Consider the following 144179-nt stretch of genomic DNA (forward strand, 5'->3'; position numbering starts at 1 on the left):
TAAAAAATGCGACTTTTCAGAATATTTGCTTTATACCACTCTCGTGTCACAAATTAATGGCTACCATAATATACTTCACAGAAATAGAGTACATTGTGCTGTCACTTGAACTGCTTATGTTTTCAAGCATTAATTCAGCTCTGCTCCTCTTGACTAGTGAAAGCCCTGATGTATGCTAAGTAATTGCATACATTATCTGAAGTATTTCATGTATTAGAAGTATTTGCATCCCAGAAAGACTCGATAAAATCTAGTGAACCAGCACCATCCTCTCACCTGATTACTGTGCTCAGGGAGTAAATAATTTCTCTCTCAAAAGATCCCAGTCTTATTTAAAGTCTTTCCAATGTCAGTATCTTCAGTTACATCCCCCAGTAAGCCTCCCCTGTGTTTACCCGTCCTCACTACACAAAGTACAAGAGTGGATTATCTGAAATCAATTTTCTTTAACTTTGGTTTGCAGCCCATGGTTACTGTTAAGCTCTTGTCCATAAGTTTGGAAACCTACTACTTCCACACATCTCTATAAATAGCTGTACATAGAGATTAATTCACCTCCTAACTTTTTTTTCTATAAAGTGAATTAGATGAGCTCCATGAATCTTATATTGTAAGGCTGATGTCCAAACCTTGGATCTTCCACTAAATTTTCTTTAGTATTATCTCCACATCTATCTTAATACAGGGACCCCATAACTAGAAACGGCTTGCAATAGTCTTATCAAATCCACAGGAAAGATCACTTTCTTATGCATGACGTCTTGCTTGCTGCAGTGAACTCAATGGACACCAAAATCTTCCTCGAGTCCTCACGATCTCAGCCAGCATCCACATGCCAAGACAAAGCCTGTCTTCGTCTTTCCCTGTTGCATTACTTTTGTTTATGTGCACTGAAATGTTAAATGTCAACGCTTCCACTGTAGACAATGGAGATCTAGTCAATACAGTCATTCAAGTCGAGAAAGTTACTCAGTTAATCAAATGTAGATTTGCTGTGGGGAAAGCTGAATTCTCCAGGCTTGAAACCAAGCCATTCAAATAGCTCAGTACAAATAACTTACTCTCAACATTTACTGTTCTGTCAGATTGCAGTAAGCCTTTTGGTAAGGATTCTGCCATATTTTCTAAATTATTAATAAAACTATTACTTACAGTTTAACAATTATCTAAGCTGTCATACAGATAATAGTTAATAAATAACATCAGTTTGAGATATATCATTGAGCCAGTTTTTAGTCTATTTAATACCTGAATAATTAACTAAAAGATTTTCTACCAAAACAGTAATAAATCTAGAGCTTCTCTAGTTGGAAGAAATTTATTTCCATCTTGTTTCTTTTATCAGTTATAGCTACAATCCCAGTAGAAAAAATACATTTTTTTTCACAGTATCACAGAATGGTCGAGGTTGGAAGGAACATCTGAAGACCACCTAGTCCAACCCCCCTGCCGAGCAGGATCACCTAGAGCACATTGCACAGGATGGCATCCACGCAGGTTTTGAATATCTCCAGAGAAGGAGACTCCACAACATCTCTGGGCAACCTGTTCCAGTGCTCTGCCATCCTCACAATAAAGTGCCCCCTCATATTTAGCCAGAGATCTTACAAGATATTCTTTGATATCATGTTGACAATCATCAATTTACTATTGTCAATTATATTTTTAATTTCTAAATTTTGTTTCTAGAATTTTAAGTGAACTATTAACTTTTTTTTTTTTTAGTTATATTAATCTCAGGGCTCAGAATTTCTTGTGAATATTCTAACTGATTTAAAATCTTTTAGCATTTAGAATCTCTTCAAATGTCTAAAACGTCTAAAAAGTTACACAGATGGTTTATTCAAATCTTTCCTCACTTACAAATGTAACTATGAGTAGTACAGACTAATAGATTTGGAAATGTTTTAATGTTAGAAGATAATATTCACTGAACAATACTAAACGATGGCAAAAAAAAAATATTCCAGAAGTATTGCAGTGGATGAAAACATGTCATTGCTCTCTTCCAAAGACAAATTAAGAATATTTTTATATACCAGCATAATACAGGGTTTGAGGTCTAACAGTTTTAAACATTTAGAGTTACAGATTGTTGCAGTAAACTTAAGGGATGGGAGTCACCCCAGGCAAACTCAGTGACCCTACTTATGCATTAAGGCATGTGGCAACCCATGAGAGGCCAGGGGGATTAAACCCTGGGTTCAGTTACCTGAACATGGACTCCTCCCTTTCTCTTTTTAGGCGTGTGCCTCTTCTTTTTGTAAGCACTTGGGAGAATAATATTGTTATAACTTTAAGTGCAGATTTTTCAAGTTTTTTTGTAATCCTAAATTACTGATGGTGCCTGGAGAGCTTTCCAAAGCATACTGGAAATGCCAGTCAATGACTATGTGTTTCTTTACACATCTAACTACCCAACAAATCTTGTCCTTGACTCTTCTTTGAACTACATTATCTAGGCATTTTTAACAAAGAAATGCACTAATTTTACAGCTGCTATCATAATTTCAAAGATATGTGCATGTATTAAAATTAAAATTGGAAATGTAAATGCATTATGGCAACATAAATCCATTATTCTGTTAATTATTCCAGTCAGATTGTGTGCACAGAATAATATTACTTACAACAGCTAATACTCGTTTGGCCTCTTGGGTCATTCAGCATATAAATTCTTCATGTTCAAAAATTGTGCTACATTATGCTGTGGTGTTCATACAATAACTCACAGCTTTAACCTTCAATTTCACATGATGCTTTCACTTTTCATTGATCCTCCAAGCTATGCTGCCTGTACCATTAAGTAAAATGATTAACGATATTTTTCTGAAGTCAAATGACAAGGTTTTACTGATGTTCACATATCTAAACTCTCTTTTTCCTGAAACAAAGTGTCTAAATTCAAATTATCAGCAGGAATAATTTCTGAGAAATGTGATCCCCAAACAATGCCAGGCTACTGTCCAGGGCTCAGCTAATTAGCACTCATGGAAAACATGCCAGGAACTGTGCTAATGATTAAACAATGTGGATATTTGGAGGTTTGTGCCTTAGACTGTACTCTGACATTGGTTCATTCCCTGGCTGATCTTAGCTGCAACACCACTGAGGTTGGATCTTTGGCAAAACAAAGTAATAAAGAAACTACCTGCAGGCAAAGAGCAATGTCTCAGAGATCCGCAAATTCCTAATTCCCATGGTTGCCTTATAGCAATCATCAATACCAAGATCAAGATGTTTTACTTCTCTGACAAGCAGGCTGACCAGCCTGAAGGATGCCAAGGTATGTGTTTTCCTCTTCAGAGCTCATAAGGATGGGGAAGCCCACACAGCTCCCACAGAATTACCAGGCAACAGCTGACAATGATTTTGTGGTGCTGATGTATTTGATGTTTTAATTGCCCTGAGGGCAGAAGTAGTTATGATTACAGTATTTTTATATATAAGTCAAGTACTCGACTTTATGTACAAGTTGAGAAGTTTTACATATAAGTTGAAAAGCCTTGGAGCATGCAGTTTAATTCTAATGTTGAATCCAATGGGACTGACACAACATAGGATGGGAGAGTGTGTAGGAAAGGCAAAAGAAAAAAAGAAAAGTCAGCTCAAGATAAAGACAGTTTGATAAATAAAGGGAAAATGAGAGGAAAGAATAAAATGCAGGTGATGCCAAGGTAATCAGTCGCCAGCTCCCACAAGCAGACTGATGCCCAGCCAGTCTCCACGCAATGGCCCCCCTGCAGAGATATAACACCTTCCACCACCAGTTTTTATTGCTGACCATGACGTACGTGGCATGGAATATCCATTTGGCCAGTTTCTTGTACACTCCGTGCCTATTCACTGAAGTGTGAGAAGAGAAAGCCTTGATGCTGTGCAAGCAGTGCTCAGCCATAGCTAAAACAATGTTGATGACACATCGAGCTTCTAGTCACAGATGCAAAACACAGCATCCTGTGGGCAGCTCTGAATAAAGTTGACTCCATCCCAACCAGGCTTGAACTTTGGTGTGCCTCAGACTTTTGTCTCTCTCGGGTCTCTTTGTGGATTTTGCTGTGACACATCACGTACAGACAGCAAAGTAATACCAAGTTATTACCCTTTATAATTTCATGGATTGATGGAATTTTTGCTAGTTAATTTTCGACGGCTGGCTCTAAGCCACTGAGGAATGGCAAGCACTCCATATAATGCCAAAGGTTCACATTTTAAATGAAGATTTTTTACCAAAAATAATAGAAAAGCTGTATTTGAAATGTCTCGGAATGGGTAACAACAAGGGCATGTAAAGTCAGTTATACTCTTTAAAGATCCTGGGATGCTTCAATCAGAAAGTTTAAAGTTTAACTAGATTCTTAATGTACTGTAGGTTCTGCTGAACTTGTACAACTTTCATTTTGAGGCAATTTATACAGATACAGATTTGGAGACGGGTTTTGCTGAGCTCTAGTTCCAAAGCAATTTATGCCGCTTTCACTCTAGAAACAGAGATGATAATGAAGTGAATTCAGTGTTCTCTATTCAAAGGCCATTTAGTTCCTTGATTAGATTGTTTTAGTAATATAAATTGCCTACTGCTGGAAAAAGAATAGCCTAAACTTTTCAATCAGTTTTAACATGAGAACCAAGCCTGGGAAAATGTTATTAAAAAAAAAAAAAAAAAGGAAAGAAAAATGAATGTGCCTTCACAGCTCAGTCCTGTAATAATCTCCTCTGTAAAATTACATGAACTCTGTGTTCTGGAACAATAGTATAAATGAGTTAATTGCAGATCTAAAAATTGTTTGCCAGCTGCTGCCTATTCTGTTACCAACACCTGTTTCGGCTCATGCCCTCATTAATTAAAATGTGATGAGAAAGCAGGCAGGTTCAAAACATAGTGCTGACAATGTCTGTACAGCTGACATGAAATCCATATCTGTAGTCTCCATCCAAAGCCAGGAAGTAAAATATCTGTAGTGCGATAGAGAGATTTTTTTTTTTCTCCAGAATTGCTACGGTTATGAAACTGTTGATTAAGGCTACATTTTAGTGGTAAATTGAGGGTAGAAATCATGGGCTTTCTAGAGCAGAAAAGTGTGTCAATTTAAAAATCATAACTATGAAATATTACTAGTTAACCATTTCAAACATTTTGGGGGCATTAAAAAAAACAGATTGGAAATGCTTATGCTGTTATCAATTTTCATCACTGACTATTCATTCACTTCTGTATTTTATTATAACTGGATAATATTCCTTTTTAGGATTTGTACTGTTCAGCAGCATTTTTGTTTTCTGCAGCAGAAGCCAGCAGACCTCCTATGACATACCTCATCTGTGTATTCACACACACATAGGTCTATGTCAGAAAAAATAGAAAGGAAGTCACCCTTCCTAAATCCCACATAAGCCAGGATGAAAATACCTCAGTCCCATCTGATTTGCAGAGTGGGATTCAATCCCACCTATTTTTCAAAGCTGATGAATCTAGTTGGAGACACCTGAAAATGGTGAGCATCCTCCTGCTCAGACTGAAACTTCCCAGGGCACATAACAGCTACATCTATAGGCCCTTGGGTATATTTGTCTTTATGATGGGTTCTGCTTTTTTCTTAGAGATCCAGAAACATCCAACCTAGACCACCAGGAAGCAGGACTTTGCCTGAATTCCCCAGAGAATCTCCAGGTGCTAAATATCAAAAGAAGCCTTAGTCTCACAACTTCTGCTAGCATCTTGTAATTCTTCTGCACAATCACCTACCTTTTTGTGCACTCAGCCATAACATGGAAGGCCTTGTCCTGATGGGGAATTGACTACTAAAGTCTGGAGGAGAGGATGAAGAAGTAGAATGTACTGTGATAAATATGAACATATTCTCCAATGCAATTTGGTGCTGAGACAAGAGCAGAAACATCATGGGATCAAAAAAAGACCAAGCTGGAAGTAGTCTGATCTTAACCTGTTTGTTAAGGAACTCCGCAGAGGGGACAGAATTTGAGCAGTCCAGTCTTGCTTGGTGACATGTATGTGTTAGACCACCACTGGGTAAAACCAGGAGCTGAGTACTCAACCCCAGATGTGTCCTCTCACCAGAAAGTGACCTACAAACCACAGAAGAGCTAGGCACCTCCTAGTTGCTGTTCTTCTGGCCCTACTCCTGGACATATAAGGGGTCTAATTTCAAGGGAACAAGGAAAGAGATATTTATGCAGGATATCCTTAGGTATCCTGGTAATTAAGTTGAATTTCTTAGATGTGAGTTTAATCCTTTCTAGATGAGTAGAACTTAAAATTCTTGCTTCCTTAGCGGTAGGAGCTATGTTTGCTTTGGCCAAGCAGGCAACTGCCTTTATAAATATGTGAAGCTCAACAGATTCAGGTACCTAACATGTACCATTGGGTCTCTGCATTACTAATGTAAGAGGCAGAGAAAAAATAAGTTACACTGCAGATCTTCCAGAGTACCTACCCCTCTCCACTGATAGCAGAGTGATTGCCTAATCTTCCAGGTGTCAAATATTCAAGGGGACTGTAAGTAAATTGGGCACCCAATTAAAGGGAAGGTATTATATATAGGGTTATTCTGAGGCCAAGTCTAAGCAGTCAGACCAACACAAACCCTCTGCAAAGTCAACGCTCAAATATTTCTGGCACACAGGCAGACCTTGAGACACCACTTCATTTTCCTATCAGAATACAGTACACCCACCCCAATCACCTCAAGAAGAATGTTACCTTTCACTGTAATGAAATGTATTATAAAACCAAAAGAATCACCCAAAAATCATGCAAGTGCTGGAGGATCTCACTGATGGTCATACCACCATGCCAAGGGCAGGAATCGCTATGTAAATATACCTTCAATGAATAAGATCCTGTCCTGAAGTAATATTTCTCAGAATTATCCCTCCAAGCTTTCAATCAGCTCTCTGGTAATAATAAACTAACCAACAGAAGCCAGCTACCTGTAGACCATCTATATTGAACAAACTGACACTATGTAGGTAAAAAATGTAAAACTGACCAGCTCATCTACAAAACTCATTCAGTAGAATACAGACCATCAGAGAACCAACAGGTCTTGCAATCATACCTCTGAGGTGCATCAAATGTTTCTATGGAAGACACATAGGTAAAGCAAAAAGACTACTTGCACCTGAATGAGCTCACTCTGAGAACTGATAAATAGTAGAAAGAGCTGGGAAAAGGAACATTTCTTGCAAGGCAGTCATGAAGTCTCTGACCTCTCAGTCCTCATCCTTCAGGGAGAGGTACAAAACCCTTTAAATTACAACCCTAAGACCAAAACCAGCAGCATTGCACATACTAATTAAAAATATTTGTTTTGATATAACATAATCATAATTCCCTGGTAGACTCTCTTTATTTTGCACTTGAAAAGTATTATTTCTCTTTCCTTTTAGAGCAATCACTCTACCACAAATATCTTTCTGCTTTCTGCATACCAGGTACTTTTGTTCTCAAATAATCTAAGTGATTAATTGATCTAATTACTCTCTGAGCAATTGTTCTCAGTTTGTATTTAGTTTTGAAGATTTTTGCTTCTAATTTAAAAAGCAAACACTATGCTTTTGTAAGTTCATATTCTAGGTTTTACTGAGCTATGAACATGAAGCAGTAAGTTGTAGTCTGAAATGTGGTTTTGAAGCAATCTGATTTGGGAAGATGTGATACTATGGGAGCATCTTAAATTTAAACTTCTAGAAAAAGATGCCAAATATATTAATACTTGTTTCTCCTTCTCATGATGTTGCAATAAAATGTTTGCTAATAAGCACATAAAATAATGACAATTGCTGAAGAAATCCCAGCAGAGACATTTTCTCCAGAATTGTTTTGCCTTGTTTTGTTTTCTAATGTAAACCTGAATATTAATTTGACTATCTATCATGAAGCAAAATAAAATTATTCTATACTATGCTCACTATTTATTTCTTGTTTGTATGTTTTGCTTTTTTTGTTTGTTTTGGATTTTTTTCTCATGGTTTATCATAAAATAATAGAATCAAAGAATATCCTGAGTTGGAAGGGACCGACAAGGATCATGGATTCCAGCTCCTGGCTCCACACAGGACCACCCAAAACCATACCCTATGTCTGGCAGCGTTGTCCCAGCGCTTCTTGAGCTCCGGCAGCTCAGTGCTGCACCCACAGCCCTGGGGAGCCTGTCCCAGTGCCCGACCACCATCTGGGTGCAGAACCTTTCCCTCACACCCAGCCTGACCCTCCCCTGTCCCAGCTCCATGCCGTCCCCTCGGGTCCTGTCGCTGTCCCCAGAGACCAGAGCTCAGCGCCTGCCCCTCCGCTCCCCTCGTGAGGGAGCTGCAGGCCGCCATGAGGCCTCCCCTCGGCCTGCTCTGCTCTGGGCTTAGCAAACCAAGGGGCCTCAGCTGCTCCTCACACGCCTTCCCCTCCAGACCCTTCACTATATTCATAACCCTCCTTTGGACACTCTCTAATAGTTTTATATCTTTTTAATACTGGGGTGCCCAAAACCACACACAACACTTGAGGTGAGGCTGCACCAGCGCAGAGCAGAGCAGGACAATCCCTTCGCTCGACCAGCCAGCAATGCTGTGCCTGATGCACCCCAGGATACAGTTGGCCCTTTTGGCTACAAGGGCATGCTGCTGGCTCAGCAGTATTTTATTTTATTTTATTTTATTTTTATTTTATTTTTAGTCCACAGACTTATTTAATCTACCTTCAAGTCCTGCCTCCAAGTCATTTATGAAAACATCAAAGTGAACTATCCCTAAACTCCCCCCAGGAGACCTGCAGAACCCCAGTAGCGTCTGGCCACCAGCCTGGTGTAACCCCATCATTACCATTATCATTAGGGCTGTGACTTTTTCCACACTGTTGGGAGAAAAAAGATACACAACTGTAGAAAAGAGTGAAAAGGAAAGAAACAGACCTATTCTAGCAGGCAACTTAGTCTTTTTTTATACTTTTTAATTTTTTTTGAATCATATAGCCTCAATGTGAATGTGAAGGAGAGGTGACCATATAGCTTTTATCTCACCTCATACCCTGGTGTGCCTTAAACCAAATGGTGCTGATGAAGAGGCAGACAGGAGTCACCTGGTAAGTGCACACTGTTCTGAGCCAACTTATGTTTTGCAGATATCCCCTCAAACTGTGTTTTACACTAATTTTCCACAGCCAACTGCATGTTGGCTGGCACCTAACCATTCACAACAGTAGGAGATATGCAAAGGAAAACAGCTCCTGGGGTGGATTCACTGCACGAAGAAAGAGTTTTTCTTTCATGTTGCTTCATAAAGGCTCTAGAGCTTCTTCCTCCTTTAAACTTGCACCTTTCAGATATTTATCGTTATTTTTCTCTCTTTTTACCCACCTGGCTTGTACACAAGTAAAAACAAATGAAATTCCCATTTCCCCAGAGGTCTTTAAACCCTTCAGTAGCCGGCAGTACCAAGACTATATAGTAATTTTCTTTTTTCTTTGAATTTCTTACAATTTACAAATCTTTCTACCAGTGTGCCCTTCAGAGTCATAGTAATTGTGCTGTATTTTCAGTCTTAATATTGCTCCAAAGAGGAGGCATGAAATTTCTTCAATGGCAGCTGAAAATACAACGATGTTATTAGTTTTCATATATACTTCTAAAATTGCATTCTAAGTCAATAATGCAGAAGAAAGTTCTATTACAGCAAATAGGTGAGTAAAGAAGCATGAGGAAAATTGAAATTGCCATCTGCATATATTCAGTGCTAAGAACTTTGCCAGCTTTTTTTTTTAAACAAATAGAATCCTCATGTAAAAAAAGACAGAAAAAAAAAAAGTATGAAATTAAGCATACACCTAAAGTTGTTCGATTCTATGACTGTAAAAACTCATTAGAAAATAATTACATTGCTATACTTACTGCTGTTGGTGTGTAACCATACTGGAACAGGCGACATTGGAACTGAAATGTTCTTTTAAAAGGTATTTTAATTCAAGAGCAATTATGACACAGCCCACCAATTAACTACAAGTTAGGAGGGTATGTAAGAGACTTGAGCCTCAAAGTATCTCACATTATTTCCAGAAGGTAAAAGGTAATCAGATGAGACCAGAGTTATTTGAGCAATTAAAACATCATTTCATATATCTAAGTTGGAGCACTCCATCTAATTTAAAGAGAAATTATTTTTCCAAAAGTGCTCTCATTGAGTTGTTATATGAGAAGGAGACCCAAGGCTACCTTGCATAAGGGATTCTACCCTTGCTAATCCAAAGGCATAAACAGCACTCCAAGGAGCTCTCAGTTCAGAGAACACAGAGATTAACCTGAAAATGAGGAAACATTCATATGCCACACAAGAGCCTGCAAGACTCCAGTTTAGGTACTGCTACTTTATGCAGTGCAGATTCAGTGGTTTCTAATCCATCTTCCTATACATGCTATGAACAGGTATTACCTTCCCTGGTCAGAACAGCTCAAGGGATTGCTGGGGACAACTTCTCAGGGTACCTGGCCTATGGGAAAGAACCTGGGATGGGACACAGCTTTGAATAAATAAAAATATAAGAAAAGAAAGATTTGTTTTTGTTGTCTGTAGATTTCAGAATTATGTATTCAATTTGACTTGCTGCATTTATGTGTGTGGGAGTATGTGCACATGCAAATGCAATGTATTAGGTGGAAGCAATCCCTAAAATTCAAACAGTTTATTTATATTGAGCTAGCAGGGATTTTCCCCAAGGAAAAAGTTCAGCTTTTGCTAACCAGTGCTTTTACTGTGCTAGACCTCAGCAGAAAATTGTGGAGTTTTGTTGTCCTTTTCAGCAAAGTTAGCAAATAAAGAGCATCTGAAAGTATGAACAGAACTTGATCTGGAGTATTCTACCACCTCTTTGCAATACTAAATTTCTACATGGTTTGGATCACCTCATTTTTAAAAAACATTTGCTAATATTGTCCTTCCTAATCCCAGGGTGGTAGCCATTTTGGTGCTCCTACTACTTCAGTTCCAATGCGTTTTCCTGTCCTGAGAGTTGAAGGTTGTTGCTGTAACAATCTGACATGAATTTTGTCAACCACACAATCTGTGATCTGGAGGTTTTAGAAGATAGTAAGAAAGATGTGGGGGGGGAGTAAGGGAAAGATATCTTGCAGGAGCACCAGTTTCTATGGCATGCGTGCTCAGTGAAGCATAATCATATACCTCATGTGATGACATACACTTTTTTACATGCAAGGTGTTTTTTTCATTTTTTTTTTTTTTTTTTGCAATATTGCAGCTTGGCTAGCCTGTACAACTCTGATAGTATCTCTGAAGGCTGTTGTGAGAGGAAGAGAAAGCACGTTTACTCTAGATATGAGTTTAGGAACTTAGGACTGAATCTGAGTCCCATTCTTCCTAACCAAAGGCATCCATGTCATATTGATATAACAGACAAATGCTGTCTTACAATTCTATTGTTTCTGCTCCACTATATCTTTGAAAATATCTTCCAGGACCTTATTCCTTTGATAACTCATTCATTTGCTATATTCCAGCCTCATCTCATTTAGTATTTATGTTCCATGTTGGTTTTTTGCTTAAATAAGTTTTTCTTCCTTCTTGGTACTCATCTTATTGTTACTGCACTTGGAATTTTCAGGGGGCTTTCCTATATTTTCCCCCTATTTTTTTCTGCTTTACATATTTGGATTGCAATCACTGCAAGGCAGGATGTGTTCTTATCTGAATATATTCATATGTTATTTTTAATGACAAAGTTCCCATTTTGAATAGGACCTCTGGGGGCTGAGCTGCAAGTTAATAAAGATGACAAGGAATATAGGCAATGAGGAATAGCCTTCCTCCTTGCTTGTTGCCCTAAAGGAAATGAGGTTGCATTTTTCAGAGTGCTTGCCAGCTATCAAAAGTGGTAGTTCTCCCTGATTAATTTATATTGTGTACAACAGAGAGGCAGTGCAATTCCCTTCATTACTGACCTATCTGATAACATATCTTGATAAGAGATGGAGATGAGGTCAGGATGACCCTGCCACATTGCTGCTTGTGGCTTCCTCTTGAAAATCCATTAACATTGCCAATCTTTTTGAACCATCACCATTTTCTCAGACTATGTATTTCTACGCTGAACAATTAAAATGAGTAACTTCCAAGGTCATGGTAAAGAAATCTATCCTACTTCCTTGGTGGAAATACTACAGCAAACAAAACATAGTTTAAAGACCTGAACATGAACAAAAGTAGATTAAAAACAAACATGTGCCCAATGGAGTTATGAAAAAAAAATTCATTTGATATTGTTGGTACAGATATGTAAAACAGAAGGATTGGTTGCCCTCCAGCCACCACTCTTAAAGAAAGCCATAAGGTAACCTTATCACAGAATCTATCACTTCTCACTGTTTCTGTCAAAAATTAAAAGTGACTCAGGCTCCTGTTTTGAAATCCCAACAATAAAAACAAAACAAATACTTTGGGTCTGTGGTGCTTCATGAATTTAGCTTTTGACAGATTATCTTCAAAACAGAATGAGTGAACATCCACTTCTTTTGTAGCTGATTCTGAAACTCTGCCTTCAGAAAATGATGGCAGATTCTCAAAGTTGGGATTCCTCTGTGTCTTCCAGCTGCAGTGCAAGGATGGTCTTCCACAACAGCATCTAATGATATTAATCATTGAGAAGTCCTGGACACAGCACTGAAACTGTTCGTGATCTAAATCCATTGCATGGTTGTGTAGATGTGCATAGATGCACGGCACACACCAGCAGTGCTGCATCGGGCAAATGACTTCCAGTGCTGTAAAATCCCGTGTACAAAGAGTTCCTTGTGTTATTTGCAATGAAGATTAAACTATCTCCAAACTGAGGAGAAAAAAAATGCCATATCTGAGGAATTGAGATATATTTTACTTAGCACAGGGAGTAATCCATTTCTACACAGATCACAATTTAACGGAGAGGTGATACAGCAGAAAAGAATTCTGGGTTACTTATGCACTACAAGGGAATAATAATCAGCAGTTTTAGAGTATCAGCAAGAGTATATGCTATCCATTACAGTTCACCAAAGAGTTTTGAGGTTCATTTTCTTTCTTAGGTCATAAATATTTTTTTAAGAACATTTGTATCATCATCTGAAACTCAGATCACAAGAACTTTTCAGAGACTCAAATCTCTGAAATTTTAACACATATATAATGGTGAATTTATTGCCTTGCCATACTCTGTAAATATCACAATAAAACTGATGTATCATTACATCAGGTTCTGTACCTAGTTGTGGCAACAGTTTCTGTTTAATAGGGGTTAGCAATAAACAGATTTAAAAATATATATATATTAAAAAATAGCAACTTCAGAATGATCTGCAAGAAAAATCTGAAGTTTTACAGATATAGATGATATCATACTTTTTTTTAAGTACCCTTTATGTATCTGAATTTTCTCAGGTAGTGAATAATTTGTTGAATGAATACATAAATAAATTGAATTTTGTCTTTAAATGAAAAGATAAATAAATAAAACTGTAGCTTAGCTGCCTGTGAATTGTACTTGCTTTCCGGCCAGGTCTTTACACACTGAATTCCTGGGAGCATGATAATAATGAAGGACACCATCAGAGTAGTTAAAAAAGAAGCTAGACACTTTCTGAAGTGTACACAGATTTGCTTTAGATCAGTTACGGTAGATACAGCAACAACGAGAAAAAGATGAAAAACTAGAGTAAAATGGAACAATTAACCTCTCTGTGGGAAAAGGGGCAGAAAAACTACCTAAAGCCAACTTCAGGTAACTGTAATTCACTGTATAACTGTCTTTGAACAGGCTAAGTAGAATGACAAAAGCAAAGACTAATTCATTTACTCTAGCAGCCTACCTCCCACTGGTCAAAAGTTAAAGTTTATGGCCTGTGATATTCAGGAGACTAAGCTAAGTGGCCATAATGAACTCTTCTCATTTTCAGATCTGCAGGTGCCACCAGGAAAGACACAGCTGAAACACACATTGAAGCTTGTAAGCCTCCACTGTTCAATTCACTCATGGCCATTACCATCTCTAAGCATAGGTGATGTGCCTGCTGTTGTTTGTGTGCTGGGAAACTGGGAAAGTGTTATTCTAAGGTGAGACACAAAGAGCTACTAATGTACAAACATCCTTTGTACTGAAAAGTAAAACCCACTCATTTCACTTAACCTGGATCTAGCCCTTACTACATCTGGGTTCAGCTCCAGCCTCAATCACTTAAATGTAGTTGTGTCTACAAAATAGGTCTCTAGTCAACTACCCAAACTTAGGTATCTACAGTGATTTGAGGTACCCAGGGGTTTTCCAGGCATCTACAGAAGAGGGGCAAATACAAGACCTCTCAGGGATGCATGCACTTCTGGAGTGGCAAGAGAAGATTTGGCACAGTTTCTCAAATGCTACTAGCAGTCTCCTTCAGCAAGTGAATCACATTCTTAATCAGTACAGTTAATTACATAGAAGATGTGATTTATCTGACCAAATGTAAATACCTGCTTCAAGAAGCACATAATCCATCTCTTGGATCATTTGGTTATAACAGTTACAATTGACTATAAAAGTTAGTTCTTCAGTGGCTTTAATGAGAGCTTAGACATGTAGACACCAACATTAAAACGTCTAATCTGGAGCTGAATCCTTCTTCCAGTTCTTGAGGAATCAGACAGCTCAAGCATAATTTGTGTTGTGTTGACAATTCTTTGTATCTTTAATAATTCAGCAACCTTTGATGGCTCCTGTAAAGAATCTCAGTAAAATGAATACTCAAGTTATTCTTAAATTAACTTCAAGCTTTTTCATGGAAAGTCATTCACTCAGTATCTGTTTTTCACATAGATGTAAAATAATAATAAATAATAAAAAATAAATGTGTTTGTGTTGGTTTCGAATTTTAATATTTTATTTACTTTTATTTTTTATATAACAACAAAATAAAGTTCCAAAATCAAACAATGCAAATATGCATACCACAGATTTCAACATTTATTCCAGTGTTTCAGCTGCAAAGGCTGTCATGTTAGGAAAAACTTCAGAGGCTCATAGGTCTGACCCATAGAAAAAAACTGTAGGTGATCCAATTTACCTTGCATGTATCACTGAAAACTTTTGATTGACTGCAGAGCACATTCTACAAAGTTGTTCACATTCAGTCAATGACTTTATGAAGAAACCTCTACTTGTTTTAGTAACCCATTCTAGTGGTCAATCAGTCTCACTTCATATACAGTGTTGATTTATAATTTGAATTTCTCTGACTTTAATTTCAAGAAGTTAATCCTCAGATGCAGTCTTCTATATGCTGTATGTAGCTTCATTGCGCTATCCTGAAGAAGTTTAATTTTGTCTCACCGTATTAAAACACATGCTGTCTGAATTGGCACAGTGTGAGAAGCTGGTCTAAGGTACCTTACGTCATTTTTCATCATAATAATTACAGCTGCCTGAGAGTGTGTAAGTCAGCTTCAGTTGTTATCTACCAGAATTTTACAGGTATATGGAGATCATTAGGAATAATGTTAGAGTGTTGCTCCCCATGAGAAACACTCCTATTTGACTATGACTCTCTGTTGATGAATACCTTGTACAATAGCTTGGTATTTTTAAAAATTCTATTTGACATGATTTATCCTGATATTACTGAGAGCTAGCAATTTATTTCAGAAAGTTGAGCAGCAGTCAATGAAACACCTAAATTCTAAGTCTAAAACATTGAAAAATAAACTAAAATTCTCAGAAAACAAAACCCAGGACTGATATAGTTTTGCCAGGCTATAAACTGCAGTGGTTCAGTGGTTCAAATAGTTGTTCATTTTATCCATGACACCTATTTTCTGTATAGCAAAGATGGCATAAACACCTCAATACTTCTCTACCCATCAATGAGAGGCCTGGGAAACTAAAGTTAGCACAGATATCTCCAGTTCATATCCCTTTCAGTAATAGCAAACATTTCACTTTCTGACGTAACAAGAAAGGGAAAAAAAAAGTGAACCTTATGCAGAGAAAAGTAAGATTGATTGTTTTTCCTTACAGTTTCTTGGATGACATGCAATGGAGTGGCATAGATTCTTTGTAATTACAGCATCTAGATTCATATTACCCTTAATCAGGATTTACAGTCACAGGCCAAAGGAGAACTATTCTGTGGCATAATAATTATAAGTCTCATCTTGGTTCTACATTTTGGGAAATTAAGACTGAAAACAAATGAACTTTGCTCTTGAAAATTTATGAGGTGGTTATCACAGGACTAAACTTGCCTTCCCAGGTAACAAAGCTGTGGGGAGAAAACATCTTTAAGAGCAAACTGTTACATGCCACTAGCCAAAAGCCAAAGTGGAATACAGTGACTGAAATGAATATCACAAAAGGAACAGGGGGAAAAAAATCACTTTTATGATCTGCACCTCCTGAATGAAGCCCTGAATTTGAAAATCACAGTACTGGTCTAATTAAAGGAGGCAGGGATAAAATTCGTATGCATATGTGAATGAAAGCAGATACAGATGCTACAATGCACAAACTGTGGTGGGCTGGAGATGATGGTCATAGTCACAAGTCTTTCTAAAAAAAATGGCCTGTGAGCTTCACCCGGTGCCAGAAGAACAGAATGAATGGAATCTCCTCCTGCCTTGAGGATCGCAGCTAGAGTTGGACCTCAGCCTCACCCAGCTTCATTTCCCCTTATTTACATCCATCCAGAGCCAAGGCTCTGTGTGTGCCCGTCTGCAAACACTCCATCAGCACAGTTATCAGTACAATTATTAACAGCATTGAAGAACAGTGTAGCTCTAAGTTTAGCCATTCTAAGAAAACCCTGAAAATGCACGTTATTTTTTGAGCCATACCAATATTTTTCAGCAGAGCATTTTTTCTTTCCAAATAAAGTATTTCATCATTAAAAAAAAAAAAGAGCCTTTTTGATTAAATGAAGTGAAGATATAGTACATTTTGAGAGTTTCTGAACTTCCATTTTCAAATAACTTATTTTTAAATTTTGGGGATGCCATGATCCATAATGGATGTTTGCGAAAGCCTAAAATCAGAATAAAACATTTCAGCATTATCAAAACAATACAATTGTAAATGTCTGAAATTTACCTTTTTCCCAAGTTTTAATTTTGATATGAAGAATCCAGAAGGTTTTGCTGTAGTGATATTTTACTCCCATTTCAGAATAGATGGTTTTTCCCATCTAACAAATTTCCTGGAAAGTAGATCATCCAATTCCCCCATGTCCCTTTTGGGTTTTGTTAATCACCCTTAAAAATAGATACGGGGAAACACACTTGGACCTAAAGGTCACTGCTTAACAACACCTAGGTGGAAAGTGAGATATTATTTCAGCATCTCAGTCTTGCTTTTGCTGCACTGGCTGTCCCAAAAGGAAACTACTTGAGCAGGGTCTTTCCATACACCATAAATTTATACATGCTGCCATTGTGAGCACTCCCAGAAGATCACAGCCCAGAAAATTTTATGTGCACTTGCAGGTTCATAAGAAACAAAAGAGAGGCACAATTCTCCCCTTTAGCATACCTGGGGCAGTCATTTCCAGAAATGACTCTTAAGCACTATGGTTTCAATATCTCTTGCATTCTGCACAAACATAAGTGGATAACCACGATAAAGGACTATGTATAAGCACAGATCAGATACAGCTAGCATGAGGCTGTGACACTGTTTGCATCTAGCTATAATGCTAATGAATCAAGAGCTTCCTTGATGTGTTTAGACTCAAAATGCACTAATGATGCATCCAGGAAGGCACAAAAATTGTGCATTAAAAGACCACTGTGGACACAATTTCAAGAATCATTTGCTGCCTGCCCATGGCCCATACGTGGCTAAAGTGGGAATTTCGAATTCTCCCACATGGACTTTCATAGGCACCCCTCTCCTGGTGGAGCCACTTCCTCCTAGAATAATGGTCCAATACCACTGAGAAGATTATCATCTGCATTCTGCAAGTGAGTGACTGCTCACAGCACACTCAGAAGCCCTTGTAACTCTTTGTTAAATGCAGGATTGTTTTCTGCAAATACAAAACTGGTTGCAAACATACTGTCTGGTGGCCACTTCACAACTGTCTGCTCACCAGACTGGTATTATGCCTCACTTACAAACAAATATAAGGGCTCTCCTTTTCATGGGCATTCTGTAAATAGTATATCATAAAAAGTCTGCTCTGAAAGACAAGACTTTTTTCTCAGATATGGCTTATCTGTCATTTAAGAATACCATGGTTTTCATCACATTTACAGCTGTGGTATTAAGTATACTTATGTATTTACAGAAATTTTGAACAAAAATCAACATTTTTAAAATTAAAAAAGATGTAAACTCAAGTTATGTCTTTTTTAAAAATCTTTATGAATGGGCATGACTCATTTCTAAGTAAAATGTGTAAGGGTCAGATCTGATCTCTAAAGCAGTTGATGCAAATGAGTAATTCAGTTGATTCGTGTCATCTGAACATCAGCCCCTCATTCATTAGAACTAGGAGATTAAATTTTCAATCTACTTTATAACCCTGATCTTGTCCTTTTCGTGGCTTACAGGATGTCTGAGATGAAAGCAATGAGAGTTGAATAGACTTTAGCACTTTCTGGAGTCAAAACTGAACTCAGAGTGTGCACCTGGCCCAGCCTCTGGCTCTCCCTCACTCACCCGAACAAGGAAACGTCCCTTTTGCTGCTCCAGTGACCTTCAGCATTGCCTCTCATGAAACTCTTTATTGTTTCCGCTCTCTTCCCACAGAGCGCTTTTCTCTAGCCTCCACTAGTCAAGATCTGCACATTCGATCCAATACCAAAGTTCAACTGCTGAAACCAGATCCCCAATAGTTCTCATCCCTCATTTTCACGATGAGCTAAGTTCAGACCAGCACAAGACCCCATTTTCCTAAACAGTGTACAAACATGTAGTTAGAAACAGTCCCTGCATCTACTAATTTTGTAGTCTAAACAACAAGAGGAAGGTGAAGGTGTCATCTCACTGATACATTTCTATCCCATACTCAGAACTCCAAATCCTCCTGTATCACATTGACTTTTCTCTTGCTTCCAGCATTTAGAAGAGAACAGATGTGGCTGGGCAGCAGGAGGCCAAGTCAGGAGCATTTTTCCTACTCAAGAACCATAATAGTCTTTGGCTCTTTCGGGCTGTTTTTAGCAGTTGGGACAGCAGGTGTCTCTGAATGGTTCAGCACACCTTCTGCCATTTTTATAGGCTGTGTTCAACCATAATGTCACAAACCTGCAAATGAATTGCTGAATTTGTTCCCATACTGTTCTTTATTCCTAGCTATGCAAGGAAATATAAAGGCAAAAATGCGTATATAAGGGAGGGAGAATGCAAATGAAGGGAATACCCATTTTTTGTTACTTGGGTGCTTTTTGGTATGGCAGAAGATGACAAAGAATTATCAGATATTTCAGTTTTCAACTTTCTGTAAAAAAGCAAAGCAGCGCTTGCTGTTGAAAATCATGCTGGGAAGGACAACTTCATAACTGCTGAGAGGGTTTTCTCAGAAATCCACAGCACAAAGGATATGTCCATGCCACCAAAAGCTGTGTGACCACATGATATGGAGGCACGTTAGTTTTGAAGCAGCCTTATCAAGAAAAGACAATGATATAGCTGCTGCTACATGTGCACATAAACATCAAGGACACTCTGCAAGCTGGATCAATACATGTCAAAGTTTGCACCACCACAGAAATACCTGAACTACCTAGCGTAAGGTTCTCTTGTGTATATGCCACACAAAGACAGAAAATCCCCTTAGTGACAGCTTTGAAAAATTGCTTCTCATCTACTTTAATTACTACAGACTTGTTGCCCTAGTCCATTGAGAAGGAGAGCACCCTAAAACAAGTGGGTTGCCAAAAAGAAATGGAATCTTTCTGTGGGGTGCCACTGGATACTGAGAGTGCCCAGGTGACTGCTTAGACCAGAGATGAATCCTACCCCACAGTGACTATGTTGTCATACAAACACATCTATAGAATCTGAATCACTCACCTTTCCTTATTCCTTCCAAATTGCCCATGTGTATTTTCATTAATGCAATATTCAGCCTTCTCTCTGTGAGAGGAGATCTTGTGAGAAGACAGATAAAAGGGTTTTGTTACACATATTTATGAGTAATCCTATGTATGTCTTTGTGATGAGAATTCGTTTAAAGGGTGAGCATTCAGAATATTGGTATGCATTTAGGGGGGAAAAAAAAAGAAGAATTTCCATTGAGAATAATTTCTTTTATTTAGCTGAAATACAAACCCTATTAAAAGCTTTTGATAAGAAAATCTGAAGGTTAATGTTGTAGTATATAACAGGTTTCCCTAATCACTTTTAAATAGGTGCTGCTATTCATTTCCAATTATTTCTTCACTTCATTTCCTATGAAGAAAAAGGTAAATCAGTGCACTCATTTTATCTTTCCTAAATATTATTTATTCAATTTTATTAATCATTATTATTCAGCAGAGATACCTTAAAGGAACTTAGATTAAGCTCCATTATGCAAAGCATTGTATATTCAAATAGCAAGAGACAATGTTCACCTCAAAGTAGTTACAATATGTGTAGATAACGGGCTTGTTAATGTTCTTATTTTACAGATGAGGAACTTATACAGAAGACTACACCAAATCCCCAAGGACACAGAGGATGGCCAGAGCCAAACTGATTTAGGATATCTCTACTGAGCTGAGGGACTGAGCTCTAGATCCCCACAGCTCCATGGCCTGTCTGCTAATGTGCTATGCCCACCAATATGGTTTTATTTCATCATTCATGATTTATTTTGTTTGGACAACTCCCACTTGAGAAAGGAGTAAATGCTTGAAGCATTTCAGATACATACAGCTGGTGGTGTGAAGGCTTCTCATCAATCACAGTGGAAATCAAACGAGTTCTTCTTCCAGCTGTAACCCACCCTTACCTGTCTGTCTTTACCCTGGAACCACCCAGGAACTCCCAGCCCATGGGTCACTGTACCCCAGGCAGGAGTGGTGATGGAAAGCTGAGAGGTGCCTGCCAGCTGCAGGGGATGACGTGAACAGTACAAGCTCCTCCTAGGGTAAAATCAAACAAGTGGGCACACCACCTTCAGTGGCTCATTAATGTCACCTGTTTGACTTTCCTGAATTGGTTGACAGAGATGTTGTTTGTGCTTTGTCTGTTTGTTTTTCTGTTTGTTTTTATTATTAAAAAAAAAAAAAACACCAATCTCCTAGCCTCTAAAGGTGGTGGATAATTAATTAATTAATGCCTAACCCTCTGAACTGAAGTTCAGGTGGTCTCCACTTCCATGTAGCACCAAGTTTCATGCTCTTTCATATAGCCCATGTCCTGTCTTTTGCCTCTGTCTTTATGATCAAAAGGCTCTCATATAGATACAAGGTATTGACAGTATCTGGAGATAGCACTAAGTAGCACTGACAGTAATACCCTTCAAGCCAGAAATGTAAACAGAGAAACTTTCTCTGTCAATATATCTGTCCTTTATGAGATTTCTATAAACTGCTTCACATGCTTCTGCACTAAACAGATTTTGGGGAAATGCTCATAAGAAGGCTGGGTCTCCTGTTTTTGTCTGTAGATGAGTTTGTGTTCTGTAGAAAATATGTCTGCTTTTTTATCTTCTGTAACACTGTGCCAGCTGAGAACTTGTCCCTTGGGCTTTTGACTAAACCTGTCAAAGAAACACAAACATTTATGTTATTTTTTTCTGCTGCAAAACACCAAAAAGAGAAAACTCATACATTTTTTCCCTTATTAAGTCTACCCAAGTTTGTGAGTTGTAGGTCATGAGAGCACGGTATTTTCCCCATAGGCTTACAGTACTGGAAGAACAATTGTATATTCCCTACTTTTACCTTATCCAAAGCATCTTATAGATTTAAAACCAGTTGCAAGAGAGTTTTTGTTAAAAATTGAGTCCCACAGATTGCTGAAGAATACATTTCTGCTCTTTCTCAACCCTGAAATGCTCTTCCCTGCCCTTGTGGGGAAATAGTCATTTTAAGAACAGAAAAACTTTCTTACTAATCTCAAAGATATAACATACAGTGCAACCCATCTCAATAGTGCCCAAGATCAGAAAATACCAAGAACCTTACAAAAAAGTGTATTTATCCAGTAAAATATATCACACTTCATAAGGTCCTGGGAAGCTGTTGCTTAAAACACCCACCCATCATTAACAAGAGAAGTTCCTTCAGCTCCGATCTACATAAGCTTGCCCCCGTTCTATACGACATGCTGTTTTAGTTATGACTGATACCTAAATACCATGGCAGTTTGACTTGTGATTGCCACACTGGCATCATTGATGGCATCATCACTGTCATTGCCACAGCTACCACACACACCAGGGTCCGCAGAAGAAAAAGCACAGTGACTGTGCTGTCCTGATGAAATGAATCTGGTGCAATGCAACAGCACAGGACTTTACTTTTCATGACTCTGACTGTACAAACCAGAGAAAGATTAATTTATTACCATGCAGCAAATAACCTCAATGCAAAAAAAATGCTAAAACAATAAGGAGCAGGGATACAACATAGATACAATGAGAATTGATGAAATTGTATCTCACACAACTCAGAATGTCACCTCAGAAGGATTTAATCAGTCTGCCTTTTTTTTTTTTTGGCTAAAACTATGATGGCTGCATGTAAAATAGGAAAAACATTCTTTCTTTTAATGCTAAGGAAAAAGACAAAGTGAGGGAAATGTGCAAAAGTTACAAGAGAAATGAAAATATCTGCTTGGCCAAACAAACCCTTCCTCATCAGTTTAGCACTCAGTTTCTCTTCACCTTCTGCAATGCTTTATTCAGTTCTCATCTACTGCCAATTTGACAGAACATCTACCATTTCTACACCTAATCTGCAGTCAAAACATTCTCCCCATGCAGGAATTATTCTCTGTATCTAAACAACATTCAGGAAAGATGTGAAAATGACCTTGGTTCCTGCATGACCTAAGAAAACAGAAACTGCTATTCTGCATCAAGATAAGGCACACCTTATCCCAAATGCCATCTCTGACAACAGTCAGAGCCAGGGACTGAAAAGGACATGAGTACAGAATCCCTCAGACTGAGATGAGCCACTTTCCCCTTCAAATAAGGCTTCTGAGCTACTGATTGCTAGATGTTAATAATCCTGCAGCATGATGTTTGACATCATTTTCTAGATCTTTAATGCAATTTGAGAAGTATTGAAGTATTGAGAATATATTCTTGTTATCCACATAACAACAGTTCATTTTTTAATGTGTTGCATTTTTGGTCTTAGTTGCACGCTATATGGAAACACTATATTTTCTTGATTACGAATTCCCTCCCTACTGCCTTTCAATTGTAATTAAATCTAGTCTAGCTGAACCTTTTCCGTGAACGATTTTATACCACCTTCCAACTCAGAATATGAAGCAGTTCTCAGTGTGCAAAGTAGTCCATGTCTTCAACTCTCTTTCTGTAACCAGATGGTTCTGGGTGATGATTTTTATATTGTGGGGGTTTTTTTGTTATACACCAGGAAAAAGAGCAGCTTCCAAGGAAAGTACTTGATGTCCACTTTGCATCCTTGTGAATGCATTTGTACAGCTCTTCTGGATGACCTGGGTACCCATAATACCCAGCCTGCTAACATATGGGAAGGATCTGCTCATTACAAACGATAGATATCTGAGCTCCCTCCTCAAATCCAGTTGTTCAACTAGGACATCAAGCAGCCCTTGGACAGTACCTTTTCAAATTAAACTTAGATTCTGATGGTTTCACAGGTCATTAATATCTCCCTAATCCACCTGTAGCTGAAAGCAATTTGACACTGTGGGAGGTGTAAAAACAGATTTATCTCCTCAGGCATCTCATTTCTACTGACTGTTATGGGAGATTAGACACCTAACACACATGTACATACTTACTTTAAAGAGACCTAAATGTAAGCATGCAAATCCGGATGCTTGTCTTTAGAAGGCCACCTTCAGGGTTCAAGCTATAGGTGATCTTGACTTGAAACGGTTAACATCACGCTTGGATTCTGCAAAACATCCAGGATGTCACCAGTTACTTTCATTTCATCACAAAACAAAACCAAAATGAAACCAACCACCACCACCAACAACAACAACAAAAACACTTAAAAATGCTGTGAGGAAAGGTGGAAAGAGACGGAAAGATGATGATTACCTATGAAGATAGTGAACTAATGTTTCTGATAACTTGAAGAAAACATGAAAGTGATGAGGCATTAAAAGGAAGCATTTCATCCCAGAGATTTGAGATCAAGCAGCCTACTTCCACTATCCTATTGAAGAACAGAAGTTATTAGATCTAAATCATCTCATCCAATGATAATTTATTTCAGATACCTACCTGGGATATATGGAGTAATTTGCAGACGTCATGATATCTGATGTCAATGATATCTGTTCATCTCCAAAGACTGTAATGAGAACTGGGGGTTTAGTTCACATTTTGGTGACCAAATTCAGATGTCCCACATTAAGAGGAATCCCAGCTAAATTAGGCTTGTAAAAACTTTTTTTTTTTTTTTTTTTAATTTTTATTTTTGAATTTAAGTGTAAAACCCTTAAATTAAGGTAAATTACTAACTTCTAAGCAACTAAGCAACTAACTTCTAAACTAACTTCTAAGTTTAACAAAAGCAAGTGCTGGGTCCTGCACCTGGGACGGGGCAACCCTGACTATACATACAGACTGGGCGACGAGACGCTGGAGAGCAGCCCCGCAGAGAGGGATCTGGGGGTTGTGGTTGACAGCAAGTTGAATATGAGCCAGCAGTGTGCCCTGGCAGCCAGGAGGGCCAACCGTATCCTGGGATGCATCAAGCACGGCATTGCTAGTCGGTTGAGGGAAGTGATTGTCCCGCTCTACTCTGCGCTGGTGCGGCCTCACCTCGAGTACTGTGTGCAGTTCTGGGCACCACAGTACAAAAAGGACATTAAACTGTTGGAGAGTGTCCAGAGGAGGGCGACGAAGATGGTGAAGGGCCTAGAGGGGAAGACGTATGAGGAGCGGCTGAGGTCACCTGGCCTGTTCAGCCTGGAGAAGAGGAGGCTGAGAGGGGACCTCATCACGGTCTACAGCTTCCTCGCGAGGGGGAGTGGAGAGGCAGGTGACCTATTCTCCATTATCTCCAGTGACAGGACCCATGGGAACAGTGTCAAGCTGAGGCAGGGGAAGTTTAGGCTGGACATCAGGAAGAGGTTCTTCACCGAGAGGGTGGTTGCACACTGGAACAGGCTCCCCAGTGAAGTAGTCACTGCACCAAGCCTGTCTGAATTTAAGAAGCAATTGGACTGTGCACTTAGTAACATGGTCTAAACATTTGGGCCGACCTGTGTGGTGCCAGGAGTTGGACTTGATGATCCTTATGGGTCCCTTCCAATGTGGGATATTCTATGATTCTAACTCATTTTTTAACTTTTTTCACGTTGATTTTTTCCCCAAGTGTACTTGCAAACTAAAGAGCTCTGAAAACAGCCTCAGAGATACAAGAACATTAAATGTTGCAGCATGAACATTATTTAATGTTGAAATATTAATCAGCTGAAGGATCTCTGACTTTCAGAAACAAAACTATAACTAGGTCACTTTCTGCTCTGCAGCAATCTTCTTGCAATTGCAGAGTACTTGATTTTCTTAACAGAACACTATTTCAAATAATTTCTGTAATTCAGTATTTTCTAAAGATTTTTAGAAAAAAAACCTTAGTTGTCATCTTTCTAGAGCATTTATGTATATCACATTCCTTGTTTCTATTTTAAAATTTCCTGTCACTTAGGAGTTCCTCCTTTCTGCTCTCACTTTGGCTATTTAGTAGCTATTTTGATCTTCTTTCTGGCTGCCATTTGTAACACTTCCCACCATGGTACAATTTGCAATGTTAATCAGAGTTGAATTCTGAGAAGAAATAACCTGAAAAAATCTTGATCTCATATATATTCTTGAGACTGTGTCTGAGATCACTTCTGATTGTGATCCAGATACTGCTACCTCTTGTAATTTTCCTGAATGGTATTGTCAAATATCCAGCACCTCCACCCTTAGTTCCATTATCTGTTTGCTCTGATGGCCATTGTGACCTGTTTGCTAATGTTAATCACACCATCATCTTTCCATAGCATCCTGAGTTTTAGATTGCAATGTATGGAACACTTTACGCAAAAAAAAGATGGATAATATCCACCACATGCATTTCACCCACCCACCCTGTAATATAAAAAGAGGCCACTGTTTTTGTCAGACATGATTAATGTCTCAAACTCATGGTGCTTATTGCTCAGCAAGTTCATTTCCCCAAAAATACTTATTCTTACAATTCCCCGTTACTCATTCTAGCCTACTGGAGTCAAGTTAAGTGGTCACTGATTTCCCAGGTGGTCTTAAACATCCACTGTGCTATTTCCACTCAAATACTTTCTCACTTATTTTCCAAGAGTATTTTTCTCCAACTTGTTCATTTCACTACATATGGCGCTTTCCAGAACTAGGGCACAAAATCATTCCCTTTGCCTCAAAGAGCTTAAAATTCAGAGGCTTCCTCTGGTGAGTCAATGGAAGTGTTCTGTAGCCACATCTCTATCAGAATGCTATGGTAAATTATAGAAAGCAAGCCATTGATTCAAATAAAAACCATTAGAACTGAAGCCATTTGCAAATGAAAAGTGTTCCCAGTTTTAGATACCAATAGAGTTTGAAGAAGAGATTGAAAGAGCACATAAGACAGCAGATGCATCTGCTGGTGGTAGGTGAAAGGATTGGTTTCAGCTGGCGTTCAGACTAAAATATAGCCTTTATGCCAGAAAGATGGGGATTATAGGAGGGAGGCAGAGACTGAAGGAGGGAGGGAGAAAAAGCTACATAATCATTAGTTGAAGAAAAATGATGCACCAAATGCCTGAAAAACAAATTAGCTAAGATGAAATACACTTCACAAGAGGCAGAAAATTTAAAGCTGCAAATGACAGGCATAGAAATGCAGCAAAGAAGCTGGAGGAGGAAGAGGCAAATGGGCAAACTAGTGAAAGGGTTTGTTACCCTTGAACTAGAATGGAGAAGATTAGAAACCAAGGATGAGGCAGGAAAAATGAAAAGCTTTTAGCATTAGTTCAAAGGGAAATGTGGAACTCAAAATTGTCAGAGCAAACATTGTGTATAAACTGTAATGGACCTAAGAAGGACTTGGCATTCTGCATTACAATCTCCTCTTTTTCTCCCCCTCCAGCTCTGTTCCCCTGACCCAAACAACATATATTATGGTCAGGATCCACAAGTCTGTCTGCAGCCAACTTCACAAGTAGTAGCTAGCCTTAGCAACCTTACTCAGGTCAGCTGTCCATGGGGTGGCTCCATGGCTGGAAGGCTACAGCACACTCCCACCTAGTAGTCACTGCTGACCTGCAAGACACAGCTGCTGGGGACACACGACACCAGGGTGTCACACCCTGGAAGACAAGCTACCACCACTCCTGGTGAACACAAAAGAGCATCAACACAAAGCTTGGGTTTACGTGGGACTCTATCTTGTGGGTATCAATCAGTAAAATAATGATGAAGCTAAGGGGTTGCATTATCGTACCCCAGTCCAGATCTCCAGACAGTGTACAACAACAATTTCTGTTCTTTTTGTTTCTACACGTCAACATGGGGTCCTTTTTTGCTGAATAAAATGCTGTGCCTCTTCCCTTTTCAGATTTATTCTTCCAGACAAATAAAGACTACAAGTAAACAACAGGAAAACAGAGTCAAGTATGCTGCTGAATAGCAAAGAGCAGCTTTGCCAGTTCTAATTACACTTTGTCTATAAACTTGCTTTCCTTTATTGCTGGATTGTGCTATTCTTTTTAAAGGAACTGCAGTGATTTGAGAGTTAGTGAGCCATTAGCACATTGTGAAGAGGAAGCTTTTTGTTTCCCAGGGCTTTGCAAACAGGTAAGCAGAGACAGCAATATATCTTTGCCTAAGGAGCAGGGTAAGAGGTACAGTTACAAAGAAATATCAGCAGGCAGCAGATAACTGTCGTGTTTGTATAGGAGCCCACAGTGACTAACTGTACACCTTACAAGTAGGATGCCTTTTTACCACCCCACAGTAATGCCTGAACAGTGCATTGCCCTTCTCTTTAAAGATGAATTTGATGAACAAAAACATAATTATCTCTAGACTCCATGGTCTGAAAGTCGCCAAATGTAGCAGAGTCAGAGGAACTATGTTGACCCAGGAACTATGTGGTCCCATACCTTTCAATCAATCTCCTTTCTTCACAGTGTTCATACTTTACAACTCTGTGTTGTTGCTTTGCAGGAAGGATACATTCTTGCTCTGGAGATAACAATGTTTCTTAGCAAGATCGATTCAACAGCCAGCGATGATCATCAAGGCTGATTTTTGTAGCCCTTTGCACCTGACTTGCAGACCCCAGTGCAGCTGTAGTCCCTAAACCTGTGTTACTCACATCCCTCCTGGAGAAAAAAATTAACCACCTTAGCAGAGACTCTGTTCTTCATAAAAAAATGAAATTTTTACCTTGTCAGTCCTGTGCAAGGAGAAATTAATCTGATTTAATGAAGTGATGAAGTGTACTGATCTGCCAGGGATGTAACTGTAAAACCTGATGGAGTCCCATATGACGCACCCTTTCCCATGGAAATAGACATTATTTCTGATTTTTGATCACCTTTTGAAGCCAGGCAAAGGAAAAAGAAAGAGCTTGCTGCTTTGAATCAGTGGAGAAACACGAAGGAGAAATTGTATGTTAGTGCACCAAAGGCAAGAAGAGAAGCCTTCATTTTGACCTTTTCAAAATGAAGGTCTGAATCTGCCACTGTCACCAAGAAAAAACAACTCTTTGCTGGGCTCACATCAGAGTTGTTATCTGGAGTTTGAAGGGTCTCAAACTATTTTTTTCAAGCTTAATTCTAGCACTATAAAGACAAATAGAAAATATAAACGTTTTAAGAGGAGCTAAACTGTAAAACACACATTTTTTTAAAAAGAAACTGATAATGTCTCAACGTTCATTCTGGGTGCCAGTCTATGGGAGATAGTGGGAGATAGCAATATAGTCCTTTATGCTTTACAAGCAAGAATTGGATTGTGCAATAAGATAGATGTCTTCAGATGGAGGAAACTCAGGTTTAATTCCCTGTTCTGACAAAGACCTAAGGACCTGCAGTCCCTGCTCTCAGACCATACACTGAGGACAGTTGGACTTCCACAGCTTCCTACCTGCCTACCTGTGTTAGCGAGGACAGCTAAAGTCTTTTTCAAAACAACAGAAATGGTTAAAAAACATTCAGAAATCTTCATTCCTTTTGAAGAGATTTCAGTTTTGGTTAGTGATCAATACTATGCTAGCACTCTAAATTCAGGAACCAATTCACCATTGCGGTGGATTATACATAATTTCTGCATTGTTTCTGCAATGAATTGAGAGATAACTGGAAGAAAGAAGAGGTATGATTATCCAGTTTGTTGATACACTATCTTAGTTTGTTCTGTTTTTTTTTTTTCTTATGTTTTTTGTTGTTGTTTTTATGTGAAAACTAGGAGTTTTGTATTAATGACAAAGAGCCTTCATGTGGCTTCTTTTCCAGTGGATCCATCTGAATACCCTAACATCACTTCATTAAGCAAAAGGAAAGATATGATTCATTCTGCAGAAGTGCCCTCCAAACAAAGGAGCCCGTGATAGCTCACTGAGCAGGCAAATTGATATTGTTGTATTTGCAGATCAGCAAAGGGAAGCACAGTTTCCCCATGTGAGCTCAGCTGTGGACGTCCATAAAGGCCAGGACAGCGTCCTGCCTTTCGGGAGTTTCCTGGAGAGAACTAAAAACACATTAACCTTTTACTGCCATGGAGACTTGCCTTTGCTGAAACTCTTCCTCTTCTTATCAGGTCGCTTAGCTGTCCTGAGCTCAACATGAAACAAAATTCTCCTGCTCAGTGGACACTACTTAAGGGCAGCGGAATAATTTCTAATAAATGCATAAGCTCTTCTGCACAGAAAAAGTTCCTTAGGGACAATGCAAGAATTGCATTGCAATGAATCTCCAAACCTAAATACAATGCTGCTCACACAGTCCTCATAGAGGAAAGACAAGAGAAAGAGTGGTACATGTTAGCCATATAATTCATACGCAGCTAGAGGATATTTGATACACGATCCCTGCATTCTCAGTTGTAGACACACTACATTAATATGTAAAGAGAAAAGCACTGTCAGCACAGCATACATGAAGAGTTCAGGATGCCATGCAAGAGCAGAGCTCCTCCTCACTTACCTCAAGAAGGCTGAGAGAGAGAAAACAGAAATAACAACTGCTGACATTTTTAGCTATTTTTTCAGGCATATCTATAAACTACTAACCTATTTCAACACAGCTCTGGTTGCATAAAAAAAGAAACAAACAAACAAAACAAAACAAATGATATATTTGATCAAATATTTTGGATTGAAAAAAAATAATTGTTTGTGCATGTGTTTCTTTCTATAGAGCTACCCTAATTCTAGAAGTGTTTAAGCAATCTACTTTCTCCAAAGTTGGAACATTTTATTTGTCTCTTCTGGTTCTGCTTCTCCTCTGAAAGAAGCCCCAGTCTACCATGAAGCAAGATGCTGCACAGCTCTGGTGCTCCTGGCTGCAGGTCTTGTTAGAGATCACAACTCCTTGCAGGGCAAGCAGGGACTGCAATCTGCCATGCAGTAGGAAGGAGCATGCTGCTTGATTCAGGCAAGTCACAAGATCAGCCACACAGTACTGTGGGTCCCCCTTTCCTGAAGCGCTGTATTTGAAAGTGTAAGGTATAAAGCCTCAAGTGTAGGCACAATCAAGAATAGTACATGGACATAGTTCACCAGAATTCATTTTTAGGAGGCTGCTTTTTATACTCTCTGTAACTTCTCTCCTCCCAGCTTTTCTCTCTCTGCTATGCAGACTTTTGCATCCTTCAAGAATCAAGAGCATGCTACCATATGCTAGCAATGCTTTGCATTTCTGTAGCACTTGATATCAGAGCATTCAAGGATTTCAAAATACTTCAAAGGCTGAAAGACACTTATAGGAGCTTGACAAATGCAGGGAAGTAGAAGCTCAAAACAACCAATTGACTAAGGCCAAGGGAGAAACACAGCAGGGCAGCTATTCCTGTGCTTTTAGAGCATCATGAAGCAGTACATGCAGCAGATATATACTGTTCTTTCAGTTACCAGCCCAGCTGACATCAAAGCAGAACTGAAGTTAGCAAATGCTTGAATACATTTCCTGTGTGAGTGGGTTCTCCATGACCCCCTATACCTCTTTGGTCACACGAGAACCTCCTGAGCAGGAGAAAGCATCAAATCAGTACAGCTGTAGCAGATCTTAAGTATGTTTTTGCATTATTGCTGGATTCCATAATATTAATGCAGTGCTAGTCAAAGATACCTGAATGTGCTGTTTAGCTTTCAGTCAGGAGAAGTTTCCAGTTCAAGCATTTTTTGCATTTTTACCAAGGTGAAAAAAATAATGAGTACATTAACACATACCAGCAAGGTGATCAAACAAGGGGAAATTTTACCGGCTGCAGACTTTAGCTACAATTCAGGCACTATTATGAAAGAAGCAGCACATTCAGCTAAAGGTCTTCTTGATTTCAGCCTTTCACAGGGTCAGGGGTGTCTTCTCTGTTAACAGCCCAGGAAGAGTACATCTCACTTGAAATGGAGATGCCGTTTTACCTCATTATTGCTACTTGACTATGTTTTCTTTGAAAAGTAGTAAAAAAGTGAGCTATAAGTAAGTGCTAGGCATGGTGTTTTACATTTTAGATGTGTAGACATAAAATAGACTCTCTGGTTTATAACATGTTCCTTAAACTTAGACAGGAAGGGAGGGACACATTTCAGGCAAAGTACAGCTTGAAGAAAAAATATTCTTAGCTTAAATGTTCATTGTAACATTAACATTTCTCTACTACTGTTTCTAATAGTGGTCTCATTAATTTAGATCTGTAGGATGTTATTGCAAGGCATCCTTTTCTAACAATTGACTCAGAGATGGGTTGATTCTGTATTTGTAATAAACCATATACTCTGCAAAGAGTTTTTTATTTGCATTTTTACATCCTACTTCTGTTTCTTTATTGTCGTCGCTAGTGATGTTCTTTCATCTTATGTACATTCTCTCCACTGAAACTTAATAAGCATCTGGTGTTTCTTCAAAACAAATTTATCTTTAATACTTAATATTGGTATCCTGCATTTCACCTTCAAATAAAACACATTGGGTCCTTAAAAATAGAAAAACACTGCTGCTTATACTGTCCCCTTCCCCCTGCTCCTCTCAGTTTGGTTTGCCCATCATAATAACATCCTGCCCTGTGGTATACATGCCCTTAAAATAGTCCTAGTTATTTTTAATTTTCTTCTCTGCTGTTATTTCTTGTGTAATTGCCTTGCTGTGACACCCTCACTCACCTTCTCCCTTTGAATCACAGATTCTGTTTGAGATGGAGGACGCTGAAAATAGCCATAGTCCTAGGAATCACATCAATTGTACACGGACAATAGCAGCACATCAAGAGTACATCACAGGCAAAGACTCCCAAGCATGATCATACCGTGTCAAAGCAAACTGCTCCTTCGTTTAGTAGTGTTTCTATCAAGACTTTTTGGATAAGCATCAGAAAAGGGGACAAGAAAGCAAGGGACTATAGAATAGTCCTTCGCCTGGTATAGACTTGCAGTTTCTAGCAAGCTGCAGTTTAGGGACTGTCAGTGCTAAATGCTATTGCTAAACACATTTATTGTCCATTTTGCAGACATTTTTTTCCACAATAATTCTTCTAATTATTTTTCAGCCTATGTATATCTTTAGTCTACACAGAGTCTTACAGTTACTTATTGAAGCACTGAAAAAACTTCACTAGATGAACCAAGTTAAGAGAAGAACACTTTCATTTCTGTACACACTTAGATGGAGAAGGCATTTCTATCAGTAAGGGGACCTTAGTGGCATTAAATGTTTCAACAGAAGTTTTCTTTACAGCACTGGTGAGGCCATATGTGAGCTCCACTGTACGAGAGACATGGACATATTGGAGAAGGTCCAACAAAGGTCCAAGAAGATGTTGAAAGGACTGGAGCTCTTCTGTGAAGAAAGGCCTTGAGAGCTGGGGCTTCTGGGCCTGGAGCAGAGGAGGCTCCGGGGGAGCTCCCCCATGGCCGTCAGGACCCGCAGGGAGGTGCGGAGAGGCCGGAGCCGGGCTCTGCTCGGCGGTGCCCAGGGCCGGGCCCAGAGGCCCCGGGCCCAGCCCGGAGCCCCGGCGGCTCCCCCTGCCCCTCAGGCAGCACCGCTGGGCCGGGCGGGTGCCGGAGCCCTGGCACAGGCTGCCCCGAGAGGGGCCGGGGGCTGCTCCTTGGAGAGCTCCCCGAGCCCAGGGCCGTGGGGCTGGGCACCCTGCTGGGGCAGGGGGGGACAGGGGCACCCAGGGGTCCCTTCCACCTCAGCCATACTGTGACTATGAAGTTAGAAAATTCAGCCTAAGAACACACTGCTTTTTTCTTTTTGTTTTGAACTGCAAGCTCAATTAAGCAGTGAAAGAAATTACTGAGGAGTGTGCTAGAATCTCAGACACTACAAAGTCTTTTATAGTGGTTTGAATGGCTTTCTGAGAGAGATGCACTACCTCATCCACATCCTCCTCCACCACAGATATCACTTGGATTTCTGAGCGGTGTTCAGCAGCAGATCACTTCAGAGATCCAGCCAGGCCTTCTTTAATGTCAGATTTCAGGCCTCGTCCAAGACCTATTGGCATTTCTTCCTAAGAAGGCACACCATCAAGAACTACTTTGTCTTTTTCTTAAAAACTGCCCTCAGTTCCTGCCTATACATATGAATTTTAAACCTTCACCACAGAGGAAGCAGACACATCCTTGGCAGGAGAGACAGACAAAGGTGAAGGCTCATCCCTTCACTGCAGACAGCCATGGTTCAGAGAGCAGCAGCTACACCTCACAGTGAGGGCTTCAGGGGTTCTGATTCAAGAGAAAAACAGACAAATGGAGCAGGGGTGGACATGGGGCTGGGAACACAGAGAGATGTGGGGAAAGGGGAGAGAAGGAGGAGGCTGAGGAGCACCAGGGATGTCAGGGAGATCCAACTCCATAGGGACTGCATTTACTGAGTGTGTTGCAAATTCATGGCACAGAGGTGCCCCTGTCCTGCTTTGGCCTCCTGGACAGCTCCCTCTCTGCTGACAGGGCTCTTTGATCTGAAACACAAGGGTCTGTTTTCCTTCAGATCATGAGAGACCTTAAATGCACATTTTCAATGCCCAAACCATTTGGACCCAGGTAAGCTAGTCTGCTGAGGTTTCACATCATCAAGCACCCTGCCACAGCAAAAAAAGCCTTTCTTGCCATCCAGCAAAATCCAGTCTTGCCATCCAGTCAAATTCCTGAAATGAAAGTGAAAATTAGCTCAAGGCAGGTTTTGTTATGAAACTCCCTGGAGTTTAGAAGTTTTGGTTTAGGTTGGTTTGTTGTTTACTTGTTTGTTTTTCTTACCTGCTTCAGATCAGGTGATCAGAACTGGATGAATGACTTTTCCCTTTGCAGCTCCCCAGGGCTGCTGAGCACCACTGCACCAGCAGAATTGCAGGGAGTGAAACAAAGGCTGTCTTTCTGCGTCTCCTCAAACTGCAAGCAAGGATAGCCAGAACAGTTATTTCTGTCTTTTCAATGCATAAAACGAAGTAGGTAATATTTGGCCTTAAATAGCTTGTACTTGGAAAAAAAAAAAAAAAAAAGAGTTATGTACATCTAGAACAGCCTCAGAAGCGAACTCTTGCTTAATACTTCTGGATATGAGGTAAATTAATGGTTTAAGTATAAAATCCACAATTTACTTATAACATCTTAAAATTCTTTCTTCAAGTACGGAAATGGCTCAATTCTTGGAAATTTAGTAAATACATAGGAATTTCTACTCAAATCAGTAAGAAGTGAAGAACATTCAGCTTTACTTAAAAAATCAGATTGTGTACATACTGTTATAGGGAGTAAAGAACACCATTCACAGCATCCCTGCATGGGGTAGACGTTTGAGTGAATATTATTCAGACCACACCAAAAGGAGACACAAGAAAAATCCAGGACAGCAAGGGAGATATTTATTATGTGGAAGTATTTATTATTGTTTAATGCAAGTCTTTCAGTACTCCTCTGGAAGATCAGCCCACACCTGACAAATCCTGAGTAAACTAAACATTTTGCCTTGATATTCCTTGAGAGCTAATACAACCAAATTGGTTACAGGTGAAAAAGCCATGGGATATTGTTCAGACCCATCAGACTGCTCTTCAGTATGATGTAGTTCTACTCATACGCAGCTTAATTATCCAGGATCTGTGTTGTGTTGCAGAGTTCAAGTAAGAGAACAGTTAGCTGTATGGCAGGAACAACCAAAGTTTTACAGCATTTTAAAACCTAGCTTTATGGGAATCAAAGGTAATTTTTTCTGAATTTGTAAAGCTACCCTTTTCAAAGGACAGCATTTTCACACTCCTGTTATTTCTAGGCTATCTTAAGTTTTTCTTTGAAGTCATCTAAGGAAAACTAGTATATGCTTCAGAAAAATGCCCAGTTGAATTCTAGCAGAGGTCAGACATGGTAGGCATACATCTTTTTTGTACTTTTTACTTTTACCTTCACAGAACAGTAAAAAAATCACTGTAAAGTCTGGTTAATTTTAAAATAAATAAATAAATAAATAAAAACTTTATAGACCATTGTTTTGAGAAAACAGCCAAGGTGGTGCACAGAGAATCAGTCTTTGCCAGCTTTTCATTCAGATTTTCAATTAGATTGAAGTTTTAACCACTGACATAAGAGGAATACAGGCCTAGAGCAATCAAGTTAACATTTTTAAGACCTGTGTTGTTAGTCTGCTGCAGTTATGAGGCAAAACTTGTTGGTGTTTTGGTAAGTAACGCCAATGCATTTTATGCTGGAATGGGAAGGAGCAGCAGAGAGCACCTTCCCATTTACTGTGGTTCACCCGGGGAGCAGTAACTAATTAAGATGCAACAACACAACTGCTTGCAGTTACATGCCTCTGCCCTAACCCGAAATTTCAGGCTGGATGGATCCAATCTGCTGTGCATTAGCATAGAATCTTTCAGTGCAGATATTTCTGCAGCAGAAGGCTCAGTCTCCAGCACCTAGCATAATTCAATTTGTTGAGCTCCCACGGGGATAACCAGGACAGAGTGCAGCTCTGCCAATCCTGAGATCTATTGAATTAGATCTGTAGGAGGTGCTGACCTGAAAGCTTGTGAAACTATGTAGGTTAATCATGTAAACAACCTACTTCCTTATATATGAACTGATTTCATGTATTTAGGTATCTTCCAAGCTGGTCAGGACTTACCAGAAGTGCCATCGTCCTAAATTCATGGAAATACATATCACCACACTTACAGCAATGTCATTTCTCTTGCTAGAAAGAACAACAACTTTAAATCAGAAGGGTGCATGTCTGCTGTGTGAGAAAACATGGTTGTATATGTGCATTGTTAGGCTTTCCCATGGGAGTAGCAAGCACAATATATGGAAAGATATCAGAAATAATTTCTATATTCATATTTTTAAGGAACAGAATTACTGATATAATCCCTTTTGTGACCTGGAAAATTCAGAATTGTGTTTAGTCCATTGCAACATAAATAAATATATAAATGCATCTTCAGAGAATTTGTGATTCTTAATGGTCAGAGCAATGTGTTCTGCAGCCCTAGTAACTGCTGTTAATTGGGGAGTGACAAAGCCAATGCAATAACACCAGGATTGGTAATAAACCTGGTCAATGGGAGGGCTGTGGGTCTGGTGATATAATCAGATCTGTTCACACTGTAGTTAAGAGATGTCAATTCATGTGTGTTTGTAACATGCTTCAGTGCATCCCTACCTACACTGTTAGAACTGATTGCAACATACCTATAAATTTCATGTTGGTTTCTGAAGGCAAGAATATTTCTTGAAGGAGGGAATTCAGCAGACATCAAAAAAGACACTGCAATTTTTACTGTAAGGCTATCTTGAATCATTCCTGGGTGACACTGAGCATTTTGGAAAGGTTTTCCAGGTCTTAAGTTTATCAGTGTTTGTTGGAGATAGGTGGAGATTATTCCATGTCTGACTGCTGGAAAGAGTGAGGTTGTTTGGCATCACTCTGCAGGATTTAATGCTGCCTATGGACAGCAACTGGAAACCAATCCAAATAATCCTCAGATCTGACTCAGTGCAGCAATTCTAAGTGTGTATCAGCTCCAAGACTAAAATCCTTCATGATATTTCTTGAGTTACCCAAAAGGGGAAAGTAACACATATGTTTCAAAGCTACTTAAAGGTGAAAGCTCTGCTCTGAATAGTTGCTCATCATCTTCTGATGTACACATGGTGCTCTAGTCCCTCTGATAGGCTAGGATTTAGCCTGACATCTGAAAACTGTGTTAGATTCCACCCCGCACAATATAATCTCTGTAAATTGATTTACATATGTAATTTTAGTGGAGATAAACAAAGGATGTCAGCACCCACCTCCTGTACACCAGATTTCACAGTGGATGGCTTCTTCATTATAGGATGTGCATTCACCTTGCAAACAACCATCAGGAGACAAATTTAAAATTCAAAATCTTTTTATTTCCTTGTTTGAAACACTTCCAGAATTTCTTACAGTGTCTTTGTCTCAGATAGTCATTTATGGCTTTATTCAAATATTGCCTTCCCCCTGCTGACCCATCAAAGAGGTTTCCTCACTTAAACTGTCATCCTGCACAAATGGTACAGTCATGCTCCGTAAGTCACACAGACTTGGAAGCAGCTGTTCACTCATGGCTACAGAAGGAATCAGAGATGGGTGTATAGGACTCTGCAAAGAAATCTTTGGGCACTTCCCAGAAGCACGAGTAGAATGAAAATCCATGAGCCTAGTAACTGATTACCAGCTCAGTGAGCCAGAGCTGTCTAAAACTACCCTCAGTGAGTAAATACAGAGGAAAAACGGGACAGCTGGCTTGGCAAGGTGTTGAAGCAAAAATTAGTTATGCAAGTGATGTGCATGGATGAGGTTATACAATGGGCAAACACGGCTTCAACCAGCAGTAGCATTTGTTCCCAAGTCCTTCAGTATTAAAACCAAGGGCAGAGTTCAAAAATCAATGCCATTACATTAAATGAGCAGCTCATTCTCACTTCAATTCTCAATTCTCATTACCCCGACTTGCCACACGTATATTGTGTGACAGCTTCAGCAGAATATGTACACTTGGTACAGCTCTATCATGGTTCTTGTTCTTAGGCCCATAATACCCATAGTCAAATGGCAGCAGTAATATTTAAGCCATAGATCTTCAACACTCCGGCTACACATATTCCAGTAAATTATACAGGGCCAGTACTTGTTCCTTGAGATACCCTGAGACCAAGTGGAGCTATCTGGTCACATCCATGTAGTTAGATTCTCCTATCACACACCAAGGTGACGGTATCCAAAATGCCATTGTAAATGGTCCCTGGTCCATGCTAACTCTCAAAATATAACCAAAAATATTTTGGAGTCTGCTAATTGGACCACGCTAAAAATGTGCCAAGACCCATGACAACATCTTGATAGTATAGATGGTTGAGTTTTGGAGCCCAGGAAACCACCAAGCACTGTTTGATTTACTGGTATAGATTGGCTAAATTAAGCAAAACAACTGTTGTTTGACTATACAATGTACTACACCCTGAAAGGTACAATGCGACCGCATCCCATAGCTACTGTTTACAGCTAATGGAAAGCCTTCTTTTGTACTGCTTTTGTACTTCTTTTTTCTTCTAGGAACAGACCACAGACATCCTCACTCTACTGGAAACAAATTTCTGAATCTCACTACCCACTTTGTAAAAAGAAAAACAAGCACTGTTAAAAATATGGTCTAAATTGATATCCTACAAGTTTCAAGGAATGCTTTCTTGTTTGCTTTTTTTTGTTTGTTTGTGCTTTGTCTTGCTTTTTTGTTGTTGTTGTTTGTGAGTAAGAGTTCTGCATTTATTTTTTCCACTGCCTTCATGATTTGATTAGCTTTGGTTCCTCATCACCCTTCTCTCTGTTTTCTATAACCCCATCCCATCCTTCCTGAGATGTGGAGACCAGAATTGCTCATAGTGTATGTGCAACCAAAGTTTTGAACAGCAGCAAAGGATCTCTTCTTCAGTACTCTCCCTGATGATGCCTCACTTTCTGTTGGCTTTTTGGCTGTCACTGCACATTAAACCACTGATTTCAAGACCTGCCAACAGTGATGCCAGGATCTCCTTTCTGAAATGACTGTCAGTATCATGGAGGCATGGTTTAGATTTTTTTCCCCAGATGAACTACTGCACATTTATTCATAGCAGAGCTCATCTGCCACATTTTTGACTCATTTTTGTCAGATCCTTATAGAGGTCGCCGCTGCCATAAAACATCTGACAAAGATAATTAATATGATTTGTATTGCCCACAGATCTGGACCTTTAACAGCTTATCCACTTCGAGATCATTCATAGATGAATGTCAAATAAAAGTAAGACAGCCCACACTGATAGCTGTAAACCCAAGCATACTGAAAACTCATTTCCTTGGTATGCAAGCCCTAAGGGCCACACCAGTCACTAAGAATGGAACAAAACTTACTAATCCATTCAAGTCAAGAAGAGACCTCACATACTCACTCAACCTCAGTGTAGGCTTAGGACACTGTGAACAAAAATCACGACTGTACCAGTTTCCCCAATTCTTGTACTGCCATATTGTTACTCTGTATTTTCCATTCTTAATACTACGGAAAGAGCAAGATGATATGTACATACAAAGAATAGCTTTAGTGACTAAATCCTCAGGAAGGTTTGCATGCACGTTCTTCTGTCTAGACAGACAAGGGTTAGAATAGTATGGCTGGTGTCACTGTTAAAACAGAAACAGTGGCTGGATAGAGAAGCTAGTGAAAAACTGAAATTTGACATTGGTTGCACTATTTCACTGACACTAGTGTGAATGAGTCAGTTTTTGTCTTCCTGGCAGAGGAAGAAATGCATTGCAAGCATAGCACAGATTAAGCAGAAGAACTTGTAGGTAAAACAAAAAGAGAAATCGTGGCATTATTTCCATCTTATTGCAGGGTCACCTATTCTGGATGCTGCTTCAGACTCACCATCTAGCAGTGTAAAATGTCTTTTTTTTTTTTTTTTTTTTTTTTTGAGGGAAACACAGAATAATCACTTTGCAGAAGGGGTTCAACCAAGTATCCACAGTTGTAAAGTGTATACAAACCAATAATGAAAGCTGTCCCTCTTCCATCCATGAGGGCTACCTGTGATGAAAACCACAACCTAACAAATTTTATTTCCCTTTTTCTTGCAAAATTCCCCAAGGCCTGTTTGAGAGGATATCTAATCCACTCTTCTCAACACCTCTTGCTCTTGAATTACCTAATGTAAAAGATGAATCAGTAATATGCAGACTAGAGTTCTTTTAAAACCTAGAGAGGAAAATGCAGTGCAATTCCCACAGGTTCCACAGCAGCAGCGGTTTGGCTGTGTGCTAAACAAAATCTTCTCTAAAGAAAGAAGCAGGGATGTGTAGAAACTAACTCATACAGCTAAAGAAAACAAACAAACAACCCAGCAAAACAAACAACAACAACAACAAACCAAACAGGAGTTCCCGAAACAAACCAACAAAGATCAGAAAAATCTTTTGAGCATATCTGAAGAGGAGATTTTGTGCTAAACAGCTACCTTCTCCCCTCAAGCACTAGCTAATCCTGCAGAAGAGAGGATCCTTCCCTTCTACATGTGTACTAGTTCTATCATGCCTGCAGCTGAAGATAGTCAGTTATCCTCCCCTTGGTCCCCACAGCTTCATCCTCTCCATTGTCCTGACAGGGCCATGGTTAAAGTCCACTACAGTCCCTTTCTGGATGACACCCTTGTATTTTTTGTTGTGGAAAGCAAGTATGAAAATGAAGCAAATGTGAATGGAGAATTCTCCTAGAGAATAATCATCCAGAATAAATCTCTGGAAGCTTCTGGGATAGAGTAACCAGGAACACTAAGAATCCATGAAAACATAGATATTTTTATAGCAGAATTGTAGGATCTTCCCCTTTCTGTATTCTTCTGGTCTATCAGGATAGCTGGATAGACCAGATTTTCCTAATTGAACATTAGGAAAATGTTCTTCACCAAGAGGGTTGTCAGGCACTGGGACAGGCTCTCCAGAGCAGTGGTCACAGCACCGAGCTGCTGGAGTTCAAGAAGTGTTAGGACAATGCTCTCAGACATAGGGTCAAATTTTGGGGTGGTCCTGTGTGGAGCCAGGAGTTGGATCCAATGATCCTTGGGGGTCCCTTTCAACTCAGGATATTCCATGATACTATGAATTTGATTGTATTAGATTTCAAGGAATATCAAGGCAAAAGGGTTAGTTTACTCAGGATTTGTCAGGTATGGGCCAATCTTCTCAAAGAGAAGTACTGAAAGAATTAGATTAACAAATAATAAATACTTCTAGTTAATAAATATTAAACATTTAGACATATGGTTTGATATTTTGGGGCTAGGAGTTGGACTCAATGATCCTTGGTGGTGTTTTTTTGTTTGTTTGTTTGCAACTGTATGTCTTCAGCTTCTTATTGTTTTACTTTTCCTAACGCCAACATAGGCTTTGTCAGTGCCTTACTCAGTTATGCAGTTAAACCACAATCAGGTGCTAATAAGGTGACATTCACCAGTGGAAAGTGAATATTTTTGTATAGAAGCACTTAAAGCAGCAAACGTTCACACTAGCAAGGATAGCTAACACAATACAGCATTTGGGTTCAGCCAAGCCCTCAGTTTCAAAGTGCTTGGAGGTCTGTGCCCAGTGAATCTATCACTTCTGACATATGAGTGACAGAAATAGAGTTTCTGCAGTTTAACGACTTACAGCTTGTCAGCTTCATCAAGGTAAATGGCCACCTTCACTCTTCTAACTGAAAGAAAACGTTGCCTGACACCACCAAGAAGCTTTGGACAGTAACTGAAGTTGATGGATCCCACTCTTTTGCGATAAATAAGAGTCAACTTTGTGGAAGAGCAGCATAACTTGGGGGGGGGGGGGGGGGGGCACAAAGGAGTCTATCCCAAGACTCCTTCCAAGTGCAAAGTGACTGTCTTCACAACATCCCAGTGTAAGTGGAGAATGTTTCACAGGTTTTATGGCAACCGAGGTCCAAAGAGACCAGTGGGGCAACCAGTCGGACTTGCTGCTTGCTGCTAAGCATCTCCCAGGCTCCCTGTCATCCATTCTAAATGTCCTGGTCATGCAAAAATTCATCCTCAGAAATTAAACTTATGGGCCACAGACCTGAAACAACTGAGGTCAAAATGAGACTACAGATCAAAGCATCTGCATCGGTAGATGGCATGGAGAACCTCCAAGAAACACAAAATCAAGAACTCCTTGCACAAATGTCTTCCTCATGAAAGAAATGACTCCTATCACTGGTAATGGCTGAAAGAATTTTTTTTTACGATAATCTTTGGACATGCTCTCCTAATAGTGATAAGCACATCCTGGAAATATATATATATATACATATACATATATATACACAGAGTATATATACAGGGTTTCTGTCTGGAAACGTGGGCCCAGCTGTTTAAACCTATTAAAGAGGTAAGTAGAAGATGATGACAATATTTGCTTTCCTGGGCTACAACAGAATTCTGGTCTGGTAGTTATGGATTAGTATTTCCCAGGCTAAGTCTCCTGTCCTACTCTTGGTATTGTCTTTCAAGGATAATGACAATATTGCCAAGAGTGATAATATTTTCCTTAAGGAGATATTTGCTCTATGAAAATATTAAAGAACATCCAAATTCGTTTCACCCATGTTCTCCTCTTGTCCTCCATGGCTGTTAGAGTACTACTGTTTTAGCAACTGTGCTAATATAGCATGACACAGCTACAGAGAAAGCTTCCAAAAGCAACATTTGCCATTACAAAGGTGTCAGCATGTGTACTTTATATACTCATTTTTATTACTGTTAAAGTAGTTACCCTGAAAAATTGTCCATCACTCCTGCTTAATAATTTATCCATCCAGTTGATCATCATCAGAACTGACACCCAACATCAGGCAGATTATTGCCATCAGAATATTAAAAAATAAAACACTTGCTCACTGAGATGCTATATTGAAGAATTGTTTCTTGACTGGTTGCATACTGATCCAAAAATAACTTTTGTTAATACACAATAAACCCGTTGGCAACTTCCCCATCTATTTTTAATTTTTTTCTGCTATACTAGGCAGAAGAAAATATTTTGATTTCCAATGTAAGATTTTAAAATACCCACTTTAGTGACTCTCCATGTATAGCTAATGCTCTGTTTTATTGTGCCTGTAAATGACTCGTCCTTCTCCCTAGTCTCTCCTTGACAGAAGTAGAAAACAAAAGCTGTTGGATTCACTGGCAGAATTTAAGAGCAGCTCCTCATCTTCTTTTGCCTTCACAGGTACATTTTATCGTCCTTTCCTACCAGCATATGGCTGAAAGTCTATATCCTAAAAGTCCAACCCTCACATCTGTTTTTGATGAGCAATAATTCTGGATCAAAACAATTTGTGGAAAAAGATTTGGGGAATTTCTCCGTATATAATAAAGATTCACAGAGATCAACAAGGAAGTAGAAAGAGAAAAAATTACAGGATTCAAACAAGATAGAAAGTATACCTGAGGAAGTCAGAGTACAGCAGGGGTCTCTCTAAAACTAAATGAATTTCATACAACTTCCATGAGATATAAGAAACAAAAAAGGAAAAGGAAAAGGAAAAGGAAAAGGAAAAGGAAAAGGAAAAGGAAAAGGAAAAGGAAAAGGAAAAGGAAAAGGAAAAGGAAAAGGAAAAGGAAAAGGAAAAGGAAAAGGAAAAGGAAAAGGAAAAGGAAAAGGAAAAGGAAAAGGAAAAGGAAAAGGAAAAGGAAAGAGGAAAGGGAAAAGGGAAAAGGGAAAGGGAAAGGGAAAGGGAAAAGGGAAAGGGAAAAGGAAAGGGAAAGGGAAAGGGAAAGGGAAAGGGAAAGGGAAAGGGAAAGGGAAAGGGAAAGGAAAAGGAAAAGGAAAAGGAAAAGGAAAAGGAAAAGGAAAAGGAAAAGGAAAAGGAAAAGGAAAAGGAAAAGGAAAAGGAAAAGGAAAAGGAAAAGGAAAAGGAAAAGGAAAAGGAAAAGGAAAAGGAAAAGGAAAAGGAAAAGGAAAAGGAAAAGGAAAAGGCAGCTGAGATTGGTTCAATGCTGACATTTATGTTTTCTTTTAAATTTGTTTATTTTAAACCAATTAAATTTCATTTAATTTAAAGAGCAAGCATTACATGCATTGCAAAAACATGAGTTTATGGATGTTTGTGATGGTGAACAGGATTTGGAGGCTGGTGCCTGCCTTCAAGCCATGCATGTTTGAACATCAGACCATGTAGCCTCTGGTTTTCTCCTCACTTTCACCAAGTGATCTTAAACAGATGAGAATTGGAACCACTTGTATTTGCTCTTCTGAGTTACTTCCATGCAGTGGAGAATATGTCCTGTTCAAGGTCTTCCCTCCCAGTACTGCATAGGATAGTTCAGCAAGACGATGCCATTAATGCTTCTCCAAATCACACATTTAATCATTCCACACAGCACCTGGGAGATCAGATATGCTCACAAAAGATTCAGTGACACTTCCAGAAATGAAGATATTCAAAGGAGAAAGAAGTCATATGCTTTAAATTATGTGATTTTGACATTATTAGACAAGCAGAACACATTATTACTAATCTCTGACTTTCGAGAGAAGGAAGAACAAGGTCAGACCTTGACTGTCAGGCACAGGTAAAGTACTTTCTCTGTCCCTGCATGACTGATTTATCAAGCAGGGACCATTCCTTAAGCCCTGACCTGAGGTTACATTGTCTGAACAGGACATGGGAAACTGTTGGACACAACACAGAAAATTGCTTTGTGCGATGAGAGCAATGTGCAAAGCTGACAAAAGCCCCAGATAGTACCGCAAGGGATGGTAGGGTTGCTGTGCCACTCACCTTTCCTTTACCATCCTAGGGAAAGTTTGTGAGAAATGGCCAAGTTTCACAGGTAATTGAAGGGGAGTACTGGGGACCTGTTGGAGAGCAGGACCTTGAAAGGCCATAGCAGCTGGGGAACCTATCAGTAATACCAAACAAATGTGCAATATCAGTAGGTAACAGTGTCAAAAATACCAGGTTTGGCTATGGGTATAACAAACCTGTGCCACTGTGAAAAAAAAAAAAAAAGAAAAAAAAAAAGGAAAAAAGTAATTATAGGTGGGTTGTTGATTTGGGAGAAAACTATCAGAGAAAAGGTAGTACAAGGGCACTGAGAGGCATTGTTAAACATGTGTCGCTGAATTTAAACTGTCTAAAAATCTTCAAAAACTTGTTTTCAAAAACTGCCACTTTAGAAAATTATAAAATTCTTTATTTCAATGTCTTATGTTCAGCCCACATTTATAATTCTGTATGTCAGTAAATCCCAGCATCTGAATGTTTCTTCCATCCCAGAAGAAGCATGTCTTTCTTAAATGTACTTTACATTCATTATTCCACAGTTTTTTGCAATTTTAAATCATCAGGTTGCTAGATATTAAACAGTTGGAATAAACTTCACTAATGAAGTACCTTTGGGCAAGTTTGAAACAAGAAAGCAATTTAAAAAAAAAAGAAGATTCTGATTTAAAAGTGCAGTATGTTAGGAGCTGACTGTATGCAATTACTTTGGGTGGAAGCCTGTAAGCTGTCTAAAGGGACTCTGCTGCCATTAAGAAAGCTAGTTCAGCTGTATTTTCCTGCTTGCTGACATACACACAGCCCATAGAGCAGTCACTGCCTGGTACTTCCTTTGGGAACAAGCTATAATTTTGTAGTCCTACACATTTAAGCTTTGAATGCCGATGCATCATAAAAATAAAAAGCAAACAAAGAGAAAAAGCCTGCAAACACATTGAAGGAATTTAAAAAGAAAAGGCCATTAAGCTCCCAGTGCCTGATTGTCCCTTGCAGAGCATTTTGTAGGTTTGTTTCCTTGTTAACGGCAAAGATCCACTCCATTGAACCCTTCAGACCAGCCCTACAACACACGTTCTGCTGTCAATGACAGGCTCCCTCAATTGTTTTCCTCCTCCCAAACCCAGTTCCTTCCCTTTTCACTCTCCCAGTCTGCACATGTCCACACCCTTCCACCCACAGACACCTTCTGGTTACCCTCACCTTGAAGACGGATGATGTCCATCACCTCCAGCTTCCCTCCCTCTTTCTTTGCCTAATTTTGCCTGAAAAAAAAAAAAAAGGCATTGGAGCAGTAACTGTACATTTCAGTACTCACATCACATTGTTGCTGAACTCTTCCAACAAATTTTCTTTGGATGTAATCAACATCCCATCAACATTCCATTACTTCTCCCCAAACAATCACTAAAATGCCTTGACAACAGTCAGAAAGAAAATTCACTGACATCTATAATTTGGGGGTTTCTTTTGCTTTTGCCTGTTTTTGTTTGTTTGTTTGTTTGTTTGCTTTCTGTGTGGTTGTGATTTTCTTTCTTTTTAAATTTTCTTTTCTCTTTTTTTTTTTCTATATATATAAGAAACATTTTGGAGCCTGAAGGTTACCTTGTCTTGCTCGTTAATATATATATGTTGCCTCTCAGTGCCCATAATCTGTATGTCCTGAGGGATGAATTTTGGGGGGAAAGGCACAAATGGGTTGTTAATTGTTTCCTGAGGTTCCTCTGTGTTACAATAGAACAATTTCACTAACCTTCCACTATTTAGAGGTTAAAAAGTGAAATTTTTAAAGGATCTTGGTGCAGGTCCCTCTGATCTTTCCCTTTAAAATCTTCAATCTTGTTCTCTCAAGAAAAATCCCTCAGCTTTGAGTCTTCGATGTAACTGAAAGTGATTACAAGCCAAACATGGGATTTTCCTTTTGAGAGGTGATGCAGTAGAGTTATGATAATCTGCTGACATTTATGTCGGACTTTTTTTAAGAGCTCTTTTTTTTTTTGTAATACTTTTTGCACAGACATTTCACATCCAGTACCCAAACATGTGAATAAAGTCAGATGGTGCAAGTTAAAGGTGGTTTGGTCTTTGTGTCCTAAAGAGGGGGAAGACATGGTGACAGGGCAATTCCTGGACAAGGCCAAAGGGAAAGACGTGCAGACTACGCATAGGGCCACAGCTACAAAGCTCATTTATAACTCAGGCAAGGTCTATAGGCATAAGTAAATGATAGTCTCCAAATAAAAAGTCTCCAAAAACCTTAAAATATTTAAGGAGGAAATCATGGGAAAGTCCTAGCTATTTGTATACCATTTTTATAAAATGTATCCTGTATATATATTTACAAAAACTAAAGCAAAAAATAAATTAACAAAAAAAAAAAAGCCTATTTTTTTATCAAAATGGAGAGGGAAAAGATCTCTTTTTCTTAGTGCTGCAGAGCAAGTAATCGGTTTCTTGTCATCTTCCACTGCCAAAAAATTTGCCCTACAGAATCACTTCAGAATGTCATCTTTTATTAAGAAACAACATTTACAGAAGTGCAGCAAACATCTATTTTTTCTGGCTCTTCTCCACCTGATTTTTATCAAAAGTTTTCTCTCTATGCAGCAGGATTTATTTAATGCAACTACCACAGCTATCTTCTATTCAGTACGCTTCACATAATTAGAGCATTGCTGCTCAAAAACTGTCAGGCGTACAGCAATGGCCAGAGCACCTGAGATGCCAAGCATGAAATTGTACAAGGCACTAAAGATACCTCCAACATAGGACCCATCAGAAGTGATCAAAGATGAGTTGCAATCCATTATTGGTGCACCCATAAAGGGCCAGGTAGGTCTCTCAGATCAAAGCAACTGCATAGTGAAATGCATTTCCCCAAACTGTTTCATATGCATCTCACTTCTAAGCTTCTTTTACACTTACTTTCTTGAGGTATGTGGCAAGTGTATGATAATAGCATGTTTATTTATTGTGTAGCCAGTGCTCAGTGGAGTGAGATGTGTGCTCAGTTGTGTGACAAACTGTGAGGTCAGATGGAAATTTTCTGTTATTAAAAAAATGTATTTCTGTTATTAAAAAATCTGTATTTTTAATGCTGCCTGAAACAATAATATATTAACTGTCTTTCACCGGTATCCTCAGCATCCTCACCTGCTGCATCAACTGTTATTTTTTTGTGAGACCCACAATTTTGTATCAGTAATATTCTAGATTATGTGCAGAATATTGATGACAGTGTAAGAAAATTACACTTCCCAACTCAAGCTATCTGTTTGCCATAGATATAATTAGCCTTGCACAGATTAAAAACATTAGGCCCAATGCATCACTGAATCTGTACGTAGATTCTGTGCTGGTCTTTACATAAGAGCTGGTCCCACGCTGCATGTCCTTCCTTTTCCATGGCCTATGTATTCCTGATAGCACTGCAGAGGAAAAAGCAACTTCACCAGCTGATAAAACTCTTCATTTTCTGAATTTTATTAAGTACTCCCACACAGAGCTACCTTATAGGAAGGTCCCAAAAATAACACAAAGATCTACAAATGGATTGTTTAGTTTTCTGTCTGCCTTAATCTCTGGAATGGCTAAGACTGCACTTTATTAACAGATATTAATTCCTGGGGAAATAATAATATCGTTATCCCCAGGTTCCTCAACAGCTGTCATATATTCCTGAGGGAAGAAGGCATGAATCCTGCCAAGTCCTAACAGAGGTGGATTTTGATTTTCTTTTTTTTTTTATTCCTGCCATGTTTATGTTATGTTATTTATAATAGTAATAATAAATACCAAGGCAATTAAATGGATTTTATTTCTTCATCCTCCAAAACACTACTCACTTTTTGGTGTATATTCTGCATACATGCTTACAGGAACTTCTCCCCTGTGGCAGCCACCTACCCACCAGCCATGATGGGATCTGAGCTCTCCAAATTGCATTCAAATTACTGATGGAAGCCAAGACTCAGAGGCTACATCTCTGCTAGCCTGTTCTCTGGCCCTGAGGCCAAGCAGCCAGTCACACAGTAAGTCTGTAGGAGAGTGGGCGCTTCAGTGCTCTTTCTCCTAATTGAGGTTTGCCCCATATCTCCTTGCCTAGTATCTCCCTGACTTGCAGTCACAAAAGACTAATGATATCAGAGATCTTTAAATAAAGGGCTTAGATCTAAATTTGGTACCTCACTATATGGTTTTAAATATAACCCCCCAAAAAGTCTGTACCCAGATTTGCTTGTCTGTATTACTGGAAAACAGTATTTTTGCAGCCTTTTTCAGGCAGATGAGCATTTTCTTTGCCTCTTCTCTATGATGGTTGGATGCTGGTCAGCTCTGATTTGAAGGTGCTGGGACAAGTACTAGCACCAGAGCTAACCAAATCAAGAGCAAAGTTCTGCTTAATGCTGCCAGCTGCTGGATCAGAATGTGTTAGCATTGGAAAGACCTTGCAGACACACTGTGCTTCACTTTTTGTGATTGTTCTGGAAGACATAATTGAGAGCCAAACTGTAGTCTTCATTTGGGAAATTACAGTGTTTACTGCTTTGATGTCTACAGCTGAAAACTGTTTGGCCATGCCTTCACAAAGGCAGGTGAAATGATCTGCTTTAAGCCACCCAGTTTGCCAGTGACAGAGCCAGGAGAGCTAAAAGCTAGCACACAACCAACATAACTTCCTTTTTTCTCACTTAAATGAAGTATTTCCCTATCTTATAAGTAAACCCATTTATTCCTATGGCTAATCTTTCCCATTGAGTAATAATAGTCGATTAGGCATTCAAGCTTTGTCCCTTAACATCACTGACTAATGGGCAAATTAGCAGTCTCTCTATGAGTGGAAATGTAATGCCGCTATTCCCTCAGTCCATTGGAGCAAAGAATATTTATTACCCACCTTGCTTTTGTTTCCTTTGCAGCTCATGCACTTTGCACCTTTCAAGAGTCCCTGGATGCCACTGATAAAAGAACAGCTACAACCTCTGTGCTGGCTTAAGGCATGCAGTAGATCACTAGTATATGAAACAGCAAGGACAACAAAACAAGCTGGATAATTTTCCTGTACTAAAAATAAACAGTGAATAACTGTTTACATTTAAATAAGCATATTCAGCATGTTCACATATTATATTGCAATTACTTAATAGCTTGAACTTTGTTAAACGGTGCATTTTATAGCACACATTCAATCTCTCTTATATTGCACGGATGATGCTGACAGCAGCAAGTAATCTATCTGGGCTGTGCTTCAGGTACTCACGTAAATCTTGATCTCTCTCTTCCTCACACACTATTCAATTAATATCTCCCTAACTTTAATTGACATTCCTCTTTTTCCAAGGGTTCCCAAACTTTGTTTTCCCAAAGATGCTTTGCCATTCAATTCAGTTCCTCCTACAATTTTGCACACTTCTATCTTCCTCTTCTGGCTGCAAATATTCCTTCCCTAAATTTTCTTTTCCCCCAGGTCCCAAACAAAGAGAAATTTCCAGCCATCTCAGTTATCCTGTACTTGTAAGTGGGCAGAAACAGATATTTGGGCAGTGGTGTAGAGCTCTGGTTGCTATTGCTGATGGGTGAAGAGAGAAATGCACAAACCACACTTCAGAAGATGCTGCTATTAACTAGGACAAAAACTACCAATAAGTTCCTATCTTTACAAGGTGGGTGAAGAATGCATTTCTTACTGAGAAAGAAAAAAAAAAAAAAAGACCTTGGACAAACTCACATAAACAAGCCCTGCTGCATTAACTAGAATTAAATTGGCATCTTTCGCTGCTTGGTTGCCTACCTTGCCTCAGGCTCTGTGAAGTTACAGCTCCATCCAGACAACATATGTTAACTTTCTTGCTTCTGCCATAGCAGAACCTACATATCCAGGGTAGCTCTGAAAAGATAGCTGAATAGTTCCTTGATTATGGACATTTCCCCTCTTTAAATATATATATATATATATATTTGTTAACAGTAAGGAACAAAAGCACTGTAGTAAATTTATGCTTCAGGGAGGGAGAAAAGTTACCCTAGAGATTACTTTAATCCATTTTTTTCCTATGGCTGAGTGTCAGAGACAGTTGCACAAAATAATAAACCATCCTTGAATTTTGTGCATGCATGAAACCCCTAAAGCTCAAGGCATAATTTTTCCTGATTAGAGCACTTACTCTGACATTCCTTATGACTGCAATAAGTATTTTAATTTTAAGAACATCTACTCTTAACTCCTCTTCAGTCTTTAAAAAGGCAGTGATTCACTGTTTAAAGCTATGCTTCCTAAAAGAGCATGTTGCTGGATCTTACGAAAGACATTTTTATCATTGGGTAGAAAATCATTTGGAAAATTATGTTTCTTGCTGTTGGAAAAGCTTCCAAATGCCTTTCCTACTCAAGGAAGGAACTTTAAAGTTAAATCAAAATGGTTTTAAATAAGTTCTGATTCATAAAGTTTCTCTGATGTTAAATCCTACTCTTAATTGGGCTGCTGGCATAGCTGTGCAGCGATAGAGCCCTCCAGATCGATGTGAATGGGGCTAAGTATGCGAGTGCATGCTATAAAATCACCACTGGTAAAGATAGATTGCAGCTTCAGCTTTGCTGGAGTGTATCTACCCGGCCTTGTGTTTATATAATTGGCTATTGTCATTCTACAAGATTTGATCTCACTAATGCTGTAAAGCGATCAGGAACCTCTCAAAGTGTAATTGGTGCAATAGAATGCACAGCGTAGAGCCAGCCAGTGAACAACTAAAATGTCAATACAACATGGCCAGCTATGAATGGCATTCGTGCACTCTTGAGCTGGGGGTTTATTCTTTCTTGCAGTTAATTCCTCATCTATAGTATTCTATTTGTAGATATTTTAGGTAAGGCTGAAATATATTAAATCCTCTCCAAACGCTGAACTTTCAGTAGCACTTTGATTACATATACACAACAAAGGGCAATCTAAAAAAAAGTATTCTATCACAAGTCCTCTTTAATACCCCTTGTGCAACAATTCAAGATGATAATATAAATACACACTGCAAAAAACTATGAATATGTTTATTTCAATGGCACCTCATGCCTCAAACACAGAAAGAGTTAAACCTGCTGGGCTAGGTATTGTAGAAACTATCAAAGCCAACAGACCTTTGAAATATAAGAGTTTTTAGGCCTTTTAAGTATAAAATACTTTTATTAGAAGCTATTTATTTTAATAATTTTTTTTTTAATTTTTAAACAGGCTTCCAAAGTGCACATATAACTAGGTTTATAGAGATCAGAAGGGAAGAAAAGAAAGACAGGATGAGTAGTTTTAGAACAATTTCTAACAGATCATGTTCCAATTAGGCTTGGATCCTCACCTTTACCTGAATAAAACTAATACAAGTTTGAGCAAGATAGATCTACATACATCATGCTTGCACCAAATAAAACTTCACAGAACTTCTCCTTTGGGGAATATAAAACACAATATTCTAGGCTTTCCAGTTTTTCACCTTTCTAAGCCAATTTATGTTAACAAGCACAGTGCAAATATCCTTATATCTTTCCATGTTCCTCAGTAACCCAATAACCTTTTTCCCTTCCTGATGAAAGCGTTTCAGTACTGCATGAATTTATTCAAATTTGCCACCAGCAAATCTACACATCTTGCCAAACATACAGGAAATTGCACAAATTGCTCTCATTTGCTCTACTTCCACAAATTGAGGACCTCTGTGTCCCCTCCCAGCTTCTGGTGCACTCCCAGCTTCCCTGATGGCAGGGCAGCACAAGGAGCTGAAAAGTCCTTGGCTGTGTACAAACACTGCTCTGCAACAACTAAAACATCTGTACGTTATCACCACAGTTTTTATCACACATCCAAAGCACAACATTGTGTGAGCCTCTACAAAGAAAATTAACTCTGTTCCAGATAAAACCGTGAGAAAATCACAGTCCATTTGTTCTGCCTGAAAGATGTCTTGGTAATGAATTATTTTGTTGTTATAGACCTTGAGTGGATTCATACTTGTAGACAACATTCCACGTTCACTTTTATATCATCCCATCACTGCTGGGATACTCAGCAGCTTGGCATTTTCTTTCAGCTCTCACCGTGCTTACTCTGACACTGTATTCCTGCCTACACCATGGTCATTCCCTGCGCTGTGTCCCAATATGCTGCAATTTTTCAAATGGACATCCACGTGCCAAGTGCCAGAAAGACCTTAAATGAGATGTGCGTAATTACTCAGAAGACAGTTACCTCCTCAGAGAGGTACAGTGCTTGGCAAAGAAGTGGGAAAACTGCCAGTCCATTCCACCTTTAAGAAAATTTCAACTCACAGCTCCTACATCTAGAGAAGCAGCTCCCTGAGACTGCAGAACATCTTGGTGACCATATAAACCACGTGTTGATCTAGCTGTTCAGAGGTTGCAGCGCTTGGCAGTACCACTGCATAATTCTTTCCCTAGTCTTTTGTGCTAGCTAGTCAAAGTTGACAAGCTGTGAAATTTTCCGTAGTATGTCTTTGGTTACACAAACAGCCAAGCTTTTAGTGCACTCAGTAGGGAGGTCACGTAGGCTTTGGCCAGCCTTTCACTATGCGGTTACAAAAGCCACTGTCTTCACTCAGTTCCAGTTCTATCGCCTCAAAATAAAATTGCAGGAGGCACCTCCCTGTGTTGGAATAGTTTTGCTCAACATTATCTGTGCTGTTTGAACAGACAGGCTATGAATTTCAGATTGCAGCAATGTATTTGGGAATAATAAAGATTTCCCTTTGTTTATTTTCTTTAATGAATTATTCCAAAATACAATTTCCACTCATTTAAAAGAGTAATTAGAAATGCAGTTACCAAGAACCTTTTCCAGAAGCAAAAAAAAAAAAAAAAAAAAAAAGTATATAGCTTTATTGGATTTATATCAAACTCTGATTGAGTCTATGACTTTCATTCATTTAGACACCTCAGAAGTCAAACACAACATTAGGAACATGCTCTTTAAGCCTGTTTCCCCCCACGTTCTGAAGTTTATTTGCTAATCATATTCAGGATTCAAAGTCTCCTTTCAGAAGCTTTCCTCAAATGTCATCCTCCAAGTATCTATTCACTACAGCAAAAGAACATTCCAGGAAAAAATAAGAGGGCACACAGCATTTTTTTCTTGCTTTGGGAAATGTTCAGCTATATAGCCTGAAATTCATAATACTTTTAGAATGATAAAATATATATTTTTGTAGACATATTTAAATTTCCCAAGCTCCAAGCTTCATTTTCTGTGAATTCTGCACCATGGCAGTCTACGTAAGTAGAGAATACAAAAATGTATAAAAATGCAGAATAACAAGGAGTAGTTTGGCTTTCAGATTATCAGAATGAATGGAGGGACTTAGAGTTTATTTATTTTGAGAAAAATAAAAGGAGACAAATGCAAAAAGAAAAAGAAAGAAAGAAAGAAAGAAAGAAAGAAAGAAAGAAAGAAAGAAAGAAAGAAAGAAAGAAAAAGAAAGGAAGAAAGGAAGAAAGGAAGAAAGGAAAGAAAGAAAGGAAAGGAAGAAAGGAAAGAAAGGAAAGAAAGGAAAGAAAGGAAGAAAGAAAGGAAGAAAGAAAGGAAGAAAGGAAGGAAGGAAGGAAGGAAGGAAGGAAGGAAGGAAGGAAGGAAGGAAGGAAGGAAGGAAGGAAGGAAGGAAGGAAGGAAGAAAAGAAAGAAAGAAAGAAAGAAAGAAAGAAAGAAAGAAAGAAAGAAAGAAAGAAAGAAAGAAAGAAAGAAAGAAAAGAAAAGAAAAAAGATGCAGAAATCAAAGTTGTATAGTAAAACCAGTATCCAGGGCAACACCTCCAGCTTCTTACTCTGAAGCAGCACATTCTCCTGTAGGTGTTTTCCCCAGGTGTACCCACGTAGAGTTCTTACTTTCCCCTTCTAAACAGGGATTATTGTCTGTTTTGATGTCAGTGTCATCAGCTTGACATATGTGCACAGTAAGTCAGATATTTGCTGGAAGCATCACACAATGTGTACAGATAATATGTATGCACACTTTACAAAACACCACTGGTTTTGCCCAGCGGAGTGTGAATTTAGCAGTGAGGTGACAAAAACCTTATCCTACAATTTTCATAAAGACTCCACAATCTGAAAACATCAGCCAGGTTTTGCTCTAGTTTTGCTTCCTTGCTTCTTCCAATCTGTCTAGTAAGAGAAGGAACCTCATTAGCAATCAATCAGTTTCTCTTGGAGTCCAATGCCTTGTACTTAGAGTGTTTTGGAAGGCTTCAAATTACAGATGGCTTCATTTAAGAATGCATTTGATGCTCTACAGAGATGAAAGGAATTCATCACGGTATAATTAGGTTGATAGCTCTTTGGTCATCAAGTGGCTACCACTTCCCTCATGATGGTGGTTTAGAGAATGATACTGAAATATATAATAGTTGACTCTAATGATTGATCCAAGACTTTTCATCATTGCTTAGAATAAATTGTGTGCAGGCCATGATCTTTTACTTGTTACTAACAATTTCTGACCTCATCATCATCACAGACAGCTTTCAGTCAAAAAGGCTGTGGACTCATAAGCAGCATGCAGTCTTTCAGCCTTCTCCCTTCCTCCACATGAGCTGACCCAATAAGCAGTTTAGAACTTGGGATAGGTGTGATGTGCAATGGGACAATGTCTGGATTAAGTAGCCTTGCTCAGGAACGGTGCAGAGTCAATAGCTGATCTTTTGGGGTGATAAGGTGTAGGTCAATGCCCATCTCTTACAGCCCTGTCATCAGGCTGCGAGTTGGGCCCTGGTCCATTCCTCAGCACATCAGGAATAATATTAATAGTGCAGTATTACTGCATTTCCAGAGCAGGGATATCCTCATGTTCCATTTGGAAAGCTGGATGAATAACCTTTAATTTCATTGGTTAATCCACAAAAGCGAGAGGAGAGGAGAGGAGAGGAGAGGAGAGGAGAGGAGAGGAGAGGAGAGGAGAGGAGAGGAGAGGAGAGGAGAGGAGAGGAGAGGAGAGGAGAGGAGAGGAGAGGAGAGGAGAGGAGAGGAGAGGAGAGGAGAGGAGAGGAGAGGAGAGGAGAGGAGAATCTATTTCAGAAATAGAAATCTATTAGAGATAGGAGATCTATTTCAGCCCAAAGAAAATTATTCTTTTCAGTCAAACAAAGCAACAAGAAAACCCCTCAGAATAATTTGTTTTACAATGTACTAAAGTATGCTTCATTTCAAGTTATTAATGACTTTTGATTTTTTTTCTCACTTTGCCAATTTTAACATGAGCTGCCATTTCTAAAAAAAAAAAAAAAATAAAAATCCATGTTTTCATTCAAGTCAAATGCTTGACATTTAAGCCATTTCTCCCACTCCTTGGCAAAACTTTGATACAATTTCACACACACACAGACAAAAAAAAAAAAAAAAAAAAAAAAAGCTTCATTTCCCCTGCAGCCCCTTTTCTAGCAAATTCAATATACATACGCAGAACTTGCCTGCTTACTTTCCTTGGAAAAAAAAATTCAAGTCAGGATTCTCTGCCCCACTGCTAAAAACAGCCTGTTTCCATAGCTGTCACTTCCCCTACAGCGAGGGAGTCTGAAACATCCCCAGTGCCTTGTCACATCTATTGAGCTATTCCTTGCTGGCTGGCACACTGCTTGCAGCTCCAAAGGTGGGCAGGAGCTGGGAGCAGCCTCCTGTGCTGCAGTTCTGACTCACTTTCCTGGCCCAGCTTCACACAGCTGGGGAATTCCCTGGGGGATGGATGTGTGGGCACCCCAGATCCTTTGCAGCGCTTCAGGAAGGGTGAAGGAGCCCAGAGGTACCACTGGAAGAGGTCTTCCCACAAGAACCTTCATGGAAGGCATAAAAGCTTTTCCAGATGCCATCACCAAGGGCAGGAGGGAAGGACTCTGTAGCAAGCTGCAAACATCCTTCTGCCAGCCAGCTTGCACAAGAGTCTGTTCAGCCCGCTTCAACACATTTGTAGCTGTAATTTTGCCAAAAAGCAAAAATAAAAACAGGAGATCGCAGATTATAGCCAAGCACTCACCAGGCTCCAGCCAGAACAGGTTCTTGTCCCACCAGCACCAGTTGTACCTCCTGCACGTAGCAAGGGTACAGGGCTGGAGGACAGAGCTCCCAACCCCTGCAACTGTTTCCTTCTCACCACCTGGCAACATCCAAGACCATAAAGCATTTTAGGAAGGAAAAAGCCCTTTGTATCATCACTAACGAGGCTTTGTCAGGCCTGGAGTCAGGCGACAAGTCTTCGTTAAACCATTTCTAATCCAGGTATGGAAATCAGGGCTGGCAAATATGTCTTGATTTTATTCTGTTGCTTTTCTGACAGAAAAACAGATTAACTATTTCATTCATTCCCCTATTTTCTTCATGAAACATTTCAATATTAAAAAATGAAAATAAAATTGCTGTAGTTCTGAACTTTTTTAAAACTTAAATATGCCTAAAAATACAACTTGTTTGACTTGAATGTAATGTTTTGTCTGGTTCAAAACACATTGTTTTACTAGTTTGGGATTTTGTTTTTTTGTGGGGAGGCAGGGCAGAGGGAAGCATTTTTATTTAATTTTAATGCTATTATCCAGTATATAGAGATCTCCAGAAAACCTGCTCTCTGTTAACACTCTCACTGGGCTGAAAGTTGGGGAAATGCAATCATGACTGGTCTTGACAAAGAGGAGGGAACACCAGAAACCATAACATCAGAATCTATATCAGAAAACAGGTAGCTAGACATTCTTAGTTAGTTTGGATCTCTTCAATAAATTAGGAGATGTAATTTCAGAACACTGTAGATTTCAGGTTAACTGCTTGGGCTTTCTGTTCCATAAGAAAAGGTGCAGGAGATGCAGCCACAATCTATAAAAATCCTATGATTTAATTTATACCCGTTGGTCAGTTTGAAGTTGAATGAAACGAGCTGATTGAAAACAAGAACCAAGCTGAACAACAATTCACATCCAACCTACACAAAATCCAAACCTGAAACAGTGGAAAGCTATTTGGTAAGCAATGTTCTATCTGTCTTTTGCCCCAGCACCATCTATCTGCAATGATTAAAGGCACGAAGACAAAGTACATGGAGCATTTGCTGGTTCCACGAGAATGGAACAGACCCTTGGTCACTCAGGACATCAATAATCCAGCGTGAGCAGCTGAAAAGGAAAAATGTTACTGATTCCTGTAACTTAAGTGAAGAGCAAATTGCCTGGCTCTGGTTTTAGTGCTTTGATAGATTTTCCTGCTCACTTACTGGTTTAAAGGAGAGGAAGGAAGGAATGGTCATTCGGTCTCCAAGGTACCCTTCAAGTCAGGGCCCAGAACGCTCCTGCAGCTTCAGCAAATGCAAATCTTGGTCTAGCGTTTGCTGGGGCAATGTCAGCTGGTATTGTCACTAAAGTCCCGTGGAGATGCTGCTAGCTCTGTACCCCATGGAAGGAAGGAACTGAGAAAGATAACAGAGGGCCAGCAAGCTTATAGAGATGCAACAGGGAAAAAAGGGTGCAAGAACAGAGCTGGGGAAGTTGTGGAAGCAGTCAGGAAAGAATGTGATGAGGATTTTAGATGGTTTCTGAATTCACTTCTATCCACCTCTCACATTTTATGCTTTAATTAAAAAAATAATGCCAAAATAGGATACTTTGTTAATCTATTTTTAATCTTGCTTACTTTTATTGTTGATATCAAGGCATTGTTCTTTTATTGACATCAGATGCATCCATGCATTCAGGGTTTGAGAAGGGGTGGTGGTGTCAGTTTTGTTTTTCCATCTAGTTTGGCATTATTTCATTGGGCTGGCAGGTTATTATATTCTTTTCTAAAGGGGCATTTAAAGGAATTGATTTTGAATCTTTGACATTGCAATCAATACATGTAAGAGAAAATATTAACTCGCAACTGCCAGTTTCTTCTGTGATCATGTGGATTTTTATTTATTTTTTTTTCTAGTACCAGATAAGGTCAGGAACTATCTAAATGAAATGTGCTGGGTAAATACATTTTACCTAAAAGCAAAGCTCTACCAAAGCAAGCAAGGATGAAAAGATCAGGGATCCCAAGTCCATCCAGTTCTGCAGTGTCCCAGATAAGGGAGCCCTCCTGCTTCCTCTGCACTTCTCCCTGGGCACATACCCAGTCCACTGGACTAAAACAGGATTTGTCCTGGTCATGCAGAAGAATACAAGGCTAAACTTCCTCCTTCTGGTTGTAAACAAAACTGGGCAAGTTTTGATTCTGCCTATCCGTTCAAAGTAATTTTACTCCCCTTCTTCCTTGAACTGTATCGTTCCTCAAAAATATTGTTTCCCAACAATAACACATAGCTTTCCAGTTTCACAAATGGGAATGTGAGATTGGGACATTTGCATGAAGACTGGCCAAAATTAGGGAAGCTTTTCCTATTGCCAAGGCTCATACAGGTCATTATGTGTCACTAATTAGTCAAATACCAGATGTAACTCCTGCAGCATGAAGAGCTGTTGTTGTTCTCCCTTGCTTTTCAATTACTGCCCCATGAACATCACACTTAAGCAGGGACAAAGAGGGTGAAATACAAGGATTATTATGTGCATATTTGAAAATATGAGGAAATATGTGAATATACATTTATTGTTAGAATCCCCATCATATAAGATGTGTCATGCTCAGTTCCCAGGAACTCCAGGACAATTAGGAACACAGAAAAAGGAACACTAATGCTATGTCTGTATCAACAAATTAAGCATTGCCAGACCCAAGCACTGGAAATCATTCACTACTTCACTAGACTGTTTCCTCACCAGTTTTTCTGGAGTGGTGTCCACCACAGGCTGTCTTTTTTGTTTGTTTGTTTGCTTGTTTTTTACCTCCAATTCTGCTTTATCTTAAGAAACTGTGCTAAACATTCTGCCTCTACAGAAGTTTCCAGCTCTCTTCCACACTGCAAGCCAAATGGATAGCTTAGAACAATTTGTTGTACCTATGCTGTTAAATTTTAGTCTTAAGTTCCTTGGTGTTCACACTCCACTGCTTTCTTCTCCTTGTCTGGTTTTCTTGTGATCTATGTCCTCCTAGACATTGTTTTGTCAGGCTGAACAAACCAGCCTCAGCTGATCTGTCTCCTGCAAAAGGCTTGTCCCGGTCACCAAAGAGCCTCAAAGTAAAGCAACAATATGTGTCAGGACCAGCCTCCCCTCCTGCCATGGAAAAAGTGCAAGTTTTGTAGACATTTGAGTCCAGAAAGTGAATGATGTTAATAATTAAAGACCATTCCCCAGCCTGAGATCTAAAGAATACCTCTAGTTAACAAAAAAGTCCTACTCTATGCACTGACAGGTCTTTAAAATTTTCTTTTGCCTTCACATACAATAGAAGATATCTTCAAATATTTTCACAAAACAGTAAGTAAAGAATGGGCAGAAATTCAACATGTCCCTTGGGTTGGACATCCTGACCATGGAGGACACTAGCTCCCTTAGCAACATAACATCTTTAAAGTTTGCCTTTTAGCTGCTACTATATTTGTCACATGTTGTTTGAACATGTTAAAAGTCACTACTACCCAAAAGTAGACTTCTCATAAATAGTTGAATGACCTGCTTTCAACAAAGTCCTCAGAGTTTCTTTCCATTCTATCACCTGTAGGAAATACTGTCTATCTTTTCAAATTACAGTTTTGATTCTGACAAATACATTTTTTAACTCTTTGCCCAAATTCTCCTCAGCTGAGTGTTTGCAGGCACATTCATTTCTGTATGCAATCATTCTCACATTTGCATCATATAATGAATGCTTGAGTTCTTCATCACAGAGAGGCAGAAGTCAAGAGTCACAAACTAAGCATCTGTTGATTAAGACTGCTCTGTTGAGAGTCCTGAACGTCTCCGCAATTCTCTAAGAGACTAACCAGAGAACAGCATTTGAGCTTCTTGTTGTAACACTAGAGAGACCTTCAAATAGCTAAGAGAGCAGCTATGGAAAGAGTCAGAAGCTGGGCTACCATCACAGTTTTAATGGATAGTGTAGGCAAAAGATAGAATTTGGTTAGTACTGTCCTGGAGTGCATGCTCCAAATTCCTTTTGCCAATGGAAAGGGGTATTTTGCATTTGTAAAATTAGCAAGTGCATTTAAGAAGGTTATTAGCATCCTAAATGTTAATCTCATACAAGAAAATTAAGAAGTGTCAGCAAACACACTTGGGTGCTAAAAGCTGGCTGTCTATATACTGTCAAATTGTTAGAGTGGTCCCTGGCCAAAAGCAGTTCCCCCAAACAACTCCTGGATATGGTTCAGAAGTTAACATAAGCCAGGAACTATTCCTAATAATCACGTTGGATGCAATCACCGTTTTGGAGGCTAAGACTGTTTAATAGCTTAGATGCAGGCCATTCAGAGCCAGTTGGCTTTAGGTACCCAAGACTGTTCTCTGGACGTTTAATTAGCTGGTGAAGAAACAGCCAAGCCTACCAAAGTGGACTCTTTAAAATCTGTGTCTCTGGTTATTATACAAATCCTACATATGAATGCTTCAAATTTCTTGCTAGGTACATAAATCAATTTACAGGGGCTAAGGAGGAAGTTTGACACATGGAGATATGAAGGAAATAGTCTACAATCACTGCCTAGAGCAAATGGACTTGGCTCTAGACCTCTCACAGCCCAGGTTAGTTAAATACACATGATTGGATTTTTCCCTGCCCAGTTTTCCTGCTTCACTGGATTAACCTTTTCTTGCCTGGCCATGGGTTTCTTGTTTATGTTACAGTACTTGGGATTTTTATGGGTTTATGTTATTTAGGAACTTAGCAGAAAACAACATTTTGCATATCTGTTTGCTCAGAGCATTTTCACATGTATCCAGTGAAGCAAGTCAGATGAGAAGTGAGGCTCTTTTCCCAATTTTCAGCTCTTTACATCTTTGAACACACTAGAAGAAATACTAAGTTTGTGCATATTCATCCATCCCTAATAGTTATCCATAATGCATGGAGGGGGCACTCAGGGAGACTGTCTTACAATTTATTTATTTTTTTGATTCTAGTAGAGAATTTCAAAGTGTTTCACACCCATAGACAACCAGAAGGTGAAAAGGAAAAGGTACAAATCAAGCTGTTGTTATCAGCAGAGATATGTACAACCTGAGGTTTTTCTTCCCTATACCCCACCCTGTTTTCAGCAATCATAATATATTCAATGCCTATTTAAAATAAAATAATTAAACAGACTGTTGTTTTGCCAACTTTTCTTTACTTTTTTTGTTCTCAGTTGTACTATTTACACTGCACACTTATTGGTATGAGATTAATCCATTAATTGCAATCCAGCTGCCCGCTGGTTACCACCAAGGATCATTTGCTCATGAAGGATATGTGCCTCTGCTCATTTGCAGGCATATAAATGCATGACATTCTGCTCCGTTCCCAAAGGGAAAAGCAGTTCAGAATCTTCCATTAGAATTGCCACTCTCCCACCTCCCGTTACTGTTAATTTAGCTGGAAGAGCTGTGGCTGTTGAGATTTAAAGGCTTGAAGAAATCCAGCCATTCTGTTGTTAGTGGAGCTAATAAGCCAAACAAGTCCATGTGCTAACTCAGATGGCTAAATCTTACAGCCCATCCCTGGTGGAAACCAGTGGGAAAGAAGCCAAGGGAGACTGGGAAAGTTTGATTATTTATGAATACACAACTTGTAGCTAGCCTGCTCACGTGTGACCAAGAAATAAGCACTGATTAAGCTCTGGTCCTACTGAGAAAGTAAAGCATTGGCCAGAGATGTTGAGATGGGTTGAGACTGAGCAGGCTGAAAAAACTCTCTGTACACTTTCTTATTGTTTTCTACGCTCCTATAGCACGATCGATAAAGATGTCCAGAGAAGTATCAGAACAGGGAGTCCTGTTCAACAATGAAGCAAACACTTCATGGAATCACATCAGAAGGAGATTCAGGGGGGATAAAGGATTAATCGGAATAGGTCTTGCAATATTTAAATATGCAGTTTCATCATTGTTAGAATAAAAACTTACAGTTTTATTTCATAGAAATGATTTTTCATTTTGTAGTTTTGAAATGTATTATACTCTAACAGAAATAGAAAGTGACCTATTTTGACTGAACTGAAACTCTTTTTATACCCTAGAACACCACTGAAATGTTAAAAGGGAGGACAAATTTCAAAAATCATCTAAATCCCCCATGATTTGTTCCATTCATCCCATGAATGCATCCTTTATATAGAGAAATGGTGACATCATCATCTATAAGCCAGGAGAGCTGGAACGTGTTTCCTAAGGAAATAATTAGAAGTAGTTGGAAGAAATATAGCAAAGGAGATGCCAGGTGATGGTCAGTAAATCTTTACGTCTCCATGGAACAGGTCCACAGCAGAAGACAGGAGATAATTTGAATCAGTAAGGGATGCATCTCATCCCCTTAAACATATAGGCAGTGCTACCAGCTTTGATGTAATGAAGAAGCCCAGAAGTTCTCCTGGCTACACCGTGTAAACCACCACCCATCCAGGCCTCCAACCTGAGTCATGAACTGGAGTGCAGAAGACATGACAAGCTGCAGGTGCCATGTGTTATAGAAGGGTCTAAACATCATTTCTCCATCTTCACATCCTTTCTTTCACACACACTGTACGCTAGCGGACATTCTGCCTGGAAATGTTTTTTTTATGACTGTTCTAAACTTATTCTGGGAGAGGAGAGAAAATTAAACTTCTGGGTGGTTTTGGCCAACTGTAGTGATCATAAAACCCAGGCAATTTGGCAGCTTGAGACCTGCTCATCACCGCACTGGATTTTATGGCACAAACCAGTGTGCACAACGTGGCACAGAACAGTTGTGCCACAAACCTGCTTTCCTCTGAAACCCAACCCACAGTATGGTCACCACCTCAACACTTTGAGTGACAAACTGATAGCACCATAGTTAAACACAAGTTTCTCCCATTCAGTGCAGGGAAGCTGTGATTTTACCCTAAACCGACAATAGAAAACACATTACCTTTCCTGCCCTTGCCAATCTGTAGCATTTTCATCTTCCAAAGAGTCAGACAAGATCCATTTAATGTACTGCTCTGAGACAGACTGTTTTACTGATTTTCCTTCCTGGCATTCGTGAACAGCTGCTGCAAGGAGCTCTCTAATGCTCTTTTCAAGGCAGAGCTTGCTAGAACAGAACCCTTTGGCCTTGGCACTAACACAGGAGATTGATAGTCTGTTCCCTTGCCTACCCAATGTATTTTGCAACCCACAGCCATCTGGGCAGAGAAAGCACTTCCTTGGAAGTGAATGCATTTCCCACTGTGAGTAAGTTCTAAGAAGAGGATGGATGCTAAATGCTAAATAAAAATAAATAAATAAATAAATAAATATGCATCAGCACTTTCTCCACCTGAAAAGGTGAATAGTGCACTCTTCAGCAAAGCATTCCCCCTCCATCCTTTTGCAGTCATCAGGCTGTTTCTTCAGGTCTGTTTAGCACACACAGCACATCCTTCTTCAGCCCTCTTCCTACAAAGCCACATATGTTCTCTGAAGGGAGAAATTAGGAGCATGGTACATCATGATTGGAAAAGCAGAGCTGAGCAATTTACTGCTAAGATGTGCTCCTTCCGCAGCTATTCCACAACATCTGAAGGTACTTTTTCATATGATAACTACATGCATGGTCAAGAGAGATATAAATAACAGTCGGAATGAATTAGATTTTTAGTTAACATAATCTCTTCTACTGAAAATGTTTCAGCTCCATAAGACCATGGTCTCAGGTCAGCTCCCTCTGCTTGTTGCAATTCTACATCAACATTTCAAGAGCGTTAGTGGTGACTTATTTGTTTAGTGATTCATGCCTGAGACATTTTGAAATCTCTCAGAAGTATCATTGAAATGAAATTTAATAAGAAATGGAACAACTGAATTAGTTAGGAATTTTCTCAGGACTACTTTTTTAATAAGAAAACACTGATTTATTTATAAAAGAAATTTACTGGTGAAAGTGTCCCCAGAGAACAAGTATTTTTTTGGTATCAGCAGTGGATTTTTTATGGCAGTAATAGAAGATTCTAGAACAGTCTGATTCACAAGGCACTCACTTTGGATATGAGAAAAAGAGCTACAGCAAGCTGATATATACCAGAGCTGAAAACTGGACCCCATTTGCCCCCATCCCAACATGGCCAAAAGCTAGTTTTCACTCTCAGATACACAAATACCCCACCCCTCATTTTTCAGAGGATATTGCGAAGCTTCCTAACATCTTCCCAGTACAGAAACACTTTTATATTCTCTTCTCTATTAAGAGCACCTATTAACTATTAAACTGTCTATCGAAGTGAACGCTCTCCCACTGCTGAGCTGGGCACGAAGGCTTTATTTCCATGCTTTTCCAATACTATATTTGCAGAACAAGCACAAGACCAAGTTTTTCATTTAAGAAAGACCCGCTAATCTCCCACCTAAGCTCAAGAATATTTTCATGTAAGGAAATGTGTCTCAGCTCCTGAATTCTCCCTGCAGATGGGGCAGAGGGATGATTACAAAAGAAGACGTGAAACCAAATTAAAGGCCTAACGTTCATGCCTGCAGCATGTTTTCTACCCAAGACCAGCTCATGTGTCTACACAACATAAGTCCCTTCCTTTTCCACTCTGCTGACTTCTTTCACCTTTAGCACTTCCCAGATGAGTTTTCCATTTAAATGGTGGTTTACCCAGAATTGTTTTCATTAATAGGAAAGGTCTCCTGAGTGACTATTTCCTCTGTTAGAACAAGTTAGATGTAATAATGACTACAGTTGGGTAGTATATGACTGCAGTGAGAAAATAAATAAATGAATTATTAAAGATATAAACTTTATTTGGGTTAAGTCTTAGAAGGTGGCTTTGGAAGCAATAATAACAATTATAATTAATGAATGTGCTGCCAAGTATTGACCAAATGATACTTACAAGTTTGTTCTTCATTTCCCCAATGCCTGACTACTCAATTTGTTTTCTTATTAAAATCCAAGGGCTTTGTGAAAATGCCTTTGAAAACAATCTCTAGGATATAACTGCTCCTAGCAAAAAAGAGCAAAAACCAAATTTTATGCTCCATTTCCCTGTTAATACCTTTTGTTTTAAAAGGTTTGTATGGTATTTTAAAATCAATGGCAAGAGAAAAAGAGTAATACTATTTTTGTCTGTCAAATAGATTACATATTTGAAGAGAACTGTATATACAGTGAAACAGCTCTGGGATGTGCAAAAGGTCTGAGCTGGGGAATCCTAAAATTACTGGAGTACAGTTATTCAGAGAATAAGTAGAACCAGGGACAATCAAGAGAACAGGGGCAATGACACGATAGTTAATTGTAATCACTGGGTAACAAAGGATCAGAATGTGTTATCCAAAGGGTAAGCCTAAATAATAATAAAATAGAGAGAGAGAAAATTAAAACAGAATTCACTGACTGAATTTAAATCATAATTTTCCTGGTGTGATTTTCCTTCTTGTATTTTCCTTTTCTCAGCACTGATAGCATTTTATGCTGCTGTATGCTATCAAGAATAAATAAATCACTCAGGTCTTGCAAAGCAGGCTGTTGGGGTGGGTCCATCCTTCCCACTCCTTCTACAAATATTCCTGGAAGGGACATTCAGCATTCTTCATCAATGTTCACATCACATGTTTTGACATGCTTGGGTGAGCCATCAGTAACAAAGAGTGAAACCTTTGAGCTTTAGATTAACACATATAAATCACTATTGTTTAAGCCAAAAAAAAAGAAAAAAAGAAAAAAAAACCAAGCTTGGTAGAGAAAACTGTAGAGGGAGACAGAAACTTACCTTTGATACAAATTCAGCACAGACAATTATGAGAAATGGGACATGAGGAAATCTTTTTTCTTCCATGCACAGCAAACCAACGTTAAAAAAAAATTAAAAATAAAAAAGGAAATATGGTCACTGATGCAATTAAATATACCAGTAACGTTTTCTTATCTGCTGGCAGGTCAAGGCACAAAGTTTGTCCCTGTAGATGAGGTCTCTTGAGCAAAGGGAAATTTCAAAAAATTGAAAATGTTTTTTCTTCCTTTGCAACAGAGTACACACCCCTATTTTCTTTATCACAGAGATATTTTCAACTCATAAGTCCTCTACTGTTGCCAGCAGCTACATTACCAGCAATGCCATTTGCCACGACACTCTCAAGTTTCCGGAGTCGTCAAGTGGAACTTTGCACTTTGATTCTTAAACTCAGTTTAAAAGAAAAGGATCAATGCAACTTTACTCTTTTTGTCTTTGATTTGCTAACAATCTCCTGAAAGTTTGCAATTCACGTTGTGTGGCAAGGATCCTTTGAGTTAGCTGTCTATAGCCCAGTTTGCCTGTGATTACGAAACAAGCAGATTTTAATCTATTATATGCCAGATTGTCAGACAATGTTTGTTTCCCATTTTTACCTCTGTGTCAGCTATGTTGGAGCACAACATTTCCCCTGCTAATTAGGATATAGACAGCAGTGCTTGACATGTGGGCTTTGCTTCCATGGGCAGCTGCCAGATGGACTGGAGCAGAGAATGTCTAAGCATGTGACTGCAAAAGCAAGCAAAGCAAATACACAGCCTTTTTTTAAAATGGAAATATTCTCTACAGGGAAGTATTACCATCTCATAATATGTATGTTTCTATTTGGCCTTTTCAAGATGGACAAGCTGTGGCAGAGGAACATCAGAGTCCTTATGCATGATGTCTGGTAAGACAGGAGGAGCTGAGCCCACAATGTGTACAACTCCTTGGTTCAAGCCCTTGCTTTATATTGCTGCCACTGTTATGTGAGTTGTTAATGAGAACTGTGAGTAATGATGTAAGTTCTTGGGAAAATAAGAGGTTCCTTCAGACAATAGTTTGCTGAAGTGGTAAAACCTGAAGGATATCATGACTAACAGCTGTGGAATGAAGAAAAGGCATCCCAAGAAATGTAATGCAACAAGTGTTTATCTATCTCATGCAGTGGAGCAGACAGCCCAAGTTAGCTCTGAGTCTGAGTGCTGTGTAAAAAACAGTACTCTCCCAAAGTCCTAGTCTTCCCTCCAGAAGAGTCATCATTGCCTGCATATACCAATCCCAAAATACGATGCTCACTCTTCTGTTTTGTCTGCCATAACCCCTGAACTAGTGTTCAAGAGACTCATCCCTTCCTCACATGGGTATGTCCATCTACATCAAGTGTAGGCAGGAGTACAGTTTCTTCCTCCTCAGATAGATTTGAAATAAGTCCTTCATAAAGATCATACACTGACTTATGGATGAAATGGAAGGCAGACTTCTTTGAGTTAGCATTCCTGCCCCACTGAAGTACATGACCAATTTTCTTGTTCAGCTTTCCAACAAGTACTAAATAAATAAGCTAACAACTAACTCAAAAAACAATGAAGAATCAGTTCTCTTTTTTTTTTCTACTATATGTTTTTTCTTTGTCCTTTAACACACAACTACAAAGTGAATGATGATAGATGATTTTTCAATTTGAATCATGATCACTGTTAGATGTTAAAGGACAAAGGAAATAAATCATTCTGAAAAGACATAAGGAGGTGATGGTGTTTTCATCCTTCAAAGATCTTTCCAAATTGTTGGCAAATAGAAGTTTTCCTGGATGATGGTAATTTTGTGGTCTTTATCTCTTCTTGAAGGGGAAATGCACTTGATGGCTTTGATTTTTTTTTTTTTATCAATAACCTCGTGATTTTTCAAGGGAAAAAGTCAAAAACCTTGCACAACATTAAAAAGAAAGCTATGAATAAAAAATATATGGTGCAGGTGGAAGGAAGGGAAATTGTGTGTTCTTTGGAATTTCTCTGATACCATTCCCTTGATTTCCCTTTTAGAAAAAAAGTCTGATTGAACCAGGTTTTCATGGCAAACCAGGCTCAAATCAAATTCAATTCTGGTCAAAATAGATTCTGACGTTCTTGTCATGAGGTACCTGCCAACAAACCAGGCAGATCTTTGTCTTCTCCATTTGTGACCACCTCTTGGAAAGATGTAGGCTAAAGCTGCAGGTGTTGGAGGCAGTAGGGTTCTGCAGTGTAGGGATACATACTAGAGCATCTTCTTTGGCCCTCTGAATCCAAGTCACTGAAGCATTGATATTGAGTCCTCCTACCAGTAAATCATGGTACGGAAACAGGTTTCAAATGAAGACAAATATTCATTTTTATAGATTAATATGTTGCTGACTTACTGAGTGTTAACATTAGCAGTCAATGTCAGTCATAACTCTTAGGTGCATATTTGATGTCCAGCAATACAAAGCATTTAATCTGAGTTTTGTTAAAGAAGCTGAAAATAGGAACAATTTACACTTTAACAGAGACTGTCTTTAGCCTCTTGAAGTAGCTTTAGAACATGGATCAGCACAAATACTCCAGTTTTACAGCTGAATAAGCCAAAAGTGTGGGTGACTCCAAATATTTATACTCTCACTGTCTCGAGGATCATTAACATGCAAAGTCAAGTGTGGAATCACAGAGGAAAAAAGCAGTCCTGTATCCTACACAGTGATCCACACAGCTTTACTATAGCATTAATATAAGACTCCTTGTCATCCTCTTTAGCACAGGTAGTGGATCCCCTGTGATGACACTGGAGTCCCTTTAAACTTGACAGCCAGGAAACACAGCTTCATGTATCTTGGTTATTTCGCTTAGACGGGAGACCCAGGCCTGCCAGCACATGTAAAGTCCAACATGTCCACCAGGAATGTAAAGGCTGTTAGGTCTATGTAGGGATATTTTTGCCCTGACTGTAGGGCAGACTGTGGTTTGCAATTTGGATTCTGGAACTAACACAAAAACCTGGTAGTAACTATCAATGAGAAATTAGCACATAAAGAAGATCTTGCATAATGTCTGAAAACAATTATGTTTCCAGAAATCTTGGAATGAGCTTGCTTGCTTTCCCTTTGGATTCATGAACATTTATTGATACCTTACAAGAATAAAAATAAAAAAATAAAGTAATAATAATAATAAAAAGCCCTGTTTTTATAGCCAAAGGAATCACAGCATAAATCACAAACCAGAGAGTGAATGAAACCTGTGCAAAGAGTTTTGGTCATTAACTTTTACTGACAAATCCATTTGATAAAATTATTGTTTGTTGCAGAAAATGTGCAGACACCTAGTTTACCACCGCAGTTCATTTACTCGTCACCACATGTACATTCTCAAGCTCAAATATAAACCAAATTCCTCCTTTGTGCCACAGAAATACCTTGTACTAGTGGAAAGCAAGGCATGCTGCTGTAACTAGAGAACTGTTATGCTGGTAAATGACCATAAATGTACTCTCCTATATGTAACATCAAAGCCATCCTTAGATATATAAAATATAACCAGCAAACAGAGGTTTCCTTCTGAACTTACACGCAAGCTTGTGCCATCCAGGTTGTTTTCTGTCTTACAGCCACCGTCAGCATCTCAGCACAGATCCTCTTTTAACATTCCTGAGGATCTGGAATTAAAGGCTATTTGTGAGACAATGTAATTGGACTGCAGGTCTACTGTTTAAATTTATTTATTTGTCATGTTTCCTGAGACAATACTAATACACTTTAGTAGAGATTATATGTTTATCAAAAGCATTTCGTTTAAGCAATATTGCCAATAGCAAGTTCAATGCAGTACTCCCCCACCTCTTATAGAATAGGCAGCTGTTGTAAAAAGAATTTCCTCTCCCCGCATTTCCTTTTCCTTCCAGCATACTGCATGTATGCATCAATGCATCAATGCATCACCTCTCCATCTCATTAAACATCTGCACTCAGAAGACATTTTTTTTCCTGCCTTTTCTCATTATTTTTTTTCTTCCTCTCTTCCACTGTTTTTCTCTGGTGTACTATTTTTTATGTCTTTGGAGCATCAGGGGATGGATGGGGAGAGAGTGTTTTCCATAGTATAGGTGATACAGTGCACAAATTCCTATTGTTCTCATATGAATAGAAGACTACAGGAGCTCTGGCTTCATTTGTCAGCAATCTATGTGTGAATCATGTTTTAGATGGACATAGAAAAGATCTGGGACCAACACAATTAGAGGAAGATGGAGCTAGCTACAGGTTAATGACTCAAGTCAAGGATGAAAAATACACAAGTCCACAGTGCTTAAGCTAACACATTAATAACAGGCAGATAAAAGGGCAGCATATGATAATGCTCAGGAGTGACTGCATTTTTTGAACATGAACTTTATCTTTTGATGACTTCTATTTAAGTTTTTCAAGGAAAAAAAGAAAAGTTCTTCAAGTATGTTTAGGCAAGACTTCTTCCTTTCTGAACGGTATAATATACAATAAAGTCCAAACAAACCTTTAAACAAGAATGTTGAAGGTAGATGTTGAACAAAAAAGAGCAGGTACATCATAAGCATCAGTAAGCAACCCATTTAAGCAATATTGGGTAAAATTGAGTAGTATAAATGAGAACCTTTCCACAGACATCAAAGAAGTGACAACTTTAACCAACCAGAATTAGGGTCTAAAAAGGCTATTTTAGGAAGAGAGAGGTACAAAAATATTTCTAGTCTAGTTTTGGAAAGATAGTGCTGTCCATTTCTCTAAGGTGAAAAGGGATACAAGTAAATAGAGAGCCATAACAAAAGTAGCAAAGGCTCACTCCTTGGTCCTTACCCCCCACAGGCTGCAGTACAGGTAGTCGTAAGAGCAACTAAATCAGGAATTTAGCTGCACAGTGACCATTCCATCTGAGGATAAAATCATCCCTGGTGGCATGATTTGAGCTTAAGGCTGTTGGGGTTTTTTTTGGAAGGAATAATGGAATTGTAAATGGCAATTTGCCACTGGCAACATTAAAACATTAGTAGATTAATAATGTCCTAGGCTTGACCATCTAACTAACATTAGTGAGATCACTTTAGTTACTTCCTGTACAGAACCCCATTCCTTGTTTTTGAGTAGAACCTGTTTTCTGTGTGGCCAGTCTAAGGTACCCTAGAGGCCTGACCCCAAAGGAAAATCTTCTACCTCTTTATCCCATTTTGATCATCTTTCTCTGAACTATTTTGACTTCTATGCTATCCTTTCATGATGTAGTATAAAAAGCTAGTAATCAAAGTTGAGATGCAGCACTGATTTATATGTGGCAATGAAAACAGCCCCAAGTATCCCCTACATCTTTATTACTATTCACTTCTTTATGTCACTGCATATTACCGGCCCTCAGCAGCCATATTATGCAATCTCCTGATGTCATGTTCATAACCATTCAGTGAAGATGTCCCCAGTCTTCTGAAGATCATTGTTATCACTTTCCCAGAGCATTGTGAACTGATTTTAATCCTGCCACACCAGCCAAGTCTAGACCTGTGGTATTTCATAGTCAAGGGTCGTCATCACCGCAGTTGAGGTGTCCCTTATTGATTCATGGGTATAAGACACTTTAGATATTAAAACACATTGCAGACACGAGTAGCATGCTTTAGAGACTGTCTTACACAGATTAATAGAAAGTGTTAAAGGTGGTTTCAGATATCTTTGTCACTGACTGCAGGTGTCCCCTGGGTGCAGGATTGCCAGCTCTGCCACGAGGAGTGGCCAGCTCTGTGCTGTGACACACATCGAGGCTGCGGATCTGCTGCGTCAATGGCTGCATTTTAAAATAGATTGGGCAATGGTGCTGTGAGATTAGGTGAAGGGACAGGCTGTGCCTCAGAGTGATGTTGATGGTGTTCAGTAATATTGGAAATGATTTCCTCACAAGTGTTAGCTCCCACACTCCTGGCGGAATCACTCATGTTGTCAAGGTGAAGAAAATGTTCCTGACAAGCCCATCACCGGACACATTCAGGTGTTTCTCCTCTGGGAGGAGCAAGGGCAGAATGATTTACTGTTCTCTGCCTATCTCCTTAAGCGCCTGAGGCAGGGCACACAGACATGTCATGAGAGGTGGGAAAGGTTATTTATGTGTTTACCACTTCCCTTGGTGTCCTAAAGTGTCCCCTGCTCCTGGCAAGTCATCTGTTTCCTCTTAGCCTCCTTCTTCAGACAGGCTATGACTCCAAAACCATCACAAATAATGCTATCACTTGGTGCCATGTGCACAGCCGAACTGGAAGGATTTTAGAAATGATTAAACTTACTGCTTGAATATCCTCAGCAGGGCTGCCTCTCCTATCAGTCAGATGTCATGCATGGCTCTTTAGAGGCTTGGGTAGACAGAGCAGAGGTTGTCCTCCTTTTATCCTTGCTGTTTTGCAAAAACTTTCACATCTTTGTCCTCTCTTGCTCTCCTTTTCCTCTCCCCTCATTTCTCATGAGCATCTAAAGAGCGGCATAGACACAAACAGGCCCTCTCCCAGGCTTCCTCTCATTTGTCAGTGCTTTCCTAGGTATAAGAGCAGAAACCCCCCCAAAATTTTTTTAAAGCAGCTACTTAAATAACCGCATTGAAAACCTGTCTGAAATGTCTGAAAGGAAGACACTTAAAAAATGAGATAAGTGGTATATTCAGACTGTGATAGGACTATTTTGAGCCTTCCCTCCTTTGATTTCTTTTTTTTTTTTTTTTGAGCTCAAGTTCAAAGACGACAGCGCAGTAGCTCCTCTGAGATGAAGTGAAGTATGTGGATGACTTTGATAAATGAAACTATTATTTTCTATGATTAGCCTATAAGGAAAAAGAAAGAAAAATAGGCCAAAATTCTTCCACAGCAAAAAAATATCATAATCAAAACAGACCAAACTCTGAACAGATAGTCTCTCTGACTGCCATTCAGTGGGGATTGAACAGCAAAACCAGAAATATCCAGCAAAGAGAGTTTACGACTGGTTGTATTTGGTCAGTAACAGTAGTCAAAACACACAAAAAACGTGAGAGTTTGTTTAGAGCAAGGAAACCTGATTTTACTGCAGATTACTATAACTTTCCCAAATTGATTACTCTAATGCAAGTCTGAAAAACAAAACAAAACAAAGCAAACAAGCAAACTAAAAATAGCAAGAAAGTACTGCATTGCTGCATTGCTGTGAGTACCTGCATTGCACCAATCAACCCCCCTGAATCAGGAACTTCCCTGAAGTAAGAGACTAGTGTCACATTCCTTCAATAAAAACAAAAGTAATTGTGCTTGCAAAAAAAAAAAAGTATATATATATACATATATATATATATATAATATCATTGTGCCTGTGATTATTGATGTTTCTGGATCTTGTAGTAACTAACCTCCCAACTACCAGGGAATGCACTGACTCAAGAACTGTGATGCCACTTATAACCCCACAAAATGAAAAGAGTCATTCACCTGGCAAAGCATGGCGTTCCCTACAGGGCATTGCTTGTTTAGGATTATTGTCTAAGAGAAAAGATGAAGATCACTGCCTTTGAGTCACTTGTTATTCAAACTGTGCTACCTACCTTGACAATCTTTTTGAAACTCTTTCTCTATTTCACATCCATTTTAAAACTCCAGCTCCCAAAATGGTGATGGTCTGGAAATATCAAACAACTTCTGTTTTTCATGTTCTTTATTTCCCTGGAAGAAGATATTCCATATAAAACAAATATTTTATATTCCTTTATATAAAAGGACCCACAAGGCTCAGAATCCTTAAAGAACCTTTTTCTTCTATAAAAACTTCATAATTTCAGACTCTATTTCATGATTTTGGGATGGTTTCCTTTGTGATTTTGGTTATCAGTACTGGAAAGAAATGCAAGTTTTAATTCTCAGTCTCAAGATAGGCCAAAATAAACCTTCTGAGAAAGGAAAACAAGTTGTTTGACTTGTTCAGACTAAGAAAAACAAAGTCATCAGCTTCACTGTTAATTTCTTAGCAGAAACATCCATCTGTGAGCAAAACAAGAAATACTCAGGGGAGAAAAGAGCCACATGGGTCTTTCTCATTTGGATCCCCCGCCATGCTATCTTCGATACTGTGCTGGGCTGCTAACACTTAACTCGATAAATAATGGTCCAAATTCATCCCAGGTGTAATTTGGTGGAGTTACTACAGAAATGAATTTTTCTCTTCAGATGTGATTACCTTCATTTATTATAAACTTCTTTGATAACTTGTTATAAATCTTGACTATTTCTCACTTCTGTGCCAGCCATACTGGCAACACTCTCCATGTGAGTACAGCAGAGGTAGCTAGCTAACAATCTGGCTGACAAAAAGAGGCATTTAGGCACAGATGCACTTTGCAGCTATCCGAGGCAAGACAAAGACTGCATTCAGAAAAGAGGTGATTTTAGAACAATTGTAAGGAATTTCATAGTGTAATGTATATGTTAAGTGTGCAGTTTTTTGGAGGCCTCCGGAGGTCTCTGGATATGCCAGCCTGTTTGCTTTTTCACATAAATAAGCAAACAGAGGGTCTGCAGTGAAAAATATCAGTTCTGACTCAGACTATGAACTTGATGTATGTGATGTATGCAATCCTCATCTCACCCTGCAAAGGTGGAAAAGCTCTCACATAGCAGCTGCCACCACAAAACATTTAATCCTTTCCCATGCTGCTATCCCCTCCACCACAGCCTGTCCAGGGAGAGCAGCTGTTTCTATGCCTGGAAAAAGACAAGGAATCCTTTGGCCTCCCAAAGGTTGACTGTTTTTCCCATTGCTTACCTTCACCTACAGTCCCCAAAGTCATTTTAAGGTTTAGTAGAGAACACTATTTGGTGACTAAGAAATTACACAGGTTATTCCAGGAAACAAAACAGTTCAAAGAGCTACAGAAGTTATTATTTGACCTAAAGTAATTATCATTAGAGACAATGGATGAAATGTAAAGAAATGTCAAGTTGTGTTGTGAGACTTTTTTTCGTAGATAACCTGTTAGAAGGTTAATCTGTCCAATTACTTGTAAACAAATTACCTCTAACTTGAAGAGTCTGGAAAGGTTGAAACTGCACACCAAAAGGCACGAGTCCCAACTTCACTGTGAAATACATGCCCTGCTCTTCACATCCTTCCCCTGGTGTTAAGTGAAGGCAGATATACTGCTGTTGTGATTAGTTCACGTAGGTTCCCACTGCTAGGACTCTGGAATTCCATGCTTTCCCAACAACACCCTTCACAACAAGGTCCTATCCATTTTAAAAGACCCAAGCACTACGCAAGTACAGGAGAGCATTCATGTTCCCCTCCTTGACAAATGGCCTGGACAACAACCAACCCTTTTTAGTATAAAAATGTGAGAGCACATGGTGTGTATGTTAAAAATACACAGCACTGTCTGGAGAGTGTTTGCCCAAAACTCATCATGGTGAAGATGAAGATGACCAGCAGTGTAACCAAACAGTAAGCAGGGAATTGCTGAGAGACTCTGGCAATATGAAAGGAGTCACCTTGAAAAGAAATGTAGAAGAATCCTGGAACTGTGTAATGGAGAAAGAAAAACCTCAGAGTGAGAAGAGCAGAACGTGGTTTGGTGCTGCCAGAAGTCACCCTGCAGCATCACAACCCTGCCCAGGCTGGGCTGAGCATTGTCCCCTGGGACAATACAGGAACACGGCACCCAGTCAGTGAGGGAGAGCTGGGGTCAATGAGTGGGGACCCCAGGGTGCTCTGTGTGCCCCTGCACAATATTTATTGCCCAAGTGTATGATACAAGCACATGTACATCTGGAGCACCCTCATTTACGATGGGATGGGGGTGCAAGCAGGGGACCTGCACCCCTAGTATTGCCCCAACTCTATTATTGAGGTTTATCTGTTCTATTAATTGATATCAAACCTAAATGTACTGTTCAGCGATTTCCAGTTAATTACATGTCATTACCAATTTATTGCTTTGAACATGATGTGGGTTTAAAACACGTGAACCTACTCCTCGTGAAAACCAGCAGTGTTGCTTTTTCATGACACCAGTAAAATATCTCATCATATTTAATGGTGGCTGAGACCCTTATTTCCACTGACCCTTTGTTAGATCTCATAGGGTACATAAATTGCCGTTTAATAGCACTGCAGTGTAGTAGCTGCATCCCTACCCCTCCGCTACTAAAAAATGGTACTGCAACAATTCTTTTTAAAAACTTGTAGCCCATTTAATAGTGTGCCTCAAGCACAATGTACGGTTACCTATGAGTTGGATCTGAAGAAAATACAGGTATATACAATGTAAGGCAAGCCATTGCATTACGCCCATTATGTTTTCTTCTTTTTTAACAGTAATATCTTTGATCAAATTAAATCCAATCCCAGACTTAACTACTGCAAGCAGAAGCTTGCCAGCTTCCTTTTCACACCCTTTAAGCACAGCAATTTTGCACATAGATATGGAGAAAACAAATCCCTTGAGCCTTGTTTATTTTGCCTGGTAATTGATGAGAAACCTTGGGGTACAGATATGCATCACCTTGATAGAGGCTGCACACAAACATTTATTGTGTTCTTTTGTATACAATGGGTTTCCTTCTTAAAAGGCTCAAAAGCTGTGCTTTTGTTTTCCTCTTACAAGCAGGCTAACATGATGCACAGTGGAAATCGTTTTATTTTTACTGCAGAAGGGGTAAAGATCTGGTTAGTGATCTGACTTCACATCTAACCACTCCTGCCTGGGCACAACAGAAGGAAGACATGTATGTGCCTTGATACCTTATTTCATTGCACTACACTGAAAAAAATATATATATATTCAGCCTATGTTTTTCTGATTATTACTTTTTATGATGTTTTATGTGGTATTTCATAGCAGCCAGTTATGCCCAAAGCTCTAACTCACCTGGGAGGATGACTTCCCAAAAAGGGAAGAACACAGGGCTACAAAGATGGTGAAGAGCCTAGAGGGGAAGGCGTGTGAGGAGCGGCTGAGGCCCCTTGGTTTGTTCAGCCCAGAGCAGAGCAGGCCGAGGGGAGGCCTCATGGCGGCCTGCAGCTCCCTCACGAGGGGAGCGGAGGGGCAGGCGCTGAGCTCTGCTCTCTGGGGACAGCGACAGGACCCGAGGGAACGGCATGGAGCTGGGACAGGGGAGGGTCAGGCTGGGGGTTAGGGAAAGGTTCTGCACCCAGAGGTGGTCGGGCACTGGGACAGGCTCCCCAGGGCAGTGGTCACGGCACCGAGCTGCTGGAGTTCAAGAAGCGTTGGGACAACGCTCTCAGACAAGGGTCCGGTTTTGGGTGGTCCTGTGTGGAACCAGGAGCTGGACTCCATGATCCTTGTGGGTCCCTTCCAACTCAGGATATTCTATGATTCTATCCCCTTTTTCTGTGACTTACAATTCAGGAACTTCTTATGCCAGACATCAATTTATTTGTATAGTTGTATACGGATTTTTTCTTCCATAGAAAATATGTAAATGTGGTTTTTTTGGTGGTTATTTGTTGTAATAGAGTCGTGCATATTTTATAGCCTACATCTTGAGGCTGAAAAATTGCCAAGGAATGATACTTGCCATAAAATGGATAATTATCAGCCCAGCTGAAACACATCAGAGCCTGCTCCAATCCGAAGACTCTCTGGATACAGAGTTTAATAAAGTTTGGGACATGGGACAGGTCTTTGCTCACAAAGCAAAGCTTTTTACACTCAGAGGAAGAGGTCAGCCCCTGCTCCAGCTATGAGCGACTATAGTCATGCACACCTACAGATTTTTGGGCTTTCACCTTCTGAATTTAAGAAAAGAACTGGAAAGTTCACCATCCACAAGTGCATGCTTTGGCAGATGTTGCATCAGCAGTTACTAACTCTACAGAAAACCGGACATTTCAGGAACAAAGCAGACTCAGAAACATCATGAAGACACTAAGACACCTAATGGGAATGCAGTTATCATTCATCCTCCCTCCACTAGAGCAGATGATAGCGGAGGTGTTCTCCTGTGGAGGCATGAGAAGATGTGAGAGGGAGGAAAGCCTACCATGGAAAGATACGCTGCACAGAGAGAAGTCACAACTGCTTTTCTTCCCTTGGCAAGTGGAGACACACCATTAAACACAAGGACAAAAAGGAGTAAGAGACAGCAGTGGAACAGCAAAACTTTGCATCCCAAACCAGCTGCCTAATGCTGGATGTATTTGGGTTTATGTGTGATAAATAAGCCCAGATCTGTTACTGTATAGATTGAATCCTTGTTACCCTACCATCTACCCTTCAAAGAAGGCAGGTGTCAAGAAAAAAAAAGGTTTGTCTCCTTCTACAATCAATGGGAAGAAGATGGCACCTTTCATAAGTAATTCAGAGCAGGAGATTCCTATGCATTTCAATTATATTCAATTCAAGAAAGAAACTGGCATCTTCAAATGAGATTCAACATTTTGAAAGATGCTGAATGAATCTCCTACTGACTGTGTCTGTTTTCCTTGATAATCATATAGGAATCTTGAACTTAGAAATTTCAGTTTTGTTTCCTTTGCCGACATCTAAAAAGTAAATATCTATATTTACTAGTTTGGATGTAGTTGTCCACAGCCCAAACTTAATGGAAACTCACTTTGAATTCAATGAATAATATAATCATCTTCAGACCTTTTCCTCTTGCTCTAACAAAGACAGCTGGAATAGATTAGATAAAAGTGGCAATCACTTTCCATTCTGTAGAAACAGTGCCCAAGATGACTGTTTCAGATGCAGGCATCTACGCTGCAGGCATACAAAACCAGATGGACAGAATCCCATCCCTGAATAAAGTAAAATAAATCCAATCAGTATAAGTCTGGGTTTGGTTAATCCAGTTCCTTTCAGCTTTAACCTTTGACAGTATTTAAAAGCTAAAATGCAAAGAAAGACCAAATTCAATCAGGCTACCCATGATCCTTAATGATTTTTGGCCTCTTTTTAATTAACAAATCATTCACAGGAACAATAAACTGACAATGACTTTTTTTTTTTCATGAAAATAGTACTATCCTCTGGGACCAGTGGCTTTACTGCTTAAAAAATATAATAATAATAAACGTAATAATAATTCAAAAACAAAACAAAAAAAACTAACATTTGCAAGTATGGAAACCAGCAGTACTGTGCTACAAATAATAAAGGAGATCTCTTACCCTGGAGATGCTTATTCTGTGCTGGGAACCATGAAATTTGTTCTCCTGTTTACTGAATCAGTCTCAACAGCTATAATTTTTTTAGAGATACCCATAGTACAACCATTTTCACTCTAAATTTGATGTTTTAAAGATGGCTTTTATTCCACACTGTAATGTGACATGTACGGGTCTCAGTCCATCAGTTACCAGATTGTAAAGGCAGTTTTCTCTTCTTCTCTCTCCTTTCTCGCTCTCTGCCAAATTTCCTGTCAGCTCCTTTTTCTCACCTGTCTAGGTCCCTCCATATAGCAGCTCTGCTTTCCATTTATCAACTACCCCAATATGAAAAATGATGAAGGTGCACTGCCCCATCATCCAGATTTTTAATGAAGATATTAAGTAATAGTTTTTCCCAGTTTCCCACCCCAAGGGTGTCCACTAATACACAGGTACCGGTTGGACTTTGTACCATTGAACATCCCATTCCAAGCCCAGCAATCCAGACACCTTTTCACAAACTTTATCATCCACTTGTGCAGTCCTTATTTCCTACATTTGACTGTAAGTTTACAATGGGAGATTGTTCCAAAAGCCTTACTAAGTTGACAAACACCCACTGCTCTTCTCTTGTCACCTCATCGCAGAAAGTAATCAGTTATTCAGCAATATGCTCTACTGGCATTTCAGTTGTTTTGTTTTTGATTTTGTGGAGAGAAAACAGTGCAAATAGAAGCCATAAAAATCAAAGCACCTGGATCTCCATTTGACGTCAGTCATGAATAACCCTGCAATGTCAAAAAAGCACAAACAGCATTTCCTTTTGCCTGCTGATAAAATATATCAAATGCATACAACCCTTGTAAGAAAAGACTTTTTGTGTTCTCATTTCACTGCAAGAGACACCAAGGAACTCTAGCACAACTTTCTAGTGCTTCAAATTCTGTATCCCTAGCTTGAGATGATGGGTAGGTGGTCAAAAATAAATGGGCAGCCTGGGTTGCAGTGCTTAGCTAGTTCAGCGAACCCCAATGCACTGTGAGGATCTTTGCTTTGTATTTTATTTTCAGTATTTCTAGAGGTCAATACAGGAAGAAAGGCCACAGTTTGTCTCCATTTGTGCCACCTTGCAAACACAGAGCAAAACTATTTATTTAATTGTTTGGATTTATAAGGAAAAAAAAAGTTATAAAGCAAACAAACAAACAGAAACAAACAAAAAAAAACAGAAGCAGACAGAAAGAAAATCTCTTCCCTCTCTCTCAGTTCTGAAACAAGAACAGATCACAAAACCCAGGAAGCAGGAACTGCCTGTCAGACTATTTATTTGGGAGGTCTTAGTATGTCAAAAGGAATAAACATCCCTTATACCAGCACTCTTTATTACCAGGTTATGCACAAGTCAAGCAGGCTTTGAAGAAAGAGATCTTTATTGAGGTGCCGAGCACTTGATACTAAATACTAGCTCTTTCTGTCTTGAGAAAAAATAGGAGTATTTGTGGGTTTGCTTCTGTACCCCTATAATATCACGGGATTAGACTCCCACAGGACCTAATATTCTTCCTTCATTTCCCACCTTCCATTTTTGTACCAGTAAATTTAACAACACCAGGACAAGAGCACAGGTGCGGGAATTCATTATCCCTGCTGTTAAAAAGCTAGAGGAGCCCTTAGCTGCTTTTGGCCTGGACCAACTATCAGTTTCCCAGATGGTTGGTTCCCCAGCATGGTTTGGGAGCCAGACCAGACCAAAGACCTTTCCACCAGGCACTGGATTATGGAAGGAATTGAATGACAGCCTGGTTTTCCAGCTGGCTTCAGGGCTTCACAACAGCTCCCGGCACTGGATAGTTTTCTAGTAGAGATACAAGACTAAATGTTTTCCCAGTCAAATCAGAGCAAACCCAGCTTTCCCCACTCTGTTGTAATTCAAATGTCTTCCTTCTCTTCCCCCACTATTTTGGAAGAGTTGGGATATTTTTCCCATCATCTGGGTTTCTCGGTACCTTCACATAATGTTTCCTCTTTGTTTCAAAGAGAGGCTGCTGCTGCCTTTGAAGAAATTCAGAACTAATAGCACTGTCTGGCAAGGAGTGACAAGCTTTTATCATCAAAGACAAGAACATAAATCTAACAACTTGCATCTAAGGAACTATCTCCCCCCTCCCCACAGATAAGGCTACAAGATAGAAGAGAGGCACGAAGATTTATTGGGAACAGAAAAGAGTGAATGAGGAAAGAGAGAAAGAGGCTTAACCAGTCATAAATGAGTTTATGAAAGCAAGAAGTTTCCCTGTACCTGAATATGCACGGATAAATTCTGAGTCCTTCTTAATCCTCCTAATGTGGTTGGCTTAGCTGTGTTTTCTCACCTTGAAGGTGGAGATTGCTATGACACCTGATGGTCTAACCAAGGTCACCTTCTTTCTTGCACACAGGGACAAGCTCTGCTGGCTTGCCCAGTCCAGGTTTCTTTTGGGGATAAATCTCTTTTTCTCTCAGGTGTGATAAATGTAACCTGGGAGCAATTTAGGTCCCTGTAACAAAGGATTTACAAAACTTAAAAACACCTCCAGGGTGGTAAGATCTAGATACATTTCTTGCTCTTTCCCTGCTTTGTATAAAGACAGGCTGCCCTTTTCTCCTCTTTTCTTAGGGGGAGCAGGGCAGCCCTTGTACAGGGAACCATGGGCACTCCCAGTCCACCTGTACCAAGGTTCCTCTGTCTCTCTCAACATCCTTCAGGCTCTTCTGCCTGTTCTCCACTCTCCAGGCCTGCTAAGATACTCTCAGGGGAGTATGACAGCCATCTCAGTGTTAATTAATTTATTGGGGTTCATTAGATCAGTGCTTCAAGGGCAGGGAAAATTTGAAAAGATACATACAAATAGCAAGAGACTTAAAAAGTTTACTGGAATCCCCTGCTGTTTTCCCTTTCTTCATCCCAGGTGGCTCCTCTTTGCTTAAGTATCTACATGTATATTTTTTTAATTCTAAAGTTAATTGTGTTGAACATCCCTGCTCAAACAGACAAGGTGATCCCAAATGAGCTCTTTACTTAGACTAGTCTGAATTAAAGCATGAAAGTCTTCTTTCTAGATTCTTCTTCCCAAAGGAACTCAGCTATTTCGGTAGATAGAGGATGGTCTCTGTTAATAACTATATCACCATTAACATTGACTGTTTCAAAAATTGGACCTGTGCCATTCTTGCCGGCAGTGGGGTTGATTGGAGAAGAATTTGGTGTTGTAGAAGGCAATTTTATCCAAACTAAAAATGTTTTTTTTTTCCTTCTAATCAGCAGAAGTAGATGCAGCTTCCACCAAATGATTGACCTCCTGTCACAGGGGAAAGAAAACAACCAAAAAATACAATGACACTAAGTTCAGGTTATTCCTTAACGGAGGAAGCGTCAGGAAATGCCTGTCTTGAGTTGTTCACTGGGGAGAAGTCTACTTTGTGCAAGAAAGCTAATTTTCTTAATATTTTTTGTGGAATTGGTGATCTGAAGTCCATAACAGATTAATATGAAGAGTCATGGTGGCCATCAGCTTACAGATCCACATGAAGACTGGGTCAGGATTGGAAACAGTTTATTACAAACTAGGATTTTTAATCTTGTCCTAGAAATGCATTTGACTGACTTTCTTTTTAAGTAAAAAAACAATGACCATCTTCTCTCTCCCACCAAAGCTGTTTCTGCCTTCCTGAGACCCATCTCCTGTAATTAGAGCAGACTCACATAAAGTTTCATATAACATTGGACACCAATAAGGGGATGAAAAGCTTCAGAAAGAAGAACAAATATGAATAAGTATCTGAGAGTTTTATCATACAGGGTGTTGCAGCCCTCAAAAACTGTCACAAAAATATAATCCACTCACTTTACAGGTAAATGACTATAAGGTAACTATGCTGGCCTATTGGACTACTGTTTTGAACATGAAGGTCTGAAAAAACTGAAAAGCTGAAAAAATTAAGGGTTATTAAATGGGAAAAAGTGAGTAAAAAACATCTATAGTAGTTAGTACTGATGAATACCCATTGCATGTTCCTAAAGAGGAAGGAAAATATTTTTTGTTTAATAGCTCACATAAAAACCTATATAGCCTAATCAACATTTTTCCCATGCAAATTTATAAATCTTCTCATTGTAAATGCTCTGGTAGATAGAGAAAAAAGTCCTTCTTTCAGCTAATAAACTTGCATCAAGAAATGCAGTTCTAATAAATAAATAAATAAAACCGGATGAATGAATATAAATTGCTTTTTAAGTGCAAAATGAATCAGATTGTCTGAAGATGAAACCTGTATATGTGCTGAACCACTTGTTTGTGTTTTCTGTCCCATTTGCTCTGAATTTCAAGCTATAGGAAAGTTTCCTTTTTATTTCTAGTTGTCGCACTCCAGTCACAGGTGGATATTCCTTTTTATTTCTAGTTATTGCAGTCCAGTCACAGGTGGATATTATTCTGCACTTCTTCAGCAGTACATTCATGTGTATGCATTGAAAATTGAGGATTCTTATCATGCTCATTACTGTGAGTGTCTGTTTAATTATGACACGTTGCGCAGCTGGTCACTTTACAAAAATACCAAAACTAACACATTTTCTTTTACTCTTGTTCGTGTCAATACCAAGTAATTACTATATGTTTATTTTTTTTCTGTTGTTTACTTATTTATTTATTTTAATTATGATCCCCAGAAAAATAGTTTTTGTGCTTGACATGAAAAGATTTGAGGTTACTTTTATAGCTTATGTGATTTTTCCAGGATTAGGTCTATAAAAAATAGATTTTAGAATTATAATGAAAAACAGCCAATTGTAGGGGTTTTTTGGCCTCACAGAAACAACAATTTGAGTGCCAAAATGTCGTGTTCCATGCTGCTGTCTAGCCAAGATGGGAATCCCACTAGAGTTGTTATTTTCAGGCTATTACTTTAATCATTATACAACAGTAGTAACAGTAAAAGCCCTTATTATAAAATCTTGCATACAATAGTAATAATAGAAGGGTCCTTAGTAAAAATTCTTGCATGGCAGTTTATCTGATATTGGTGAAGGATGAACTGACAAATATCCAGATCATAGGTCAGAATAAGAAGCTGGGAAACAGCATATGGATTAGGGCTGCTGAAACCAAGGTGGGGCAAGTTGGAAAAACTGGCTTCAAAGAAGTTAGAATTTAAAGGAGAGCAGAAATACACCTGACATTCCCAGACAGAGCTCTTCTGAAATGAAGGATGTTCCCCAAAATTCTTAATGACAGTAAGTGATGTCCCAGTTAATGCAAGGTGGGTCACTGGAATAAATAAATAACATCCTCTCCCTCCAAGGAAGCCACCCAATAAGTTTCTTGTATATTAAGCTTCTAGTTTTAGACCTGTCTTGGGTGTGTCCTCCTATTTCCAGCACACACACACACAAAATGGACTAACAAACATTCAGCATCATTCCATCTACATTCCAACTTGTTTTCTAAAAGTCTCTTTCAGTTTTAATAAGAATTAACTACAACTGACTGACTGGGTCACCTTCCATTCAAAATGCCATTTGTCCTAGGTCTTTCTATTTCCATGCCTGCACAATTCAGTGACATTTTGTTCCATCTGTCCATCTGGTTTACACACCTGTCTTCTCTTCCTCCAGGTACAGAAGCTGATGACTATGACAAATAAAAGATTAGGTTGAAAAACAGTGCAGTCTTATTATTTCATCACACACACTATTTTTAAAGGTAAACATCAACGCATTTCCAACTCGCTTTTTAATTCTGCAGTAATGTTCCCCTGAAGATCTGCAAGGAGTGAAAGTCAAAGGGAAGATATAGGGAAGTCTATTGCTCAAGCTACCTGAAGCATCATAGCCACACATAACCTGCAAAAGAATTGAATCACTTCTTTCATTCTTTAGATCACAATCCCCAGTACATGACAGTCTGTTCAAAAATAAATAAATAAATAAATAATAAAAAATTACTGATTGTTAAGGAGTGACAAGATTTTTTTCAGAATAAAACAAGCATTCAGTTTTGACAGAAAAAAAAAATGGTTTAAAATAAAGAGCAGAGACAGCTTCCAAACTGCAGTACAAGAAGCTTCACAATATATATACAATATGCAAGTGGCTTTGCGTGGGAGAGAAAGACAGAGACAGAGAGACAAGGACAGGGAGAGAAAGAATGATTTAATCTAAGTTTTCCCTCAGCAGAATTTCATAGTAGATTATTTCATTAGTCCCTGGCCTCATGATCTGTGGGCCTTTAGTTCCCCAAACTTTACTAAGAGATAACAGACGTGATCCTCCCAGTGTCAATATTTTGCCTGAAGTTAGAGAAAACATCAATAGACACAGAGGAGACCATAAAAAGTATCTTACACATGAAAAAAATGTGTGATATGTGTCCATCCTCTTCATGTTCAGCTTTTTATTTAATGACAATTATTTTTTACGTGAGTTAGGACAGCTCAGAAAAAAAAATGCCTGCAGGAGACTTCTGCAATTCTAGGTGAATTTCCTGAACTGCCTGATGACTGAGCACCCTCTTTGCACGGTATCAGGATAGAAAAGGAAGGAGTGCGTAAAAGCTGTCTCTTACTACAGGACATTTATGAACTTGCCTGTCAGTAAAAGTTTGCATCAAGTTTGCCTCAGCAGATGAGCCCAGGCTTTGGGAGACATGGATTCCTCTGACCTCGTTTGGGTATGTAGTTGTCTATATTGTGGACTTGGGTCCTGCTGTTGTTAGTGAAAATAGATCAGTAGAAGATGATTTTCCTATCCTAAAGCACAGGCATACAAGATGAATTGCTCTCTGGTGCCCAGTGAGCCAATCTTTCTGAAGGATCTCCAGCAAAATGTTGTACCCCACCCTAGCAGAGGTGCTAAAGAATGTCGGATTTTTCTTTAAAGCCTTCAATTGTAGCCGCTGCAAGACATTGTCTACGTAAGAAATGAAGATATTTACTTCCAGCATAAGTGTTTCACTATTAGCCTAAAATTTAGGTTCAACTTGACTGCCTCAGTTTGCTGGAGGTTTTCTGGCTGATTTGTAGACCTGATCTCTAGGAATCAAGTGGGGAAATCCACTTTAGAAAATTCATAACACCCATGCTTGCATTGTCCCTAGAAGAGGGAGATTGTTCTATGGAAATGCTTGTGAGGGAAGGCCAGATAGGTGGGATCATCTCCAAATTCTCTGTGACAAAGTTATTTTGAAATGAAATTGATTTCTGGAAACTCACAAGTTAATTCTAGATCGCATCTCCTAAGTATTTACTTTGGCTTAGGGGTAGATCTGTGTTTACAGAAAATATACCTAGAAAATTTCTCACAATGTCCCACAGCTACAGTTACAGAAAACCTAAGCCTAATCTTGGCAGATATGGGGCTGATAAATTAAAGGAACCAACCTGACGCTTTCTGCAGTTACTTAACAGGAGTATCTGGAGCCCTGATTCCATGACGAGGGGCTGCACCTTACAGACCCATCTGTAACTAGTGAGCTGTCTGAGGAATGAAGAAAGGAAGGAAGAAATGGACAGGCCAAAGGCAAGAAAATAGCATTTCCATATTGTCAGGTCAGTGTCAGCACCCTGGTGACTCCTCTCAATGCTGTGTTGAGTTAGTGGCTGCCACCCCACGGGTAGGATCAGCACATACACGCTGCCCCATGGGCAGCTGAAGAACACTCTGCAGTACAAGTCTGAATGACTAAAGAAGAGTTTGCTGGTCTGTGCTCAGAGGCAGCTTGTCCCTGGGGCCATATTCTAATCACACATAAGTCAACCATAAAGTTCACCCGCACCAGGCTGGGAACAAGATCAGGCCTTTTCTATTACATATTTAATGCTTCTCCAATTGTTGCTTATGAAAGATGATAACGTGCAGCACCAAGAGAGCACTTTATCAGGAGCAAGGAGCAGCACCAAGTGAAAGGAAAAAGTTGTTGAATTGAGCATTCTATTGCCCCAATGCTGTAAAATTAATCTATAAGGATCACATTCAGCAATTGCTTTGCAATTACTGTAAACTCCGAGAAGACAAATCTTCGTCCTTAGCCTTTGTCATCCCAACAGAGTCACAGAAGCTTAGAAAAATAAGCTGGATAATACCTCAACAGGTGATCTAGTACATTGCCCAGAGCCTTTGTTATTCAAACAAATAAAGTGTAATTTCTCCACTACAGGTGTTCTACAATTATTCTACTACAATTACTATTACAAAAAAATCCACATTACCAGCATGGCAGTAACTAACAAATCAAAGGCTGTGCTATTCGTTGAGCTCCTTTAAGATTTAAAACATATTTCTATCTCCATTTTGCACCTTGAAGTAGAGTGAAATTGTTACAACATCTTGCAGAAAATCTCCTAGAGCCTTTCTATAAATCAGGTGAGAACTTTCTCTGCCCTACAAGGGCTGTGGTTAGGTGTGTGATGCCAGTGAGGGTACTACACGGACGTTACCAGTGAGCATTGCCATTGCACTGCCAGATTCAGAAAATTCACACCCTGGACTTGCAGTCAGGGCAGGAGATGGTACAAGACTTCTCTAACAGCAACAAAGACATGTATGTGTGATCACATTAGGTGCTATGTTAAAGTTAAAAATAGCCATAAATATTCTTCTTTATGCTAGGTCCCTCATCATGCCATCAGATTTGACCCACGGTGAGGCAGATATCAGCTACATGAAAGGAAATGTGTTAGCAGTAAAGGTATATGTCTGTATGTCCCTTTACCCTAAGCGAGAAGCAAAAACCATGCAAATTCTACACAAGTTCTCCAGGGCAGTACACAAACCCATTGGTTTAGGAGTATTTTCTTTTGGATTTTTTTTTTAAACAACTCAAGCAAAATTGCCTCTTGCATGGCTGAATGATGCATCACATCTTATGTCAGGTCACCTTTGAGGCAGTCATTGCAATCAGGTTTTATCTGATAACATCAGAGCAGATGAGCTAGCTTACTGTACATACAGTTAAGGAAAGCTGCTAATAAAGATGCCTGACCTTGGGGACACATTTGCTGAGCTCCACAATGGAGAAAGAAGTGCTATATGTGCTGACAGTTAAGGTCCATCTTGTGATAAGCTAGACGTGACAGCAGACTAACAGAAAAATTAATTAGTAGCAGCTGAATTTTTATGTGAGCCAGTTTCAGGAAAAACAGGAGTAAAAATGTTTTCTTTAAACAGCTTTCAACATCCTCAGCTTCCTCAACACTTCTGAATCTTCTTTGAAAAATAAGAAACCAGATATAGGGGATGGTAGCATGCACACAGTAGTCTGTCAGTTTTGATTCAAAATACTGCAAAATACACCCCAATGTCCCAAATTTAATAAGTAATATAAAATATATATTTTCTGGTGGAAAGGTCATTTTTTAAAAGCAATGTGATAAATAAGAACAGGAACTGCACTGGAAAGTTACCCACAAAGGGCTTCCATAATGCAAGATTTCATTTAACTGGGGTCTCTTCCTGCTTCCCAGTACAGCCTAGCTCATTAAGATGTCACCCGTAGATCCTCAGATCAAGACATGTCAATATCAGACATGGTTTTCTGTCCTGCTTTATTGAACAATTCTTAAAACTGGTATTTTTTTTTTCCCACACTAAGGAAAATAGATTTCAGAAATGCAAGACCTACAAGTGAAATCATTCTTCTCTACACAATTCACACTTAATTATAGCTGAAGATCAAGTCTTACATTTTTCCAAAGCTAAGGATAATCAGAAAAGCTGAGGAGTAGCAGGAGGTACAGATAAACATAAGCCCACTGTAATTTGATGTTTCATGTCATTCTTGGAACTGAAATTTTGCTAAATGTTGCTACTGGACCTAAAATATAACATCATGGTTTGGATGTTTCCTATTTCTTTGCAGAAGCAAATGAAGTTAAGTTATTAGGAAAGATTCTATATCTTTAGCACTGGAGGCTTGAGTATTCTCCTGATCTGCAGGTGAAGTAAATCTGGGAAAATGAAATGTGACTGTGAAACTTCTATGTATTCTTAATAAAACTTTTATTTAACATAGCTACTGTAACAGAATAATCATTTTCTAAGCTCTGTTTTCTAAAAGACCTATAGCTGCTCTGTCATCCTTATAAAAGCATCTTCTTTCAATTCTGAGGCGATAAAACAGACATTTTAATAATAAATAATAAAACAGACACCAACAATAAAACAGACAGAAATAATAAATCAGATGCCAACAACAATAATAATAATAATAATAATAATAATAATAATAATAAAAGTAAAGAGTTTTTCTGTTTGTAAAATATATAAATATATTGAAAATAACTGGAAAAAAAAATAACAAGAGAACATCTTTAATATGCAACTGGAAATTATTTACTTTTTGACACCAGATCTTGTAGAGAGATACTGGAAATCTGGGATTACATAATATCAGAGCCAGTCAAGGAAGAATTATTCTGTTTTGCATGAACTGTTGATCCTTCATTATTTGGATTCATCTTACAACAGACAAGAGAGCCTTTTTGCATGAGATCCCTTTATCTCCTGAAGAAAAAGAAAGAGATCTGTTCTTTCAGATTTACCAGTTCAGTAATCTAGGCATCTCAAATTCAGAGACCCCATACTCATTGCAACACTACCTGGTCCTGAGCATGTACTGCAGATGAGGTTTCCCTCAACATTTTAAGCTCCCATGAAAGCTGCGAAATATGATTTCTCTCTTCCTAGCAAAAGCTGCATCCAATTTAGGAGAAAATTTTCCTGGTGGAAGTTTTGCCAAGGTGCATACATTTCTGCACATCACTTACTAAATTTCATTATAGGTGTCAATATATGGACTTTTTTCAATAACTAAGATCTTGGTGTTGGGGGAGTGGAGAGGGTAGGAAAAACAGAAAAAGACCTTATTAAGTTCTGTTTGCTATAACCAACAGTTGAATTTCCTGCAAGATTGTTACACGATGCTATTTCCATTTCTACAGCATTTGGCAGTACTAAGACCGAAAATATTCATACACACCATACAGCTGGTACAACTCAATGGTGAAAAGTCACTTTCTGCCTCACCCAATCTGTAGAAACCATCTAGGGCATCCTCCACGCTTTATCTACCTTCCTTCCTTTCAGTTCACAGCTGAATTATGTCGCCAGATGCAATCACAGACAGCTAGATCATAGCATCCCTGTTTTCCTTTGCCGTTTAATATTTCAGCATGTTTCTCTTGTGCTGTACCTTCTGCCTCCAGGCTCTGTGATCAAGCTGAATGTTGCCTGTGAGCAGGATTGAGCTGGCTCACCCCATGTGGGGACACTTTGTCTTTTAATGAGATGCCAGAACCACTGCTGGGATGGACTGGAGTGAACTGGGTATGTTTTAGTCTAGAGACGAGATCTTGGCACTTTCTTTCACTACAGAAAAGGTACAAATAGAGAAGATGGAATGTGGCTATTCTTATAAGTGGACAGTATAAGGGCAAAAAGCAATAGACACAAGTTACAGCAGTGAAATTTCTGACTTCATAAGAGGAAAATAAATTTCAAGTGCTAAAATACTAGGACGAGAGCCCAGAGAGTTCGTGAAATCTGAGTCCTTGGAGATATTCAAAAATTGAAAGCAAGGAAATCCTTGAGCAATCCAATCTAACTTTGAAGTTAGATCTGTTCTGAGCAGGAGGTCGAACTGGAGACCTGCAGAGGTCCCTTCCAGCCTGAATTATTCTGTGAACTTATTTGTTATTCTCTTCTATGACCCAGAACTTAATGAAAACCCTGAATAGTGACCCTGATCAGAGAGGTGCATTTAACATTAAATCAAGGTCATAAAGAAGCAGAAAAATTCAGAGGATGCTGCTTGTGTCCCACAGCTTCAACATGAAGAGCTCTTCATGCTTGCTCAACCTAAGACCAATCACTCCTGTACCATGAAGGGCAGCAAAGTTCAGATACAACTGCAACCCTCTTGTGGCACTTTTTTAAAGGAATGAAATATAAGCATATTAATCTTAAGAAACACCACAACCCATGCAAATTAGGTTGCAATTTAGCATATTTTAGCATATTTAGCATAGGCAAGCGATTTAGTATATTTTAATCCCTGGTATGCCCTCCCAGCACATACCCATTTTCTCATTCGTAAGCCAAACGTTATTTGTTTTATTTCAAGTCTTTCAAAATAATTTTTTTCTTTTGTTTGTTTGCTCAATTTTCAAACTCACAGACTTTTTACTATCCACAGTATCTTGTGTTAAGTGATCCAGTAAAAGACACTGGATAATAAATAAATAATAAAACCTAGAATAGCACATCATCTCACAGAAATAGGTCTTGGTTGAGCTCTGCGGGGAAAAAATGCCCACCCACAGCAAGCACAGCAGATCCATAAGTATTTGAACAAAAGCAATTACAGACTTTTGACTAACTCGTGTAATTTTTTTAAAGTTCAGTTAAAAAAAAAAAATCCAATTAATTTTGTTTCACCCAGAAGAAAGTGTGACATAACCTATGGAAAGTAATACTGTAATAAAACAATTCCAGTTTTCTAACCACTCTGGCACAGCTGTGTCGGTGTGGAAAATGTCAGATCGGTCAGAAAGCTCCAGGCAGGATGAGTGGTGTGCTTTGGATCCGCATGACTGCACAGTGACTTTCCTAAAATGGATCTGGAAGTTCCAGGATGTGTAAGACTGCTGACGTTTTCTGCTACTTTCTGCTGCTTCTGCTAAGAGAAGTTTCCAGGTACTGCCTCTTTCTTTGTTCACAGATCAGGTTTTGGGCTCAGGTTGGTATCACGTAGCTCATACAAAGCCCCATGCTGCTGCAGCACACTAGAGGAAAGGGAAGGGTCAAGAGTGAAGCCCTAAGCAGAAGCATGATGGTTAATACAATTTCTTAAGACTAAATCAAGTCACCAGCCAGGAAGTCTTCCCTGGATATCCACATCTGGGCCCTTTCTTGAAACAAGAAGCAACAATTGTATTAACACATCGTTGTGCTATCTCACCCCTCCCACCACCTCCCTTCCATTCTCACCATCACCTTCTCCATCAGTTTATGGAACCACTGCAAACATCTTCCTCATCTGTCTCACCCTGTTTTGCCAGCAGACTTGTTTGACATTCCAACACCATCCATAGAATTTCCAGCTCAGGATCCTCACCTGGCACTTGCTATCTGTTCTGACCAGCCCTGCTGGCTTGCAAATATCTAAAGTATCCTTTTTTGAGTGCCAAAGCCCCCTTCACATTGCTACAACAACTACTGATATTACTGCTAGCAAGTATTTCTTGCTACCACACTAGCCAGCAGCTTCTATGGATTAGACAAGGCATAAAGATTCCCAGGTCAGATGTTGCCTTCAATTCAGCAGATCTTTTCTCCCACTTCAGTAATAGACATTTCTGATTTTGGCTTGGATTTAATTCTGACTATTTTGAAATATTCACAAGGAATATTTCTTATTAGAACTCCACTGGTTTTACAGTATCTTCTGAACTTTTATTTCCTTTCTAGGTTTTCTATTTTCTATCATTATTTTTCCAGGAGATGATCTCATTTCTGTTGCATTTTTTTTTTTCTTTTCAGTGGTTAGATCTGATTGATTAGGCAAGTCAGACATTGGAAACTATCAAAACTGAGGACTCTAAAATAAAATAATGAGATAATATTGATCAGAAATATTTAAAAATAGAAAAGATTGGACTGTTAAAAAATTGAGCGTAACAAAACTGTCAAGTAAAAATATGTTTCTGTCAATTTGAAATTAATTACAAAGCTGCAACTTTTATTTTGTAACTGCCAAAGAGTTTCACAATGTGAAGAAGCACACAGGCACTTCCCAACAAATAAGAAACATTTTTTCTTTCATAGTTGTTTTGGAAATGGTTTTCTTACAGGCTCAGGTGTAATTTGATAAATCTGCTGTTGTATCAATGAGCTACTGAAGCAGTAGGAGCCACGAGGCGTAAAGAGCAATATGCTACCTTTGTTTACACCCGCTAAGATTTTTTGAAGACTTTTTCTCTAAACACATATTTTTGCCCAGAATTAATATATCGTTAATGCCCCTGCAGTCAGCAGAGCAGCTTACGTGTCTTGCTACATATACAGCAAGGATTGTGAGGCAACGAAAACTTGCGGAAGGAGGAAATTGTATTTTCCGTTTGGTAAATGTTTTCAAAAAGCAGAACAGACAAATGAAAAATATCAGTCCAGAGCCGAGCACATGGTTGTGTGTTCCGGTGCAAGTGGGTCATTTAATTCAGCCTTTCTTGGGATTAACTCTTGATTCTGGAGACAAAAGAAGACAGGAGCCACCAGAGAACTGTGGTGTGTGGCAGACTGAACCAGTTCAGAAGAAGCAAGAACAGATCAGCACTGACTGAGGGAGACACAACCCTTATTCTAGCTTATGAAAAATAGAAATCTTTGTCACCTTAGAAAACTTGGACCTTAAAAGTGAAGTATTAATTCCTCCATGCCTCCCCAGGTTACTTTTCTCCTGGCACAACTGCCTTCACAGAAGAGACTTCTGGGATTTGTTATCGGTGGATTGATAAAAATCTCACCCTTCCCTAACATAGACAGCCTCTCATAACTTTGCAGGTGTAATCATTTCTAGAGTTTTTCTCCTTGGCTCTCCAAAAAGTTATGCATATACAAAAAAAAATATATACAAAGAAATAATGCAAGTAATTCTTCCAGAGCTTAAGTTTTTTCCAACCTGAAATTACAGAATTTGTTACACTAAAGTCCTCAAAGTTCATAGAAAAGTATCAAATCTGTCATAGCACAGATGCCATATTAGCAAGCCACCGACAGAGGAACTGTTTATGCTCTGAGTATGTCCTGCTACACGTGGAAATCAGTGTGGCTGAAGGCAACGTGGGCAGTACACAGTGACGTGACAGAGCAATATCCCTCAAGGAACATGGGAACCTTAGATAAAATGTTGGTTGCAGCAGAAGTGCATAAAGTGATAACCAAGAGGAATTAAATCTTGGAGTTGGAAGTTAAGAGCATGAATGATCCTGGATCAAATAAGTGTGAACAGAGTTTTTATTTTACTCTGTTTTTTAACTAGGGGTGAAGTAGGAGTAGGATGATGCTGATGTAAATATACCAAAAACTAAAAAAATAAAAAATAGGACATTTCAAGCACAGCACAAATCTATAGACAAAAATAACTGATAATTGTTGAATTTTCACTTTTAATTAGAATTAAAAGCTACTGATGATTTTGAAGAAGCTAGCAGCAGGGCAAAGCCAGAGGCATCCCTCTAAACTAAATGGACATTTTCCTTCTGGAAACAGGAATCAGCAAAGGCACAGACATCATGAAAGAGCTGAAGATGGAAACATCCTGCATTTACTTGTAAATCTTCAACTTCAAGGACTGCTGAACCTCCTAGCACCTCGCAGGATCATGCCCTCCATGTTTGCCTGCAGGCAAACATGGCAATCCCTATGCCTGTGGGATTTGCAAAAAAGGAAATTTTTACACTTGGCTAGGCTTCTAGGGAAAACAGAGTGGCCTATGAGCACTTCGAGGAGAAGACCAAAAATGTGAAATCTCAATCTCTCAAGCATCCCTCAGGGTCAGTCAAAGCTTCCTCAAAACTCTCTCCACCATGGCACAGCTTCATACTGAGCAAAAGGTGTTACTTCACCCATGACTGCTTAAATCCTGATGGATTTGACTATGTCCGTGATATAAAGAACCAACTCCATCCCAATACACAAGCAGGGGAAATCATCTCAAAAGTGTATTTCAACACAAGTTTCAGGCATATGTAACACAGTGGGAGACACCAGTCAAAATATGAGTCCAGGCAAGAAGTTGGGAATTATTTCAAAAACATTTCTTCCATTGTAAATTAGTGGGAAGCCTCTTAAATCATCACACCCAACACTGTATTGGCAGAATATGCAAAGCGCAGCAATCAGTATAAGTGACAAAAGAATACATTCTTTGGATTTATAACACATTAAATACCGTAAAACTCCAGGAAATAATTTATTTCATTTTTTCTTGATGAAAACAAGACTATTTCCTTCTTAAATATGGAAAATTGTAAAAATGCACATTACTTTTAAAAGTTGGCTATAATCCCAACCTTTGCTAGAAAACAAATCTGAGAGTTAAGATGCAAGGAAACGTGCCAGGAATTTTTTTATTTAAAATTATTTCTTAATTCAAATGTTAGCACTCGTCTCCTACTTCAGTCTTGTTCTCAGTGTCAGAAAAGCCCCCTTATTCTGGTATCTAATCAGGTCAGATATGGCTTTGCCAGAGCAGGTCTTGAAAACATTCAAAGATGGGGATGCCAATACCTGTCTGAGCAATCTCTCCCTGTCTTACTCCATCTGCTGGGGGAAAGTCTTTTTTCCTAAAGGGCAATTGAACACCTCAAGTCATTGACTCTAACCCCCATGTCGTGTGAAAACATCTGCCTTTCCCAAGAAAAGATGGATGGATATCCATCAAAAGAAGAGGAGTTTAGCTTCACCATATTGGTAGATGACATTCAGTTAGTTGTAGGCTGTTATTAGATAACTCTTTGGCTTCCTCTTTTTCTTACTCTTCATTAACAAGACACGTGTCCTGGCATTTTTGAGTTATATGTTGTCCAGTTAAACAGTAATTTCCTCATGGCAGCCATCTTTTGAAAAGGAGTGACTATAGAGGAATTAAATCCTTTTGAAATGATAGTATTTATCGTTCCCTTCTAATTTGAATTATTCTGACCCATTATAACAAAAGCAAAAACAAACAAGCAAAGAAAAAGATGGCATTAACAATGATGTCACTAGTGCATTAATAATGTGCATCTGGTGCTGTCTGACAGGCTGCATAACTTGGATGATCAGCAGCAGTACAAAAGCATCCAGAAACAGAAAGAAAACACAAGTCTGACATTGTATTTATTCATTGCGATGTGAAAAAATCCATTTTGAGAATAGTGAACTGCACTCTTACCAACCATGAACTTACTCTGTAAGGAAATAAATTGTTGAACTACAGCTAAAATTCACACCAGAGTAAGGTGCATTTCTGCTACACCAGCTCTTACACCAGTAAGACCCACACAACTTTAGATCATCAAGTTAAGGACATTGTTTCGCCAAACACTTTGAATTCCCTCTACCATTCATGGAGAGAGAGGATCTGATTAACACTTTGAAGGTCTATTATTCTACACAGAGGAAGACTGTGATGACTGTATGGTCATCGTGCCCGTAAGAAATACCCCTAACTTGGGCATTTATTTCTTTGCACTTAGAAAATATCAGTTCCTTACTCCCCTGCCCCTCTATGAAATGTCAATAATAGCTCACAAAGCTGTTAGGCCATCATCTCATCATAATGGATGCAAGATATGTGCAGGGGATGAGACAGTGGTTTACATCATTGCGTTATTACTCAGAGGTTTCTAATCTGAATTGAGAGAGTACAGACCGATACAGCCTGAACTCAAGAAAATGATTTTTGAATAATTCATTTCTTCATAAGAAGAATTTTTGAGATGTTGTTAATTTTCTAGTATGCAATGCATCTTCCTGGCATTTCTTCTGATTTATTCTTTTTCCTTTTCATAAAGAAATTATAACTATGGACATCAGGAAAATTCATAATTTAAACCCCCAAACTCATATAAAATTTTGAATAGAGTCCAGTAAAAAGACATCACATTTACACACTCATACTGTCTATTTCTAATTGGGTTCACAAGCTAAAAAAATGTATATATACATATATCCTTCCTTGGGGAACGTGTGGGTTTGGAAAAAGAAGAGAAGCTATTCTAATTTATTGCCATTTATATTTGATATGGCTTATAGTAATACCAATCCAGAGTGTAAAATTAAACAGTGATCCCTGGTCACTCAGCCCTCTAAGACTCCTGCTTTGAATGAATATCATGCTTCTGAAGAAACTTGTATTGAAAAATTATAAACGTTCTGCATTTTTTTCATCCTGCATGGGAAAAGGAAAAAGTTAGTGCCCACAAAGGAAGAATATATATATATATATTTAATTTCAAAAATACTTTTAATGGAAAGCTTCAGAAAATAAAATAAAAAATGTTTTCTTGTTTTTCCCCCTAAAGTTGGTGTGTGGGCCGTCAGTCATTCTGTGTATGCACATATACTTATACGTGTCTGTATACTTAGAACTTTTTGTTAGGGAAGCTCATTCATCCTTTTGCTTTGTCAGGGAAATCAGTTTAGTGTCACACATAAAATTTTAACCATTCCTTTGAAAAGCACCCATCTTTTTACTAAATATTTAAAAAATCCAAAATCTTGAGGTTGCACATGCTTTAAAAGAGCACATAGGAGTCATAAGAGTCCAACACATAAATTATTTGTCCAGTTCACCTGCCGTGAGTATGGCCAGAGGAGCACAGAGTAGCCACAACCTCATTTTTGAGGTTCTTACTTCACTGCAGGGCAATAACAGGGTTTACAGGGGCAATACCTACAGCATCAAGAAGACATTTTCCACAGTGCTACATACAATACTAGTCCTTCAATTGCCCAGAGAACAACTTTAAAAATATTGTGGCTTGGCTGCCGTCTGTAATCTACATATGGAAGTCCGTGGAAACCAGGGCAGGAGAGGTGTTGAACCTGGTCTGCAGCCTGGCAGTTAGGATATGGCCTGTCAGAAGAATTCTCAGGGCCAGGCATGCAGGCATACTCATAGCATGCCAGTCTGGGGCCCATACACATCCCAGAAATGTCTCCAGAAAATTGATAAATGAATAGTACTCTACTGGGGCTGGCGGAAAGGCCTGGTGTGTAATCAGACATGGCAAAATTGCAGTTCAAGACCACATAGTGATTTGTACCAGCCTGGCCAAGGTACTTTTTAGTTCAGCACTGATGGAGTCAGTGAAATGTAAGGGATGTGAAAGGAACATCAAATGTGCTGCAACAGAACCTCCTTGCACCACTTTCCATCCCACCTCCCTGTTTCCACCTGCTCCCAGTTAGAACATCCAGCAGATACATTGCTCCAGACATGGTTCTGCCTCCTGAAGTAGCCTGCCAGGCAACATTTTGAAGCAGTTTGTCTTGTCTTACACTCCTTGGCTCCTCCTAGCCACTGACTTCATGTAGTGGTACCAGGATGGCTTTTGTGGCCATGCTGAGAAAAGGGATTTGGTAGAGGGAGGAGGGGGAATGAATCTCCAAGTAGTTTTCGAGGTGGAGAGTAAAAGGATCTTCCTCCTTAGGAAGCACTGAAAGGAGGGAAAGGTGAGCAGCTAGACCCTTGTCACCACATAGGTTATCCACAGAATGTCTTCTCCTCCTTCTGTCCTCACATTGCATGAGATGTTCCTCATGCCCATGTGGAGGACAGGAGCACAGGGGGACAGGGACGGTAGAACAGGGCTTGGGATCTGTGTCAGCCCCCTTTGCGTTGGGCAGCTTTCCAGCCACTCTTCCCCCAGCCTGTAGCGTTGCATGGGGTTGTTGTGCCCCAACTGCAGGAACCAGCGCTTGGCCTTGTTGAACTTCATACAGTTGGCTTTGGTCCATCAGTCCAGCCTATCCAGATCCCTCTGAATCCCCCTGATCCCTACTTGTTGATTTGCACCAGGACACATCTTCTGGGTGTTACCTGACCCTTCTTCTGACATGGGAAAAGGGGAAGTGTTGCAGAGGGACAGGAACTGGACAAGAAGGTGTTGAGGGTACTGGAGAAAGGCAGGCAGAAGTTCAAACTCCCAAGCCTATAATCAGCCACTGAAATCACGGAGATCTGAGAAACCCTTATGAAATGATTTAGAAAATGTATATTTCCTATGGGCCATATTCTGTCTTCATAAATTAAAAACACATTCAGCTACTTTGACTTCAAAGGAATTATGCCAATTTGCTTTTAACCTAATAATGAAGCAGAGTATTGCTCTTCCCCTATGATTACATTTTTTTAATCTTCTGCAATAAATAAGGAAATCATTGTATTAACCTTCCTTCACAGTCCAAATCTCTGGAAAGTATTGCTTAGGTGGTTAAATCAAGCAAGTCATGCCCCATGTAAACAAACAAAACGCGTCGATAGAATTATGGACCATTTCCACACATGGACACACAAAAGGCAAATTAAAACTTCATGGACATTCTTAATTGTGACATTTTTGAAGTCTTGATCACTTACTGAAATTTCTTCAATATAGTTGCAAGTGCATCAAGTTGTTCACGTTTTATTTCCAGGCTTGAGTTTGCAAGGTGAGTGTGCAGTGTTTGGAAGCTAGATGATGATGATGATGATTATTATTAGCTCATTTTCTCCATGCCAGAAAAGCAATGAGTTTTAATTGGTCATTTTCATTTTCTAGATGCTCCATTAATGCTGTACTGATTGGGATGGTATCATTGATCACTCATTAGAACAAATGTGCATCTGTATTCACTGGAATGCAACATGATTGCTGGGAAGTCTTAGTCTGTCTGGGAATCCACACAGTTAGCCAAGCAGATTCTTGGACATCTCATTTGGTACAACAGATAGGTGTGATTTACTATGGCTATGTTAGCTACAGACGTGTGCTATGGGATTTTTTTTTTTTTCTTGTGATCCTGCCTGGAAATATTAGAACACATATTAGAGATCAGACGGGATATGAAATGCTGTCCACTTTGCAGGAAAGCATAAATTGCATTGACACATTCAGTAGTTTAAAATTTCAATATCATTACCGGCTTATCAGAAACAGTACTTGCATGACTAGTCAGTTCAACTCTGGATAAAGCTGGAGACTTCCAGACCCTCCCCATGAGTAACATGGGTATGCATTGAAAGGATCACATCCACTGCAGGGCAGGTGAACCTGTAGGCTGGACTGAATACATATTTCATGACAATTAACACAGTTGCTCATTCATTTTCTTTCTTCTCCTCAAATATTAAGGAGGGGAGAAGGAGGTAGAAGAGTTCCTCCAGACACATTTGTTATTTGTATTTGTCCAAATTTTTTTCTGTTCAACAGAGTGGCTGAGGATATTTAAAATTTACATGGCAATGCTGAAAGGAGACAGATGAGATGAGTTGTGGCATTCACAAGCACTTGTGTCTGTCCTTAGGTGACTTCAGTAAAGTGCCTCGGTATTCTCTTTTGTTGTTGGGATGACCCAGGGCTGATCTGTGTATTGCACTCTTTCAGGTAGCATTGCAGTTCAGTCTCTTCCCTCACTGCATTACAATCCACAATTTCTCCTACTGCAATAGAGAAGGCCTGGGAAGATCTCCAAAGCAGTTTCTCTATCTGAAGGAAACCTAAGGTTCTCATAACAAAATCATGAGTTCATAAGAAAATAGTGCTCTCCCCTTGAATGTTTCAAAACCTTCTTTTAAAACAGTCAGAGAAAACTTCAGGGCCTTAGTAGTGCAAAACAGTCTTAATCAATTTTATTTATGGTTGTTAAGAGTTCAGGTCATAAAAGGTGATGGTGACTGTTCTTATATCCCTTTTATTCCTCAGAACAAACCAATCTGTGCTGAGAGGCACACAGTGACACTGGGAAGATGTCATGTAATGGGAATATGTCGTGAAAAATAGATGAATGCATGGAATCAACTCTGGGAGTACATACACGAAATTAAGTAAATCTATAGATAAAGGCATCAGAGTGCCCACGTTCAAGTGTACCATTCTGTCTAGCCTCACCCGATGCTATTTTAAACATCATGAGGATGCTGAATGAAAATACAATCCCAAATGTGCACAGAATGTATACATAAAAAAGAGCTGTCTTTACAGTGTAATGCTCTCACAGTTAAGAGCCTGGCTCAGCAATTCCCACTCTTCAGCAAATCAACGAGGTACTTGATGGGAGCAGTTCCAGAGGTAACATGGCTTTAATGAGACAAGTTCTGACATAAAATGACTGCTAAATACAGGAGAAAAGGTCTGTCAGCCTGAAAACTCAGCCTGGTAACCAGGCCTGGCTCCTTGGCCTTCGGCCTAGGAGGAAAAATATCCTTGATGTGTGGGTGGATACCTCATACCATAGGCATCCTGAAGGTATCATTGATGGAAATGAAACAAGAAACTGAGGGACAACATATCACCTGAGAAATTGGGAACTGACACGAGAAATACAATTCTTGTTTAAAGAAAATAAAAGAAAGCAAGGAACATCATGGAATTATAGAATGTCTTGGGTTTGAAGGGACCTTAAAAATCATCTAACTCCAACCCCCCTGCCATTGACAGGGATGTCACCCACTAGATCAGGTTGGTCAAGGCCCCATCCATCCTGGCCTTGAACACCTCCAGGGTGTTTGTGTCTTGTCTGTCTCAGGAAGAAGACAAAAATGTACACCATCCATTGGTTCCCTAAGTGCTGGTGTCCTATGCCTTCTTATGTCTCAAGGAAAGAAAAAGGGCCTGTTTTTTACCCAAGACAGAGCTCCTCTCTGAAAAACTACTTGTGCTGCACGTTGTCCTTTTTCTTTTCTTTTTCATTTTTTTTTCCTCACACAGGTTGAAGCTTCACTGGAACATTGTCTTCATGACACTGCAACACTGACTCCTACCTTCTGTGACACTCCACACCCCATAATGAGGATCAACTCTGAAGTGAGACTGTCCATCACTTTGGTCAGTCTCTTTCTGAGACTGATTTTAGACTCTTTGAGGTTGGTCTTTCCCTGAGGCTGATTTCTTCATTAGACCCCTCTGAGGTCATATGACATTGGCACTTTCTTCTGGGATCATTTGAAGTGTTTGGAGCCAATGATATTATGAATATATACACATAGATAAAAAGATAAATACAGTCTTAATACATATAGTTGTGATAAGCATATTCTTGCTCTTGATAAATAGAGTTGTAACAAATGTAGTCTTAATAAGAGTATCTGTGGCAAGCACATTTGATGTTATATTATTATTGTTTAATTAATTATTGTTTAATATTATATTATATTGTTTATTGTTTGTTAGTCGTAGTAAGTCCATTCACTGTCATGGTATTAGTGGTAAGTTTGCTGACCTGTAATTACCCTCAAACCCTATCTGCTGCTATATTACTGATTTTCCTACATCAAATTGCTTTTCTACTAACTCTACTATTAAGTGGTGTTATTTAATATCTCTTTAATATATAATCTCTTACATATATACTCACATATCTTTTTTTTTGGTTGTACCTGTAATAGTTTTTATCTATTTATGTATATATATATTTGTCTTATTAATTATAGTATTCTTGCTAGTGGTGATTTGTAGTGATTTGTAATAAATACGAACCTTTGGTAACCAAAGCGCCCATGTCCTTTTTTATTAGGGAACCCTACGAACTCTCCGTTGCACTCTCCATATACCTGTGGGTCAGGTGGCATCTCCCTTTTCAAATCATGACTGTATTTACTTGCCCACAGACTTAAGATGTATTCAGTAGACCATACCTAAATGTTTTGCCAGCTAGCACCCTGGACGAGGCTCATCTGTCTGGAGAACAACCAGATCTGTTCAGTACATCACTCTTCTGAAGGAGAAATCTCTGTTCTCTTCCCATTTAAATGGACATTTAAACCTAAGAATGTGCCTTCTTTGTGTGTGGCACATCCCTCAAGCTGAAAAATGATGTAAAATAAACAGAGGAATCCTATGCAATGTTCATAAATGAGAGATGCCTGTAGTATTCAATTAGCTGCTCTGTTGCACCAGCTTGAGCAAATTGTTTTGCAAGATCCTTGCTCCCATTTTTCCCAGTTTGGTTTTCTTAAGGCCAGACTAGGTTTAGCCTTTCTAAAACAATGTTTGCTAATCTGAAATCAATAGAACATCCTACTGAAGACTGATGACATTTTTTTCATGAGTTTCACCCTATCGTTTTTTACAACAAAAAAAAAATGTGGAGAAATGTTTCAAGCTATGAATATAAGTCAGGAAAAAGCTATTGGGACCTTTGAATGTAAATGGCAGTTTTGGTGCTAAGTTCAACAGAGGCAAAAGTATGAGACTTCTAGGTTAAGAGCCAGAGGAGGAAACAGTCAGAGAATGCCCTTTGAAGTCAGTGTGACCCTTATTGCTACTCCATGAGTGTGCAGCAGTCAGAATATGAGTACCAGTGTTATAAAAATTCATCTGTCTTTCACTTTGAACCAAACATACTCCACACACTCATAGCCTTCTTGTGTCAGGTGACAGAGTAAAGTAATATACCAGCAGAGAGTGGCAGATTCATGGACAAATGTAACAGCAAAGGCTCAGCGTGAGGTTAAAGACAATTTTTTTTCTCTCTCTCTCTTTTTTTTTTTTTTTCTGGAAGAGCTTTCTATATCTCAGCCAAGGCTTGTTCAATCATAGTGCAAGTTGTCCTTTCACAGCAGAATTATCTAATTAGATCCTAGACCAAAATAAAGCTCTCTATGCTACTTAACATATATATGAGAAAGAAGTAGAGTATGGCTTTCTGCAACCAGTTTTGAGATTCTACTGGTGGCAGTAGGTGAGTTTGAGGATCACAGGACATTTTGCTTATTTGCTACCACAATACCCATTTGAGGGGCAATTCCACCAACCCACCTCAGAATTGCGCTTTTGGTTCAGGAAAGGACTACCTCATCTCCTAACAACGAATTGAATCTTTAATCCTTTATTTTAATTATCGAGGAAGCAGAAATGAAAACAAACATGAAACCAGTTTTTACGAGGTGGCACAAAAATACAGGTAAAGTAAAGCCTCTGCTGTAAAAGCTTAAAATTAATTGGACAATGTAGGAACAAGTAGGAAAGAGAAATGTATGCCTAACACTAAAGGACAGGTATCATATTGCAAGTGATAATAGTAGACAGCATCCCTGTCATATTTATGGCAATAAACAGTGCTGTCCAAATTAGGTTTACTATTTCATTTTGTGATCAAGCAAACAGGCATGGAATTAGAAAAACTCTTCCGTAATACAGAAATCTCTGCAGTAGTAATAAGAAACATAGAAAAATAGAGTCCACACACACTTCTGATAATATAAATGTTCCCCTTTATAGAAAATACTTTGCAAACATGGAGAGAATAATTGTTTCCATTTTTTACCAGCAGCTCTTAAAGTCCATGCTGTTTTTGTGGGGCTTTTTATAAATATGTTGCTAACCACAGAAACACGTTTATTCAGCCTTTGCAGTGTTTTCAGTACTTCTACACCACTTCTGAATTCCAAAGCCAGACACAAATGCTACATCTCTACCAGGAAATGACCCTGGCCACGCTTCTTTCCTTGCCCCCAGAGGATGAGAAGTACAGAACAGCACAACTGCATACTGCTGGGCTCTCTTCTGCCATAAAGGAGGTCCTCATCCATATCATCTGTAGGGAATATGATATCTTTCAAATCGTGTCTGGACATTGTGACAACGCTAAAGCCACCAAGTTGCATGGACAAACACACGCTGATGCCTGCAGTCAGAATTTGTCTCTGTTTTGGTACTAATGTAGACTTCGTGTAACTCAGTACATTTCCAAAGGCTAGCCTGAGGGTTAATTTGGAAAAATGACTATTCTACATACACAGCCCATTCCTAGTTTAGAAGATAAAGATTTAAATAGTGTGGATGTGGCCAGACTGGCCTACAAGTAGACAACATTCTACAAGTGCCTTTTGGCGATGTAGTCTGGGAGCAGCAGTCAAGGGTCTTGGTGTGACCTGCACTCCCAATGCTTCCTGCCATGGTGCTGGCATCGGAGCAGACAAGTGCGTACTTTGTTTTTGCTGTTTCCTCTCCATGTGCTAGGTGATTGATTACATGAGAGAATTGCACAACTGTCAAGTAAAGAATCCTTTATCAAAGTGAAAATTAGAAGTGCTACTACTGCAGGTAGTATTTATTCTTGCAACACAGGAACTATCTTCTTGCAGCTATTTTCAAACTTTTCCCTGTGCAGACCATTCTCTCTTTCCCTTTTTTGACAAGTTTCAAGCTTTCTTTTTTCTTTTTTTCCTAAAAAACACCCAAAGTCTATATTACTAAATAATTTAAGTAAAATGAAGTTGAACAGTAGGGCCTTCCTTTGCTGTCTTATCCTCAATAGTTAATGCTCTGCCAGTACACTACATATTTTCCTCCTCTATGGCCTGCCCAAAATCTAATGTCTAGCACTGACTCAACAGATCCAAAGCAAACCAACCTGTGCAGCTGTCACTGAGTCCATGTAAGCCTCTGGAGTGCTGCTTTCTGTGATTACAGCTGGCACTATCTTTGAAGGTGCCTGATACGTTTTGTGGTGTAACATCATAATTAACTAGATAAAAAAGGCAGCATGAGCAACTATATCTCAATTTTAGCCAGTACAGATTTTGCATGATCTGGAAAGATTAGTATAATGTTGGCAAACCAGGAACAACTGCAAAATCAATCATACTTCTTAAGCTATAAAGTAACTCAGGTGAAGCTTAGGAGACGGACTTTTGCCTTTCAATGACTTTTTTGTCCATAATTTCATTGGCAAGAGGTTCACATCCCAGTTAGCTCACCAAGGCAGTGCTTTGGAAAGGCAAACTTAATTCTTGCTTATGGTAATTAAGCTTTCTAATTATAATTAATCTTTACACCTATAGTTATATATATGGAAATCAATGTTTGCACAAGCAAGGAGAATAAGGACTGATTTAGACCTTATTGGTACCTAACTGTCATAGTTTATATGACTCACAAAAATATTGTGGTTTGTTTTTCCTGCATATACTGGTGCCAGTTACATGATTAAGTCACTCTCTAACAAATTTTGGATCAGCAGCCACTATCACCTTGTAGCTGACTTTCTTCCCAATAATGCAGATTTATGTGTCTGGGCTAAATAAACAAAATGCCTGAAAATAGAGTTGTGTGCACCAAAAAGATATAGTGGTACTTTTACTGTGTCCCTCAATTCAGAGATCAATACATTATTAACCAGTTTATCACCAAAGATTTGTGGGCTTCATTTACTTTTCATCAAATATGTCACCCTCAGGGCTAGATAAATTTACTCTATCCTCCAGGTACTAATTTTGCCCTAGTCATAAATAGAAAAAAGTTTCAATAAACTGTTTTTTTTGTTTGTTTGTTTGTTTGTTTTTTTCATCAGAAACTCAAAGAAAAGGAAACCTTTTATTTTACTCTGACACAGCTAAGCTTTTGTTATGGTCTTTAGAAATGCACTTGGTTTAGTTTATCCAGGCTATGAGGAAGTGATTTTTCACTAACTTTCTACTGTTATTCCTAATCCACTGATGTACCAGATCACACTGGGAATCTGGCCGCAGCACATGACAAGGGAGAATTGTCTTCTGATGCATTCTTCTAAAATAATAATAAAAATCATAATCATAATCATAATCATGAAATAATAATTAAAAAAAAAAAGAAAAAAAGAAACGGGGTAAGAGAGCCATTTGTCAGACTCCAGAGGGATCTGCATTCCCCTTGCAGGCCTAAGAAAAGAGAGGACATCTGCATCCCTCCTGGAGAAACTGTTTCAGTTAATGCATTTGTTATACCAAAATAAGCAAGCCAAAACCATCACGGCTGGAGACTGTGACACTCACAAAAGATCCAGCTGGAAGGACCGTTGTTTTGCTGTTCTCTTTTCCTGGGGTCCCTGGGAGCCAGAAAAGTTGGAGCATGATTTAGAGCTGTCCTGAAGAAATGAGTACTGGGTCCAGGGAGTTGGTATTTTCAAAGATCCTGCAAGTCTGACTGTCTGCCTACTGTTTATCTCTGCTGTCAAAAGGATGTAGCTTTTGGAGAAAGGTGAAACTTGCATCTGTGACACCGACACATTGCAAACAATAGAGGAGACAGCTGTGCTGTGAGATTAAAAGAAAAGCAGAACCTTTCATCTCTGATGCCCTGCTCTAGTTTGAAACCACTGAGAGAGTGGGTGTATTTTTATTTTTCTATTTTTCCTTTGAGGTGTCTCCTTGCTTTTTTTCTGCTTCTCTTTAATTGCAATTTGAATGCAAATATTTATAATATTTGTTCTATAAACATCATAAATTAATATAAATGATGTTCTATACTCATCATAATATTCATGTGCTTCTGGTAGAAACTGGTGCAGGAAGATGCATCTGTGCCTTTTTGGTTGTGTTTGTAAAACCTGAAGAATTACACACCTGAGGGATAAGGCCAAGACAAAGGGTTTGAATGTACATATTCCAAAACTGTGCTTAAAGCTTTTTCTCAGCTTTTTCCATTGTGAGTCAAAATTCTTTTATTCAACTAACAAACACAGACATGTAACTCTGCAAACTTGGCTGCATTCTTGCAGTTGTAGAATAAAACACCAAACAGTGCACCAGTGTATTCTTTTCCCTTCCTGTTGAACCAAATTAACTGGAGCAGCATCTTCTTATTATTTTTTGTCATTAAGCAAAATCCCGAGACAGTGCATTTGAATAATTGCTAAAATCCAGAACCCCAAAGTCTCTTGCCAGCCAGCTGTCTAAAAGAAGCTTTCATTCCAAGCCATGGGGGTATTCTTTGTGTCTTCTCTTCCTGTAAGACCAGTGAAGCACCTATACATAAATGCCTTATGAGAAAAAGAAAATCTTTAAAATCTTTGTACACATATCTTTAATCCTCCATTTATAAAAGTGACCTGAGACAGAAATTAGTCATGGTGACTCAGCTAATGGATGTCCACGAATTTAAATTCCATAGTTCTCAAATTCATTCTCTTTCTGCCTTTCAGGTATTCATAACTCTTAGCAAAGTAGGAGTTTGGCACAGTCATCCTTGGTAAATCTGCAGCATTCTGGGTTGTGATCAAGGTACTCTGAAAAACTCTTGTCCCTCTGAATGGATGAGAAGAGGTCCAACGTGCAAAAAGGCAATGGGCAAGCAGGAGCTGGGAATGTGTTTGCGTGGGATACAGGCAAGGATCCTCCTATAGGAGGAAGGATCACATTCCCCCAGCTGCTCTAAGTAGCATGTTTGCAGCAACCAAAACCCAGACTGCAAAGACAAAGCAGCCTGGATCAGCATCTTGGGGACCTACATCTGATAAGTTTTTAGCTGCCATATGTGAATGCTACCCACGTGGAAAGGCAGGTTTCCAATTCTAATGCTGAATTGCTCTTATAAGGGGACTCACCACCCTGTATTATCTTGTTGAAATTTGTCTGCAGACCCTTTGCTCAGGCAACATTCCTTGACCAGAGCACAGTGTGGATGGGTTGTACGTCATGCTCAGAGCTGTAAATTGTCCAGTGGTTTTCTCTCATGCACTACAGCTTTCACCCATGTTTGTTTTTTTGTTTGTTTGTCGTTTGTTGTTTTTTTCTGCTACTATCAGTGTAGAAGACAATTTCTCCATAAATATGATTAAAGCTCCTTAAATAATGTTCTTTAAATCCCCTTCTAGCTAACATTGTGCTAGAATGTCTAGTGGTTAAAATAATTTTTGGCCACCTCCAGCCAGGCCAACTCCCCTTATACTTATCTATACCTAGGTGTGCACCTAGCCTCTATCTGCACAGTCTGGAGGCGAAGACCCCTCTGGTGACCTCTGTATCCACACCTTTGCAACAACATGGTTGGAAAGAATGATATATACTCGTGCCCCACAGAATTCTTGTTTGCAGTGTTGGCTATGAGCCTGGTGGGAGGTCGGCACAGAGCTTACACTGTGACCAGGAAGAGCAGGGCAGCTGCTGGTGGCTGTAGTCGTAGTCCATCCATCCTCCTTCAATGCACAGCATTTGCAAAAGCTCCTGCCCGCCAAGAAGTTCTCAGATTCTACTTAGGTTTGCACTTGGGCTCAAGTTCGTGTGTCATCTAAATGACAGGAAATGGTGGACCTGAAACAGTGCATTTAACTGTCCGTGACAGCTGCTATTCCAAATAAAGTGCCTGAACCAACCCCATGTCTCACTCTGTAGTTTCTCTTCATGGCCTGCCTTCACCTGAGGGAATATTTTTGACCAGGACATGTCCGCTTGCTTTGTTACCTACTGAACTGTGAGTGTTTGCTTACTTCTGGGCTTGCACCACACAGCTTGCTTTCCAATGCATTGCAAAGACAGCCTGCGCTGAGCTGAATGCAGCCAGCCATCAATAAGCAAGCACACTTGCAAGTGCAAAGGGAGGGCAGGCAGAAGACATACTATTTACATAATTAAGTACCTCACTTAATGAATTCCCACTAGGCCATGGTGTGGAAGGGTGATTATGAACAGGGCTGGGGAATGATGTGCTTCAGACTCCAAGGGGGATTCAGTAAAGGGACGGTAATTAAAGTCTGGGAGCTGAGTTACTGCCAGCTCCTTTGAACCTGGTTAATGATGACTGCTTATGTAGAGTTGGTTTTGTTCTGTTTCTGATCTCCAGTATGAGTGCCCATCCAATCCAATTCAACCTGCTAAAAATTATTATCTGAAAAGAGTCAACATCAGAAAAAAAGAAAAAAGAAAAAAAAAAAAGAGAGAGAAAACGGAAAAAAAAATAAGAAAAAAAGGAAAAAATATTTTCAAAGAAAAAGACTTGAGAATTTGAAGGAACACTTGCACTTTTCCTTTTCTTCAGAAAAACATCTAAAATCCTGAAGGATGTGGAAAGCATTTTTAAAATGTCATCATAGTGCCCACTGCTCCCTTAAAAGTCAGCAGGCAAAAAGAATGAAGAATTTGTTTCAAAAAATAATAAACCAGAAGACATTGGCATTAATAGGAGCTTTAACATATATTTGTTCAAATAGTGTCAATTAAGAATATTACACTGTGAGTATTGGAACTGAAAATTTAGGGATTTCTAAATAGAGAAGCAGCAATTACTTTTTTTTTGGGGGGGGGGGATTTGAAAGGAAATGGTAAAACAGCCATTTCAAAGCTCTGTCTTTATTTCTAAACAGATATTAAAATTCAGCTAGGAACAAAACTCTAAGTTTGTCTAAAGTTAGTAACAAATTCTCCTGCAGTGGATCTTATCATGATAGACAGGGATTTTATTCCATCTAAAATGCCTAGCACACTTCACCAGGAACATTGATTAGATGATTCTTACATTAATATGGCCAGCCTGGTTCAAACCTTGACATATTAAGTAATAAACTCCCATGGAATAAACCTGAAGTAATAAATTATTCCTTGCTCTGCTAAAGAGAACAACGAGGCAGAAACAAAAATATTTCAGCTCACAGCAGGACAGGCTGAGCAGTCTTTTTTTGCTAGTTAGCATCAGACCCTTAAAACAACAGAAAGGGATTTATTGCCTCAAGCAACTGATTGCTTCCCTTTCTCTATCAAAATATATTATCTGCCTGACTCTAAAGGGTTTCTCCCAACCACAGTGAATGGAAACTGTCAATATATACATACTCTTTGTCAATATACACATACTTTTCTCAGTATACGTATATTTTAAAATACATTACCAGGAAGGGAAAGGAAATGCTGAGCTCCTGGGGACAAGCCAAAGCCTCACTAAATTTTTAAATTCATTGTGTATCACCAAGCAGTTTACAAAGCATCCGTGTTTTGAAGCTCATGGTGTTTGGGTCCTCGCATATCTGTGTTTCTGTATTGAACTTGAATAGATCTTTTACTTATGCTCTCAGAAAGTCATGAAAGCACTGCTTCCAGTCGTAGATATTGGATTTCAGTTTAGGGAGCAGTTTAGTCAGGAACCGATACTCCTCAGGAAACTCTTCTTCAAGCAATAAAGGATATTATAATTTATGAGATTCCTATGAGTTAATGGCAAGGGAGCATTTTGTAATGAATCAGCAATGAAAGATTACTTCTGATTACATTGCTGCTTTAGTGACAATCCCTGGATTGTCAAAAACACTTTTGGTTCCTCTGACACAAAGTGACACCAGCTACCCATTATGTAAGACTTACTTCCAAACCCCATGCCTGGAATTGAATGAGGACTTATAAATAATGTATCAATAAAGTAAATTATGCAAGTAATCATTCCAGAAAGTGTCTGAACTCATCAACAAATTAGATAACAAGGAGGTCTTTTTTTTCTAGTAACTTAAATAAGCAAATTGAAATGGGATTTCTTCAAGAGCTTCCTCAGCACTTTCTTAGCAGTGACTTGGGGTTACTGGGCAATTTCATTAACTCTGGGACTTGCAAAGCCTACTGTAAACACTGAAAATCCCCATTTAATTTTTTTCTCATGCAATATTAAGGTACCTTCCTGCTCTATTGGCTGCTGGGTCAACTGGCATTGTGGGGGCATCAGCCTTTCTTCCATTCCCCTGTTCTCCATCAAGGGGATGGTGTATGAGATGTGAGGCAATCTCTAGAGCACCACAGCCCCAACAAGCACATGGCTGGAGGTTTGTGCATTAGGTGTTGTGCCTCTTGGCCTCCAAAGTGGCAGGCAGGCACTCTGGGCATGCAGTGTTGCAAAGGCTTCCAGCAACCTTCTTGTTTCCGCTGTTGAGTGTCACTACATTATCATTACACAGGATCTCATCTCTAGAAGCCCTTTTAGAGAGATCTAATTACATTATAGGTTTTTCCCCTACCTCCATTTTGTATTTAGAGAGAGCAATCACCTTTTCTACCATTTATTATAAGAGAAATTAGGTATCCAGCCCTGCAAACCATTTTGCAAACAGTTATCGTGTACTTCTTTTGAAGTTAAACAAGGTGAAGTCCTCAGTAAAGACCATTTCCAGGTCTCAATTAATATATTCATTTAAAAATTGAAGTGACTTCTGTATAACAAGGAGCTACTGCTGTTACAATCGCAAAGAGAGGCTGGAGGTTCAAGGTGTGTTTCTCCCATTCCTACTGCCAGAAACACGCTGGCTAACATTTGACATTGAGAGACAACTATGTTAAATTAGCATTAGGTCCCCAGACCCTTTTGCATCTTACTGGAGAAACATCTCACTTACTCCTGTACCCTGTCATCACACAGTACCCCCAGGTGCCACCAGGATGGACTGGTGCCTCCTTTGCTGAATGCCCTTTCTTTGGGAATGGGACTTCCATGGTTTCCAGTCACCCTGTGGTTGCTCTAGATGGTAAGTCTCCCTTAAGGAAAAAATAATAATTCTTTGACCACACTACAGTCAAACAAGATGATTATTGAATTAAGGATAGATGAGAAAATTCATGTAGTTATTTGCATGTGAAGGGGTAGATCCTCTGTGCCATCCAAACATCTATTTCACGGTGAGAAAAATCACCCTCTGGAGATACATATTTCTTTCTACTGACTCTACTGAGTCTAAGGTGATTAGCTCAGACTTAAGCAATGAATTTTTAGGTGAGTAAGGTAGGTGAGATGAATCTAATCCACAAGGAGAGGACAATTTTATGTGTGAATAACAGTGCCAATGGTAATGAAAAAAAGAACCATATTTTGGCCCAACGTCTGATTTTAGTAGGCTTCAGCTGGCATGCAATGTAGCCTTTTCCTAAATATTTGAGTGGTATGGTGTTGTCACGGGCTTCATATTATAAATATACAGCTGAGCCGTGATATTAATGTATCATTTTTTTCCTTTTTATTTTTTTTCTTTTTTTTTTTATGATGTACAGTGCTCTCAGCTATATGCACTGACATTATCAAAGCTACTAGTATAATGGATAGCAACTGGGGATACATTCGTGTTAAATGGCCTGTAGTAATTTTGTCACTGAATTGAGCTAATAGTCATCAAACTGTGCCTCAAAATCTTGGAAGAGCTTCTGAGATTATCTAATACTATAAAAATGAGATGCTTAGGCTTGCTGAAGGAAATTTCTCCTCACCTATGAGCCTTATTTGTGTGGAATTGATGTCCTTGTTCACTATTTTCAACTCATTTTTAGAAGCCTGCTGCAGGATCTGGTGAGGGCTGTAGCACAACCTAGCTCCCTCGTACAGCTTTGCAAGACAAGTGTCTGTAGCTGTCAAAGAGGTAATTACTAAATCGTTTCTCAAACTTAGCTTATGCAATATAATTCCTATGACCTTCATAGAATCACAGAGTCACAAAATATCCGAACTTTGAAGGGACACACAATGATCATTGAGTCCAACTCCTGGGTCTCCAAAAGACCACCCAAAATATTATACCATGTGTCTGAGAGCATTGTCCAAACGTTTCATGACCTTAGTACAGTCACACCTGATTTACAACTACAGAAAAAAGTAGAGAAACAGACAGTGTACAGAAGAAATAAAATTCTCACCTGTGTTATGAATTTCACTAAATATAGCTGGAAATGAGCAGTAATTCACATGACTGAGCCTGGCCTTAGCTTCTCAGTTCCCAGTAAACCTAGACAGAACTCTGCAGCTTAGTCAAGAAGTCTTCATTGTAAAATTATTCCACTAGGATTTTCCAGATTTTGTCTGCAGATGTGTTCAGTGACTTCATTGCAGGTTGCTTGTTCAGAAAAATATAGCACTCGTTTGTAAAAATCCACTGTTTATTTTACTGAGAGCAGGTTGCCCTTTTAAAGAAATTTACAGTCTGATGGGGATTTCTTTCATGTGAGAAGATTTGGCACCGAGAGATTAGAATTGCTTCCAGTGTATGAACTGCACCATTCTGAATATCAGCTTGTTTCAGGATGGAAAAACTGACAGACTAGTAAGTGTAACCACATCTTTTTTTCTTTTTTTTGACAGAGCATCTTCTAATAATTGTCCTTTCTCCTGAGACTTTAAGTGGAAATGGTAAACATTTTCCTGAGTTAAAAGAATCATATAGCTCGGGTCTGAGAAGAGCAAAGTACCAGTGAATACCCAACCTCTAGTTCAGTTTGCTTTCTTTTTGCAGTTTCCAGCCTGGCATATGTTCAGGGGTAGTACCTCTGTCAGCTATGTTACGTAAGCTGATTAACCCATCCTTGTTCAGACACATAAGCATATTTTCCAGCCATGCCAACCCCCTTGTTCCTCGGTCTTACCTCCTTAATTCTCTTTCAGTCAGAAGTGGCACCGAGTCAGGAACATGAGCTGTGGATGCCATAAGAATGTGGAGTTTCACTTTGCACGCCCGCATAGCGAGGGAGCAATGCTTTGAAACTGAACCACGCAGCCCTAAACAGCTGTGTACAGAGAGCAGCAGAGATCTGAGGCAACTCTACCAGCGTGAGCACAGAGCAAATCCACAAGGAGATGTTTCCCCATATCTTCACTGCGACATACAGATATGACAGTATTTAGGTTTATATTTAGCCTTCTCTTCTCATTATTTCCTCTTTTCTCTGTTACAAGAAAATCTTTGCTGTTGGAGGCAAACAAATAAATGACAGCAGCTGTGCTTTCAACAGTTGTAATTATGTCACAGTTGAATCTCCTGAGAGTCAGTTGTCCACTGTAAATATTAATTGACTAATCAGGTGCAAGCAGCTAAAAGAAAAGCGTTATGCAATTGCTTCTCCAATTCTGTTGCTGTCGATGACGGCAAAACCAAGTCCAAGAGACTGTGAAAACTCATACATAGCTGCATTTTTTGCAAAACTCACGAAACTATGAGAAATTATCAGATGAAAAGGTATTTGACAGAAAGACAGGCAGTCTTAAAAGAGTTTAACTGACACACACAAAAAAAGGCATTTCTTTATACACTGAGAATAAAAATGCCCTGCCAAGGTTTCAGCTATTTCCTGCATTTGATATCTGGGCAGGGGAGATGGAAGCATTTGTTCCAGCTGAACAGCAGGAAACAAACTGAATTTATCAGCAAAGGAGAAGCATGAGTTTAGCTCCATATTAAATCTGCTTTTCTTGATGTCAGGGAGCTACGCGGTCCCCTGCCAGGCTATGCCAGTTGGTCTCCAGGCCAGAGAGCGGGCCCTCATTTATTAATAGCAGGAAAATGTGGTTCCACTTCCTGAGAACCACTTTTATTTCCATAGCAGGCAGCTCCATGACATTTCTCCTCATCTTTCTCTATTTACCATGGACAAGGAGCACACCGGAGTCCAGCTGCCTCCTCTCAGCACCACTAACTCGTTGTGTAATTCCTTTTGTATCCAGGAATAAGGCCTTCAAGCTGCTTTAACTCTTTTACTCTTTTTTATTTTTTATTTTTATTTTTTCAGATGAAACAGCACAGAGGTAGCTTATAACAAGCAAAGGAACTGTCTCTAAACCTCTGCTCTGTCAGATTGCACTCCCCATTCAGCATGCACTTTAAATCCCCTTACAAATGGTTTTGGTAACATCACAGAGCAGCTCACCGGATTCAAGATAAATAATCTCTGGAAGACCTCCCATGTCGTAATGCTGATTTCAGATCCATGTAAATGGCTTAGCTCTGAGTATCATGTGGCCACCCAGCTCCAAGCCTCTCCCAGCTTCATTGTTCATGTGGCTGAAGCAGACCTTCTGCAGAAAGGCAGGGGCATCATATGGGAGAGGGCACTACACAACGGGGAAGCAGTACCTCTGCTTGCTCGTGTTGATTTGTCCTGGCATTTAACAAGGCTCAGCCCTCAACCTGGCCTTGAGTCACCAATGGACACCAGTTGTGGGTCTGGTGCCACAATGCACAGTGTCATGGATTTACCTCTTCCTAAGCCTTGGCAAAAAAGAACATTTCAGTGATTCAAACAGCCGTACATGAGAATAACGGCTTAATCAAACCCTCAACTAGAAAAACAGAATTGTTTGATGACTTTAAGCAACTGCTAAAAGCATCGGTCTATCCTTTCACCTGACTGCTGTTTAGAGCAGAAGTCACTGGGGCACAAGTAGTCAAAAGCATTGAAGCGCTCAGTCCCAGCCAACATCGGTGGGAGTTGCAGAACCATATAACCATAAAACCCGTCCATTCAAGTATGAGAAATAAAGAAAAAAAAAAAAAAGAAGAAAATGAGATAATGTAGGGTCACCCCCATCACAAAACCAACAATGGCCCTTTTCACAAGCTTACTGACATATCCTATGTTTCTGCTGCTAAATAAAACAGGAGGCAAAATGTCTGACCTCAGTCAGACACATGGGCATGTGCTAGCAGTTAAGTAGCATGAAAAATCAGTGGTACAGGGACCTAGCAAATGCCTTGGTCTGATTTTCTAACCTATGTATTTGTATCCAAGGAGAAGAAGCAAAAAATTCTGTGGGAGAAAAGGAGTCACCACATGAATGATTCACTACACAGAGGAAAACAATTAGGACACTGGACAGAGCAAAAGGCAGCTGAAACTGTGAACTCCTCCTGGATAGGAAGGTCAAAGTGTGGTTCTCCTTATCTCCTGAAGACAAGGTAGTGATAAAACATGCAAGGGAAGAAGAAGGGATATATGAAATACCACAAGAGAGAAGTGTTGGAAGAGATGAAGACAACAGGGTAACAGAAGCAAAGCAAAAAAATAAATAAATAAATAAATAAATTTTGGTCAAAGAAGTGAATAAAGAAAGGAAAAATAAGAGAGACAAAGAACAAAAATAAGACTTTACATCCCCTATCACCTGTTTTCCTAATTTTGCTTGAAAATAAGTTTCTTCTCTTTCCTCCCTTACACCTCACCAATTCTACCAGTCACACTACCTTCCCTCCCATCCCCTTTTTCCAGCCAAGTGAAAACATTGATACGCAGATCTCTATCCTTCTGCCATGCACAGAAGAGTGTTTAACACCTCTCATTTAACAAATCATTTTCCCTACATAGCCTTTGCTTAAAGATCTAGCTAATGCACGATGCAGTTATTAAAGGGTAAAGTCACTAAAGATGAGGAATGTTCCATATCTACAGATGCATCCGATAAATTCTCCATCTTATCCAACAACGTCCTCCAGCACATTTTTCCCCACCAGTAACTGGAAAAGATCAAATTTTTGAGAAGCTGCATTTCAGCTATACATCCATCCATTACAAAATACAACCTAAAGGGATACAGAGGAGGTGAGGCAGTGAGGCATTAGTCAGATGATGCACCTGCTCCCTGGCAGACTGTAAAATCCAGAAGGTACAAGAATATGCAAATCTAAACAATAATTTCCTTTCCCTAAATTAGATGTGTGTTAGTGCCAAAAGAACATAGTGTGTTAGCACATGAGAAGTTTATTTGTTCTGTTAGAAAAAGGTAAATGCGGAACAATTTAGGTCACATAGTGTTTGGACAAGGGGTTTGTAACCATGAGTGGTCACATCATCCATTTCCAATGGTTAATTTTAATTTGAGGGCGTAGAAGAGTAAGAAAAATTAGATGCTTCCTGGTCTTGTTGTATAGATAAGGAAGTTGCAGCCTGTAGGCTTATTTCAGCCATTTTTCAGCACACAGGGTTGAAGGTTACTGTCCCCAGTGGTCTGCAGGCTAAGGTTACCAGGCGAGAGCATCCAAATCTGTTACAGCCAGTGTAAGTGATTTAAGTAGAGGGCATTATGAGCCTGGCTCAGCTGGACATTAGGACAGGAAGCAACGGCACACAGTGCTTAGAGTATGGCAACACCTAGCAGAGATGAGCAGCTGGGGGCTAAAACCAGAAATCTTTTCAAACACCATGACTTAAGCCTCAGAGGATATAAGTTAATGGCCTAAAGAAAAGGAGGTGCAAGGGAAAACATCAGACTCTTTCCAAAAGTGCTCTAGAGATAAAAGAGTATCTCCAGTAACAGGATCTGTAAACCTGTCAAGTGTAAGGGGAATTGATTTCAACATTGCCCCCAGCCATCCAGCATCACTTCTCACCTCTGCCCTAAAACTCAGCCAGGGCCATGCCAGAGCCAAGCACCAGAAACCTTGAAGGCACGTCCTTGTCTTGGGTAGAGCAGTGTCATCAGACTAACCAGGGTACTACCAGATGTGAAACCACTTTCAGAAATGTTCCTGGAATAAGGAATGTTGCAAAATTTAACATATCTGACATGGTGAAATACTGACACTCAGGTACACACCTTCAGAAGATAGGAGTGAGGATGACAGCAGTAGGAGAATGGTATACAGTAATGAAACAGACTGTAGACACATGATTTGGTCAAAACCAGAATACTCTTGGGTCAAAAATTTGGGGAAGACAGAGTTTAGAACAGAGACTGAGATCCCTGTGAGTAACTAGAAGTGGAGTTATTATAGGAGAACTTCACAAAGAAAGTTTGGAGAACTAACAATACTCATAGACTTTACTTATTCCTGGATGCAAACATATTTATTAATAGAATTATTTAATAACAAAATTATTATTAGTCATTACAACTACGGTGGCTAGTGTTGCTTTACCTTTAGTCCAGATAGACTAAAGAAAAAAAAAAAAAGAAAAAAAAAAAAAGCAGGAACTTAGGAAGATAATAAAAACAATTGATCAGCAAAGAAAACTGCACTTTAGGGGTCAGATAATGCAAGTGCAAAAGTCACATAAATAGAACAATGAAAGATAATACAAAGGAAACTAAAGTAAATGGAATCATAGAATAGATTTATTCTCAGGAATTAACTCATAATAATAATAGCCCTCCAACATCTAGTCGTTTGGAGGATTCACATGCATGGTTTTGCTGTAGTAGCAGATCCTGTTGCTATGTTTACACTGCTAAAAAATATAAAATAAAATTAAGAGAGAGAGAGAAGGCTAGGAGATCCATTCTTGTCCATAAGACTTGTATCCACATTTCCCCTTTCTGCAAGAGATTAGTTTGGGAAAGTACTAGTACTGAACTAGTACCAGTACTAGTACTGTACTAGTACCAGAACTACCAGTACTATGCCAGAACTTCAGTACTGTACTAGTAGTAGTACAGTACTGAAGATCTGGTCCAAGGTCTAATACAGCAAAGAAGGAATTTTCACACTGTTCTCCATAGAAATTTTAGCATAATCTGTGTTTATGATAATTACACTGGCTTGGAAGATTGTACATGACAGAAAAGTGTATTTCTGTTAGAACCACTTCAAACCCAGCAGAAACTGGGTGGATGGCTAGAACCGAAACAAAGAGTTACCTTTCAGTCATGAAAACATCAATGCAGCTGACAGCTCAGAACAGACCGTGAGTCCATGAAAATGTACTTGGCTATAAGAAATCCATGTGTAGAAGTCACTAAGTATTCATGATTTCACTGTCACCTCTACAACAGTGGAGCAATCATTAATCTGTCATGGTACCTTTCCACAGCCCAGGATATTCTCTGATTTTGTGATTCTGTGATCTATTTATAGGCAAGAACTGGGAATAAAGGAGAGACATATGATCTGTACTCACATGTTCCAGTACCTAACATCCACATTAATAAGAGCAGAGGGTCTCTCTGGGCCTCAAAGTGCAGTGCCATGTGGTCAGGCTCCATGCCCTGCAGTGCTATCCTCATCCTGGAGAGCCCAGAGCACAGCCTGGATCCGCAAACACTTCATCTGTAGGAACTGGGACTAGTGAATGTGTCTGGTCTGCTCTGCATCAGCTGCTCCTGATGATGATGCACGTAGAGCAGATGGTAGCATGGGTAGCTTGAGGCAAAGCTGGAGCAAAGCAGCCAATTAAATTAATCTCTCCTCCATCAAGCTCGCTCCCAATATATCTTGGTTACACTGGTGGCAGATTTATCATTCAGCCCTGTCTGTTGGCACAAGTATTAGCTGTATGCAGTTGATCAGACCACACTTTTTATAATCTGAACATTCTGAAAGACAAAAAATTAAAATAATTTAAATAAATTAATAGCTTGGCACCGGCTGTGCACTGCCCTCCACCCTCAGCCAGTCTTTGACACCTATATGAAGTGGGTGTGAAGTGGCACCACTCAAGAGGTAGAGGGCAGGGAGGATCAGAGCCAGACCCTGAGTGATGGAGGCTGGCAGGTTTCCACTGAAATCAGCGTGCAGCTCTCCAACAACGGAGATCGTGCCAGCTTCCATAAACTGTGGGTCTGCTCGCAGCCCTAATATCCAAACAGCTCTGCACATTTCTTACCCAAACATGGCCATCACTAGAGTTCTCAATACCCTTAGCACCTAGAAGCAAGGGACAGACTTGCTCAGCATCACCTTCTCACACAGCTATACCTTCTAGTGACACAGCAAAGAGAAGCAAGGTAGGGCATCAGATTTGCTCTCAGCAGATGGAAAGAGACACCTGTCAGGAGCTCAGGTGCTTTCTCATCTCTGTATTTGCCAGTTCTGGTCACCTTTATTGCTCCTTAAACTCTGAGGGTATTCCTCTCTGAACATCTACTAGAGCACAACCATCCATATGCCCTTATTAAATCCCAGGCAGCTGCTGACCCCACTCAGGTCACCGAGGATAATGAACACAATAGACATAACACTTGTCAAAAATAAAGATCTTATGAGTGTTTCATTGACTGCTCTCTACCATTGCTCACTGTTAACACCTTCAAGGGCAGAGACCCCATCGATCCCTTCACCACTTGCCTGGAGAGCCAGCCACCAGGCTGGAGATATTATGCAGAAGCCAGGGGCACCCAGCGTTCTCAGGACTGTCCTCAGCAGTAGGCACATCCCATCACATAAAGTCCACAAAGATGTACATCACACACTGAATCTACACAGGCTTTAGCCTCCATGAGCTGATAAGGATATTCTTATCCCCTTGAGGTGATGCTATCCCTAAAGGAAGTTTTAGCTCTCATCTTGACCCAACCAGTAGCCAGCCCAGGATCCTTTTAAATTCAATGAAATCTGAGGGGGGGGGGGGGGGGGAGAAAAAAAAAAAACTTTCTTCCACAGCTCCTGCTCCACCACTATTGGTTGGGCCAGAATGGTTTCCCACTGGGAAGTGGGGGCTGTCCACAACCAAGTGTAGAGTTTTGAAATAAACCCCTAAAGCTCATCTTCCCCACTTGGAGATGGGCTCATTCCTGATGGTTCAAGCAGACAGCAGTTTTCTGTGGCTTCAAAGGCTCACTGTAGCATACTAATGAAGGAAAAAGAAAGGGAATATCTTCATCAGGAATAAAAATACCCTATGCAAGAAGATACCTGATATAAGAGGGCTTTGTAATATTACTGATGAAGACCTAATCAAGTCCAAGAGCTAGATCTCAGCTATAGTAAATTTCAAAGTCGAAACACCAGATTATTTTTTATAGTAATGGCAACTAAAGATGGTTAACAGAGATATCAGTTCTCTCAGTTAGGTCCTCCTTAGTTTAGATTCTGGGACCTCAGCTCACAGAAACAATGGCAGATCTTGGATTTATAGTAATTTCTCCTGTTTCCTAAATCTTCTAGCCTTACTTGTCTTACTAAAAGACATGCTGTACTTCATCCATGACCTATTGGATTCAGCACAGGATTTCCTAAATGAAAGTCTATGGCCTGTGTTGTCAGACTAAATGAACTTCATAAACTTTTCTATCTGAACTATCTGTAGGGCAGTTAGTGTAAATCTGCATGGTTTTACTAAAGTTGCTGGAGTTATATCGATTTACACCAGCTGAGAATATGTCTCATTTTTAATTTCTTCAGCGATTTGAACCAGCATGATAAAACTGGTGTTAGCAGAGGCTGAGCCAGCCCATTTGCATCCTGTGGGGCTACTGAGGAGCAACCCTTTCTGATCCAGATGGTAATTCAGCCCATTTTAGCTGCAGAGTTTTTTTCCTTTCCCACTTTGATTCAGAATTTGTCACTCATTGTGGGGAGGATGAGGCTGTGAGGCAGGTGCTTAGAGACCCATACTAAATTACACACAGCAAAAAATCTGCAAAATGTATTTCAAGAGCTGGAAACTTACCACGTGTGACTAAAAATTGCAGAGAGACAGAATTCTAATTTCTAGATTAGCAATTTCATCAATTAAAGGCACATTTGCAATCCTTTCTTATTTGTCTGCCAATCTGCATCTACTGCTAATACGAAGCTATCATCATAGTAGAAACCCAAATGGATATTTGGTGCCATGGGCGTATGACAACATAAAGGTTGGAGGGTTTTGTGGTGTGTGTGTGTTTTGGTTTGGGTTGGGTTTTTTTTTTTTTTGATTGATTGGTTTTGTTTTGTTTTTAGGTAAAACTCCTATGCTTAAATAGTTTTTTTTTTTTTATGTATTTGCATTAGTTTGTGGAATTCCATAGTTCCTATTAAGCAGAGACAGGTTATGAAACAAGAAAATGAAACTAGCTTTTCTGTGTGTTTGCAGAGTTGAAAGGGCAAGGTTTATATTTAGGATAATGTGATAGCTGGTTACACAGGAACAAAACAGCTCCTGCCGATCCACCAATTCTCAACACATTTTGCAACTGTACTTTGACCCTCAAACCCCTCATGAGTCCAGCTGTCTCCTATGAGTGTCTTCCAGCTCTGTAAGTCCAACCTTTGGTGTTACTTTGCTAAGCTGTCATAAACTTTGTTTAAATCCAAGCTAAACTTTGCAGGGCCTCAGCTGAGATACTGCGAGCTCAGGCAGCCCAACAGTGCCGGACAAATTCCTTGCAAAGACATATGATGGTGTCATTAGCAAAAAGCAGGTCTGCAGGTGAGAAAATTGGGACTGAAAGCAGTGCCAATGGGACAAACCCACAACCCTGGAAAACACAACTGAGCCCAGCCTTTCTGCATCCAGACTCAATTATTTTAATATTTCTTCATGTATTTAGAGTCGTGTCACTAAAATTGTACCTAGAGTTGCATCCATCCCCGCAGGACTGATAATTTTTGCACTTCAGCCGTGTTACAGCCAATTGTTGGAGTGACACTGCCATGTTTCCTCCTGTCACAGGTATGCCCGCAGTATCTCTTTCCCAATACACAAGGAGGGAAGGATGCACATTCAGGGTTAGGGAAGATATCCAAAATTCATTTGCAATCTCTTTATGGCCTATTTGCACCTGCCAGCAGGCACAGAGGGTTAAATCCCAGCTTGGGAAGTCTTCCAGATGCCCACCAAGCAAGACAGCATCCAGCAAAAAGGGCTGCTTTGATGGTAAATCCTAAATGGATTAGATAAATCCAAGAGGATTTAATGCCAGACAGTGCCAGCCCAAGGACGCCATTATCTCCCCGTTGGCAGTGGCTCGACCATCACCTTGAAGAGGTGACGAGCAGCTCCCAGGGGACACGGTGCCACCGCCAATCTGCAGAGCAAACCTGCAAAGGTGAGAGGAGCAATGGAGGGCTACAGCCAGCTTCTGCTGCTGGTAGCTGGGCAGAGCCTCACCATGACACTGGGCAGCTGCTGACTTCTCACCTGGTGCCCAAAACTGCCTCTCAGTCGCTTGTGATGTTCTCTTCCTGGCACTTTGTTAAGACACATTTTAAGGATCTATTGCTTCATTCTAAAATCATCTTTTCAATCTGCATTTGCACGTGTCTTCCTTTAAATCCATTAACCCTTATAATTGACTTTTTGATTTTGATTAACTTCTTTTGAATCTCTGCACATCAATATGCAGAGGTCCCATGTCTATATTTTTTATGATAATGCTTTAAAAGATATATTATGTTCTTTGGCTACAAGCTAGTAATAACAGAACTCTGGAGTTCTGACTTTATACTTAAAAAAAAGTTTATAAAAAGCATACTACCTGGAATAGCTACCTTAGAGCTATATATCTCAGAAATTGTTTGCCTTTCCAACACAACAAGGTTTGTTAAAGTTTGGTGGGAGTGCAGAAAAAGTTGGATTGAGTTATTGTTGGAGCATCTGTGAGAACTGAATCCAAAAAGAACCAGACAGTCTCATAAATCTAACCTTTTTCTAAGGTACATTTGGGAATTTTTACGGTCATTATTATGGTGGACAGAGTACAGAGTACATGGCCTTTTTTAATTCTAGAACAGGATCAGATGAGCTGTTTCCTTATACATAAATCACATACTACATTACTTGAATTGCTCTAAAACCCACAGGGCCTAGCTGAGATTAAGCCCTTGTACAGACAAGTGGCAAGAGATAATACCCATTCTTAAGAATTTACGATACACGTGAGTAAAAATGTAAAGGCTATCAACAGTGAAACTATTCCCATTTTTCACATAGAAAGCTATGGCAGGGGGAGCTGAGAGGGACTGTTTTTAATTCTGTCTCACTGAAATTCAGTTATGTCTTTAAGAACATCCAGTTCTATGTAACCTCATCGGAAGTCATCCAGGATGCTCTTAGGAGGATAATCCCCCATCCTGTATGGTATGGAAATACCAGTGCTGCACTTCTCAGTGTCCCATCTGGAATGGGAGCCCTAATGCACACCAGGTGGGAGTTGTCAGGACTCACTCACTAGAATCCAGAAAGCATATTGATATTGCCTATGGCAAGAAGATGCAGAAGTAAAGATACTGTCCTTCTGTAATCATGTCAATATTTATTCATCCAGGCTGGTCCATTTGCCAGTAACTCCCTGCTTTCTTTAGTCCAAAGACAGCCTCGGTTCACCAAGAGCCTGATATCTGAAGTCATTTCGCTACATATTGTCAGATCCATAACTTCAGATACCTACTTTAGAAGTGTCTATACCTAATCTAGTCATGAAAGCTTTCTTCGCAGTCAGCAGAGAGAAATGGGTGTCATTACTGAATGAGTCCATTTCTCACCTCATCTATTTCTGATCCATTTCTCACCTCATCTATTCTGCACACAGATGAATCTTTCCCTTAAAGCACCTAATTCTCTCCTCTTGTCATTAAGAGGGTCTACGCATCTGGTCAGATAGATATCTAATTATGCAGAAAAATCCCACCTACAGAACTTGGAAAGAAGGTCCCCTAAGGCTTTCAGGACTTCCAGCTGACATCTAAGTGTACTAAAATACCTTTTAAAATCGAGACCTTAATGCCCAAAGGCTCTCCTGTGCCAATCCCTGGTTTCCCCAAAGCCTTGCTGTCCTGGAGGTGGCTGAGCACCTGCCTGCCAAAGGGAAGTACTGAGTGAATTCCTTGTTTTGCTTTGCTTGCACATGCAGCTTTTGCTTTCCTTAGTAAACTGTCTTTATGTCAACCCATGAGTTCTCACACTACTTTTCCAAGTCTCTCCCCCCTCCCACTGAGGGGGAGTGAGCAAGCAGCTATGTGGTGCTGAGCTGCCTACCAAAGTTAATCACCTCACAAACCCAAGAAAATCCTGTGCTCAGAGTTTGCTGAGAAGGAGAGACGCAACCAGCTGCTATGCAGCTCTGTACCATGCAGGAAAATAATATTCTCTTTGCATTATTTATGCCAAATTTAGTGGAGTAACCTTCTGCTCTGTTCCTCTGGAAGTCAATGATACATCCACAATATCACTGGATCAGCAATACCTGCTTTGAAAGTGAACTTCTAGGCTATTTCTAAGAGCTGAATCAGCTGCTTTGCTGTTCTGTCCCAAATGTCAGGAGGAAGCTATCCTGGAGCAACAATTTCAAGAGCACCACAAGCATTTCACAGTAGAGACTTGGGGTACCTAGAGGAAGCAATAAACGTCCAGCATCATTAGTATGGTGTAGAATACAACTCCTAGGACTTAATATCAAAGAGAGTCCAAGATAATGGAAATGAAGGACTTAGTAACAGAGTAGCATGAAATTATACTCCCTTCTAGATGTAATTACTGGACTTGTTGCATAATTTGCTTTGTAGATACCCAGTTACAACTTGCAACAAAAGTGTCTTTGCTCCCCCAAGGTCTGGTTTCCAGAGCAAAAACAGGCAAAAGAGGTACCATATCCGGGCTCATTCCATCATCAATCCTTGTCAATATGCATGGATATCTCAGAACCAGCTTGCAGACCACTATGTACTGCCTGGCTGAGCAAGCCTGAAAAGCTTTTTTCAATGCAGTTACTCCAAGTCCTGGGTTCTCCAGAGGGTACTTTTCAGCAGTGCCTGCAGCCATCATTACAAATTTATTGTCTACACAACCAGCAGAACTGCCTGGCCCGCAAGTTAAATCCTAACCCCACTAAATAGGTTACTATCTTCTTCTGGATCACCAGAATATTAAGGCCTCCAGGAAACTAAAGCACTGTCACTAATTTGCAGGTCAGGAATAAAACCTTCACTTCCCAAAATGCCACATGCTTCCATTTCCATTCTGCTTTCAGCAGTACTACAGAAGTACTCATAGAAAGGAGAAAGGCAGCTAACACACAAGGTGATTGATCACCTCCTTTCCCTCCTGCTTAGCAAACCTTACACTCAAACATCCAAAGGGATTAAAAAGCAGGAAGTCAAGGAATCATCAGAGCTTTAGATTCTATGCAGAAATATCCAGCTATCCCATACAAACACTGCATGAGTTCAGATCTCCAGCCTCAAGAAAAATGTCAGGTATCCTGCAGGAATTTCTGCTGGCATTACTGAAACATTCACTTTCAAAGCAGGATAACCATGAAGAAAGCAAGAAAAACAAAGCAATTCAGATATTCTGCCTAAGAGAAAACAAAGATAGCATTTCTGATCCCTGTCTCAGATGCAGAGGCAATAAAGGCACTGATTTGACAAACACAGGTGGGTTTCTCACGCCCGGTGGATATCACATGCCAATGAAAGCAAATTGAATCAAGCAACTTGAGGTACGCCTGTTACTAAAGGCTGCAAAACAAATTAGGAATACTCAAGACACAAAAAGAGGTTTAGCCATACAGAGCTTGACTAGGTTTAATTTAGCCTGCTGAGAAGAAGGGTAAATTAACCTCCCTGAGCTCCGGGATGCCACAGCTGGATTACTACCTCTCCCTAGCATGCTTCATCAAAAGCTGTGCTAGGGACTTCTTATGGAAAGTACAGGTACATATATACTGCCTGATCTCACGTGTAACAGGTAAAATAATAACTGCTGCCACCTGTCCCTGCTCCCAGGGGGTTAATAGCTTTCTCAGACAGAGAAAGGCTGAGGCTGTAAAGTCTGCCTCCTTGGAGATTTTCAAAAGCTGTCCGGGCAAGGTGCTGGGCACCCTGCTTGAGCAGGGAGCTGGACCAGATGAGCTCCAGAGGCCCCTTCCAACCTCAAATATTCTGTGATTCTGTGATGCTGAGATTTACTCCTCAGCACGCCATCTGGTCTAATCAAGGAGGCAGTGCCCTTTCCTTATACTGAAATAAGTCAGCATGGTTGTAGTGGTGACAGCTTGTTCTTAACTTCCCAACAAATAGCTGGAGTGCAGGTGTTTGCCGCAGTCATCCAGCTTTCCTTTAGAAATGTACTGAGGGAAGTGTCAGGCCATGAAACAGTTAAAAGTGTCTGGGGAGGAGACACAGAAAACTAATGATGCTTCATGAGAATTTAAGAGAGTATTACATAACACTAATGGGTTTAGATATCCCATGGCATGGCATGTGAATGTAATAATTTAAATTAATAGCAGATATAAGTTTCAATATGTTCTAATGCAGGTGATACATGTTATGTGATAATGCAAACACTTATCACAGAGAATTCTGGTTTCTTCCTCACTGCCGTGTTCCAAGCTATCATGGTAGCAGAAGCAAGCAGGGCAATCATCTTGATACAAAACCTATAAGGCCATGGCTTCATGCCTGTTTATCCAGGACTAACCTGGCCCTGGAAAGCCTTACAGGGCAGGAAGTACAATTTCTAAGGCATAAGAGCAGTCTTGTCATAGAATCATAGTCATAGAATGGTTTGGGTTGGAGGGGACCTTAAAGCCTGTCTGGTTCCAGCCCCCTGCCATGACAGGGACACCTCCCCCCAGCCCAGGCTGCCCCCAGCCCCATCCAGCCTGGCCTTGGGCACTGCCAGGGATGGGGCACCCACAGCTCCTCAGGGCAGCCTACGACAGGGCCTCACCACCCTCAGAGTAAAGAATTTCATCCTAATCACTAATTTCTTCTGTCCTGCTCACCCACCACTGCAGGAGAGGACCCCCAAGGCCTACCCATGGAAGAAGGATCTTGTTCTTCTTACACCCTCTGTCCACTGCACTGAGGAGGAGTGGTATTGGAAACCTGGAGCAAGAGGTCAGGAGAGGGTGGGTGAGAGAGGCAACAGGGCTGCAGTGAATGACAGAGCCCCTTTTAAATAACATTACCTGGTTTCTGAACTTTTAGCATTTAGGTAAATGCCAGGTAAGCCTGCCACAGATCTGTATCTGAGCTGCTCAAGCCGAAAAGCCTGAAGTCCTTGTTTAAACTGGAACTAGAATAATGTGTTTTCAGAGCTACAAGCCCGAGGCAGGAGAGCAAATGATGAAGAAGGAAAGCCAGGGTGATCTGGTGAAGCCTTAAAGGAGACTGAATGTCCCAGGTCTGCTACCATGCGTGCAGGCAGATGAAGGATGCACGATTAACAATTATCCTGATGTGATAAGCTGTGAAAGGAAGTGTGCTGCTGCACTAATTAAAAGCACTATTTTTTGTGCCCAAAAATCTACAGTTTCTGCTGTGTGGTTTAGGGGCTGGTCACAGCAGGAGGATCCCCTGGCACCCCAGGACTGCTGGGCCCCCATTTGTGGGTAAATAGACCTACAGCTAGGGAGGTGTTTCTCTTCCTACAACTCCCATGTGAAACTTGTCATTATTCTCCAATATGTCTCGGTACCTGAGCCATAAAACAAGGACCAGGTCTTGCCTGGAAGATTGAGATCAGATTTTCAGAACAATGGTTGCCTTACACTGAGCATTCATACAGCATCCAGCAGTGTGGGGCTGTGGTCTCAGCAGGCATCTCGCGGTTGACAGTCATACAAAAAAAATCACAATAACCAGAAGAGAGAAGTAAAATCAATTTTAGGATGTACAGCCGCAGCTCTAATATAGAAAAATTAGTTCAATGGAAACTCAGTTTCTTCACTGAACTCAAAAAATAGAATAATGGCAGAAAAAAAAATAGAAAATGGCAGGCTTGAAAAAAAAAAGAAGAAAAGAAAAAAGAAAAAAGAAAAAGGAAATATCTGTTAAAAACACTTTCATTTGCATTTTTTAAGCAGTGATGACATTAAATTGTGCAATCTTTTAAAAACAGTTATGTACACCCAAAACAGTAGTTATCTTGTAAGAAAAATAAAAATTCTACATTGCCTACAGAAAGAAACAAATAAATTATGTTTTTATAATGACAAAGGATTTTTAAAAGAAAATCATGAATCAACTACTAAAATATATTTAAGAAATCCTCTTTTAGCAAACAGCCATCAAGAACAGTCTTAACTTAAATAAAAACTGTCTTAACTTTTACAAATTCATTTTGCATTCAGAGTCACAATATGATTTTCATTACAAAAAAAAAAAATATATATATATATATATACATTTCAAACAGCTTTTTTTTTTCTGGAATCAATGAAATGCTTCAGAAATACCAGCACAAACAAAATAAAAACTAAAATGGTGATAAAATTGAATCAACTGACTCAGAAAATGATTAGCAGCACCTTTTATTGTCCAAAGGGGTAAAACAGAGTTCCCTTGATTGAATATTTTAGCCAGCACTAGAGATGGGCAGCACAGTCATTAGGCCAGGCAGCAATAACAACAATATTAACAGATAACTCATATTTATGTCAATTCACACGGTGACTCAAGAAAACTCTAATATGATTCTCTTCTTTGCAATTCAGGGTTGACATCAACACTGCAGTGGACAGCTTCCAAAGGACACATAAACCAACTCACTTCCAAAAAAAAAAGTCTCTCCAGCAATTTTGCCTGCAAAAAAATAAATGCAAGATCCTCTCTCACTGCCCTTTTTTTCTGGAGGAACGGGGGGGTGCTTTACATTTGCAGGACCTGCACAATAGCCCCAGAGGTCACAGTCTGGGGTGCTGAAAAGCAGTAATAAATCAGAAGCCAAACCGTGCTCTGGTTTCAGCAGGTAAAGTGTTCTCAGCTTCCATATGACAGTGTGTATTAGAGCAAATTCAAGGGAGATGTCTGATCAAAGGATGCAGCCTGAAACAAATAAAAATTGCACTAGCCTTTTCTCCTCTGAAAAGTGGCAATTCAAAGCTTGCCTGAATGAAAACAACTTTTGATCTCTGTTGTCTGTCTGGGTTTGAACTGGTAGGTTTTCTGCAGAGCTTGCATTTAAGTTCTGTAGCGTTACTTTTGGAAGCAGGGAACATTTCTGGACTAATGGGGACAAATACAATACTTAATACAGAAAATAACTATATATAGCAATTATAGGAAATACTACGGGTCCATTACTTCCTGATGGAGATGTTAATATGAACCATTAAGCAACACATTGATTTAATGTTAGCAGAGAGTTCCCATTTTCTGTACTGCCATACAGCCAAAGATTGCTAAGAGATATCACAGCACTGAAAGGTTATTATAAGATGCTTTTAACGTAGGCTTCTGCCAGAAATTGTGTTTAACATGAAATATGTTGCATCTTTTTTTTTTTTAATATCATTGATTGTATCTGTCTGCTAGTTCTGTGCTAATTCTAAGTTATTACGCATATAAACCATACTTTTTAAATGAACTCTCTTGTTTGTGATAACTGTGCATGGATTCATGAAGGACATTACAAATATATATTAACTGGTGCCTGTGTGGTTCTCTTAGTAGCCAATTTTTAAAGCACTCTGTTATTGAGCAATAAATTTTCCCATAACAGAAACTATGGGTTCTGAAAGGTTTCCTGTGGGACACTTTTAGCTTTTCCCTGATGAAGGTAATAAATTTGGTAAGTAATAGTCTAAATATGGTAAGTAATAGTCAGGAGAATAATGCATTTGAATAGAAGAACTGCACTAACAGGCCCCTTGTTTAACTGCAAAGACCCATTAGGTGTTACAGAATCCAGTCACATCTAGAAGTACAAGTGTGACCTTCTCCCAGACTATCAGTTTCCAGTCATAGCCTGTTCCTCTCTGCCAGCTTTAGTATCTGACCAAAGACAGGGGGACCTGCAGAGAGCATCCAGCCCCAGGCACTGGGTAAGACCAACCACACAGCTCCACTATCATGCTGGTTTTGTGCTACCCAAGCTATACAGCCTGTCCTGTGAGCTGTGAAACTCAGAGTGCCACCTACTACCACTGGGACTGTCTACTGCTCATGGCAAAAGGAAGTTGTCTGAAAACATCAAGCCACTTCAAATGATTTTTTTTTCCGTACAAAACATTTCTGTTTTAGATTTATTTGAAATTTTATCAATGTTTTCAAACCAACAAAACCCAAATTCATGCTAAGTACAGATGAAACTTTTGCTACAAATCAAACAAAATGTTATCATCCTATTTGTCTTTTTTTCAGTTTACTGAACTTTTCAATTTAAACTTCCATTCATTCATTATATTTTTAGTGGTTTTTTTGCCAACAAACCCCAACATTGCAATTCCAGTTTTCAGATCTGATTTAACCTGTACAGGAGGAACAGATTTCCAAAGGAAGAATTTATTGCTTGCACCAATAACAGATCAAAACTGTACTTTATCAGAATATGTAAGTCACAGCTGTGGTATTGCTTGTAAGGCTGTTCAGTGTACAACCTGGCCAATCAACTTGTCATGTCCAATCAAAAATAGAGGCCAGAATGCAGATTTGAGCCCATCCACTGTAGAGCAAAGCTGAAATCCTCATGAAAGATCACTTAAGTGAGTGGGCCTGGAGTTTCCCACTCATTCCATTTTAGCTATTTCTTCACAACATGCACTGTTTCCATTTAGCTGTTGATTGGCATTTGCTGGCAGCTTCACTGGAACAGATTAGCAGAAGAAGGTGAGATTTTTGAGGAAAGGTGAGAGACAAGTTAAATTAAAAATAACACTTGTATGAGCAACGAAAACCTTTCATCTTCCCTCATTGAATGTATGTTTTAAGATGTTAATATATTTTAGTGAAAGTGTGAGCTTCAAGAAAATTATGTATTATAAGAACAAGATTTAGAATAGTACCTGTGTGTTAATATTGTCATTACTTGAACTGAAAAATCTGCAAAAGGCTGACTTCATAAATAAGTCAAGCAACTACACTAACCCACAAGCACATATACTTGGGACATACTAATTTTCACTTCCACTTTCCAGATCTGTTACACACATTCCAAGGTATTTGACCTCACTGAAATCTGTCAAGAATTAAGCACATCCTTATCATCTGCATTAGCAGATTATCAGTACTAGAAGTCATGGGCAGAGACAGAGTGTGCATGGTGCAGTACTAAGAGTATGAAACCGTCCGAACTTCAAAGAGCTGCGACTCATTGAGCAATGACATAGCAAACTAGATGATATAAGACTTGGCTGACTTCGACATCTCCATAGCAGTAATCTGTCTGACTGAGTTAAAGCACCTAACTCAGGCAGATGAAATTTCCCTCTAGATGCTTCAAAGGTATCTTCCCCTGTTTTTAAAAACGTAAGCAGGTGAATGTGTTTGAGTGACTTATTTCACAGCAAATTCTGCATATTCCTCCTCCCTAGCTGTCTGAGCCCTTAATGAGACCATAATAATATATAAAAATTAATATTGACAAGGTGCTACTAGGGATAACAACTGGACAACACAATCCATTTCTATGCCACTATAAAATTTTGTTTTATTTGGAAGAAAATTATATCATTCTTATCTTTGTCAGCTGACAGGTCTAAGGGGCTGATTCTACAACAGAGATGTTTCAGTGACAATTTAATGCTCATGGGCAAAGTATGGTGAGGGAATCTTTCACTATCACAGCTTTTTGTGCGTAAGACTTTTTACTCAACAGTGGATCACTATCTTTGTATCTTCAGTTTGGCCCTGATCAGCAACATTAGGTTCACTTCTAAATCAGAAAACAAAAAGAGAATGTAATTTATATGAAAATACACTGCTATCACTTTAGCTCATGTTGGAGCCTGCCATGGGCACAAAATTCCACTGAATTGTTAGTATTAGGTATAATTGATAGACGTGGGATCAAAATAGCTACCTTATTTGGGATCTGTCAGGTCAGCAATGCCACTGCTTATTATCTTAATATCCTAATGTAAGTCTCAGCAGCAGAGATCTCATACTTCTGGCCTGAACTTGGCACACGCTCATTCCATTCCACAAATGCAAGGAACGACACTTGACTTCCTAGATCAGTAGGTAAGGACCTAGAAGGTCAATGGATTAGGCTATATATTTATTGGATTAACAATTCTGCAATGTCATTTTAAGGAATGCAGAGAAATGCTTCTGTGTTACTTGGCTTGATGCCTTGTTATTCACAAAAACTAAATTCATGACCCTTTCACTTAAAGGCTTTTACTTCCTGCCTAAACCTTAAATCCATTCTGTTACCTCTGAGAACTGCACATTTTATTCTAACATCCCTTCTTGAGTTTTTTTTGAACCCCTCAAAGTCAATGCTGCCTAGATAAGCAATCTCTTTGTAACCCAGTTTCTGAAAATAACAGATACATACTGTCTAGAATGAGTTTCTCTTGCATGTATATGGAAATCACTTTGGAGTTTGCCAGACTTTGCTATGCTGTGCAGTGTCTCAGTTCACCATAAATCTCTAGGCTTTTAGCTTTACCATGCAGGAGTAGGATGCTTTTTATCAGTAATGAGTACAGCCAGGATGGGAATTGTTGTAGGATATGGCTTTGAACAGTAATAATAATAATACATAGGTCAGAACTGAACTTCTAGAGAGTGATAAGGGTAATTCTTTTATCCTCGTCAAGGGGAAGGAGGCAAATTATGAGCTATGTTCAGAGCAAGGTTCTGGCTGACCGTATGAGGTAATGAATAGTGCTGGAGGTTATAAAAGAAAAGAAAACAGTGTTTTCTTGATCAATCCATCAGTCCATCAACAGGTCAAGTCATCTCCACCAGCCAGGCCAGTGAGGCTGGAGATGATTGGAATTCACCCACTTTGATGCAAAATTTTGGAATATAAAAGATCATGCTTCAATACCTCAGCTCTAGCTATAAGGAGTTGAGATGAATATAAAGCATGTATGATTATAGCCTAACTTGCTAACTTCCGAATTGACTCTGAGCAATTGTTGGAGACAGGATGTTGGCTTTGGACAGACTGTGAACAATTCCCACGGTCTATTCTCCAAAGTGAAAATAAATGCTGAGCTGCACAGCAGCATTTTTCATCTTCAAAGTGTTTAAACATCACAGTCTAAATTTGCTCCACTTGAAATAAATGACAAAGATCTTATGTTCTGTTGGAGTAGGATGGGGACCGTTATCTGACAGATCTCCAAATTATTCTGCAAAGTAAGCCAAATCTTCAAAAGCCATCTGGATGTGGTCCCGAGCAACCAGCTATAGGTGGCCTTGACTGAGCAGGGGGTTTGGACCAGATGACCTCCACAGGTCTCTTTCAACCTCAGCCTTTCTGTGATTCTCCTGATGATTCTGCAAGAGCTTTTAGCACAGTCTTTCCTTTCCTGCTTAAAGAAGGTTTTTCCCCCAAATTCTGATATACTTCAGCTTGTCCTTGCTCCAGGGAAATTTTAGACTAGAATGAGGTCCTATAAGGCAGAAGTGAGCTTCATGAGCTCACCTGTGGAGAAAAAAAGCTGTGCTCATCTTACTGTGTCAGGGGTTGGCTAATTTGGGGGTTAGCTTTATCTTCAGAGTCCTGTTCACAGATTTCAGCCTTATGCATGTGGATAGGTGTTAATAAGCCATAATAACATATGACGGGAGGCATATAATCATTTCTTCTGTACTGAAAGAGTGATAACCTCCATCAAAGCAAATAACAGCTCCAAAAGGGACCAGTTATTAACATGTCAGAAGAGCACAGAAGAAAAATGGGATTCGTTCATATTCACAGTCTGTTTCTGCAAACTCAGGTTATATGTATGCAGATTATAAAAACTCAGCTATCCTGTTTATAACCTCAGTTCCCTTCTTTCTGATTGTCTGGCTTCTTCTGAACTCCCTGCCTTATATTTCACATTTTATAGGAGATTTCCAAGCATGTTCTTCTGGCAAGTAACCATAGGTCAGCTATGAAATAGTGATTTTGCAGGAGATTCTCATTTACTTTCACTGGTCTCAAACTTAAATACCTAGTCTCAGCAAGTAACCTTTCATACTGAGGATTACAACATCTAGGTTACATCCTCACTTTATATGATATTAATAAACCCTGTGCCAGTGCTTCCCTCTTTCCATCTGCTATAGAGGCAGCCTAGCTTGGACCAGCTGACTTTTAGGTATCTGAAGCTGGGTTAGATTAATCCCAAAGCTTTAACTCTCAAGGGTTTATAAATCTTCTTTCCATACAGCCCGCACATGTAACAGTTTATACCTTTTGTTCATTTTGCAAGCAAAGTGAGATTAGTCATCTATGAACTCAGCATGGTCAATGAAGATTCAAATCCACCAAGGGAATACCAAAAGTCCTACGGTCCTATCAAACTGTACCCAGAAGGCTATTTTAAGAAGCAAAGTGAAGCCTGCTTGTATAGTGCCTGTGCAGAATAGGGAACATTATATGTCACTGCAGATATTTTAATACACCATTAGCTTTCTAATAATTTCATCTAATAGAACCAAACACCAGTCTGGGTAACTTAAATTTTAGGGTTCTTCCATCCCCATCTTCAGACACCCAAAAATGATCTGAAAAATATTGTGGGTTTTAGGTAGTTCCTTTAAAAAAATAAAAATAAAAATAAAAGAAACAAACAAACAAAAAATGAAGAAGAAGAAAGTGCTTATACCAGAGAGGTGCAAAACCATCTAAATGGCCTGAGGTCAGTGAGAATAGTAGCAGGCCAGGAGAAAGGGAGCAAAATAGAGCAAGCAGCAAAGGAGGCCTTGCTCATCATGTCTTTCACAACGTTATCATTTTCACAACACAATGAACCCTTTAGAAATTGCATCTTTCTATTATGCATCAACAGGAAAGTTAAAAAGCATTTTTATTAGCAATATGTCTCAATGGTGCACTGAGAGCAGCTAAAAGCTTCTTTGAACAGTAAAAAGGCAAAGTAAAATGCCAAGTGCAAAATGTTTCCTGCAATACAGGGTTTTTCTACTAACCAAAGCCAAAGCCAAGCTCTAATGCTCCCTCATACCAAGTCACCTATGCACACACACACACCAAAATAAAGAATTAGAGCACCAACTACCATTGCTGTCTCTAGATTCTTCACCAAAATGGTACAAATTTGTGGCTTCTCTGCTGTCACCTGGAATAGTTTTTGGAATAGTTTTTTGAAATAGTTTTTAGAACAGGGCCTTTACATTAATTTCAGCAGAAGGTTGCCAGTTTGGCTATAAGCTGTTTTCCATTCCCCTGATGCTAAAAAAAAAATAATAAGAGAAAAATTTGCAGACACACTGAGATGTCTTCACATTGCTAATAGTGAAGAATAAAGTTCTGTCCCAGTAGGGACATGGTTTAGTGGGTGACATTGGTAGTAGGGTGATGGTTGGACCAGATTATCTTGAAGGTCTTTTCCAACCTTAATGATTCCATGAAAAGAACAAAGACTGATTCGCATCTTCTATTCTATAATATTGACTTAAATGGAGCTAGAATTCCATTAACAAGAGGAAGGCGCTTATCAGACTTGTTCCTGAAATGGAAATACTATCCTTGCATCCCCAGGGACTGTATTGCCACTGGAAAACCCACAGCACACATGGGTAGAGGGCACAGGAAATCAAGCAGAAAAGGGAGTTCATAACTCAGACTTTACTTACATGTTCCAAGGAAGAATATATGAATTTCACCTGTGGAAGTTGCACAGATAAAAACAGCCATTCAAATGCAATCTTTGTTACATTGATATGATGCACATGGAGGAAGCAGCATAGGATGGGACAAAATGCCCATTTCAGCCTTTTCACTAACAATTTATTCTTGTGTCAAGGTATGCTCCTAACAACTGACACGATAATGAACAAAGGCCAACACAAAAATTCCTCAAGAAAGTAGCATGTTTGCACTAGGGTATCTCCATTGTTATGTCTAGAAGATGACCTTCCTGCTCTGGATTACACCTTTCATTTTACACAGTGCTGAAGGACTGAGGAATCTGAAGCAATGGTAGAGCAGGTTTCCGTTCACCTGTATTCTTCACACCAGTCTTGTATTCTGATCACTCTTTCTGTTTCTCCTTAACATGGAGAAGCACAGTGACGGAACAGAAGCAAATAAGCTAACTGTAAAGTTCACTTGACAGAAAAGTGTGGCCTTCTGCATGTTTATTCCCTTAGAAATGTAACTGGCCTCAGTAGTGTGAAAATCTCACTGCTTATGCCCATAGGTAAAGCATATTTGGTAGAGACTTTCAAGTAAATAATTCCTTTTGCAATTGAATGGGCTACCTCAGAAAAAAATAAATAAATAAGTAAATAAATTTGTTTCTCTTCAAATCTACATGTATTTTATATGTTAAGAAGCACATTTTTAAGCAAATTGTATTTTAATGTAAGTATATTGTAATTTATTGTGCTCTTGTATGTCTTGTTTGTAAGGCATTTATTTAATACGTTAATCCCTCGGTGTCTTAACACGCTTAAAAAATTGACAAGCTCCATGACCTAGTTCCATTTACAGGATGTAATGCTGTAATTCTAAAGTAGGAATTGTCATAGAAAATTTCATCAAGTTTTAAATGGGGAAATAAGTATTACAAGAGGCAGGACCAGGTAAGTGCAATCAGAGATGGGTGACTGGTACAAGTAACCAAAGTCAAGGAGTGAAACCTGAACTTTTCTTCAGAAACATTGCCATGTAACTTCAAATTTTCTAATCCCCAGAGGGGGTGAGCTGCTGGAAAAAAAACACATAACTCCAGACAGTTCAAGCTTTCTAGACACTTGTAACAACTGAAAATCTGCTCCTGAAATCACAGATGCTCAAAAAACAAAAACAAAAACAAAAAAAAAAAACACTGCTTTTGAAACATCCCTCCCCGAATTCTTGCAAATGAATTAGCTTCTATTGACATGAAGATTTGGATACGGGGACTTGGGGGATCTCTTTGAGAATTTGTTGGAACAATGCAACTAAATCCTAAGCACTCTTACCTTCTCTGCTAAGCTCAAGGCAGTTGCTCATTTTGAAGCATAGGCTAGCTGGGGTGGGAATCAAGTCTGACACCTCTGTGGAGGTGTCTATAGCTAGGTGTTTACTCTTGTGGGAAGTGTCTAAGCTCCTTTTGTTGTCAGGGCAGATCTCAGCTCAGGTGCTTAAATTTAGCTGTCTAGCGCCATCTGAGACATGCAAGGATATCCAAGACTTCCCTACAGGTCTGACAGATATGTGAAAAGACCTGCAGAAGACTGGAGCCCATCTGGAGACTCTCCTCTTGCCCTCAGAACTGCTGTGTGGGAAGCTAAGACAAGTCTCTAGCACAGTTGCTCACATACAAGCATACGGTATTGGTGCCTCCACCAGGAGGTGCGCCTGGAGCACCTCCTGCCCTCCTGCTGCACTGACCTGGGGGCTGCAGGGCTGCTTCTCTCACATTTTCTCACTCCTCTCTCCCAGCTGCTGTAGCACAGCAGGTGTTTTTTCCCCTTTCTTCAATCTGCTCTCACAGAGGCCCAACCAGCATCGCTCATTACTCGGCTCTGGCCAGCGGCAGGTCCCTTTTGGAGCCATCTGGAGCTGGCTCTGCTCTGACATGGGGCAGCTGCTGGGCTCTGCTGACAGAGGCCACCCCTGCAGTCCCCCTGCCACCTAAGCCCAATACAACCAATATAACCAAATCTTAGGAATTCAGCCCTCAAATAGTTGAATTTAAGTGAGGTCTCTCCTAAATTTCAATGAGACTAGCCCCACTCAATAGATCAGCTGTTCATCCTGGTTTATATCAGTTGCATTCCCTGATATTCCCTCAAGCCCTCATAAACTAAGCAAAGCCTGTCCTTACTCTGATTATGACACACCTTCACCACACAATGTTAAACAGTAGTATGAAATACCATACCACTACTAAATTGTCTTAATTCCACTGTCAGGAGGTAATCCCCAAACTACCTATTTTGACTGAGATCCAGATCAGTCCAGTTTCCTATCTATATCTAGGAGTAATTTTGAAAGGTGAATTTTTAGCCCAGACTAGAAGTGAGTCAGAAACCATTTGAACAATTGAGCAGTATAGACTATCACATGGTGCTGCCCAGGATTGTGCCCTGAAGCCTTTTAGTTTTCTAATATAGATATGCCCTTGAGACGGACTGTGATCTATACCAGTCCCACAAGATCATAGCTGTGACCCCTACTCAAAAGTGGATGTTTACCTTGGAGTCTCTGGCAAGTACTGGAGAGGACTCAATGTATCTTCTTTCTTTTTATATGTTGTGCTGTAAAAGAAAATAAAGTTGTAAAGCTGTCACAGCTTGCTGAAGGAACACATCAATAGCTGGCTTATTTTCAGCAAAACTTACTTCCTGGTATGCAATTAAAGAAAGAAAATGAATGCATTTCAAATGTCCTTTTTTTTTAGAATTTCATAAGCAGCCTCAAATTGCATGACAGCTATGAAGTTTGCTTTCCTTATTCAGACATTCTAGTACATTCCATTCTACAATCAATTCTTTAGGTATTTTTCCTTCATCCTGTCCAAGTGAATTCCACTGTATAGCTGAGATATATCTACCCCTAATCTGGAAATCTTCTTTCATCCAAAACTCTTAAATATTTGTATAATATTAAATACTGAGGAATATGCACTGATTTCAGTAGGAATATTTATATGTCTACAATCATAAGTGTGCTGAAATGCTTTGTTGAAAATCACCATCACCATCATTTTTTTGTCTGTGGACCATAATTCCACATTTTATCAAGGACCTTATTTTACCTCTGTTTATAATTCATATCAATTTATTTCCATCTTGCTATTCACCATCTTTGTGACATTACAAAAACCTGCTACCATCCTACTTGAGAAGCTATGTCTGCCATTTCTCAGTATTATTAAGCATTATTATTTAGGCCAGGAAACTGATTTAAAAACAACAATTCCTTATCTTCTCCTAATAGTTCTGGATATCACTCAAGTCTTGCATGAATAAATAAGTAACACGTTCTCAGTCTCTTGCTCTCAGGCAACAATCTTTCCTTTTGAGTAATACCACTCCAGCTGCTTTTCTATTGTGTCACAACTTGCAGCTGTCTTAATTTGCAGCAAAGCTGTGAAGTTCAAAGCTGTGAAGTGTGTCATTACCAATGTCCCTAACTGCTATGTCCACAGGTTTCTTAAAATCCTCCAGGATGGGGACTCTGCTGCATCCCTGGGCAGCCCATTCCAATGTTTGGCCACCCTCTCCATGAAGAAATTCTTCCTAATGTCCAATCTAAACCTCCCTGGCACAACTTGAAAACATTTCCTCGCATCCTATCACTTGTCACCTGAGAAAAGAGACCGACACTTTCCTTGCTGTAGCCTCCTCTCAGGTAGCTGTAGAGAGCCATGAGGTCTCCCCTCAGCCTCCTCCAGACTAAACCCCAGTCGACACAGCCTCTTATTTTATTATGCTTTGCCTTATTGCAGCCTTGCATTTTATTATGTGGAATCTCAGATTTATGATGCTATTTAGTTACATTTCATTAAATACTATCCCATCTTATCGGAGAGCCCTGTAGTCAAGGAATTACTCATAACAAGTTATCAAAAGATCAGATATGATCTATACATTATGAACTTACCAGACTAAAATTCATGCCTGGCCTTGTTGATCTGAATTTATGAAACTACAGGCTGTGTTTTGGACACTCATAACTGTTGTCACAAGGAGTTACCACTGGAATGTCATTTCTGCAACCAATTGTTGACAATATTGTAATAAATAAAGACATTATTTCTTTATCAGAAAAGCAATGTAAGCTTTTTTTTTTTTTTTGACTTGAATGCATGAATAATTTACTTGGATTAATATAGCTATCTCTGCTCTCCTGCTTCTTTGAGGATTTTGTAATTATTCTTTTCCTAAAACTTTTGTAATGTAATTTTCTTTCACCTCCCTGGTATTTCTTTCTTAGTGGCTCAAAAGATCCAGCAGCAACTAGAATCAAAATGTACCTTCATTGTTTTAAGTATTAAATAATTTTGCTCATCTCTTTTACACCACTGTCATTCAAGAAGCACAAAGCCTTTGGAAATTGTATCATCTCGGTTTAATTTACAGGCAAATAGAGACACAAAACACTCAAGTAAGTGAACCCACACCACCCAGGTCAGTGACAAAGTCAGCAATGGCAGCCAGATCAGTTATATTTAATTGCAAGTACACTTCCACTAAACATTTCACTTTCTAAAAATTCCCAGGGAACAGTAGATAGCCCCTGAGGACTTCAGCTGTGTTGTTATGACAGGCCCTCTTAGCTGTGATGCTCTCAGGGGAGAATCCTTGTACAAGGATTGTGGATAATTCAGATAATGTGTTTTTCCATTTTTCAGAGAGGGGACAGTACTTGTAGAAGATGCTGCCGAAGAAGCCTGGCAGATAGGTGGAAATGAATACCACTGGAGATTTTAGACACCTTGGGTGGCATTCAAAAGCACCCAGCAAGGGCATGCAAGACACCAACCGATGCAGGCTTGGCAGATGTGACACAAGGTGAGACCTACAAGATTGCTCATTCTGTGACAGCAGACAGGGGCAGATAGGGTACACTAAGGGCACCCTAAAAGGCACAAGACATCTGCATTTGACATCTGTACCACAGCCCCAGCCCATGGTTACCCAAATCTCTCCAGGCCCTGCTGATTCCACTGGCTAGCTCTCCACTGACCACAGCACAGCTAAGATACCTAGAGAGCCTATATAAACCTCTACATAAGCAACTAAATCTAGGTGCTAAACTTCAAACTGTATAAATCCAGTTTAAATTTCAAACTGAATCCCACTCGTCAAGTCAATGAGAACTGTTCCTCTGTAATTGTACCTCACACCTAGTGAAGATACATGTTTTTATACAAATGATTTCATTTTACATGTCATCTGAATTTGTTAAAGGTCTTAATATGACTTCTCTAGAGAAAGGGGTTTCTTTGGCAATAACCATGGAATTAGTTCATCTTGGTGCATGTTTCTGGTGGTATGATATTTAGTTTTCCTTCATTAAGCATCATAGTTTTTCTCTTAGTTTTAAATGTTGAAATTGTACTCCAGATGTTCCTAACAGCTGTCAGAAGTTGCAATCTGAACACTCATCAAATATACAGAAAAAAAAGATTGTATGGAAAAAGAAAGTAAAAGGCTCCTGTGCCTATCTGTGGACACATGCAATATAATCATCCACATCCGAGTTAATCCTTTCTGGCGAGTTAATCCTAATCTGGCCTTTCTAAGACAGAAACAGTTCATAGAGATCATTAAAGCATAGAGATCATAGAGAAAGATTTGTGTTGGGAGGAACTTTAAAGACTATCTAGTCCAACCCTTCCACCAGATCAGGTTGCTCATTCTAACATTGCAGCTAGTCTTGCTTTGAGCAGAGGGCTGGTCTAGATGGCAGCCAGAAGTCAGTTCCAGTCTAATTTTTTATCAGTTCTTTTTTTTTTCCTCATAAATATTCACCTAGAGGTTTGTGACTCATATAACCTGTCTTGGACATCTAGGTTATAAGGAAGGAGCCTAAAAGCACTTACTTTTCTCCATTGGCTATAAAAAAGTCTAGAAAATCAGCTCATATATAAGGCATTAAAATAAAAGATGCCTTAATTTTATTAGCAGACTCCTACATGCATTGTTTTGAGAAGTTTATGGAGAAGCAGTAATCTAACTGTCTGATCCACCACTTTAGACCAACGTTATTTGAAAGATTCTGATCTATATATTTCAATAATATTACATCAGGATAAAAGCAATGGTTAATTAACTTTTTACTGCTATTTCCATCTATGCTCTAACTTAGAAATAGAGACTAAAAGTAAAAGCAGAGTTAACTCAATAGTTCTATAATGCCTGGCACAGCCTGGTATTTCAACCTACGGCTCTTTCAAATCCTATGGCATCAGCTGATTATATAATGAATTTTTCTTTTGTGAGAGGCAGCTGACAGCTTTATTGGTGAACTAATTAGAAATATTGCCTTAACTGGCCCAATATGACCACAGCCGTGCTTCTCAATTCTCATTTAATGAAAAAAGTGGACAAAGGCACCCAGACTTCTTATTAGGAATCATCTGTGATATATGTCAATGCCTTGGAATACATAGGAATCATGAAAAAAAAGTTAGGGGTCCACATGAAGAAAAAGTATTGGACAATCAAGTTCCAATGCCCAGCCCCTGGCACTGTTTAATATAACAGTCTATATATATCTGTAAAATACTCCAAGGTTTTCTGCATGAATTATCATTGCAGACACAGAGAACCTCCGTGATTTGCCAGGAAAAATA

General features: G+C 39.4%; 3 long non-coding RNA genes across 5 annotated transcripts; 2 read left to right on the forward strand and 1 right to left on the reverse strand.

The window, feature by feature from the left end:
* The first annotated feature begins 4278 nt into the window (after positions 1–4278).
* On the forward strand, positions 4279–7451 carry LOC310897140. The gene is made up of 3 exons (XR_014582097.1): positions 4279–5037; positions 5250–5495; positions 5602–7451. It is a non-coding gene; the product is annotated as an uncharacterized lncRNA (long non-coding RNA).
* Positions 7452–20247: 12796 nt separating this feature from the next.
* Positions 20248–115305, reverse strand: LOC310897139. 3 transcript variants are annotated; one of them, XR_014582096.1, is made up of 6 exons: positions 114992–115305; positions 70570–70657; positions 46389–46450; positions 34606–34737; positions 23951–24471; positions 20248–21707 (listed from the first exon to the last, which is right to left on the reverse strand). It is a non-coding gene; the product is annotated as an uncharacterized lncRNA (long non-coding RNA). The 3 variants fall into 3 exon arrangements; XR_014582094.1 differs by lacking the exon at positions 70570–70657 and having other exon boundaries at positions 23951–24066; XR_014582095.1 differs by lacking the exon at positions 70570–70657.
* Positions 115306–123053: 7748 nt separating this feature from the next.
* On the forward strand, positions 123054–131296 carry LOC310895905. Its single transcript, XR_014581041.1, has 3 exons — positions 123054–123290; positions 128775–128877; positions 130476–131296. It is a non-coding gene; the product is annotated as an uncharacterized lncRNA (long non-coding RNA).
* The last annotated feature ends 12883 nt before the right edge of the window (positions 131297–144179 follow it).

This window comes from Anser anser, assembly GCF_964211835.1.
Source record: "Anser anser genome assembly, chromosome: 3".
In the NCBI taxonomy this organism is placed as follows: Eukaryota; Metazoa; Chordata; class Aves; order Anseriformes; family Anatidae; genus Anser; species Anser anser.